Source organism: Peromyscus californicus, unplaced genomic scaffold, assembly GCF_007827085.1.
Source record: "Peromyscus californicus insignis strain IS unplaced genomic scaffold, ASM782708v3 Scaffold_17__1_contigs__length_78620276, whole genome shotgun sequence".
NCBI classification, from domain to species: domain Eukaryota; kingdom Metazoa; phylum Chordata; class Mammalia; order Rodentia; family Cricetidae; genus Peromyscus; species Peromyscus californicus.
In genome coordinates, this window is record NW_026294469.1 from 37,115,134 (window position 1) to 37,259,312 (window position 144,179).

The 144,179-nt window shown below is 38.3% G+C and overlaps 1 protein-coding gene across 1 annotated transcript; it reads left to right on the forward strand.

The window, feature by feature from the left end:
* Positions 1-9,631: 9,631 nt before the first annotated feature.
* Positions 9,632-10,113, forward strand: LOC128112444 (60S ribosomal protein L23-like). The gene has a single exon (XM_052741454.1). It carries the CDS (start codon positions 9,656-9,658, stop codon positions 9,920-9,922), a length of 267 nt encoding a protein of 88 aa, XP_052597414.1. The 5' UTR covers positions 9,632-9,655; the 3' UTR covers positions 9,923-10,113.
* Positions 10,114-144,179: the final 134,066 nt, after the last annotated feature.

A 144,179-nucleotide genomic window follows, 5' to 3' on the forward strand; every position in this document is an offset into this window, starting at 1 on the left:
TACCTGAGTAAAATTGTAGTTTGTGTTCATTTGCATTGGAGATTTGGAATCTGAGCTTTCTGGAGGGAACGACCAATGACATCAAAGGAGAGAGTGTGGCTCACATGAAAACATGGACGCTCACAGTCCCTGTTGCATTGTCAATGTCCTTTCATCTCCGTGGTGCAGGACAGATACCTGGCCTTCGTTCTGTGGCCTTGCCAAGTTCTTCCTAACACGTAGGACCTGCCTCTCTCCACATCATGCATCTGAAAGTGCCTTGTTCAAACCAGGTCAGTTCATTTCTAAGCATGAAAAATGTTTCTAAGGCTTTCTATTTTTAAAATCTTTTAAATTTTTATTTTTTTAAAAGATTATTAATAGTGTCTTCTATTTTAAAGTATTTCTCACTTAAGTTTTGGTCCTTTACTATTCTGGCTCTCCTTTCTCCATGTCACCTGTCCATTGACCTTGCTGGCCCCCTCCAGTATTTCTGCAATGCCCCACTTTTTTAATTGTCCAACATTTAAAATATTCAGGGCAAAGGTTTTGGTCATCAGTTCTTTAAAGACCACAGGCATAAGGGGGTCATTGGGCCCAATATATTTTGCAGTTGTTCTGGTTGGGACATGGTTTTGACTTTGTCTGCACAAGTTCATGTTAGGAAACTTTGTCTGTCTGTCATGAGGTAGTGTTGGAAGTAGTGTGGAACCTTGGGGAGATTGGTCTAGTGGGAAGTCATTGGGACAGTTAGAACATGTCCTTTAAAAGATTTATGGCCATTGCTCTACATGTAACATTCTGTCTTATAAAGAGAGCTCTTGCCTCTGACATGATCCATTTGCCATAAGCCCTCCCCAGTGTCTCAGCCAATGGGGCTGCCCAATCTTGTTGTTTCAAACTAGAGGTAAATAAACCTATTTATATGTACTTCGTAAAGTTATTCAACTTTGGAAATTTTGTTATAGTCATATAAAAGCAAGCTAATATAATAGTCTTTACACTCACATCTTGGCTTTCCGTAACCAATTTCTAAAACAAACTCAATACCTCATCTTCTGTCTTTAGTGACAGCCACCCTCTTACAAAAATAACCCCCAACTATCTCATGCTTTTCTGTGAGCTGTCTTCAGTAAGGATATGAAACACGGTAATTCAATTGTATGCCCCAATACATCTCATTAATAATCCAAAGAATCAAAATTTCAATTGAGACAGAAATAGTACCATGTCCATCTAAAGGTACTGTAGCTGACCTTTGTTGCTTCTGGGCTTTGTGTTTGCATATTCACTTACTAAAAATTGTGTGTAGCCCTAAAGTCACTGTCCTGTTGCAGTCACTCATAGGTACATGCAGAAGGAGGGCAAGTTTGAGTGACCTCACACATGTCTCCAGATCAGACACGGCAACACTCCCTTATTTCAACTTTCATATTGTAACTAAATGTTCTTTATGATTTATTTAGTGGCACAATCTTTGTGTTTTTCTTGGTGATTTCACTGTATAAAATGGCCTTTACATAGAATTCTAAAGTGCTGTCTAGTGGTCCTAAGCTCGAGAAGACCATGAGCTGCCTTGTGGAGGAAATTACATGTGTTTGATTAGCTCTATTAAGTGACAAATTAGAGTACTGCTGACTATGAGCAAATATAAATGCCTATAAATGGAAATGAACAAAAGCAGGATGGAGCCAGAGAGAGGGCTCTGTGGGTAAGAGTGTTTGCTTCTATTCTGAGCAACTTGAGTACAATCCCTGGGATTCATCTGGTAGCTGTGGAGAACCAACTCCCTCAAATTGTTTTCTGACATCTACACATGTGCCATTGTATCTCATGCCCTTCCCACCAAAATAAACAAGTAGTAAATAAATGCTAACCGTTAATAATAAACAAGCAAAGCAAGTTTAACTTGGTTATGTGTTGATCTGTTACAGAGATGTTGTGAGCAATGACTTGAAGGAACCTAAGCTTGTATAGTCAGAAGTTTTCCTGTGTCCCACCCAACTGGTGGTCAGGACAAATCTCTCCTACTTGTGTCTCCCAAGTAAACACATAGAGGCTTATATTAATTGTAACTGCTCAGCCATTAGCTCAGGCTAATTACTGACTAGCTCTTACACTTAAATTAACCCATACTTCTTATTTATATTTAGCCATGTGGCTTGGTACCTTTTCTCAATTCTGCTTTGTCATCCTGCTTCCTCTGTGTCTGACTGGTGAGTCCTGACTCTGCTCTTCCTCTTCCCAGAATTCTCCTTGTCTGCTTATCCCACCTATGCTTCCTGCCTGGCTACTGACCAATCAGCATTTTACTAAACCAGTGTACAAATGCATTATCCCAGAGCAAGCTTGTATCTCCCGGGAAGAAGGTTTTAATCTTTTCTGATTCAGCATCTTAGGGAGCTTTATAGAACGTAACTACTACAGATAACAAGAATTGATTATATTCTCTGATGAGGGTGTATGCCAAATACTCACTAATATGGAAAGAGGGAAGTAATTTTGCTCCACTTCTCCCATTAGTAAAAGGTATCATTTGAAGAAAGGCAGTAGAAAAATATAGACATAGCTCTTTTTACATGTTTGTGTTTGTGTGTGTGTGTGTGTGTGTGTGTGTGTGTGTGTGTGACCAAGCATGCTCTTGCCACAGTGTGCAAATGGAGGTCAGAAAACAGCTTTCTGGGTGTGATTCTCACCTTCCACCTGTTTTGAGGCATGGTCTCTCTTTCTTATACACTGTATGCTGTATGTTCCAGGCCGGCTGGCCCATGTACTTCCTGAAAATTCTCTTATTTTTGCTTCTCTTCTCACTGAAAGCACGCTAGAATTATGGATATGTTGCACCTCATCTAGTGTTTTACTTGAGTTCCCAGGGTCTGAACTCAGGTTACCAGTCTTGAGTGACAGACACTTTTACTAACATCTCCCCAACTCCCTACCTTGACTTTTGAGACAGGGTTTCTCATTTGCTCAGAGCTCCCCAATTAGAAAAATCTGGCTGGCCAGTGAACCCTAGGGGACCTTCTATCTCTGCCTCTCTTGCACTGAGATCAGGGTATAGGTGTCTACCACCATACACTTTTTTAAATATGGGTTCAGGGAGATTAAACTTAACTCATTACACTTATATGGCAAGCTCTTTACCTACTATTTCTCTAGCCCAGTCACCCCTGTATTAAGTCAAATGGAATGCTGACAATTGAGAAAATAGGCAATGCACTAACAATGTGTAACCCATGATAGACCAAGAACTCTAATGGGATTAGCAAGAGAAAAAATAAGGTGGGGGTAGCTTAGAAAAATAATGAAGAGGAGGAGAAGATATTAAAGTAGATGGTGAGCAAATGTGGAGGGGGAGCGTGACCCTGTTCCATTACATTTTTGAGCTTTTAAGGGTCAGACTAAATCAAACACATTCTTGTCTCTGTGATGATTTATTTGCCTTACCAGAAGCCCCAGCCATGGAGCAAGCTGAGCATAGACTGAAACCTGTGTCATGGTGCACCGACATCAACGTCTCCTGTTCTCTCAGATGCTTGCCATTATAACTACCTGAGACAGTCCTTTAGTTCTGACTGTTTTCCATCCCTAATACGTGTTGACCTTTCCAACAATACACCAGGGAGACAGAAGCTTGGGACAGAAGGAGCATTGGAAGAGGAGACATGGGTACACAGGGGCTGAAGCATGGGTGTCTGGGTTGTTCTAGACTTCATAGGGAGAGAAAGACCCATTGGATGAGGACAGAGAAGGCACATTTGGGAGAGAATGAAGGAGTGAAGTCAGCTTGCGAAGCCTACTGGGACAAGAATTGCTTGGCATATAGATTCTTTCTTTTGTGCTTTCTTTCCTGACCATCACTAGGGACATGAGACCAGGAGCTTCAGACCATCGTGAGCTTGCTGTGGGCCCGAAGGAAAATGAGTTAATTTTATACGTGGTCGTATTTGCTTGTTAAGAAGAGAAGAGTCTTGGCTCTACCCTTGTCTGCCCCTCCCCCACTCTCTTTCAATCCAACTTTTATCCCATTATGGGATTTTGACAATGAAAGCATTGGAGTGCGAAACGGGCCTGTGTAAGGGTGGTCTCCTTTCATAGCTACAGCGCTGTGCCCTTGAACCTAAATGGTTTCTATTAAGTTGAACTTGTGGTGTCTGCACCATCTGAAATAAAGGGCCATTATGATTGTTCAGGTGTGTGAGACTCTCCCTTACAGAGAGATTGGCATAATAACTTTTTCATTAATAATTAGTTTTCACACAATGGAATAAATGTGGAGAATAAGATTTTATGTTCTCTGAATCTGAATTCTAACATTGTCGAGGATTAAGGTGGGTAGAATGGCCTTGGAAATAAATGTTCACTCTGAGAAGTTACTAAAGGGATGAGGGAACTTTTCTAGATCTGGGCCTGTTACACATTTGTGAATTCCATCAGGAGCCTTTGCCCTGGAGAGGCCAGCATTCAGAAAGTGGGGACTTTAGTAAGACTGGGGAACACTTCCTATCATAGAGATGGGATGCTCCAGGGTTAGCCAGGGCACTCAAAATCCAGGGTGTCTGCAGCTGGGGGTGGTAGGGTGGTGAAGTGGTGTGGGATGGTGGTAGTGGGGTGGTGTTGGTTAAGTGAAGGTGGGGTCGTGGTAGTTGTGGTGGTGGTGGTGTGGGTAGGGAAATGGTAGGAGTGGGGATGGTGGGAATGGTGGTGGTGGGTGAGGTAAGGGAGGAGTGGGGATGGGGTGGGGGTGGGGTAGGTGGAGTAAGGGGAGTGATGGGGGGGTGTTGATGGTGGGGATGGGGGTGAGAACTCGAGCAGCTTTAACCATTCAACTTTTAGTTACTGTGAATGACTTCTAGACTGCCCCTGTAAGTTTTCTTTTTTTCCAACCTTCTCTTTCCTGAGGCTTGATAAGAATGGTTACTCAACATCAGAGCAGTCAAATGACTGTTGACCCCCAAAGCTTATACACATGCAACCTGGAGGCGTCTGCGCCTGCCAGCTTGATGGGGAAGTGTTTGTGAGTGTCTCATAGCTAGTTAGCAGTTGGCTAAGGTTTCAAATGACAGCAGCAGGTGTAAGATCAAGCAAGCCAGTAGGGACACATCATGTGAGAGGAGAGGACCAGAGCACTAATCATGGTTGGTTTAAAAATGGCATGTAACCAGCATGGACATTGATGGACTTCAGTGTCTGGAACTGGGTACTGTGACCTCCGTCACCATCTCCTTCTTGGCCTGATACCTGATACAAAGACAGCAGTCACCATTCCATTTTCAAGTGCCAACTAATTCCTAGAAAGAATGGACAGCTGTAGGAATTATTTGAATGTGCATATCTGTTTTTCACTTCTCTCCTTTAGGAGAAAAGTTTGTCATACATGACACTAGATAGTGGTGCAAATGACATCACATGTGTTTCAAGAACCTTGTTGTTATTTTTTTTCCCCCTCAGAATTAAATTACTCCTTAAAAAGGAGTCTTATCTCCGAAAGCAATTCACTGAGTTTTCTCTCAATTTGGAATTTTGCCTTCTTGAACAAAAGTTGTTTTCCATATGAATCCACTTGAGATGACACTTTTTCCAAGCTTGCTGCTCTGTTCTTGATGAAGAACCACTTGATGGGTTCCTAAATAGATTCCCAGTACGAGAGATTTCTTAGAAAATGTTGTCTGGTGCCCACCTCGCTTCCTAGCCATATTGGAGACTGAACATAGGACCCTTTGCATGTCTATGAGCAAGAACTCACTCACACAGGTTTAGCCCAAGGCCTCCACTGCGCTTTCAAATCTGAGTGGAGCCCCAGAAAGATGGGAAAAGCCTTATGTGAGCCAAATAATTTCTCATGGGAATAGAAGTGGTATTTTGTTGTAGCTCATGAAACTGTGTCAGGAGTACTCTGGGTTCATATAATAGATATAATTTATGATGTATGACATACTTGGCGTTGGCAATGAATTTATGGCAACCATGATATAATGACCTTTGTGGTGGTATGATGGCAATGATGAGAAGAATAATCTACAGTTATTGAGTATATTCTATGCCACATGGTAGATAACATTTTCTAATTGAATAACTGACTTTATTTCCCACAAAAGGCCATGGCGGTGGTTTATATAATCTCAGTATTCCAGGCAGAAGGTCTGGTGAGGTTATGTTAGATGCCAGTGACATCATAACTAAATATCAAAGCTGGTTTTCTACTCCAAGCTGATTGCTTTCAAAGCCTGCCTCGCCCCTGCGCATGGTGTAATAGAACAATACAATGAGTATATGGGCCACACTGTCACCCATTACAGTGACAATGAATGGGTATAGTCCAGTGGAGACTGTTTCCCTTCTCAAATCAAACACTGCCTTTAAAGTAATAATGTGTAGAAGTCACCTACAGACCTTGTGAATACTGGGGATTTTGATTCTCATTAACTCTAGAATAAGATCTAGGATTCTGCGATTTCAACAAGCTTGTAGCTTTAACCCATTTGTTGGGTTCAGATCAGAGTTTGAAAGTGGAGGACTTCATAGAGTGCATTGTCACCTAGTCTGCATAGTGTGGTGTTCAGTGAAGGGCAGATACGGGTTAGAAAATTATGTTGTTTGAGCGGCAAGATAATTTTGTTATTTGTACCTTTTACAGAGCAAGTCATATGGCGCCATCACTGATGATTGGCTAAACATCCACTCAGTTCCCAAGTGACTGAGCATGAAGGAGACATTGTCGCAGCTCTGAGAGAAATGACTTCAACCACTAGCTCTGCTGCTCCTCTCACAGGAGAACTGGAGCTGTTCTTTATTCGCGTGGCTGCTGAGGTTTTGTGTTTTGGCTGGATTTTGTTTTTGCCTTTCTGGTTTTTGTTTGGGGATTCTGTATAGATTTAAGCTAGATGTGCTGTTGTTTCTCTTTCTGCTAAAAGTGGAATGCAGGTACACACATATTTGGGATTCCAAATAAAGGAGTTTCCTGCAACTTTTCATTCTTGCTTAACAGATTTTTATTCCAACTCCAATGTTCATTTTTATATTCTAATTGACATTTTTAGATACTTGAGCCAAGAACTGTTCAGTAAGTATTCTTTTTATGATAAAATTCATTGCGGTTTTTCTCTGTAGTGTTTGGGAGAACCTCTCATTTGCGCAGAAAACTGCCTAGGGATGGGTAAACAAATGCTAGGTTCCTGTCTTAATGAGTTTTCTGGGAAGTATATGTAAAATTAAAACCCAATTGCAAGCAGCCTTTCCCTTCTGTGAAACAGCTTTCAGGTCACCCCCTGCATCACTGTGCTTTACTCTGAACACTTGAGTTTCAGGAATTCTGTTCTCCCTGAATTGGCAGTAAGATGATGTGATTGAAAAATTCCTATTTACCACCATGTGATTAAAAAAAACCAGCAGTTCTTTAAAAAATAAAGCTAAAGCAACAGTTTGAGTAAGTGAGACACTGAGAAGCTTTCCATTGACTATGAACCACAAAACCTCCATTGCACACCCCCCCCCCCCCCCCGCCACTTCCTGACCTGTTATTGTTTATCAAGGCTATCTTGGCAAAGCAGGAAGGTGATACCAATGAAACTTGTTGGAAAATGCCATTTTTTTTTTTTTTGTTTGCTAAATTTTATAGGAATAGACCCACGGAGACAATACACAGATGAACACCTGATCCCACCCCATGCAACAACAAGGCCCACCAGCATGCATGTGCACATGTTACTAAGACTGTCCATCATCACCCATTAGTTTACCTTTCTACTGTGCCTCCCTCCAAGGAAATACAACAGGGGCAAAGCAGTCACTTTCAGTCCCATTTTTATCTTCTCACTCCTCACAAGTTGTAAGCTTCTATTCTCATGAGTAGGGAGCTGCCCACCTGGAAAGCCCGAAACCTGATGGCGGCTATCGACACATTTTATGATGGTGTTCTCAGAAAGCAGGATAAATGTCTCAGCAATGCTTTAGTATTATGTTGCGGCTGTAGAGGAGCCAAGTCAATAACTTCCATTGTTCCTGTAGCACCATTGGAACGATTGTTTTTGCTTCTGAAAGGAAACCCACTCACAAAAATTAAAGAACAACAACAAAGATCAAGTGTAGTATATAGCTAACAGCTTCACTGTTTTGTGGAAAATAGTAGGTTGTATTCTACTTCCACAAAACAGAATTCAGGATTCAAGGCTGAGCAGTTAATGACTTGCTGATGCTACTGAGTTCTTTGTGCAAGCATTGTGCAGGGGGATAGACATTCTGGTTTCTTCTTCTTGTTGATAATGGTCACCAAGAAAATAGCATCTTTTAAAATTAGTTATGCTTTTCAAAAAATATTTTGATGAATGATCACCTTAATTTGATACATGCTTAAGTCTCAGGACATGATGAGTCAAAGCCCCAAATCAGAGACTCTTTCTAGTCAAAAGCACACATTTGCACTGTTTCCCATGCTTCTCACACTGTCTGTGAATGACATTTTTAAGCATTTAAATATGAGTGTGAGCTCTTTGTGCTGCTAGATCTCACCATCTCACCAGCCAACTCAATCAGCAGCATAACCAAAACACAGGGAAGGAGGCAGCAGTCACCTCTACCTCAGTTCCAATTGACTGCACTCCATTGCTTTTCTGTTCCTGTTGGTGACTGCTGTATTTTAAATAGTTGCATTCACACTGAATTTTATTTTCCTGACCATTTAAAGAAATTAGCATCATGTAGTTAACATTTTCCTCGCTGCCTCATATGCTCCAGAATTCCTGTTTTAGTGGGGCATATTTTCAATATGCTTTCTTTACTTGCTCATTTCCTAATTATTCAGCTATTGACTTGTCTCTGGTATGATAATTATCGAAATGATCACACTGTTGCTGGATCCTAACAGCTCCCTTGAGCAGCAGTTGAGACAGCCTGATGTCAATGACACAGACACCGGGAGTGAGTTGAAGGCAAACACCAGACTCGTTTATTCAATAATGGGGAAGGCCTTATATACCCTGCTCTTAGCACCCAAGCTGTGTCTCTATATGGTGGCGTTGTGTGGTCGTCCCTCCTCGGCTGGGCATAATCCGGGACTCTGACAGTGACCAGGAACTCTGATAGCACCTGTTGTTGCTAGGCCCTCAGGCAGACTCCACATGATCAGGAACTCTGGCAGCGATCAGGAACTCTGACAGCACCTGTTGCTAGGCACTCAGGCAGACTCTGCACATCAGGAACTCCAACAGCGCCTGTTGCTAGGCCCTCAAGCAGACTCCAGGTTGGCTCATAAGGAAGTATGTTATGTGCATACCTTGGCAACTGGTTTGAGCCAATTTCCTTGACCCTATGGGCCTGTCCTACTACAATCACACTATGCATATTTCCCTTATATTATTTTTAAGATAATATTTTATTAGTTCTTTGAGATTTCATTGAGTATTTTGATCATATTCATCTTATATTCCTCCCATTAACTTTTCCAAGACTCACTCCTACCTCTTTACCCCTCTGTACTTCATATCCTTTTTTATTTTAATAATAGTCCATTGAGTCCAATTTTTTTGCTCATGTACTCATGTATGTGAACCCATCCACTGGAATTTGGTAGACATACTAGGGGTTACATCCTTTAAAAACTGGATCTCTCTACCCCAGAAGCCATAAATTTATCATTTAAAAACATTTATTTCTTTCTGACTCTTTCCGGGCATTCAAGATGTCGAAGCGAGGACGTGGTGGGTCCTCTGGAGCGAAATTCCGGATTTCCCTGGGTCTTCCGGTAGGAGCTGTGATCAACTGTGCTGACAATACAGGAGCCAAAAATTTGTATATCATCTCTGTGAAGGGAATCAAGGGACGACTGAACAGACTTCCTGCTGCTGGTGTGGGTGACATGGTGATGGCCACAGTTAAGAAAGGCAAACCAGAACTAAGAAAAAAGGTCCATCCAGCGGTGGTAATTCGACAACGAAAGTCGTATTGAAGAAAAGATGGGGTGTTTCTTTATTTTGAAGACAATGCAGGAGTCATAGTAAACAATAAAGGCGAGATGAAAGGTTCTGCTATCACAGGTCCAGTCGCAAAGGAATGTGCAGACTTGTGGCCCAGGATTGCATCCAATGCAGGCAGCATTGCATGATTCTCTGGTGTATTTGTAAAATATTCATTAAAAAGGCTTTGCTCCAAGAAAAAAAAAAAAAAACATTTATTTACATTTTTTTTGTTTTTCTTCATCTTTATGTACAGCAGGCCACCCTGGAACACCTCCATACAAAAGTATTACCAGGCAACAAAAACTATACAAAACATACTACACTGAAATTTTTCTAGAGTAGAAAATGTTACATTCATTTCCATTTGTGGCATTTAAAAGATTTACCAGCAGGCAGCCGGGCGGTGGTGGCGCACGCCTTTAATCCTAGCACTCGGGAGGCAGAGCCAGGCGGATCTCTGTGAGTTCGAGGCCAGCCTGGTCTCCAAAGCGAGTTCCAGGAAAGGCGCAAAGCTACACAGAGAAACCCTGTCTTGAAAAACCAAAAAAAAAAAAAAAGATTTACCAGCAGGCATGAAGAGAAAACACAGAAGTCAGAAATTTTCCCTTTCCTGAGGTATGTGTAAATTTTGGTGTTTTTGTTCTGTTTTGTTTGTTTGTTTATTTTTGGTACAAGGTTTCATGTATCCCAGGTTAGTCTTGAACTCACTAAGTAGGTAAAGATGACCTTGTACTTCTGATCCTTCTGTCTGAGGAACTTCTCAGCTTTGGATTGTGGGCATGAGCCCCAGTGCCTGATTTATACCACGCTAGGAGTCTAACCTCATGCCAGGTACCAGTATTCTATTAGCTCAGCTACATTTCTACCCCATTAGGATATGGTTCCTAAATAGGAACTTCCTTGTAAACTGAGCCTCTGTTTCAGACCATCTTGCTCAGAAACTGTATGTCTGTTTCATAGAACATCCCTTATGTTTCCTTTTTCCTCTTTTTTTTGTTTTGTTTTTGTGTTTTTGTTTTTGTTTTTTTTTATTTTTAAAATCACACATTAAAAAATACCTTTTGTAAATAACTTAAATAGTTCAAGAGAGTATATGGATAACTGAGTATCATGGTATGTGCCTATAATCATAGCACTCTGCTGAAGAACTGCCATGAATTTGAGATCAGCCTGGTGGCTCATAATGATACCCTCTATATGTATATGTATATGTATATGTATATGTATATGTATATGTATGTTTATGTCTATAATATATAGCATATATAATGTATATATAGTATATATGTGTATACATGTGTGTATTTAAAAGAAATAAGTAAAAAGTCAAAACAATAACAATGATAGCTATGTACCTGTAAGTTAGCATTCGAGACCTGACTATAGAGTTGATCTTTTTAAAAAAATTCTAATAAAAATGGAAAGATATATTTTATTGTTTGTGGTATACAATTATAATTCATTCTAATATCGTTGTTAATTTGCAATAAAATTATTATATTACTGTATCTTATTTTAAATATTGGGAAAAATCAAAGGAGGAAACTGAAGGAATTACTAAATTTTAAATGTTTCCAACAAAGCTTTGTCAGATATTAATGCCAACTCTGAAAAGAGAGTTTGAAAGAAACATTGAAATTAGAATCTTCATTTTATTCATTTTTCAGCTTTACACTTGATCTTTAGAGAATTCTGAATGAATTTAGTATGCAAATGTAAACATTAGAATCTCAAACTGTGTTCATTTCCTTTCATATGCACATTTTACTAGATTTATTATAGTTTTTACATTATATTTATATTTGGTTATAATAAAGATAATTCACATAACTTTTATTTCTGTTAGTTTCCTATTTAAAAATAATCAAATTTTGTTACTGTAACTATTTTTGTATTATTTTTTTACTCCCAATCACTGATAGAATTTAGCTGTCAGTCTTTTTAGGAAGGGTTCAAGGTTGCATATATTTGAGTTTTATGTGCTTAAGGAGTTTTTAAATAATGTTTATTTATTTATTTCGTTAGTTAGTGTATGTGTGTCTGTTTGTCCGTCTGTCTGTCTGCATGAATTTATATGTTCCATGTGCGTTCAGGTGCCTACAGAGGCCAGAAGAGGGCATTAAATTACTGGAACTGGAGTAACAGACTATTGTGAGCCCCCATATGGCTGCTGGAAACTGAATCCAGGGTCTTCTGCAAGAGTAGTGAATGTTTGTAACTGCTTAGCCATCTCTCTCATCCCAGAGGAGTTTTAACTATTGCTGTAAAACCTGAACAATATGTTCGTTGGGTATGACACCTGTGATAGTTAGTTTTAATCATCTACTTGACAACATAGAAACACCTGAGGAGAGAGTCTCAGTGAAGAGTTATTTAGATCAGGTTGGCCTGTGTGCATATCTGTGGGAGATTGTCTTGATTGTTCTGATGTGGGAAGAGCCATTTCCTGTGTTTGGCCTTTGGACTGTATACACATGAAGAGGGGGCAGAGCTCTATGCATGTACACATTTTTTTTTTTCTCTTTTACTATGGATATGACCAGCTGCTTTAATTCCGTTATTGACTTCTTCTCCATGGTGGACTGTAGTTATAAGGCCAGGTCAACCCTTTCTCTATAAAAATTGCTTTTGCCGGGGTATTTTATCACAGCAACAGAAGTGAAGCTAGGATGGTAGCTTGTCTAATGAGGCAATTCTCTCTCTTCTCTGTTGTTGACAGTTACTCTGCAGGCAGTTTGAGATCCCGACCTAATTTTTACCTTGTTGATCCTTCTGTTTTCTATTTAGTCATATGGTAGTTATCCTGCATATGTGTGTATGTATATCTGTCAGATTATTTACCCTCCTTTTAAAATAAGAATATATTGAAAATATCCTAAATGACTGGCAGGAGATGATTATGTAGTTTGTACACATGCATAGAGAGTTATGCAGTCAGAAAGATAACAAGGAAGATATCTATATACTGATGTAAAAAGACTTCTGAAAAATGTATTAAATAGAAGTTTCAAAGTAATGCTTGGCCAGTTAAATCAAGTGCCATGGAGCAATGTTTCTGTCAATTGTGAGGCACATACACTGGTCCTATACAGCCTAAAGGGGTAATAATCTGTTATGTAAGAGCATTTTAGATGCTCTTCAGCAAATCAACCACCCAGCATTTTTTCAGAAATTACCTGTCATTAAGTGGCACATAGCTTCTGTGTTGGTTTGAAAGAAAATGGCCCCCAAAGGACTGGTATTGCTGGAAGAAGTGTGTCCCTGTGGAGGTGGGCTATAAGGACTCATATATGCTCAAGATACCACCCAGTGTTCCAGTCCACTTCCTGTTGCCTGCATATCAAGCCAGCACCGTGTCTGCCTGCATGATTCCGTGTTCCCTGCCATGATGATATTGGACTCAATCTCTGAAACTGTAAGCTGCCATCTCAATTACATATTTTCTTTGTAAGAATTGCTGTGGTCATGGTGTCTCTTCACAGCAATAGAAGCCTTAACTAAGACAGTTTTTTTTTTTTTTTTGTAAGGAAGGTATTATTTTGCTATTTTAGCAAAACGGGTGGTTTATTTGTGTGGATTTAGGTAAAGGAACCTTGAGAGAATGCTTAAGAAATTAAAGGGTGGGCTTATCTGTGATGAAGGTCAGTCATGGCAGATGGCTTCAGGAATGATGGTCACACTTTGTTTTATTGAGAACCATTTTATGTTACTTTGTTATTTAAGTCACAAGAAAACAAGATAGTAAAAAGCATTGCATTACATTGTTTATACAGGGACTGGAATTTGATTTAGTTCTCAACATTTTGGAGCTGGTTCCCATGCAGATGTCTTTGTTGTTGTATTTTTTTTTTGGATACAGGGTTTCACTGTGTATCCCTGGCTGTCCTGGAACTCATTCTATAGACCAGGCTGGCCTTGAACTCTCAGAGATGCACCTGCCTCTGCCTCCCAAGTACTGGGATTAAAGGTATGCACCACCATCACCTGGCTCCATGCAGATGTCTTAATGATGATATTCTGGAAGTACCATCCATTTTAACAGCTCTTTCACCAACAGCAAATCAAACCAGTGTTCTCTGCTCACTCACTTGCCACTTAACTCACCTGTTTCTTCCTGTACTTTTCTAAGGCTCATAGGCTTGTGAATCAAATGCAAATTATTTATGTCCTGTGACGAAATACTAAATGTGATCATCTGCTTCTGCATTTCTAGCCAGTATTCATCGTCAACTTGGCTTTAGTCTTGTTCACAACAAACAATGGATTAGGTGGACCTCTCATAAAACAAAGTTAGCTCCATGATGACCCACAGATTTTTTAAAAAATATCTTTAAGGCCGGGCGGGTGGTGGCGTACGCCTTTAATCCCAGCACTCAGGAGGCAGAGCCAGGCGGATCTCTGTGAGTTCGAGGCCAGCCTGGTCTACGGCGCGAGATTCAGGAAAGGCGCAAAGCTACACAGAGAAACCCTGTCTCAAAAAACCAAAAAAAAAAAAAAATCTTTAATTCAGGAGAGAATGGCCAATTGATATTAGGAACACAGAACTCTAGTATGCCAAAGTAAACAATGCACAACATAAAGGATTTGTCTGTCATCTATATCTCTGGATTTATTTTTTCTTTCTATAAGAAATAAGGAATCTCATACAGAGTGAAGATAGAATATTAAATAAGAATGACATTTCATCTATGTCATCAGGAATCTTTGTTTTATTTTGTTTTGTTGAGACAAGGTTTCTCTGTGCAGTGCTGGCTGTCCTGGAACTCGCTTTGTAGACCAGGCTGGCCTCGAACTCACAAAGATCTGCCTGCCTCTGCCTCCTGAATGTTGTGATTAAAGGCGGTGAGCCACCACTGTGCCAGCCTAAGAATCTTACAATTTAAGGTCAGACAACTTAACTACTTCAAATAATCAAGTAAATATGCTTATTTATCTAAAAATTATATCATTATTCCAAAAAGTTTATGCTTTTAAATAATGGTATAAATAGTCACATTTAATGATTTAACATTATGTCATTCTCCTTTTTATAGTCAGTATTTCTGAGACAATTTCAAGGTGATGGGGGCTCAGTGTGGTGGGGACAATGATATCATGCTCTGGGAGGGATGTAATACCTTAGGAGTCACAGAGTCAAAGATGGAGACAAAATAAATGTATGTTTCCAGCTTATTTTTTATACTTTTTAAAGTCCAAAGGCCAAAGATTATTCAATTGTGCTTACAATAAATATTCAAACAAATATGTAGGATTTTACATGATGCTACTTAGGAAAATAAATGCTTATGAGATAAAATGACGAGGTATGATTTTTTAAACATCTTCTTGTCTAATGGTGAGCTAGGAATAGAATGAAACAGCTTCTCCAGGTGGCTGAAAAGTTGTGTGAGTGCTTGGCTCTCGTTTGCCCGGCACACTGATTATTGATTGGACCCTGTGAACTCTTGTTACCTCTACTGAGCAGAACATGAAGGGAACAATGCCAAACCTTCATTCCAAAGACTGTCTCTTTCCCTCAGTGACTACAAAAGGGACAGAAGCAGAAGAATGCTTTTCCTTTGTCCTGAGACTGAATGTTAGAGGACGCTGTTGGAATGGTCATGGGGTAAGGCTTGGCCAAGGAACAACCATGATGCCTCTGATGCCTAAAGCATGTTGCATTTTATAGTTGTGGGGTTGCAGGACCTGCTGATGGCGAGAGGCTCAAGAAAGATCAATTCTCTGTGTCTTAGCAAACTTTGCTGACATCAGGGACCCCAAAGAACAGCTGAGCTGTTCACGGAAGAGCAAAACATGCACGGTTTTAAAGAGAGACTCTCGAGGTCTCGCTGATTCAGTGTCCTCCACGATTCCAGCAGGGGTTTGAATGGGGCCAGTGACTGGACTTCAGAACACTGTTTCTTCTCAGACTCTTCAGGTTTCTCCTTGCTCTAGAAGATCTGGGAGCCATGTTACTGTTTTAAAAGACTAATAAGGATCACATCCATATTCTGAATGAATTCCTTTGCTTGGAAACATCATTTCTTTGGTGTCTATTGGGCATTATGAGATGATTCTAGCTGTGGCTTATTGAAGAGATAAGTGGCCATCATATATGCTTGGCTAAGATCAGTAAACAAGTTATTATTTAAATGGGATTGGGAATTTTTTTTGGTGTGTGTGTGTGTGTGTGTGTGTGTGTGTGTGTGTGTGTGTGTGTGTGTGTGTATGTGTGTTAATGCAGGCATGTACATGCCACTCATGTAGAGGTCAAAGGGCAACTTTCAGGAGTTGGTTTTCACCTTGCATTTTGTCCTGAGGCAGGGTCTTTCTTGATTTTAATTTTGGCCATTTCATCATATACTCCAGGCCAGGTGACTCATGAGCTTGTGTATGATCCTCTTGTTTCTGCGGTTTCCCCATCTTGCCTTAGAAATGTAGGGATTGCTAGGGGGCAGTGGCGCATGCCTTTCATCCCAGCACTCGAGAGGCAGAGCCAGTTGGATCTCTGTGAGTTCGAGGCCCGCCTGGTCTACAGAGCGAGATCCAGGACAGGCACCAAAGCTACACAGAGAAATCCTGTTTCGAAAAAACAAAAACAAACAAAAGGAAATGCAGGGATTACAGATTACATTGTCATACCCGTTTGTTGTCTGTTTGTTGGTGGTGGGGGTAGACTTGTTGTTGTTGTTTGTTTGTGTTTAACATGGGCTCCTGTGATCTGAACTCAGGTTTGCATCAGGTTTGCACAGCAAACACTTTGACCTAATGACCGTCTTTCCGGTTCCTACAAAATGTTTTAAAGCATGAGGCTTTCTGGGAGAAAAAAAAAAAATTAATGTCTCTGATGCTTCTAGGAACTATTTATATAATTGGGCTGATGAGTATGATAGCCATGAAACACATGTTGCTATTCAAATTCAGATTCAATTCTATCGTTGCACTAGACACAGGTCTTGTTCAAGGAAGCCATAGTGGCTGGTTGTGGTGACATTGGATGGCACAGATTTAGAACATCCCAGAAACTTTATAGAACAGCACCACATGCCAATAGTTTGTTATAAACTATAGTTTATCAATATATTTTTAAAAATCATGCATCCCTTTTCTCCCTGTTTATTTGTTTATCACAGTAAATAATAAATAAGATGGTTTAAACTATAATAGGACTAATGGGCAGACTTATCTGGAAGTCCTCTTTCCCCTGGCTGTCCTTCTTGTGTTATTTTCTGTAATGCCTCTGACAGGGCTGGCTGCTTCCACCATTCTAAATGACACACTGCTCTTCCAGACCTATCAGTTTCATATGGTGTTTGGAGTTTCCCCGAGGAAGAACACCACATATTTAGTGCTCTCGTAACATCCTTCCCCCAAATGGTTCCCGAACCTGACAGATCCATTTTTAAACTTTTACTTCCACATAGAGCAACCCATCATTCCTATGCTCTACTGATGATGAGATGCCTGACCCTCTTCCCTCTCCCCCTCCTTTCAATACATTCTCAATCAATCCATCACTTCATTATTTTAAACAATCTACAATTGTGAAACACACTCAAGCATGCACATGCAAAATTTAGCCCAACTCATCTATAGTTCAAATTTTAAACTAAAGCCAAGAGACAATAGTTGCAACTCTCTGCCAATATGGGTATTAATTACAGAACCAATTCTGTGAATGCCTTTAAGTGACAGGCACATGTTCCTCTGGTACTGATCTGCTCCTACTAATGGAGAATATGATTAACATAAGTTTTCAGGAGCATCTGGCTTCTTTACCACACAGTATGCTATTCTAGCAAAACTATGACTTTGGTGCTTTTATTTGCAGATTATATGGTGTGTAACTTGAATATTTTTATTACTAATATTTAATTATAAAATAATAAATTCTTGTCATTTTTTTTCTTTTGTTCCTGAGTATGTTTTCTTTAATTTAAAAATTAACTCCATGTCTTCTTCCTCTTTGGGTTGTTTCCTCATTTCTTTGTCCCCACTCTCTTGAAATGTTTTCAGAAACAGTTTTTTTTAAGGTGTAAGATTTCTGAATATATATATATATATATATATATATATATATATATTTGTGTGTATATAAGTGTATATATGTACATATATAATTTTTGCATCTCATACTTGATATGATAGTAAAAGGGGAAATCTACGTGTACATAATTTTTATAAGAATTAACATTTTTGTCTTTTCTTCCATTTGATTTTATTACTGGCTCTCTAATTCCAGAACTCTTAAAGCTTTCTGCAGCTACAGCTAAGGTGATACTCAACATTAATTACTTTCTTGTTTGGTAAATCTAGTCCTGTGGTAGTCCCCTTGGCTACTGATGCGGATTTCCTGAGGAAGGCAGACCTGGAAGATGATGTCCTTAGTGTGCTATTGTGCTAAAACTCACTTATCAAGTCCATACTGGGTCCTGGAGACAGGAGGAACCTGTGAAGTAGTAAAATCAGGGGGAACTCTCTGGAGTCCTCAGAAATGACTTACTACCCTGGGTGTTTCCTGGATGTCTCCATTGTCTCTACATACAGAATTTCTTGAAAATGTGTGGCACACAAAATAGTTCAGCTTCTGCAAGACAAGAGGGATGAACTCTCCTCAAATTTACTGTAAGGAAAATGTGTCTGTCTTCTGGGAAAGATGGCACTGATAAATGAATTTGTGAGTGATGGATTTTAAACAATCTGTTCAGTATATAATCAGAGGAAGGGTGTTTAATACATGAGCAGGTTGTCTGGTCTATTCTGTGATTTCAGTCAAGACTGTCCCAAAGCATTTTTTGCAAGCTGCCTTTTGGATATACCTGGGCTTCTAAGTGAAAGGAAGCAAATGGTTTCTTTTGATAGGTCATTTCATTTAGCCTGAACATTCCTCTTTTATATCCTTTAGAATTCTGTGAAAGGCAATGAATAATAAAAATCTAGGCAAATGGAACTTTTCCAAATTATATGCATTGAAAAATTCACAGTTGGCCAGAGAAAATGAGTATTTAATATTTTGTTGCAGGGAATAATTTAAAATGAAAAAGTCAAATTCAGTTTTGGTTCACGTGAGAAGAGGATGCAAAGGAGAACAATGTGGGGAAAAATGATAATTTCAATGAGAAAAAGAAGAAAAGGAAAGTCAGAATGCTAAGCTAGAGTGTGCAAAAGTAAATGTAGTGGTTAGAATGGTGAGCATAGTTACACATTCTGAGAAAAATCTATTATTTCATATATAAATCCATGTATATAGGTGGTGAATATGCCTTACAGCCAGCTGTGATATAGATACAAACAATGGAGGCATTTACCTCTCAGACCAACAGTGATAGTCAGGACTTTACATTGAGCCCAAAGTTTTTCAGAATATTTATTTTAATTCTACCACAGGCTTGTTAGTGTGTCAGGGCAGAATACAATTACAACTTTTTAAAGGAGGTTAATTGATTAGCCCAAGGATAAATAGCTTGTCAATGAGGACTCGTATTAGAATCCTGATTATTTTGAAAGTAATTCACGATGTTATTGTTGCTATCCCAACCCTAACCCAGTGGGAAGAGAACAGAAAAAAAAAAAAAAAAAACTTAAATGAGATAACAGTTTTGTGCTCAGCTTTGTCTCAGTGACAACACACTGAATGAATGAGAGGAAGTGGGATCGGCTTCTACAGTTGGAGGAAGCACACAAGGAGAGGATTTATGCGGAGTGCCCAGGTGAGCTTAGAGCATGCTCATTAGCCTATATGCGATCTGCAGTTACAGGCGCGACTCATTCTCGGGGCTTCTGCCTAGAACACGTTAGTGACTTGTGTTGTTGGAGGACTTGGTGTTTTTAATATAGTATTTCCATACTGCTGTGCCTTTTAATCACTAATGGAGAAACGTGAGAGTGACACTGAGTAGACACACTGTGGTACAGATGAGAAAAAAGCTTTATAATTTTCATCTGGGGGCAATTTCTTAAATGACATACAAAAATCACGTGAGTCATTTAGTAGACTAGCATTTTGAAACTGCCGTGTAATCAAGAGACAGTTTTTAAGAATGCCAATTCATTTACAAAACATTTTTGTGATGAGTGTAAATGACAACACGAAGAACGTCATAGACATTTAACAACAGGTTAAACCTACTACAGTCACTTAAAAACACCGTTCTCTACTCATAAAATGAAAAGCATTTCCTAAGAAAGACCTGATGCTTCTTCATAGCATTCCTCTTCCTTGAGTATCACTTCGGCTTTTCTTACTCACTAGAAAAAAAAATAGGAAAAATAGTTGAATGGAAGACCAACTTTAGCCATCCTTTTCAACCTGACCATTGAGTGCACAGGGTTTAACATTGCCTGTGGGAGCACCAAGTAGCACTCACCATCTGGCAATTGCTTCCATCAGAAATACTATGTGAAGAAAACACATCCATGAATGAGCACCTGGCTGCTCTTCCTCATTGCTGAGAATATGCTATTGGAACCACCTCATCTTTCCTTTTAAGTCTGAATGCCATCTCCCACTCTGGGTTTACTTGGGCATAAATCCTGCTCTTTTCTTTGTTACTAACTGCACTGAAGTACCTAAGGTGCCAGGCAAATGAGTGTTTCATTTTACATGTCTGTCCAAAACTTTAGGTCAGTTCTAGAACAAAGTTCTACAGTAGTTTTTACATAAGTTTCTGAAGACATTTACATACTAAATATAAAAATGATAAAAAAATGGCCTTGAGCCAAACAAACTGCTTTGCAGAGAGGCAGAATGGCCCAGGGGTTGCTTCATGGGCTCTGTACTTGTGCTGTTCAGCTTAGCATCTAACAAACTGTGACACTTTCCACAAGTTGCTTAATCACTTCAACCCTCAATTACCTCAGCTATAAAATGGGGATTATAATAGTAACTCCCTCAATGAGTTGTTGTGAGAATTAAATGGGTTGTAAAGCATTTAGTAGTGGTCTAGGCGCATGTTATACATTCAGTAAATGTTAATTATTATTTGTTTGAAGGTTTAAGGAATCTTAGCAGAGCATGGTATGGCATTGACTGTATTCATGCTCTCGGTTCCTGGAGCCCGGTCACACATTCCAGCTCGAATACTGACAAATGAACAAGGAACACTTTGATACATCAGGGGGATGAATGCCCCTAACAGATGACGTCTCACAATTAAAACAGCACATCTCATGCAAATTTCTTCCTTCAAAAAAAATGCAGAAGCCTAATCATTTTGATGATTTTTTAATAGCAATGTGAAGTTTTGCATTTATCGCCTGATGGAACTCCTGAAATGCATTGTGTGACTCCAAAGGAGCCCAGGCTGCTGAATAGGACACTATAAACCTGATCTCAACAGATTGAAAACAAGATGTGACAAGCAGTTTGACACTGGCCCTCCACTAATTTCCGCTCCTTGCAAAGAGGCACATCTGAATGGAAATAGCTCTGCAGAATGGATCACTATGGCTGAGGCCATGTCAGTCTACACATAAAACTGCAGTAAAGGGGAAAATAAGCAGCCTTTGATTTCCTGGTAGCAGCCCCCCCCCAACCCCCCAAGTGTGGGGAAAATGGCCAATATGGGACACCAGCTGCTCTCTGCTGGAATTTCTTTGTGGACAGTGTAAGGATTGGGAGAAGGCTACCAAAAGCTGAGAGATATAAAAGGAAGCGACACACACACACACACACACACACACACACACACACACACACACACACCCCGGGTTAGAAGAGGGGGTGATGACTGCTAAGCTTTACTTCATTCTTTCAACTAAGCATGCTGCTTTTGCAGAAAATGGAGGAGGTGGGAGGGAAGCTTCAACAAACCCGACCTTTATTTATGCAACACTTTGGGAACACTTCCAATGGGAATTTCTCATGCTCTTTCCCGCTCTCGGAATTCTGTTGGTGGTGAGACCTTGTTTTCTTTAAACTCCTCTGATCTAATAAGTATTTGCCTCAAAACTGGAACAAATACCCAGTGTGATTGCAAGTCCTCATTTACATAATTGCATTATGACAGCAATTTGGGGAGGATAATAAATGGAGATTATTGTGATGGTTGTTGGCGATGATGTACAAAACACTCCCAGATTTTCTTCTGAGTACCCCTGTGACAGTGCTGCTGAGGAAATGAGACTTCCAACCCCTTTCAAGTTTGGGGAGTAGGCAATCTCTCTTTGTTGCTCACTGGGACACTGCTAGCAGTGTGTCTCATGGTGGAATCAAGTATTCACAAGGTCATCCAGAAAAGCATGGAGCACTAAGTTTCAGGTTTGGCTGGGTTACTCCTCCATGAATGTTAGCTACAAATACTGCTGTAGAGAGAGAGACTGACCAGGATTAAAACATTCTTTTTTTTTTTCTCTTTCCCAGAACAACATTAGTTATTGGCCTAAAGAGTTGTTGGAAAATATGAAATTTTAAGAGGTTGCGACTGCGATTGTAAAGTATAAATGCCAAGCCATTAAGTAAAATAGATGCTTTTTAAACAGATGTCTGATAAAAGCATACCTCAGCCCTGGGAGCTTTTCTTCCCTCTCAGCATTTCTATTTGTACTTAAAAATATTTGACTAGTGAAGGGAAGGACACTCTCTATAGTTTAAACATAGCTTGCTTCTAGCATAAGAAAATGGCTTAAGCGGGTTAGTAAAGATAGCATAAACCCTTTTATTTGTTTGGTTGTTGTTTAAAGATTTCTTTACTTTTATTTTATGTAGTTAAGTGTTTTGCCTGCATGTATTTGCTTCACACGTGTGTCTGGTGCCTAGAGAAGCCAGAGGAAGACATTGAATCTCCGGGAACTAGAAAATTCAGGCAATTGTGATCTGCCATATAGGTGCTGGGAACTGAACCTGAGTCCTCTCTTCAAGAGCAGCCAGTACTATGAATTGTGGGGCCATCTCGCTACCCAAAATTCTTTTATTTGTACCTCACTCGTAACAGATTTTATTTTTACTGCAAAGGAGTAGAATAAAATTTGAAATTTTTATTTAAAGTATAGAAACAGAAAAGAAAACAAGAAACAAAATAAAAATAAACTAAAATATAAAAACAACCTGCTAAGTACCACATCAAAGTAAATAGACTTCAAAGAGTAGACATAATGGACCATGTTTTAGGGCTCAGGAATAATTAGCTATCTTGATTAGTGTTTTATCACTGTGTTGAGACACCATGACCATGGCAACTTTTGTAAAGGAAGGCATTTAATTGGAGCTGGCTTACGGTTTCAGAGGTTTAGTCTATTGTCATCATGACAGGGAGTACGATAGCATGCAGGTAGACATGGTACTGGAGAAGTAGCTGAGAATTCTACATCTAGATCTGCAAGCAACAGAAAGAGAGAGACACTGGGCCTGGCTTGGGCTTTTGAAAACCTCAAAACCCACCCCCAATGACATACTTTCTCCAGCAAGGTCACACCTACTCAAACAGGGCCACATCTCCATCTCCCAATCCTTTAAAATAGTGCTACTCCCAGATGACCAAGTATTCAGATATATGAGCCTATGGGGGCCATTCTTATTCAAACCACCACATTGGCTTTTGGCATCTTATGTGCTAATGATGAACTATTTTCTTCACAAAATAAGCCTTACCTCTGACAGCTGGTTTCATCTTATATTTAGAAGTATTAAGGTCACTTATCTTTTAAAACTTTATAATTTGAATGTTCCTCAAGATCATGCTTGCTTTCTTACTAATCTATGCAAATAGTTGAGAAGTATCTCTAGAAATAATTCTACCATTTTGACATGCTTCCTTCTTTCTCTCCAGTGACTACATCCTTCTTTGATCAATTTCCTGACCCAGTCTTTACTGTCTTTAGACCGTGATATGGCTGCAAGAAGTCCAGGTGTGTGGGCTTTTCTTCTCTCACTAGTTCTGCATGGCCTGAGCTAGGTCAGCTGCTCTTAGTGATGCAGAGAAAACTTACCTTGTGTGGTGTAAACCAATGCAGCCTGCTAAGGGCTACCATATTCGGAATTTGGATATCCACAGCAGAACAGCTTCAGGGGTGTTACGGAATCTTAGAAAACATGGGTTTTAGTTGATAAGCAGAAACCATGTGCAAATTATACTCCAGTGAAAACAACATCAAAATTATCATTTTGCAGTCCTTGAATCAGTATACCGGGAATAAGTTTTTTTTGTTTTTTTTCATTCTAAGCCTAATTCCTTGCGTATTGGGTTTAAGATCCTCTATGTTTAAAATTAATGCACAATGTTAGCTTATGGAACATAAAATCCACTTAGAAATCAATATTCTAAGATGTTCAAGGACCCTTAGGTTGCATAGAGTAGAGATGTGTGGTTTGTCTTTAACATGTACTTGACAAAATTTTACAAATCCTCATCCATATCACAGGGAAAATTGAGCCAGCATCTTCAATAGTCATTAGAAGCAAAACAGCAATGTATCTACTCCAGAATTAATGACATATTCCAAAGCTATATTCTCTTAGGAATAACCCCAAATTTGCATCTTAGTCATCTTAAAAATTTATTTCTTAAGGTGCCTCTAGGATGTCATGTATGGTTATTTTCAGTCTACCTGAAAGTAGAGTACCTTTGTGCATGTAGGACTCTTGGGCATGGATTCTGTCTCATGATCTTGATATCAATTATAATTTCTTTATCTTCATTGTTTATGGGAATTTGCTTGGATAAAAAGATAAGCTGACAGTTATTTTGTGAATTCAGGTAGTTATAATATCATCCCACTCTCTTCTGACTCTCACTGTTTCTGTAGAGAAATAAACCATTTCCTTATTATAAGAACTCCTGTGCTTTTTCTAGTTATTGGTAATTGAAAGATGGACTTAGTCATGCTGCTAGAAGTTACTCTAGGATCCACCTAGCTGTTTGGTTATATGACTTCCTGAATATGTGAAAGTATGCCTTTGTACTAGTTTCAAAGGGGTACTCTCAGCAGATTATCTTCTAAAAGATAATTTCTTCTACATTCTTTAACATTTTTCTAGGAGTTACATTTTTTAACATTTTAAATGTTGCCAGTGTCTTCTTCATGCATTGTAATTGCTTAAGAAATGTTCATAATTTTAATTCTTCAATCTTAATTCTCAATAGTACATTCTGACAAACTTCCAATTACCTGATACTCCCTTCAACCATATCTAGTCCACTGCTGAACTAAATTTATTATGTTTTCAAAAGCTGATTTCCAAAGACTTTAAACTTCTTCCTTTTTATTTAATTTTATATTTTTGAGAAAGTCTATATGAGCCTTATATCTATATTACTCCCACCCCTTAGCCCCTCAACTTCTCTCATGTTTCCCCTACCCAACAGACAGAAGTCAATTATCTTGAGTTGTGTTGCTTGCAAGTACCTGTGTAGTATAGGTTTAATTTCATGCCTCGGAGAAAAAAATATGTTATTGTTACTTAAAAAAGAAAATTTAGTAATCCTTTATCCTTGATGGTACTTGACAGAGATGTCTTTCTTCCTGACCATTTACAGTTATGGTTCTGAAAACTGCTGCCCAGCTTGTTGTGGTATCTCAGAACTAGGAGGAAAGGTAACCTTGAAATAATGGTATATGCCTTTGGCTGGATTCCTACCCTATAGCTGGCCAGTTAGCCTTTGCCATGTTGGTAGCTCTCTGAATCATATATATACACACAAACATTTTTCTTAGGGAGTTGTGAATAGAAAACGTAGTTCCAAAGAAACTAAGTCTTATTTTAATATCAGAGCCTTTTGTTTTGTCTAGCTATCAGAACACAGTCCATGAATGAAGCTGTGTGAGGAGATTTCTGAGATCTTGTGAGAAAACTCCAAGTAAGCAAGACAAGAGCCTTGTAACCTCTGTTCCTCCATAACATGGGTTGTTCTTGGAATGTGCTTTCTTGCCCCTCGAAGGGAGAGCAGATAGGAGTGAATTTACTTCAGATTATTCATTACAACTGGCTCTTATTTGTTTATATGCCTCTCTGGAAAAATCAAGTGTTTGTCATTGCGGTTTGTCCTTGTGATTGTTCACTTTACTTAGGTGACCCATCCTCATCCTCAGAGTATAAATTTTCTGATACTCTAAATCAGTGTTTCTCAACCGGTGGGTCATGACCCCTTGTGGGTCACATATCAGATATTCTCCATATCATATATTTATAATATGATTCATAGAAGTAGCAAAATTAGATTATGAAGTAGCAGTGAAATAATTTTACGGCTGGAAGTCACCACAACACGAGGGACTGTACTAAAAGGTCTCAACATTAGGAAGGTTGAGAACCACCACTCTAAATAAAGTTGGCTATTGCATGAAATTTTAGTCTGCCTCATTTTTAGCTCCCACCCTCCCAGGTCATACTGCCAACTAGAGTGGCATGCATCTGGCCTTTCTGTATTTTGTAAAACACAGTATTGTGATTAATTATGTTTTAGTCTTTATTTTAATATATTGTTGCTTATATGTTACTAAAACTTTTTTATTTTACTAGTCATCATTATACTTCACTTTGAATAACTATACTGGAGATTTTACTAATGGAAGTACAAAATACTATTATTGACAATATTTATCAAAACATAGAAACTACAAACAATCCAATTATTGATATATAATCAGATAGATAAGTAAACGATATATTTCTATAATAGAATATTATAAACCAATCAAAACAACATCACTAACATACCACACATCAAAGAAATAATCTTAAAATATAAGCAGATAATTGATTCAGTGGGTAAAGGGGCTTGTCTTCAAAACTGATCAACTTAGTTCATTCCTGGGACCCACACGATGCAATGAAAGAACAATCTCCTGGAAGACAGACGCACTATGGCATGTATGTGTCCAATTGTGTGTGTATATGTACACATACACACTCACACACATTCATACACATGCACACACATATGCTCACACACCTACGTACACATACACATACACAGACACACATGCACACACATGCTCACATATGGACAAGAATACACATACACACATGCACACACATGCTCATTCACACACTGAATAGATGAATATAATAAAATATTAGTCTTAAAATTGTTTGAACTAAAAAAAATAAGTTATGAGAGAAGGCATAGTATATGTTTCCATTAATATCAATGACCAAAAAAGACTAACCTGGATAATGAATTATATAAGATAATTTGAGTGCCCAAGGAAGAAATTAAACTCTAGGTGCATGATTTCAGACTATAAACAGAGTGTGATGCTACAGGCACCCATTTACAATGCAAATTGCACTCAAATTATTGCAGGGTCTACTCTTTTAGAGACAGATACGACATGAGACCCCAAAAGTTGTCATGAGACATCATCACATTTCCACAGAAGTCATAATTATCATCTCAGTAGTCTCAGTGCTCTGGTGCTCAGTGCTCTCTGCCACCATATTGTTATTATGGGATAATTTAGAAAACGTAAGGGAAATATAATGTGCTGTCTTTGAACAGGACAATCCAAGCTATGCAAGAATGTTCTGTCAATGTTATGGCCTCATTTGTTATCCCTCAAAAAGTTAACTAGGGTTTAATTTGTGTAGTAAAGTCCCTCAGAACTAGCATTAAACAGTCTGTCCTTTCATTTGACAATATGTAAGTATCTACAGAATGTCTCATTGTATTTTGAACTCAATTATGAACCTCATTCAAAATAATTAGGAATAGGTTTCCTCATAAAAATGACATCTCTTCCCCACACTTGAAATTATATTTTCATGAACTCAGTCCAGTGCACTTGCTACCCAAATTGTAGTTAATTTGCTAGCAGGAACTGAACTCAGGAGCACCTCCATCTCCTCCATACTAGTGATCAATCACTGCCATTAGTTTTCATTAATTCTCTTCAGACTTCTGAGACGGTGATATTATTATTAGTTATTTTACAATAGTTCTGGAGAATGGATATGATAAAGGTATGCCTAAAATACTATTTAATTAATGTTATTAGTACCAAAGTTAAACTTTATTAAGTTTCAGGAGGCTTGAGCCATCACACATATTTTGAAAATTTAAGTTGAATTCATAAATGAACCATGAATAAAGTTAAATAAACAGGATCACCAAAACAGCTCCACAGGTCGAGGTGCTTGCAAGTTGTCCCCTTAGATACACTTAATATATGCATGTTTATTTCAAGTTTGTATTTCTGAAATTAGAATGTCCTGCACATGTTAATTACACTATTTTTGTGTTTTTTTTTATTGCTATGAATGAATACAACCAAACCAACATCCGAAAGGGCTAAGGCAGATCAAGTACGAGGTAAACGCCTTGATGTCATAGGTGCAAAAGTTAATTGGAAATCAAGACACAGACTTGATGTCATTGCCTCAGAGAAACTAAACAAAAATCAACTGCCCACAAATGTCAGCAATGTCATGCTCGTTCTGTGCTACAAGCTTCACAGTACAGAGTAACCTGGGGCTCTGATTCAATCCTTAGGAGATGCATGGAAAATAATTCTCAGGTGTAACAAAAGCCCAACATCTCACATTGTGATGGGTTTTCCACATTTTGGCAGATTATCACTGTGGAATATGATTCTTTGGTGGGATAATGGTGGTCGTGTCCTTGTCCAGGTGGGTCTCTTTGGCAGTAATGTCAGGAATCATGAGACTTTGCATAAACTAAGGTTTCTGTGCTTTTTGATTTACTCAGGAATACGTAAGTTTTTTGAATTATTACTTTATTCATTTATTTGCTTCTCTCTGTGTGTGCATGTATATGGGCATGCACGTGACATAGCATAGGTGTGGAAGTAAGAGGTCCTCCTGGGACTATCAGAGCCCTTCCATCCTCCCACTGTGTGGGTCCTATGCATCAAACTCAGGCTGTAAGGCTTTGTAGCAAGTGTCTTTATCTGCTGAGCTGTGGTGATGCAGAGGGAAGGAGGGAGACTAACTCTCGGTGTCTTGGTCACCCATGACTGGGCTACTGTTTTTTCAGAAGTTTTGATCTCTCCTGTTCTAATCTAGCTGAGCGAAGTCTAGTCCCAGAGAATCCAGTCTAGTCCCAGAGAATCCAGAAGGAAATCGAAAGTTTAACCTAGAAGCTCCCAAAACGAAGGCTAGCCCCTCAAGCACCTTTACCCATAATAGTTTTATTCAGTATTTTTTATTTATTTTATTTATTTATTCATAATAGTTTTATTCAGTATTTTTTGCCATTGATAGGGAACGCTTTCTTCTTCAGAACCTATATTGTCTCTCTAGTTAATACATCTACTTATTATCCTTATTCTTTATTTATATTTTCTGAGACTGAATCCATAATTTAATTGTAAATTTGTACTACATTTTAACCTGTATTGACGTTCCTCCACACGTTACTCAGTTTGAAGCTATTGTTATGCAGATATCTGTTTAACATGATGGTGGGTGAACATTTTCTATAAAGGCTTTGTCACAGCTGCTAAGCTCTGTCTTTGTAATGAGAAAGCAGCAAAAGATCATATATAAACAAAAGGTTGGGTTCCAATAAAACTTTATTTAAAATTAAGGAAGTCAGCTGACAAGAGCTGAAGTTTGCCCACTTCTATTTTAAACAATGTATGGATGGGTACATCAGTAATAAGCAAAAAAGTTCCCTAATTCTGAAAAACAAGAATATCAAATGTGCATTGTTGGTACTTAAAATTCAATTCCAGAGAATATAAAATTGAATGTAATCATATGAAGACTCTAGAATTTTCTAGACTACTAGCCTCAAAACTCAAACAGGTCCATTTTGTTTTAGAGCCATTTGGAGTAAATCAAGGAAAACTAGAAATGGAGCTTTCCCTCACCTCTGGATGTAGACCTAGGTCCATTTCGCAAGATTGAGATTACATCCTTCTAGATCATAAAACAACAGCAAAATATCAGGGTAAAAGTGGCAGAGAATGTCAAATTGAAGAATTGGAGAAGAAATTATTTTTAAAAATTATTGTGTTCATTTGTGACATATTCTTTCTACAATTGCTCATGAGGAAAGCCAAAATATGCTAAATATGTGAGGAGACTAGCTGTAGAAAAATTCCGGAATAGTCTACGCTATCCATGGTGAATACAATAGTTAATTATCCCCATATGTTGCATGCTTTCAAGAGTGCCCTTTTCAGGGACTCCAAAACTCTTCATTGTTTTCTCTTCATAACTGTCACAGTTAGGACATATTTAGCTTTTCTTATTTCCCAGGTTGGTGTAAGTGGACTACAAACCTTATATCTTGAAGCCTAGGGATGGGACAGCAAAGAGCCAGCAAGCTCTAATTAAACACTAAGGGCACTTGTTTGGCTATTTGTCCCTGTGCTTTTTCCAGTCTTGGTCTCAACAATTCTCACTCATACAAACCCTCCTCTTTCTTGATATTGGACTCCTGGAGCTCCACTTGGGGCCTGGCTGTGGATCTCTGCATCCAGTTCCCTCACTCATGGAAACACATGACCTATGAACCAATAGCTGAGGAGCCTCCAAATGGATCAGGCCCTCTGGATAAGTGAGACAGTTGATTAGCTTGAACTGTTTGGGAGGCATCCAGGCAGTGGGACAGGGACCTGTCCTCAGTGCATGAACTGGCTGTTTGGAACCTGGGGCTTATGCAGGGACACTTTGCTCAGCCTGGGAGGAGAGGACTGGACCTGCATGGACTGAGTCTACCAGGTTCAACTCAATCCCCAGGGTAATCTTTGCCCTGGAGGAGATGGGGATAGGGGGTGGGTAGGGGGAAAGCAGGGAGGCGGGGGGGGGGGGGGGGGGGGAGGACAAGGGAATCCGTGGCTGATAAGTAAAATTAAATTAAATTATAAAATAAAATAAAATTTAAAAAAACCACTAAGGGCACAATGGCCTATGTATCATTTTCAGTGAAGAAAAATTGGTTGAGTTTCATCATTTCAGGATAAACTATTCTCTCCTAAGGTAGATTTTTCTGGATTGTGATTGTTTTTAAAGTCTTCCTTGGACATCCACTGGGTCTTGGTTTAGGATGTCCCCAAAGATGACAAAATCTGAGCATGCACTAGTCATTTAAGTAAATGGATGAAGTGGTGTTTGCATAGGACACATGTGTGCTCTTCCTCATACTTTATGCGGTAAGCCCTTTCCTTTCTTCTTTCCTTCCTTCCTTCCTTCCTTCCTTCCTTCCTTCCTTCCTTCCTTCCTTCCTTCCTCCCTCCCTCCCTCCCTCCCTCCCTCCCTCCCTCTCTCTCTCTCTCTCTCTCTCTCTCTCTCTCTCTCTCTCTCTCCCTCCCTCCCTGCCTTCTCCCTCCCTCCCTCCTTTCTTTCTGTCTAATGAAGAAAAGTCTGTCTGTGTTTCCAAGGCTCATCTCCTACTCCTGTATTCATGCAACAAGCAGTTCTTCCTAAGTGCTGGTACTCCGGGTGTGCATTAATGTGCACAGTCTCCTCTGTAAGTGCAATACTGTCTAAATTACTTACAATACCTAATATAATGCAAATGCCATAAAATAATTATTACATTATATTATTTGCCAAAGAATAACAGGAAAAAAACCAGCCTGTGTGTGTTCATTACAGATTCACTTTTTTTCCTATGAATCTGTCTTTGATTGAAGTCATATATGAGGAATCAGGTGATAATTTTGCCTGTGTGTGTGTGAGGGGGATTAAAAGTGAGAGTTTGAGCTGCTTTTGCTCTCATAGATGGTTTTAGTTTAGTAGAGATGTGTACTGAAAGTTAAAGAAAAACCTAGCGAAAATCCAGAGACGAGGAGGAAAGGTCCTTTGTAAAGGAAATTGGGCCAAAGATGTAAAACTGAGTATTTGTATTATACATGTTTCAGATTAAAAAGGGTGATGACTTCAAATCGTGAGAGCATACGAAGTGCACACCTGCCTCCATTTGGTTTCTCTGTGTGTACAAACCTGATACTCGAACAAAAACTGGGGTCCCAAGATTTTCCTGCTAGGCCTGCCTTTTTGTCCAAGAACCATCTCCTAATTCAGCAGTCTGGTAGGTGCATAGATTTCAAACATGCCTTACAATCCAGATTCCCAGAGACAGAGCAATGGCTTTGCTAAGTGCACTTTTACATAATGTAACTTCTTCCATACGTTTACTATTATGATACTAGTTTAGCCATGAGAATCACTAAACATTTGGTTGATTACTAACTATAATTAGGATGAGATTTAAGTTTGCAGCATAATTAATTCATCTGTCAATGTTTCCTTCTGCTTGAAAAAATATTTTCAACCATAATCATGAAATAAATCAATAATTATAATTTCAGTTCATTTTTAAATACTGTAGCAATCAACAGATTGTATAATAAGTGTCACCTTCCCAGATAGTTTAAAATTTCAGTAAAATATTTAACACATGAATTAAAATTTTACACCTCAAACAAAAATCCCACACTTCATATAATTCACTGAATTTCTTCCTTTTTTTTTTTCTTTTGGTTTTTCAAGACAGGGTTTCTCTGTGTAGCTTTGAGCCTTTCCTAGAACTCACTCTGTAGCCCAGGCTGGCCTGGAACTCATAGAGATCTGCCTGCCTCTGCCTCCCGAGTGCTGGGATTAAACGAATGTGCCACCATCGCCCGGCAGTTCACTGTTTTAAAGACAAGAACCCTGGGTGTTTTCAGAGAATGGCAGACTAGACTCAATGGAGCTCAAGGTCAGGGTTTTCATCTTCAGTGATAATAAAGTTTGCTTAGAATCAGCTGCTGGAAGTTGGGACTATGGGGTTCCACAAGGTTTTGAAGTGCTAACTGTGCCAATGCCAGGTGGACCAACTTTGATTTGTCACCAAGTCACCCTCTGGCACACCTGCTTACTGCGGTCCAAAATAGATCCTGTATCATTGCTGGTAAAAGAAATTGTCCCAATTATGTAGAAATTAGACCAATGAATTATTTTCAGAAAGAGTGCTTATCATTATAGTATTTAAATAGCTGCTTCGTGTTGATAATTGCAAGGTGAAGGACCTTTGGTTGGGTTGCTAGTGTTTGTAAATTGTCTAGATGTGACACAAACTTCTCTGAGTGTTGGCATTCAGATCCATTAATTAGGAAAAGGGTGACCACTAGGTCTCACATTCTGTGGAGGTAACCATTTAGCCAGAGTTTATTTGTTCAGTAAGAAAAGTTCCAGGTTTGAGTGTGAAAGAGGCGTCTGCAGACATCACAAGCTTTGCATCACTAAACTGGAATTTTATCTGGAAAATTGCTAACTAGCTTGTCAACATGCTGCTGTTTGTCTTACACCTTTTCTCAGCCTACTTTGCCAAGAGGGAAGAAGAACAAATATATACATATTCTATCTACTATATACATAAAATATAGTCAATAAATAACAAAAGTAAAGTGCTGAGATAGAAACAGAACACTCAGAAAAGGGTTTTCTTTAAAAAATAAACTGGCTGAGGGCTCATTCTAATCCACAAAAACCCTAGAAATAGAAAACTGTGTTTCTGAGGAATGGCCACAAGACATAAGAACCTGTTTCTAGCATGCAGTTATGCAGTTGTATTATTGCATATATCAACATGTATGCTTTTAATTTTGTTTCTGCAAATATGTGCAAGGCAGAGCATTTGCCCCATAAAAAAACATAATCTGTTTCCCATTTTTATTCTTGAATTCTATTTAAATAGCAAGTTCATCTCTTGTAACCCCTAATCAGAAGTGAACTAAGCTGCTCTGCCTATTCACATTATTTTCTGGGCATTTTAAACACAAGGCTGAAAGCTGTACATGTAAAATATTTTATTGGAAAGGATGTCACCTTTTGTTTGCTATACATGGACAAACATAGTCCCAAAAGAAGTGTGCTGACCTAGATGTATAATTTGTCTCACATGCCCTAAATAGAGTCAAAACATTCATAATTTAAACCTGATTAGGTAGAATCCTCCAACTGTTTTCCATAACAGACCTCAGAGAAAAGTTCTGAATATGCCTTTATTCCATAACAATTCAATTCAAGGTCCTTGTTATACACAAGAATCCATTAATAATTCTCCCTAATTTCCAAAGTTAACTCACACCCTTTGCCCATGATGCCCTATTGAAGCAAGACAAACAATTAATTTTTCCACTGTCTTTTCTAATTATATCAGCCTAAGAACAATCTGAGTAAAACACACACTCACATGGCTTATACTCATAAAGCCTAGGCCTCTTCAGAACTTGGTATTTTTTTTTTTTTTGTCTTTTAAAAGCATATTAAGCTCAAATTTCTCTTTGTAAATAAAGACACATAATTTAAGTTACAAGGGGAAAACAGCACTAATGTATGGTATTTGTGCTTCAGCTGCCCTTGCTACCATGTTAAAAGCATAATCTTGACTCTCCTAAACAAAAGAAGGTTCATAGTATAGGTTTGCAAAAATACGTTTTTAATCTATTAAGTTTAAAGACAGATAAGAAGTGAAAAGAAAAGAACAGTAATGACAAAGTTAATCCAAAGTCTTGGCAAGCATATGCTAATTCCATGGTTATACTCTTCTATATACTGTGTTAATAGAGCAAAATCAAGACATGCACTTTCATCCAATCCCACAGTCAGTTGGATTTTAATTAAAGGCTTCATTGACCTATGCACGTGGATTGCTAAAATCTTCCTTCTGACCACGAGTGGTACCCTCCTGCATCTGCCTTCCTTTTTGCCCCTTTCTGTGGGTTCATTGGTTGAATCATCATTCATATCACCATCAGGTATCATTCAGGTGAAAGTTCCCAAATGCTTGGGAAGTGGCATGTTTTACAGATTGTGGCTTTCAGTTACTTTTATAAAAAAGGACTTTTTCTGAATATCTGATGGAAGTGAGATCTGCAGACAATAATCACTGCACAGGAATTTGTGGAGTTCGTGTTCCACAGATGCTTCCCACTCTGACTGCCACTGCAGTAGGGAACCCAGGATCAGTTGTGGGTGTCCTGGTGAGCACCTAGCATCTCCCATCATAGTTCCACCTAGAGAAAGGGAAAGCACTCATTTATGCAAATAGTTTAACATGATTTTCTCTATTTGTGACAGTGTCTCTGTAGCCCAGGCTGTCCTGAAACTCACTATGTTTCCTCAAGCTAGTGTGGACCCTCAGACTCATTCATGCTGAGGTTCAAGTTTGAGCCACCATGCCTGGTTTAACACACTTTTTGAACTATGAAAGAACGCCCAAGGAAGAGGTTAATAGAAATAAGTTATTGTTTGACTTTTAAATCATCTTTCCATTTAAAATATAAGTGATCTTAGAAGGACTTTAAAAATATTTTATTTAAAATAGGTGGGGGAGGAAATATACCCGTGTAATTTGTTTTTGTTCTTTGACAATTTCATATATTTATATAATGAATCTTAGTTGTTTTTTAACCAACTCTTCCCTTTTTATCTCCCATCCCACTCCCACTGAAAACTTTTTTCTTTCCAACAAGTTCCCTTCTTGTTTTAAAGTTGATGTGTGTGTGTGTGTGTGTGTGTGTGTGTGTGTGTGTGTGTGTCCTACTAAGTTGAAATAAGGTTGCCTACATGAGTAGAATGGGAGTTTATTCACTGGAGCATGGACAGTTTATTGCTGGTTACACCAGTGAAGGAAGTGACAGCCCTCTCTCAGATATTGTTAGCTATCAATAGCTTCTCCCTTTGGAATTGATGAGAACTACTGGGCTCCTCTCTACCCTCGATGAAATATTTATAGGCTCAATCTAGTGCTGATTCTGTGCAGATAACCTCAGCTGCAGCCAGCTCATGATTGTAATGGCTAAATCATATCCAGAACACATGCATACCTCTTCATCCTCTGGCTCTTACATTTTTTTCCCTACTCTCTCTTACATGGTTTTTCTTGAGCTTCAGAGTCACTTAAAGAGATATTTAGGGGCAAGTACCTCCTAGTCCTTTGTTCTCACCACTTTGACCTGTTACAAATCTCTATATTAATTGCTACCCACTACAAAAGATACTTTTGTGAATAAGACTGAGAGTAGCACTAATCTTTGGATATAAACATAAGCAGTTAGAAGGCATTTGCACAATATGGCTACTTAGCAAAACGTAAATAAATAAGTAAATAAAAGTAATAAGTACCTGCTGAGTCCAGTGGTCTCCCAATCACTCCCACTCTTGACAAGGTTTACAGCACCAGGCAGGAGTTTTCTTCTTTGGAGCAGTCCTCAAATCCAGTCAGAAAATGGCTGGTTACCTCCATAACACTCATGCCACTATTACACTGGAGGATGCACCTTGCCCAACAGTTGATTTTTATTTTGTTGGTTCTGCAAAACCAGTATGGTTTGAATTGAACAACTTTTGTCTGAAAGATTCTATTTATGTCCCTATAAGATTATTTTCTCAGGTCCAGGCTGGACATGACTATAATCCAGTGTACTCTTATAGTTTTGCTTATCTTGATTCCATCTTTGAACAGTTTGGGTATCATTTGTGTGTGTGTGTGTGTGTGTGTGTGTGTGTGTGTGTGTGTGTGTAAGGACAGTTTTTCAAACTTCCCTATGCATCAAAGTTCACCCGAGGACTTTCTGACCTGTATATACTTGACCCCATCTCAGAGGCTTGTTCTGAGTTTCCAGATTACTGCTGGCCTGGCTTTCTTATCGAAGAACCTGTCATAGACTGACTTGGCACCTTCCCAAATTCGTGTAGTACAGCCCTAATTACCAGTAGTCTAGTGTCATAGTTTAGCATTAGCTGTCAATTTGAAAGGTCCTAGAGGATCTGGCAAGAGGGAGCCATCTACTGAAGAATTCCCAAGATCAGCTTGCATTGTGGCTATATCTGTGAGCCATTCTCTTACTTGCTACTAGATGTAGCAGCCCCCTGCCCACTGTGGTGGGAGGTTCTCTGGGTAGGTGGACCTGAGCTGCATAAGAAAGACAGCTAAACCCTAATCTGGGGAGCAAGCCAGTATGGAGTGTTCCTTGAAGATTTCTGCCTCAATCCCTGTCTTGTAACTCTATAATCCAACAATGATAGACTATACACCGTAATCTGAAATAAACCCTTTGTTCCCCAAAATTGTTTTAGGTCAATGGCATTCATCACAGCAACAGAAAGCAAAGTAGAGCCACGAGGTTGGGAGACAATCAAGATAAAATGAAGTTATTGGAGTGAAGAGAAGGACGGACGTGTTGGACAAAGCGATGAGATGAAATCAGGAAAAGGGCCACCTGTAAGGCAGACAGCCTGCCCAGACCTGAGTCTTTGATGCCTAGTGTCCAGTCCTCTGGGGATAAATTGGGTTAGTTGTTCAGCCACCTGGTGTGGAAAATCTGTTACAGCAGCGCTAGACAGGGTGAAAACGCTTGAGAAGGAAGGAGCCAGCCATGGTGGTGCACCTCTGTAATGCAAGCCTTCAAGAGGCCAAGGAGGAAGGTCAGGAGTTTGAGGCTAGCCTGAGCTACATAGCAAGACTACCTTGAAAAGACTTTTTAAAAAAAATCTCTGTGTAGCTCTTGTTATTCAGACATCATTCAGTGGCGTTCGTCCCCAGTTTCTGTCTTCTCTTTTCTGCACTGTTTCTATTCTTATAGTCCATGAAAATCCCACCATTATTAGAATAATTTTGCCTCTTCTCAATCACATTTAACAATTTTTTCTATTTCTGTGGCTCCAAGGTGCTTTAATATGCTGACATAATATGGATGTAATATCATAATTTCTCAGAGGCTTTAATATTTGTGTGATGTTTTAATGTCTGCTAGGATTATTTCCCTTCCAGGGTCGGTCTTCTTTCCTTAGAATTGCTTTAGATTTTTTTTTTCATTTCTTCAGGTGGGAACTTGATAACATTTATCCTGTGATATTTAATTATAATCACATTTTTATATCCATATAGTTCTTGAGTGAATTAGTGATTCCATAGTCTTCCTATCCAAGAAAAAATGTCTTTGAATTTTCTTAACTGTAATTTTATGTCATTTGGTATGTTTTCGTGGATTTCCTTATATGTGACTTACACATCGTCCTGTTTACTCCATGAATCGCTTCCTTACCATCTTCACACATAGGGCATTCCCTTCTGCTTCCAGCATGTGTGTGGATCATTCTTACATATGAGAGTGATCACATTTAGTGATATCTATTATTTATGATATTTTTCATGTGTTTCTTCCTGTCTTCCAACTGAGTATCTATCATTTCAGGATTTTGTATTGTTAATTTCTGCTGGGGGAGCAGCAACAGAATTCTTAAGGGAAGAAACATCAAATGCTAACAATGGATTAGCTGGGAGACGGGCTAAGGACTATTAGCAAGAAACAAATCAGAAACGTTCCAGAAGCACTTCTGGGGGGCCAGGTCTGCTGCCAACACTGTACATAGATTACCCAGCTTGCACCAGCAGTACTGCTAGGACTTCACCCAGCGCTTCCTGATGTGGAATGGCTCGCTTTCTGCCATTGCCTGCACACCGTCTGGGTTGAGTGTTCCTTCTCTTCACTCGTTTGTGTTGCATGGTCCAGCCAAATGTATAGGCTAAAAGGATAGTTAGAAATTGATAATAATAGGGAGGGGACTTTATATCACCTTGTACCCAGAAAAAAAAAATGAGAATTGCCTGTCCCATTAGTACTTCCAGATCAGGACTAATAAATGTGATGTAAAAAAAAAAAAAATAGAAATTGTTATGAGACACCTCCTCTTGTCCCTACACTTTTATCTTTTTAATTCTTCATTTTTCTTCTTTTTTTCTATTTTTAACAATATTAATTGAACAAAATAATGGGATTCAATGTAACATTTAAACACATGCACATAATATTCTTTGATCATATTCACTCTATTCCTCTCTTACCACCCAAGTCCCCCTTCTCTTCCTAAATATCCCCCCTTGCATATTTTTCTCCTAAAATGCTACATGTGAGAGAAAATATGTCATACTTATCTTTTGATGTCTGACCTATTTTTCTTAGCAGTGTGATCTCTGCTTCTACCTATTTTCCCAAGACACCATAATCTAGTTCTTTTTATGGCGAATACTCCATTGTGTTTACATATTACATGTTTTATTCATCCGTCTATTGACAGGCGTCTAGGCTGATTTCATAACCGTTATTGTGAACTAGTGCTGCAATAAAAAACAAGAGTGCACAACTATCATTGTTGTATACTGACTTTGCCTCTTCTGAGCACATCTTTAGGAGTTATAGCTGGATCACATTATATAGTTCTATTTTTAGTTTTCCTGAGGAGTCGCCATAGCAATTTCCATAGTGACTCCCCAAATTTATATCCTCACTAGCAGTACTTCCTAGTCCTGCTGTATCCTCTCCAGCATTTTTTAATTTTTAATTTTTAATTTTATTTATTTATTTATTTGTTTTTCTGATGGTAGCCATTGTGACTGGGGGGAGACAGAATTTCAATCTGTTTTTGATTTGCAGTTCCCTGGTGGCTGATGATGTGCTAAATATTTCTTCCTCCAGATTGTCATGGGCTACCTATGCTTCTTTTGAGAGCTGTCTGCTCAATTCATCTAGCCACGGATTTATTGAGTTACTTGGTCTTTGCTGTTAATTCTTTTGAGATTTTTTTCTATTCCTGGATATTATTCCTCAGTCAGATAAATAGCTGTCATAGATTTTCTTGCATGATGGAGGCTGTCTATTTACTCTGTTGATAGTTCTTGCAGAGGCTGTTTCATGGGATGCATTGCAATCCCATTGGTTAGTTCTTGCTATTTCCTGAGTGGTTGAGATCTTCGAAGTACCTCACCCCTTGCAGTGTTTCCCCATGTTTTATCCAGTAGTTTCAAAGTTCTATGTCTTACATTAAGAGTTTTGATCTGTTTCAAACTGACCTTTCTTCAGAGTGACAGAGAGGGGTGTAGTCTTAGTCTTCAAAAGTGGTTTCTATGCATCATTTGTTGAAAAGGCTTCACTTTTTCCCCAATGTTTATTTCTTATTTCCTTTATTAAAATTTTCATTATCGATTTCAGTAAAGTGACTTTGGATTATTACCATGAAAAAATAATGCTACAATCAGCTTGAAATATATATTTTTATAATGTGAAACTTGTGAATTTTATGTAGCATTTCTCTTAGTCATACATACATTTAAAATTTGATAATTGATTTTTGCTTAGAATGTCTGTTTTTGTTTGATTTGTTACTATTCTATATTATATTAACAGACTTCCTATTACTGAGGAAAACATACTTCAGTAATAAACTTCTTATGATTCTCTTCAGCTCTTCTTTGCATAACCCTCCACTTCTTTATTACCACTTGACAATGTGCAGTTAACATTAGTATTCTTTGGTGAGACTGGCCAGCATGTACCCATGTGATATTTGTTCTGTGAAGTATTTTGCTGCCTCCCTTTGGTGTGATAGTGTCTGAATTAGATATCATATAAGATCATGAAGAAATTTTGATGTTAAACCACTTATTTGGAAGTTGTGTTTATATGCTTCACTAGTTAGTTAGGACTTACTGCTAGGGAAATTAATTTAAACTTTACTATATATATACTGAAAATTTTAATAGCCTCATTATCATTCTTTTTCTTAAGACCTATGGTTAATACTCCATTTATTATTTTGAATCTATTAATTTTTATTTAGCTTTTACTCTGAGTCATTTCCATTGAATTTTTTTTTAACCAAAGAACTACTTTATTAATGCTGGGTTGATTAGTGGATGAACATCTGACTTTCTCCTTTTCTATAAGAGTAAATGATTTTCTGTAGGTAATTTCTAAGCTTGTCTTTTTTTATTTAGATTGTTACCCAATTAATTGTAACATGTATGGTTTTAGTTTTGTTTCCTTCCAAGATACAGCTTTAGTAATGTCATCTATGTTTTTATAGGCCTATTGTGTTCAGAATTATGGTCAAAGGAAATAAATGAAATATTTAACAAATATTAGAATTAGAATGGAAATATAAATTTTTTTGAGGCAGCATTTTATTGGAATATTAATATGTGTGTGTTAGTGTTGGGCCCTGGCCCCCGTTCCTTGGGGAGCTGTTGCCTTGCTTGCTGACCTCGATCAGATGTCCTCCCTATGCTAATTCCCTGTTGGTTTCATTTCTCCTAAACAGCTTACTGAAGGTTCCTTGTTTGCATGTCCTGCATATTGGTGTAATGCTAGAGTGTGAAACATCTGTAGCGAACTCTTGCCCTCCCAGGTTCTTCCACTGTACTGTAAGTCTGTATTTAAGGCCTCCTCCCTCCTTCAATAAAGGGCATTCTACTGAGATGAATGACTTGCTGTCTCGTCTCTCTTTTTAATCCTTAGCCCCTCACTTGGACATGGTGAGCGGGTAGTAACGCGGGCGTTGCTACATGTTAGTAAGATATAAATTTAATGAGTGTGTACATCAAGTAAGTATGTTTATAAATGTTACACTTTCATTCTTTTCTTTACTAGATACTTATCCTAAGCTCACTGACATATTTTGAAATCAATAATATCCACATACCTTTCTTCCTATGTCTTAGTCGACTGTTTCCTTACTTGAAATCTTATCGTTTTGTTTCATTAAATATATTTCATATATGTCAAAATATAGATTTTAAAAGAAATTTGAGTATTTCATATAGTTAGAATATTTTATACTTCTTTTCACATTTCATGTGACTGCTCCTTAGCATATCAGTGTTAGTGTATACGAACATTTACAACACTTATTCATCAAAATTTTATTTCCATGTAAATGGCATCCTCAGAAATCTGCTTTTATTTCTTGTATTCAACCTAGTCCTCTTCTCCGCCTCTTCCTCTTCTTTTCTTCCACCTGTTGTCTCTCTCCCTGTGTCCGTTACTTCCCTGGTCCCTGTGAGGCAGGGTATCTCAAGAAGAAAGGTAAGGGAGGAAGGATTTGTTCTGTTTCACGGTTTGAAGAGAACAGTCAATCCTGCTGGGGAAGCCATGGCAGCGGGAGGGAGAGGCTACATGTTCACATCTTACAGACAAGGCAGAGGAAAATGTAGGTGCTAGGACTCAACTCATTTTTGTCCTTTTTCTATTTGATTCCATTTCTTCTGTCAGTCCATAGTGTAGTGTCTCCCTCATCCCGTCTTTCCTCCTTAGTTAATCTTCTCTGAAGTGCCCTCACAGTCATTCCCAGAAATGCGTGGAGCCCAGTCACCTCGGTGATTTTAAATCTGGTTGTTGACAATATCAACTGCCATACCAACTATCTTTACTAACTCAATGTAGTAATCTTTTAGGAACATGTTTTCGATATTTGGATGACCTGGGGACTAAACCAAGGCCTTACTTGAAAGCCTTCAACACTGACAGAGATGCCTAACTCACATGTTTCATTCGTCAAGGATGCCTTCTTTAAATTTAAATATCAGACTGTGTAGGATCAGCAGTTTTTAATCTTCATGGTGGTATTGATATTGTTGCCACGTAGGTGTGGCACATAAATGAGCTATTGTATTAGATTTACTTCCCTCTGCTTCTCCCAAGAGAACAAAAGTCAAAGTAATCTCTTTTTTAATTTAATTTATTTATTTTTAGTTTTTAGATAATATTTTGATTACATTTCTCCCTTTCCATTCCTTTCCCAGCTACCCATATAGTTTTCCCTGCTCTCCTTCAGATTCATGACCTCTTTTTCTTTTTTTAACAACTTGTTATTACATGCAAATAAATACATGTATATACATGTATATTCCTAAATATAACCTGTTCCATCAGGTATAATGCTACCTGTATGTATGTTTTCAGGACTGACCAACTGATTGTTGTACTCTTCCCTGACGTCTCCTCTCTCCAGATTTGCTAAGTTGCCCATAGTTCTTGCGTAGAGTTGAGGCCTCATGGGCCTTTCTCAGATCCATTTGGCGTGCTCATTGATGTCATGCTTGTTCAGCTCACACTTAGGCAGCCATGTCAGTGAGAGTATGTGAGTGTAGCTTTTGATATCACTAGGAGACACAGTCTCACAGCAAACTCCCCGATCCTCTGGTTCTTATTACCTTTCTGCCCTATTGCAGGCATGAAGGTCCTTGTGCTCACAGATAAGCACTAGGGGAACAAGGAATGTTAAACACACAGGTTATCTCTTCAAAGGGAGAGGTGTATAACCTGTTTTTTGCCCAGAAGTCTAAGGAGCAGACATGGTTAATAGCCTGGTGACTTTTTGCTATCTTTGTAGCCAGGTCACACTATATCTTCCTGCCACCAGACGATTAACCTGAGCCCATACTCTCAGTTACCCTGTAGAACCCGTCTTTATGGATGATGTCACTTGTACTTTACAAAGAGTTTTGATGTAGCTATATCTTAAGTTGTGTTGTGCACATGGGATGGAGTTAAGTATCAGTAGGACACTTATTTTCATATTTTGATATGTTGTTTATGCCGAAAAGAAACTTCTCAAGGTCAGACTCTTAACATTGGAACCAACACCAGCTACAGAGTTGTGTTGTATCAAACTGCCTTCTTTCCTCTCACAGATCCACACCGCTGGCTGTTGTATTTTCAAAGACCCCTTACCGTCCCCTCTTCCACAATGTCCCCGTCTCTCTTTCTTTCTGAAAAAAAATCTAGAAGTCAAATGTTTGAAATTCAAACAAGGATATGTTTTGTAAATTGTGTAAAATTTATTTCTCCTCTTGCTGTCTATGTCTGTTAGTATTTTGTTGTTGTTGTTGTTAATTTCTGTCCAAGTTTTTTCTACTTTACACATTTTAACTTTTCCGTCTCCATTTACCCCCTTCTTCATAAACACTAACAATGTTGTTTTATTGATACTCCCGTTTGGCCCATTTCCATCGCTTTTTGATTCATTTTGGAGGGGAGAGGTAAGATTTGAAATAAGCCAGGGAAAAATAGATCTTAATTGGTTTTAGTTCCCAAACATCAATGCTACAACGCTTTGGGTGTCTGGGTCTAGTGCTTTTACTTTTAAGTAGAAATCTGAATAATTTACCTGACTGAGCCAAAGGCATACACTTTATTTAAAGGGCATTCTATTTAGATTCTTAAAAAAAATGATGTTCAGAAACAGTGTACAATGAAAGAAATCAAATCAGCTACTTCATCACGTACTTACTATTTTTTTTTTTAACAACTAACATCACCGAGGAAAAGACATTCTATTTTAAGGGAAAGTCAGAAAAATAGGTCAGTACATATTTCTTTACCATAACAGAGGTGGTCACATTGATGGGAGGTTTTGGAAAATTGAGGTAAGTTCATTTTATACTCAACCTATCAAGTTTGTAACTAAATTTATAAATTTGTGATATTGTTTCCATTTATCAGCTAAAGGAGAATTAAAATTACCTGCTCAAATACTGCATTGATTCTATCCTTCATGAGAAAATAAAATACGTGCTATTTGGTGAGCACAAGTGCTAGCCTGTAGTTATTTTTCTGTTAAAGCTATTATGATGTATGTGTAGTGAAATGAGAACTCCTATTAGAATATTGGCATGCTACAGCTCCATGAGATGTTTACAGTTTGTATGAGGTAAATAATAATAATAATAATAATAATAATAATAATAATAATAATAATAAGCTTTACTAGCCCTGTGCTTAAGAAGGCCTGGGCAACTGGGCATACCACATATTTCTACTATTTCTTCATCTTCTGGCTTGTCTTGCTTAGTGACTGTCTAGTTTTTTCATTAATTCATGGCAATCATTCCAACAAAAACCAAGTTAAGGCATTCCATACTAAAAAACCTGTTTCCAACTCAGATTACATTTATTTTCTGGCTAAATGCTGCTTGCTTTCTATTTTCTGGGTGTACATTTGGACACAGGCTTCGTTTTCCTGAATGGTATTTTAAATTCACCAATACCAGAAGCCCAAAATGTTGGTCCTGTGTCACTTATGTGTCCTAGTATAATACAGCTCCTATTGTCAGGATTTGTCAAACACTGTCAAACACCTGCTGAAGGAAAAGACAGCTTACCCCACTTCATTCTCTTGGATATTGGCCTCTACTGGCTGCACAATGGTAAAGCACTAAGGAAATTGTCACCTGAATGTTGTTAAATGGATAAAATCCTGTGCTCAGATGTGACAGCAGAGAATCTACCTTAAAGGACACAAGTTGAAGCATCCCCTCCCCCACACCCTAAAAACAAGAAACTAAACAAACAAAATAGAGACTTTTTTCTCATTAAATTTTGCCCTATGCTCCACAAGTAAAGTCTATCATAGGGCAAGCAGTTGTTCCCATTCCCTTTGTAAGGACAACTCCTTTGGGGAGATTTTATTTTTTTACAGCAAACTTTTAACTTGGATATGTCTTGTTGTACTAACTCACACAGCCCATTTTAGACTCTTGATCAACAAGAAACCTTGTTGGGAATCTGCCTGAATTTCAAAGATGAAAAGGTACATTGTATTTGTCATCCTAAAGTTTATCTCTGTTGGGGGAAAAAAAAAAAACCCTCAAGACTGGTTCCAAAAATTTTGCTTTTAAACAGGTTCTTACTTTCCTGGGATTAATAATTCATATATTTTATCACATTGGGGGCATTTCAGTAAGTCCATTATACCTATATTTTCTGTACAGTCAGTAAATTTTGTAGCTCTTAAAATCCATGAGATGAAATATAGGTTTGAGAAGCCATAACACTATCAATACATTAATATTTATGTAGCTCTTTTCATGACAAACACTCTGAAATGCTCTCTGGTAAAGGAGAGTGAAATAAAGCATGAAGAGAATGCCAATGATTACAAGCCAAGGGGTCACTTTCAAAGATAAATGAAATGGAGTGTGTGTGGTAAAGTGATTGACCAGTTCCTAGGGAAGATAACGCGTCTGGCACAGGGAACTAGAGGTTTAGAGACAATCTCTCAGTGACGGCTGAGGGTTTGAATTAACTAGTCAGGTTTGGCCTAGATGTTGCCTTCATCCAGAAAACATGGGGTCGCAGTTATTTAATGGTGAACTTACTAGTGCTTCAGTCCATGGCCACTTTCACAACTCTATTAATATGACTGAGCAGGGTGGGTGGTGGCACACGCCTTTAATCCCAGTACTCAGAGGAAGAAGCAGGCAGATCTCTGAGTTCGAGACCAGCCTGGTCTACATGGCAATTTCCAGGACAGCCAAGCCTACAGGGAGAAAACAAAACAAAACAAAACAAAACAAAACAAAACAAGACTTTGTAGTTCTAGGCATAACAAGGGATAAACAAACTGACAAAATACAGCCATGAAAACTCGTTTCTTCACACCTGATAGACACAAATAAGTGATATAAGTTATGCTAATTTATTTCTGTGGTGAGGTCATTCATGAGTAAAAGTTATCTCTGGGGAAGAAAAGCCTTTCCATGCAAACCTGCCTGTTCTCTGATCATCGGTCTCTCTGCCTAATTTCCTTTAGAAATTATGTTACTAAAAGATATCTTCACTTGAGAACATTTTTAGTTCTAATTGGGACAAAAGTGATGAAAAGGCATAAAAAGTAGAATTATAGCACAGGACACTGGGGGAAATATAACATAACCATGAGAGGCAGGAATGCAAGTTTCTAGAAGGTCATCCAATCCCGAAAACCTTGAAACACTGTTGCTAGAGCATTGAAGTGGACCATGGTTCTTCAGTGAGTAGGAAAGCATTTAATATTTCGCTAGTGTGACCCTGTTACTCTACAAAAACATTCCTCTAAAGAAAAACTGCTACTTGTTGACACCCCCACATCTGGATCTGAGAGGCCTGGGCAAAAAGCTGACCACTCACAATTTGTTTTAACTACACTCATTTATCTTACAAGAAAGGAACATAAATGAGAAAGAACCAAGAGTTATTCACATACTTTATGATTCTGTCATATCGCACTGAGGATCATGTTTTTCTGGTATAATTGCACATTGCAGCAATAAAACCTACTGGCTTAATGATCTCTCTCTCTCTCCCTCCCTCTTTCTCTCTCTCTCTCTCTCCCTTTCATTCTCCCTCTCTGTCTTCGTGCCCAAAATTCCTAAGTGAAAAAGTGTTTATGCAAGTCTTAATTTCCTGATTTAAACAAGGTTTAGCTCTCTACGTGTTTTCCTTGCTATTACTCCATTGATAGTTCAATTATCTGGCTCTGGTTCTTCAAAGCTCCATATTGGGTGTGGTACCCCAGCTTTTGATTCCTGTGACATTACAGCTTCTTGTCACATCACTTGTGTATGTACCATGCTCTTGCATGCCTTACCTGCCGTCCTCAATTCATACTTGTCAGATTCTTTGTCTCCGTATGTACATCTTAATGGAGGCATCAACTTTTCTAGAGATCTGTTTATAATGTCCCCTTCCTGCCTTTGAGCCTGAGTTCTGCCCTCTCTTCAGATGTCTTCACAGTAGCCCCGACTCCATCATCGCTCTGCTATTCCTATAACCAGCCATGTCTCAAATGTGAGCAGTCACTTCAGTTAATTGCTTCCTTACATTCTAAGCACCTGCCAGAGTTTGTGATAGTTATTAGGAGCATAAAAGGTGTTTAAATAAATAAAGGATACTCATAGGCAAGGAGTTGTGACTTCACATAGTCACTACACAGGGAAACTCACTGTATTTAAGGGTGTCTTGTTGGAGACCCTCACTTTCCTCTTTGCAATCCTTACCTGTAACTAACATCACTGTGCCCTCTGGTTGACAGCTCAAGCTGAAAGGCTCTCAGTTTCTGCCTCATCAGAATTTGCATTAGAACCATTAGGTAACTCTTTAGGCTGTCTGAGAATGAAATTAACAAGTGAAACACAACAAAGCAAGTCTAGGAAGTCAACCTAGAGGCTTCAGTTTTGCTAAAGGTCTGCTAATGAGCTCAAATTTGTTGACCTCAGGCAGCTTTTCTGTAGTTTATCTGTCTATCATCTATCTATCTATCTATCTATCTATCTATCTATCTATCTATCTATCTATCTATCTATCTACCTACCTATCGACAGTTCTTGTTCATGGATCCAGAATGTAGGTGAACTTACTCTCTGGGTAGTTTTAACTTTCATCCTTAATTAGAGGCTTTGTAGATTCGCATCTATTTCTTTTCAAATGTGTTGCTTGCTGACTTACAAATTTTCCTCCTGCAGGTCTTCTTCTGTGGATCTGGGTTACAACAGCAGCTGTTGGTATTGACGTGATTGTCTATGACTTTTATGGATGTGTTGTTGTCCATTGACTGTAGATAGAAACTGGGCATGGACCGAGGCTTTGAGCTACTGATATTTGTACAGAATTTGCATTACTATCCCTTGGAGCAGATTTGTGTCTGTTTGGTTTTTTTTTAGGAGGGGTAGCCCACACTGAGCTAGAGCTTCTGGTCACCCTGCCTCAGTTTCCCTAGTGCTGTGATTGCAGGCATATATCACCATGTTTAGCTCATGGCTGTATGTTTGAGACCTTAAGTTCCACAATTATTACACTCAAATGGTCTGAAATGACTGCTAAAGGGAGATAATGGAAGTGTACTAGAACCTGAGTTAATCATATCTGACTGAAAACTGTACCTCCGCTGTTCTCAGCCTTCTTTTCCCCCACCCCACTCTCCCGTATCCTCCTCCATTTTAAAGATTTATTTTATTTTGGTTTTCTTTTTAAGTATATACATTTTTTTGGTAAGCAATTTAAAAAAATACCATTACTTTAAAAAAGCAGATGCCATAATAATTATTTCCCTGTGATGAATTAAGAATGTCTTACTTGACATGCACTTATCATTCAGTAAATATTTGTTCAAACTTTACTATATGCAGAATACTCAGTAGTGAGGGGATATGAAGGTGATAAGGAAAACCAAAAATAATGTTTGGGAGATTGCTGGGTAACATGTGAAAAACAAGTAATTATAACCAAGGCCCTCCCCCCTCTCTCTGCTAAAGCACTTTAATATACGGGAGACTGATTATTTTCTTATGTGTAGATGGAAAGGTGGCATGTGTTTAATACTAGGTTACAAGATTAAAGATTGAAGAAGAAAACATATCAGCTCTTCCAAAACTTTGATGTTATGCTTGCTTTTCAATCCAGCTTCCATTTAAATTGGTTTATAAATAATAATGCTGCTTATGCATCGTCCAGTTGCTGCCTAAGAATGCAGCTTGCAATAGCTTTTTTTTTTTATTTTTCTTAGGCATAATTGTAAGTTAGTTTGCACTATACTTAAAAGGGATGCTTTCTAGAAATTTAATTCATTAATTACCCAAATGAGGCCGACTCCTTGATTTCTATGGCTTTACAGTTACATATTTGAATTGCAATTCTGTCCTGTAGCTTCTGTCTCCAGCCCTATCCCCAAGAAGACCTTCTGAGCCTTGGTATAAATTTTCACACAAGTCCCTTCAGAGCATGCGTGGGTTCAGCAGTTGGCACTCAGTCCTCTTAACTTAGTTTTCATTGAAAACTACCGAATTTCTCCATTGGTGAGCAACTTGGTGAAACATTGCCAGTCACTGAGGGGTCACCCTGTGCCTGAGATCGGATGCCCATTCACAACACAATTATCGAGCTGTATGTGTTAATATTCTCAATAGTGTAAAAAGGATTATATTGGTTTACACCTGGGCAGCACATTTCACCGACTTCCCTGTGGTGTTTATTTGTAATACCTTGCCTTCGAATTATGTCATCAGTTTATCCCATAGGACACCATCGGAAACAGTCCTGTGGGGCTCTGTGGTGTATTTACTGAAAGGGTTCAGTGGCAGGTTCACAGTTTAATAGAGAATCCTTCTCAAAGGGTCTGGCAGGAAAGGTTCCCAGCGCTTTGGTAGAGCAATTGATATATCTTTATCTTGCAAACACAGTAAATTACATAACTATTCACACTGTTCTGCCCCTGCTGACTGATCACAACCTGGTGACAGATTGGAGCTCTCTGTTGTGTGCCTTGGCTTTTACGGCATAAATGTTCTATATTCATCATCCTGGTTTCATGCCATGTTTTATTACCCTTAATATTTCATTGCTTTAAATTTCATCCCAACTAAAAACATATTTTATTTTTCTGCTCTGTGTTTCTTCATGAGATAGAATGCCTTAAGTTATTTCTCGATAAAGGCAGGTTTTTTTTCTTTTGGTTAAGATAAGCAGTAATCATTAAATATTAAATTGAAAATTTTTAATCTTTAACAGTAAAGAATTCAAAGAACGTTAGTGAAGTAGCCCATTGGAATGGATAGTATGAAAAATGATAAAAAAAAGAGAGAGAGAGAAATGAGAAAATGCTGGTGAAAGAGCAGACTTTGTTCAGTACTTGAAAGGGAGGTCAAGCCACTGAGAAACTCATTTGAGTAACTTGACCTGTTGTTAGAAGACATGAAAGACTTACAATAAGTAGAAATACATATTGGAAATACACTGAAGTTGAACAAGGAGGACAGAACATGTATTTTCCACCTTTGCCTTTATTAATTTCAGCTACCTTTTTACATCACAAATTTTGTCCCTGCTGTTCAGCTCCAAAATTCAGGCAGATAGTAATTAAACAACCAACTCCAGGAACTTGGTTCCTGTGCGGATAGAGTATTATACTTGAAGTCGCTGCTGGTCATATGATGTTTGATGATATCAGAGTTATCTAATGAAATCTTAATCAATATAGATCATATTCTAAGTAAACCACATCCTATCTTTGTCAGAGTCAGACATTTAGTACTATCATGGTGTAACATCACTAAGTGTCATGCCTTCCTGAGTTCAGACCCAGAAGAACAGAGAGCACAGACCCTCAAAGTGGATCCCTACTATTGCAGTGAGGGCAGGGTTTCATGGAAGGAAAATTACATTAGCTCATTAAAAAGATAATTATTCTTCCCATCCCTTTAGCATGCCTTAAGGTGAATCAGCTTTGCGGGGGATTCAGTCTTTTGGCTGGGTTATTGACAGGCTTCGCTAGATGAACTCTTATGTATTGGGTAGTTCCTATGCTAGTCTCTACCCAGGGCCACAGGTACATTCTATTCTTTTGACGAGAAGCAAAACTCTTTTCCTTAATGGGACTCAATGTAACATTCCCTCCTTTGATCCTTAACATCATTTAGGAGATGGAATGAAATTAAGGAGTATATAACAACCCATCCAGTGATCCAGGTAGACACTGTTCACCAGAAGGGATTGGTGTCTGGACTTGCATTTTGTCATGCCCTTACTTCCAGCCTCCAGGCAAGGTGTTGGTTTAGGAGACAGTGAGAAACCAGGGCTTCTTCCTGGTACTGCTGACCCGAGGACCCAGGACATTCCTGGAGATGCTGATTTGGTCCCTGACCTGAGCCACCTGTTCATTTCCTATCTCCTGCTCTTATTACTACCACCTGTCATAAATGTACAGTAATAATTTCCCAAGAGCTAATAATATGAGGGAAGGGTGGCTGTTCTTTCTAATCAAGTTAATCTCCCTATAGTTGACATCACTTTAGATGTGGCACATGTTAAGGAGCTTGGTGATTCAGTTCTGTTGTACTTGCGTCATTTCTGTCGATGGGTAGGAAGATGGAGACTCACAGGCTACACCCTGGATGTCCTGTTGTCTTTATTTGCATAGTCTTTGACGGGACCAAAGCATTTGCAAATCAAAAGCAAAGAAAATAAAGGTTATAAGCATTTTATTCCAGATCGTATGTTGAATCATCTAAACTTTTCTTTTTAAAATAAAAAGATTAAGCACAAGCACATTGTGGCAAAGCCTAAAACACCCCCATGGCTTTGCACAGTGGGGGATAGCATCCTCCCAACGGAATAAGCTATATCTACAAAGTAAGTTTATCAGTGTGGGTGGAAAATTCATTATTTTTTTTTGAACATCATATATAAAACAGACCATGCAACCTAAGACTGCAATTCGTCACCCTGTGGCTGAGAGTGGAATAAATAACACGAAGGATGTGGAAGTTTCAAAATTCTTCTCCAGTTTTCTCATTACTATGTAGATAAGGCTAATTTCAAAGGATCTATGCGACTGGAGATATGGCTTAATGTTAGAAATTAATGAGGTACGTTTTTTCAGTATTTAAATCAGTTCTTGGTATTAAGTTAAAAACTTGTCAGGGCAAATTAGTTATTTTAGATCTTAAGGATTTCACTTTGCTTTGGTCAGTAGTATATTAGGTGGGAGAGGAGCTTGCTGTATCGGGGTAAGTGGGGGTCCCTTTTCTTCTTGCTACAGGCTTTCCTATAAATGAAATGGACTAAGGTGGGGAGAATAGAGTATTTTGAGTCGCTGACTTTTCCCTCAGCGGAAATGACTGATATGATGGAGACTTGGGGTGGAACCAGGTCTGCTTTGTGCAGCCACTTTGTCTGCTCTCTCTGGAAGCCCCCGCTGCCTCTGGGGTACCCATGCTCATCTCTTTCTGAACCATCATGCTCTTCTGTCTTCCCACTGGTTGTGAATACAGGCAAGTAAAAGAAAAAGAAACACGTCTGGGCTGTATCAATTCAGTTAAAACTGTCTTCATGTTCTCAGGGAGAGCAGGGAAAAAACATCAATGCTTGAAGCATCAGAAATGGCACTCACTCTCAGGAAACTGCAATGCCCTCATGGAAATGCTCTCAGGAAGAAATTGCAGCTAGGAAACAATTAGACACACAATTCATTAAAATCAGCTGGGTTTTCTCTCTATGTGGATGGGCAGTAAAGATGCATGTACCCTTCTCCAGGTATGGAAAACTGTTGAGATTGTGATCAACAGATTCAGCATAGGCAACTTGCATTGGAAAGCTCACATCCTGGGCTCTTAGTTAACTCTGCAGCGATTACTTAGAGGGATGCAGATTCATTTTCAGACTAAGAGCTCAGCAGCACTGCCCCCAGCTCACAGCTCCAGAGATGAAAGGTATCATTTATAAAGGGTTCCATTTGCCTTTGAAGGCTCAAATGCCTTTTCTCAGCCCTCCCCCCAATTTGCCTTGACATCCATTTGAGACTAAAAGATTATTCAGCTTAAAATGAGAACTTGTAAGTACTAGGACTGTTTCTTGGATGATATACTTGGTTGCCTTTTTAAATAAGAGAGGATGATTTTCTTATGCGATAGGAGAAAGGAGTGCTTTTGACTTCAGATCTTTGCTTTTTGGAAGATACCATTATTTGTCAATTTGTGGTTTTTGTTAAGCTTTTTGGTTTAGAAGACTTTAGAAAGTTTTGAAACATAGTTCAGAATTCTATGTACAATTTTATCAAAAAGCTAGTAATATTATATGTTAGGTGCTGGGACAGAGCAGGAGCTGAGTATTTGACATACACCTTTCTTAATAGCCTTGCTGTTTAGTTAGGAACATAAAATACAGAAGTTGCTTTTGTATTCTTGCAGAGCACACACACTCACATTCATGACCCAAAGCTTTTCTGTAGACATCATTTAACCCGCCCTTAGGTAGGGAAAGCTAACACTGAACTTCTGAATGTTTTACCCTATGTGAGATAATGATTGATTGTTTCATAATAAAAAGTGTAACTTGTATAAATATTAATCACAGACTCTTCTCAGCTGTCACTTTCCAGTTTCTAAACTTTGGCTGTGACTTATCTTTTGAGTACTTGCCTGCATTTGCCTCTTTCCTGGTCAGCCCCAGCGTTTCACCAGATGAGGAAGGTGAAAGCCACTCTGCTCAACCAGAGCGGATGAAGCGGCGACTATGAGGTTAACCACAGTTCCCTCTGTCAATCATAAAGTCTTTTTGTTTTAGATGAAAGAGTGAACATTTGATCTCTGTCCCTGGCCTCCTTTTAGATGGAAGCCATATCGTTTACCTGATTTTGAAAAATGATCGCGTTCCCTGAGCCATCTCCATCTACGGGGCGTTTTGATCACTGGGTTAGAAACTGCTCTTGCCACAACAATTTCGGGGGGTGGGGAAAGGAAAATTAACTGAGATTAGGAGTTGGACACGTGAGAATGAACAGACACAAGCACCGTGAAGTTGAGCTAATCGTTCCCTCAATTATAATCACAAAGTGCCGCCATCCCCTCTGGAAAAATTCCACGCGGCCATAGGTGCAGTGACCCAGTCTTTCAGTCCCGGGTCTGGAGAATGTGAAATGATTTTGGTTATGTCTATCTGAGAGACCTCCTGTGCTGACCCTGGAGTTATCAAGTGGAGATCAGAAACAAGGCAGCAGGGTCTGTCACCTTTGGAAGAAACAAGATTTGTGAAAAGCACAGCTCCTGAGCTGGGTATTTCAACAGAATTAAGTATGAGGGGGGTAGGGGATGGAATATAGATGCTGCTATCAAAATGGATGGGAGGCTGCAAGCGGCCGCTAAGCTGGTGTGCCTACTTACTCATGCTTCCATCACTATTAAAATGCAGTTCTGGGTCTTTCACGCTGTAAAAATGATTTTGGTCACAATGCATTGAAAACATAATGGAATAAATAGAAGAAAGATCAGTTTTCTGCTTGTAGCTCTGCTCAGATTCAGGATTTATTATTTTTAAAGTTAGTATATAAAAATCCCTTTGGAGGAATCTCCTGAATTTCAAGCAGCCTCCTTCTTGAGGAATGTCTTCTGAAGTTGAACTTAACTACAATGGAAATGCAGCGTGGAAACACAGTATAAATTAGACTGGTTCTCTTTTATATCACGTTGTGTGTTCCTATAGCAACCCCTCCAATTTTCCTTGCCCTTTATTGACCAGATATATTTTTAGTGACTCCTCACAGGCTCACAGCAGAATAAAAATGATGAAGACAACACACACACACACACACACACACACACACACACACACACACACACACACACATATGTATATCTCCACACATATATGAGATCAGATGGGAACTGGAGTCACTCCTTGCTCCTTTTCTATCGTGAGTTCACTGATTATAGATGTCCCCATGGATTCAAATATGTCATGGATTTTCATTTTCTTAAATTAGTGATTAGTGAACTTGCAATCCAGGAATTTCACACACAAAGTCATGACCAGATTTTTATTCACAGAAACTGAATTCTTAGACAAAAGCTAGCCCATGACTATGTATGCTTACCCAATTTAGGCTATATTTACCCAACCTATGCTTACAGCTACTGCTCTGTCAAGAGAAACATAAATATTAATGAAGTAAGTATCTTCTCGTGAAGGGGATATTGAGGGAGTGCTCTTTATCTGTCAAAGCTGACTTAATCAGTCCACACTTTTCTGGACAGATCAAATGTTTATAAAGTCACAAATTGACATTTATCTGACAATTTTTGTATTCCCATCACACGGCTTTCTTTACTAGGCCTTGGTATTTCAATATACCATAGAGTTTTCTGTGGAGAAATTAAACATAAAATCTCTCCCTTTTCAAGTGAAGTTGTAATAAGTAGGAGGCATAGCTTGTGACCCTTTCAAGGGTTATTTGGGTGTGAACTGTAAACACTTGGCTATGCAAAATGGTTGTGGTCAGCTACAGAATCATCTTTTTATCCCTGTCTGTTGGGAGATAAACTATACCACAAACGGAGTCGTTCCTAAGTCACTTGTGACAAAGTCTATTGAAAATCCAGGAAGAAATGCTTTTGTTATATCCAGCAAGTTGTTAGTATGTGATGAGGTGGTTCCTTCCTCCTTGTACCTTTGTTTCCATCCAAAATCTATAAAAAAAAAAAAAAAAAAAAAAAAAACCAGAGGCACTCTGTTTCTCTCAAAATTAAATGTAGGTATTTCCAAGAAATAAAAAAAATAAAATGTACATATTCAAACACACAGGCACATATATACTTCAAGTGATTGGCAAGAATTAGAGGAAAATGATTGCTATTTATGGCTAACATTTCCCTAGGAAGTGCCAAAAACACCCATGAAGTATGAAGTCGGTCACAGTATTTTCACTCTGTGGTAGGAGTCCCTGTTTACCAGTGCCACGCTTCTTATAAAAGCTCTCAGATGATTGAAATACTAAATACCTCATAATCTTTACAAAATTTTCTTTAATTTTTCAAATTATGATTTGATTATGATATTCTCCCTTCCATTTCCTTCCTCCAAACCCTGCCATAAATGCCTCCCCACTCAAATTCATGACCTCTTTTTTTTTTCTAAAACAAAGCAACAAAACAAAACAAAATCTATTTATTACCGAATGCGGTTTGTTCAGTGTGTATAATGCTACCTGTATGTCTTCTCATGGCTGACCATTTGGCACAAGACAACTTCCCTTGGAAGGACCATCTCTTCTGTTCCCAGATTTCCTCAGTGGCCTGTCATTCTTTGTGTGGACCTGAAGTCTCGTGGGCTTTTCTCTGTCCAGTTAATCATGTTCACTGCTGTCATCCTTGTTCAGCTGATAGTCGTCATGTTGGTGAGACTTTTTTGGTGTGGCTTCTGATATCACTAGGAGACACAATCTCAGAAAACCCCCTGATCCTCTGACTCTCACAGCCTTTCCAGCCCTCTTCCACATCGTTGTCTGAGCCTTAGGTGCAGGAGAGTTTCAAAGATGTATTTATCCACTGGGACTGGGTTCCACCACTCTGCATTTTTATATGTTGGGGTTTTCTGTAGCACCCTCTCTTTGTTGCAAAGACAAGTTTCCTTGATGACTACACTGATCTGTGAGTACAAAGACAAGTATTTATAGATTGTTGTTAGGAATATGCTGGTTTAGTAAATTAGTAGTTGTAGATTCTCTTCCAATAACCATGATTGCGCTAATACTGAGTAGTTAGTCAGGTTTCCAGTACCAAGCATGATCTCCCTCCCGTTGAGCAGGTCTTAAATCAAATTAAAGAGCTGCTGGTTACCAACAAGGTGTTAATGCCACTACTACACCATCAGGGCTATTATGCCATACTGGTCATTGGTATGGTTCATAGGCATTATAGGTGGGTACGATTGTTGATTGCCTCCCTCCTTCTGAACCTTGCATGGCTTCTTCTGTTACATTAAAGCTCCTCCACAGGAAAGGGGCATTCAGGTCAGTTCCAGCTCATAGGTACATCATAATCTTTAAAAGAATTAAAATATCACTTATAAAAGCTGTAATCAGAAGCTTGAAATCCAAAAGCCAAAGGCAGGAAAGAAGCAAAAAGTCTGATGCATCCTCTCTCTCTCTCTCTCTCTCTCTCTCTCTCTCTCTCTCTCTCTCTCTCTCTCTCTCTCTTATAAATAACCAGATGGTAAGATTGATACACAACAGTATTTACTACCATGAGAAGGCACAGCCAAGTTTACAGACAACCCTATGAAGACGTTTTCTATCTTTATTTATTCTACTTATTCTGTCTTTATTCTACCTTTCTTGTAGCTTGTCTTTCTTGTTGGACTTTCTTAGGAGCACCAGTCCCCAAATAATCACCCAGAGACTTAATGTTAATTATGAAAGTTTGGCCTTAGTTCAAGCTTGTCCCAATAGCTCTTATAACTTAAATTAACCAATTTCTATTAATCTACACATTGCCACATGGCTCTTTACCTCTCCTCAGTACTGTGCATCTGACTTGCTCCCCATCTCTCTGTCGAAATCATGTGCACCTAGATTCATCCCCTTTCTGCCCAGGAGTCCCAACTTCCATCTCCTGCCTAGCTATTGGCCATTCAGCTCTTTATTAAACCAATCAGGTGCCCTTAGGCAGGCGAGGTAAGACAGTGACACACCTTTACACAATTTTCTCAAATATCCTGCAATACTTTTCTAGTTTTTTTGTTTTTTTTTTTAAAGAGAATTCTGGTGACAGAAAGCAAGTCCAACTTAACAGTATGACACATTATTAGTAAGCCTATAAGAAATGCTCCCAGACTGAACTTGTTATTCTCAATTTTAATCATTCAAATGTTTTGTCATGTCAGTCTCCACAGTTCTTCTGGGAAACTAATGCCCATGATGTATCCAGCTGCGGGATACCTCATTTTCCTTCTGGTTCTCCTCAAATGTGATGAGACTCAAATTGAGCGTAGATTTGAAGTGGAGTTTCATTATATAAATTAACCAATCTTTCCATAGCCTTCTACACACTTAACACGCTTTATTTTCATTGTCACCTGTTAACTTATATATCTCCTAAATCTAGTAATGGACTTGGGTTCACAAATTACTAAGTTCACAAAAACATTTTGCATTGTGACTTGTGCTTGTGTGTTGGTGTTTGAAGACTGAATATGCCAGAGGCTATAGGGAGAGAAAGTTAATACCACAGGCAGAGATTGGCCCCCAAACAAAACAGAACCCTGTAGTAATTTTGTTTGGTCTGTTCGGCATCTTCTCCATTGAGATTTTTCTTTTCCACCTTGAAACTTACCATGGTAGCATCCCTGTCACACCACATTGCTAGGCCAGGAGTGGCAAAATAACTCAAGATGAGCCAGTCAGAGGTCAGAGTTCTTTTTGTTTTGTGAGATTGACAGAAGCATTGGAATTGGGGTCTTTTTTTTATATCCTAAGGCAATTAAGGACAACGTGTGCTGCCACACTCCAGACAACATAGCCAAGATGAAGGCCTACAGAAGAAAAGGAGAGTTGAGTGGTGGGAAGAAAATTCAACAGACTTCCGAATGACATCACACCATCCCTGGATTACTCAATGCTTCAGGTTGAATGTCTCATAGATTTTATAGACAGATAAACCAATGTTATGTTTATTGTCACTGCTTAAGTTTGTTTTAGGAAGAGTCTCACTGGCAACCTAACAGGGCTTGGCTAATCCATGGGATCTTGTGACATTTATAAAGTCTCCTAAGAGGATGCAATGCACAAGTGAATGACACAGAAGAGCTAGAGCCAAGACTCTCTCCCTCCCAGATATTGTGGAGCTGTAGCCTCTGTCTCTGCTTCTGAAAGAAGGTTTGATTTCTCTACACATCAATTCTGTATGTATTCTGTGACTTCTTTACTTCTGCATGGTGGTAGCTTGAACCTTTTATAGGTCCATATTGTGGAGCTCATTTTTTCTGAATTTTACTTCAATTAACCACTGTCATTTTCTTGAATAATTTTAAGCAAAATGTAATTTTTAATTTTTTTAAATTAGCCTACACAGTAATGGGCTTCCATTGGGGATTTAAATACACATCTAATTCGGGTTGATTCTCTCCCTGCCTGCATCTGCCCCTCAGCTACCTGTCCCCACCTCACCAATCACACCCACTTGTCCTCAGTGTCCTCCACTTCCACTTTGTTCTGTTATCTTCCTCATGGCCTTTCTTAATGTCTCTGTTTTTCCAGTTGCATGATCCTCGTTTTAGATTGCTGACCTTTATCCATGTCTCTTCCCACCTTGATATGTATATTTAACAGTCTTAGTTAGGGTTTCTATTGCTGTGTGAAGAGACACAATGACAGCAGCAATTCTTATAAAAGAAAACATTTATTTGGGTGGCTTACAGTTAGAAGTTCAGTCCGTTATCATCATGGTGGGACATGGTGTCATGCTGGCAGATACGGTGCTGGAGAAGGTGCAGAGAATCCTACATCTTTGATCCATAGGCAACAGGAAGTGAACTGAAACACTGAGTGTGGTTTGAGCATATATGAGACCTCAAAGTCCACCCCCACAGTGACACACTTCCTCCAACAAGGCTACACCTGCTCCAACAAAGCCACACCTTCTAATAGTGCTACTCACTATGAGCTTATGGGGGCCAATTACATTCAAACTACCACACACTCTTCTTTAGTGATCTCTTTCTAGTTGCCTGATTCTACATTTCCTCCTGGTTGAACACACAGAATAGGATCCATGTATAAGGAAGAACATGTAGCATTCATCTTTCTGTGCCTGGATTGCCGCACTCATAATTTATTTCTAGTTCCATTAATTGGCAGATTTTATCATTTAATTTTTCTCTACAGCTGAATAAAATTTCACTGTTTATATGTATCTCATCTTCATTATCTTTTCTTTAGTTGATGGACATCTGTGCTGATCCCATTTTCCAGCCATTGTAAATAGTGTCAATAAACATGAATGAGCACCTGCCTCTTGTTATAATATATGGAGGGAGTCCTTTGCAATGGAGTACCTGGGTCATATGGTAGATCCAGTTCTAGCTTCTAGAGGACTCTGCACACTGATTTCCATCATGTTTGTGTCAGTTTACACTCCAATTAGGAGTAAATTAGAGTTTCTCTTTCCCTACATCCTCACCAACATTTGTTGTCTTTTCTGGTTTTTGGTTTTTGTTTCGTTTTTCTTTTATTTATTTATTTATTTATTTATTTTTTATTTATTTATTATTCCTAATGATTGCCATTTTGCCTGGAATGAGATGGAATCTTTGAGTACTTTCAATTTCATTTTCCTGATTCCTAATGATGTTGAACACTTTTAGAAAGGATAGATATGCCATTGAACTTCTTTTGAGAGTCCTCCATTGAGATTTATAACCTGTTTTGTGGCTGGGTTGCTTGTTTTGTTTTCTTGGTGGTTTTTTTTGTTGTTGTTTGTTTGTTTTTAGTACTTGGTGTATTTTAGATATTGATCCTCTGTTGGATGTGTACTTGACAAGGATTTTTCCCTCTCATTCTGTGTGCTGCATCTCCACTCAATTGAATGCTTCCTTTGCGGTACAGAAACTTTTGATGATTGTGAGGTCCTATTATCAATTGTTGGTGTCATTCTCTGAGTGACAGATATCGTTTAGAAAGCCCCTGCCTGTGCCTGTGTTCTATAGCACACTCTCTACTTTCTCTTCATGCACTTTCAAAGTTTCAGATTTTACAGTGAGATCTTTGATCTTTGAGCTATTTGAAGCTGATTTTTGTTCAGGGTGACAGATACGGATGTAGTTTTGTTTTTCTACGTGTACACCCACTTTTCTTTTCACACCATTTTTGAAGATGATATCTTTTCTCCAGTACATATTTTTTTGTGTCTTTGTCAAATGGTCATATGTAGTGGTGTGAATGAGAAATGTCTCCCATAAACTTGGGTAATTGAATGCTTTGTTCCCAGTTGGTGGAGAAATTTGGGGAGGTTGTGGATATGTTAAGACATGGAGCCTTGATGGAGAGTGTCATTGAAGGTGGACTTTGGATTTATAACCTTGCCCCACTTCCGGTTCACTCTCCTTGTGTTTCCTGTGTGACAAAATATGATCAACCAGCGTCCTGCTCTGGACACCTATTTCCGTGAGTTCCTCAATGTTATGGGCCCACCCTACTCTGGAACCATAAGCCAAAAATAAGCTTTTTGTTCTATAAGTTGCTTTTAGTAATGATTTTTTTATCACAGCAACAGAAAAGTAATCAATACATCATAATTGTGTGGACTTAATATGGGTTCTCTTCTATTCTATTAAAAATAGACTATTTTCAGTCCAGTACCATATTGTTTTAATTACTATGTGCTTTAGTTGCTTTTTGATTGCTGTGGTATAACACCCTGACTAAAGTAACTTACAGAAAGAAGATGTTATTTGGGGCTTACAGTTCCATCAGGATAGGAGTCTACCATCATCATAGAAGGGAGCATGGCACCAGGCAGGCAGGCAGGCATGGCACTGGAACAGTGGCTGAGAACTCATAGCCCAGTTCACAAGCAGGAGACAGAGCACACGCTGGGAATGGCATGAGTCTCTTGAAACCTGAAAGCCCGGCTCAAGTGACACCTCTCTTCTAACAAGGCCACACCTCCTAATACCTCCCAAACAGTTCCATGAATTGGGGACCAAGTATTCAAACATATGAGCTTATGGGGGGCCATTCTTCTTACTTTTGAATTATTGGTTTATTCTTTCATACAATATATCCCAACTGCTGCTTCCCCTCCTTTTGCTCATGCCAATCCCCTCCCATCTCCCTTGTTCCCCAGATCCAACTGCTTCTCCATCTCCATTTAGAAAAGAGAAATCTTCCCAAGGATATCAATGGAACACAGCCTAACAAGATGCAGTAAGACCAGGCACAAACCTTCATACCAAGGCTGGACAAGGCAACCCAGTTAGAGGAAAAGGACCCAAGAATAGGCAAAAGAGTCAGAGATACCCCACTCCCATGGTCAGGAGTCCTACAAAAAACCCCAAGCTAAATAATCACAATGTTTATGCAGAGTACCTAGTACAGACCCATGCAGGCTCCATCATTGCCACTTCAGTCTCTGTGAACCCCTATGAGCTCTGCTTAGTTGATTCTGTGGGCCATGTTTTGCTGGTGTCTTCAACCCTTTTGATTGTTACAATCCTTCCTCCCTCTCTTCTGCAGGATTCCCTCATCTCCACCTAATGTCTGGCTGTTGGTTTCTGCATCTGTTCCCATCAGCTACTGGAAGAAGCCCCTCTGATAATGGGTTAGGCACAAATCTGTTAGTATAGCAGAGTTTCATTAGGAATCATTTCATTGACTTTTTTTTCCCAGATATGTTTGGTTCTACTCTAGGTCTTTGGGCGATACAGCTTCTGGTTTCTGGCTAACTGGGCAGTGTCAGGCATGGGCTTCAAGTTAGACTAGTCAAGCTCTCAGCCTCCATAGACCCAGAACATCTTTAAAGCAGGACAGGAGTCATTTTCATTCAAACCACCACACTATGGCTCTGTTATAGTATAGCTTGAGTTTGAGTAGGGTAAGGCCTCCATTATTGTTGCTTTTGCTAAGGATTGCTTTGGCATTTCAGGGTCTTTTATGTCTCCATGTGAATTTAAATTTTTTTTTTTCTATTCATGTGACGAATGAGATGGGGATTTTGTTTGGGATTGTGTTGAATCTGTATTTTGCTTTCTTTAATAATTTTAAACTTCTCTGTCATCATCTTTCAAGAAAATTCACATGGTGTTACCATCATAGATTCCCAGAAAAAAAATGCTTCTTTCTGTTCATGCATCTCCCTTTTCTCTCCTACAATGATCTCTTTCTGGCATCGAGTCAAATTACCTTTTCTTGGTTCACTTGTAGAGCAAGAACTGGTGTACAAGGTGGCCTATTAAGAGTTTCTGTGGCAAAATACCATGATCCAAAGCAGTTTGGGGAGGAAAGGGTTGATCTGGCTTATACTTCCACATCACATTTCCTCAAAGGAAATCATGACAGGAACTTAAGACAGGAACCTAGAAGCAGAAACTGAAGCAGAAGCCACGAAGGAGTGCTGCTAACTGACTTTTTACCCATGGCTTACTCAACCTGCTTCCGTAAGCCATCCAGGACTACCTGCCCAGGAGTATCACTGCCCACAATGGGCTGGGCCTTCCCACATCAACCATTCATCAAGAAAATGCCCCACAGTCTTGCTAACTGGCCAATCTTATGACAGTGTTCTCTCAATTGAGGTTCACTCCTCTTAGATGACTATAATTTGTGTCAAAATGACAGAAGCAAAACAAAAAAAACTATGTGGTACACAGGCAACCTAAAAAGGATAGCATAGATGAAAAGACAATAATTAGAATCTAAGATCTAGAAAGTGATGAAAATCATAACAATGGCCAAGTACCAAGAAAACTCATGTGCTTTTTCATGTTATCAGGGTTTCATTTCTTAACCTTCCCATAACTAACTTTTCTGTTCGTGCTGTGTTCACTGGAGTACATAGAGGATCCTTTGCAAGCTTTGTCCCACCAGTACTGTCCTCATAGCAAGATTAATGGATGGAGATTAGTACTGTCTGCCTTTGACATAAGAAGATGAGTAAGGATTACAGCAGGAAATAGTGATATTTCAAGGTACAGTAATTCATAGGTAAAATTCTCAAAGTAACTGTTTACGATCCTGTGGGTGAACATCCGTTAATATAAAATGAGGTCTAGTGACAGTGCAAACATTGTTTCCTCCCTCGGACTGACAGGCATCATTATGTTCTTGGTTCACAAGGGAGAATATTATTTTCATAATTGTACTAGATCTGCCCAAATCCCTACTAACTAGATTATTTTCCACTAAATATTGTTTGTTTCTCCTTTCAAAACTTAAATTCATGACTCCCAGAGACAATTGGCATAGAATTAAATTGTTTCAACATTAATTCAAATATTATGTTTATAAGTATTTCCCAGATAAATTATACCTTAAAATTAACAATATTAAGCATGGCAGTTTTATGAATAAGTACAATTTTGTATAATGCATTTTAATGTCTACATGCCTTAGAACTTTATTTAACTTCTTTATTCTTTGAAATAATACATTCAAATGTATTCTGGCTGCCCTTTCTCCTTTACTCCTTTAGGGGAGATTTTTTTTTAACCATAGGCTTCAGTATCCACACCCCTGTCTTATCCTTTCAAACAGATTTGGCCTACAGTTAAATTAATTCTATCTGAGATACCTAGCCTCTATTTTCATTCTTTTTGTACTTCAAGTAATCTCATTTTCACCTTTAGTTAAACCTCCAATGTCTGCAAATCCCTTAAAGGGTTTTGATGCCTGGAGCATATATTAACACGATGTTGCCCCATAGCTTTTTTAAATTCAGCTTTGAAATGTTCAGCTCTCCTGCTATAGCAATTAAAGGACAAACCAGAATTTGCCTCCTCCTCCTCCCCCAGCCCAAACGAGGCTGAAGTGAATTTGTATTATGGAACATGTATACTTTTTATGTATTTTTCCCAAGATACAAATGAATTATTAACAATAATTTCAGTATCTTAAAACTGGATTTTGCCTTGGTAGATTATCTAATTCTTTCACATTAGGAAAACAATACCTAATCTAGAAGGTGATATGCTAAAGATCATGTAACTGGTAATTGCTGTGAACTTTGCTTTTTTTATTTTGAGTTGTGGCAGTTCCACATAAGTGTGTAGTAAATAGTAATATCTTGATAGTCTAAAGCCCTAGAAGTAAATATAAGCTATACTGAATTAAATGCCCTATTTATACATGTTACCATAGAATTCTGCTAAGTTTCTAAAATAATAACTTCAGAGGGTGCTTTGCCTGAGCTAAAATTTTCTATCATGTATTTGTTTTTCAAATGTTGATGTTTTATTAGACAGCTGTGTTTCAATATGCAAAAACATTATCCTTCACATAGTTGTAAATATGTAAGTCTTAAAAGAATATGAGGGGTTGGGGATTTAGCTCAGTGGTAGAGTGTTTGCCTAGCACACGCAAGGCCCTGGGTTCGGTCCTCAGCTCCGGAAAAAAAAAGAATATGAATAATTCTATACAGAACAATTATTTTATTACATTCTGATTATAAACTAAAAGCACCCATAAAATGCAGAAAATACTCAGTTAAAATTTGATAAATAACCTGTTTTAGTCCAGTGATGATTACTATGCAAAATTTGATATGTGTCTTTAAAATGTTTCTCTTGAGTAGCTGCACAATCCAAAACCTCTTAATCATACATACCATAGATAAAACATTCTTAAATTTATTTAAATATAATTAATTATTTCCTCATTTCCTCTCTCTAGTCCCTCCCATATCCTCCCACTACTAATTCTTTACCAAAAGCCTGGTAAAATGAATCATCCTAGGGAGTGAAGTACATCTCTATTTATATATAGTATGCATTAAAGAACGAATCATTTAAAATGCAGCAACAATTGTATTGCCTGAAAAAAGAATCTAGGATTCCTCTGAATTCCTGTTTACAAGGCAAAGTATCTGGAATAATTGACCCGGTTTCCTACTCCTTCCTCACTAGCCACGTGGGAGAGTTGCTTGAGAAAAGTCCTTATTGGGGTAAATACCCACTGAGACTCAGAATTTTCCCTATAATGGAACCTAATATTTCCCCATATCTCATCTTTGTGGAATTATTGCACAGTATTACATAGTTTCAAGGATCTGAATTTTCTGAGACTTCCACTATTTCTCTCTCATCTTATTAGCACTAGAAATATTCAAACCTAATCAAAATGTAATTAAAATGTGAAAATTTAAGAAACATTCCCCTTACTAGGTTCATCTCATCATCATTATTCTTTCACCTTCTAGATTGTATATATTTCTTTGAAAATAAAGTCTTATCACTTCTTACATTGCCTTTAAAACAACAAACATCCAAATGCGCACACAAACAGGAATTCTAATTGCAAGCTTTCAAGTCATATGTAGGACATACTAGTTTCATGACAAAGTGATTTTATGTACGATGTTTATGTTCACTCTTCTACCCTTCATATTTCCTCTGATAACCAGATACACTGGCTCTGGTGGATGATAACATGATGATGCCCTGTATTTGACAACCTGATTTATTTCTTAACATTTCCTTTTTTTTCCCCCAAACTGTTGTCATTTGCCTTTCTGTCCTCCAACCCTTTGACATTCTAAGACTCACATCTAGACTACACTATCCCCCCCGCCCCCACAGTCCCTTATAGCCAGAAGTTTCTCCAGTCCTGCCCAGCACCATGGTTGAGAGGAATATCTCCCACCAGAGTTCCATAGCCACTTGGTCCCAAGTAAACACACAGAGGCTTATATTATTTACAAACTGGGTGGCCTATGGGTCAGGCTTCTTGTTAGCTAGCTCTTATAACTTAACTCAACCCATTTCTATTAATATATATGTTGCTACATGGCCTTGATGTTACTAGGTTGGTGTCTCTCTGACTCTGCCTTTCTCCTCCCTGTATTTCTGCTTGGATTTCCCCACCTGACTCTAAACTACCTTGGCATAGGCCAAAGCAGCTTATTTACTAGCCAATGGGAGCAATACATACTCACAGTATATAGAAAGACATCCCACAGCAGCCCCTTTTTAATTTCTTTTCCTTTATATTTGCCTCTATTTCTCTATAAATAGTTTCCAGTGGAATGCTAGATTTTTCTAAATGGTTATTTTCTCTTAACCAATACAAAGCCCTTTGTGCTGGCTGTAGCATGTTTAAAAGCATTCAACTGGATTTCTTTAATTCCCTCCTTGGATGTTTGCATTCACTATATACCAAATCCAGTCCTCAGGTCATTTCAAGTCTATTAGAGAACTTTTTTTTTTTTTGGTCATTCTTTCTCTGTTTTAGGTATGGTCTAACTATGGAAAACATAATTTATTCCAGTGATTTTTATATTCCTTGACAAACATTTCTATGAAACAGTTAATCAACAGAATTGCAAGACTAGTCAATTGCCTAGTGTCATAGAATTGCCGCTTTGAGCTAACATGATATTACTGGATCTTTGAAGGGTGTGTGTGTGTGTGTGTGTGTGTGTGTGTGTGTGTGTGTGTGTGTGTTCATCCTTTCACTGGGGAAAATATTCACTCATAATTGTTCAGGGCAAAAATTTTAGTTTTATAATGTTAATTTTCCACTATTTTATACCATAGCTTTTACTTTCTTCTAAAACATAACTCAGTATCCTTTTATTTTTATATACTGATTTTTTTTATCTCAGGCATTGTATTACTTATCATGACTATGTCTGACTTCTTTTTAATTATGTTAACTACCAGACAATTTCATACATAGATATAATGCATTATATTTGTTTATTCCCCCATGCCCTCTTATCTCCTCCTACCCCTACTAACCTGACCACACCCCCCTACATGTCCTTTTCCCAGATTCTTGACATTTAGTTTTGTTTTGTGATCCATTGAGTTTAATCGGGGCTGTCGGTGCAAACACAGACAGGACAGGAACTCTCCACTGGAGCCTGGTGGAGTCAGCAGTAGGTACACACAGAAGGCAATGACTCTGCCTTTCTTTGAACTTATCAGAAGTGAGTACAGCATAGCATAGCAATGGGGAGTTGGAGGGATAGTATAACTTCCTTGTTTAGGACTGAGCACTCAACTGTCGCTTATTCTCAGGACCATACTCTTGTGCTGCTATGAGTCTCTGCAGTTACCAGCAGTTCACTGGGAACAGGAGACCTTTCTGCTTAAGGCTGAGCTTGGGCTTAGCTGCATCTAGTTTGGAGGCAGTTCAACTATGTCAGTGTAGATAAGCAAAGAATTCTATTCCTCCCTGGGGACCCTGACCTTCCCCACCATCAGCGTTTTAGTTGGTTTACAGCATCAGTTCAGTATCCTTTATTTTGACAGTGAAGTGTTCATATGACAGGAAGATAGCTAGTAACTTTCTGATAGCTCTGTCACAATTTAATCTGTATGTTTTGATTTGTTCTCTCTTAAGAAAGATTGATCAAGTTATTTCTGGGTCTCACTTTTTTTTTCATTGGGAGTACTGAAAAATATTAGCATTCTTTCAAATATTAAGAATTAACTGTATCCACTCAAATAATGAAAACAAACTCAGAAGACACAGCTAAAATGTTGTATATGAGCAACATAGGAAAGTTTGTGGTTATTACCGAACAAAATATGCATCAACAGTTTATAAAGGGGTTGGTAAATTTTTCTGTAAAGAGCAAGCCAGACAAGAGTTAGGTTAGATTTTGATGTCCATCTTGTCTCTGTTGTACTTATTCAACTCTAATGTTGAAGAATGAAAACACCCAGAGCCAGTATATAAATAAATGTGTATGGCAATGCTCTCGTAAAATATTTTCTTCTTTAAAAATCTTGTAGTTATAATTACATTTCTCCTTTTACTTCCCTCCCTTCAAATGCTTCCATGTACCCTTCCCTGCTCTCCTTCAAAGCTACAGCCTTTTTTGTCATTAATTGTTACTGTACAAATATATGTGTGTGTATATATACATATATGTTCCTAAATATAACCTACTCAGCCCATATAATGTTTCTTGTGTGTATGTTTTCAGGACTGATGGTTTGGTACTAGACAACCATTGGTGTGCTCTTCCTGGGGAAGGATCACCTCTCCCAATCCCAGCTTTTCTCAGTTGCCTATAGTTTTTGTGTAGAGTTGAGACTTTCTGGGCTTCTCCCTGTCTGATTTGTCACGACATTGATGTCATCCTTGTTCGGTTCATATCTGGGCAGTCTTGTTGATGAGACTTTATGGGTGTAGCTTCTGCCATTACTAGGAGACACAATCTCACAGCGAACTCCTAGATTCTCTGGCTCTTAGAATCTTTCCACCCCATCTTCAACCTCTGCAGTGTTTCCTGAGCCATAGGTGTGGGAATGTTTTGTAAATGTATCCATCAGATCTGGGCTCCACAAAACTCCATTTGTAAATGCAGACTATGGGCTGGAGCTAGCCTATGGGTGTCAATTTTAGAACCCAAATATAGTTATATGTTTTTTAATTGTTTGACGCACAGTCTTTGTATAAATGTGTACAAAACAGTGATGTTTAATCCATGTACTCACAGTACAGTGATCAACTCAGGGTAGTTACTGTGTCTAGTCCCTTAAAGTCCCTTGTTGCTTTCAACTTATGTTTTAAATCAATATATAAAATGCATATAAATTTGTAGGGTATTAAGTAATGTTTCAATTTACATATGTATTGCTTATATGTAAGTCTCATTAAACATGTCTGTCTCTACAAACATTTATTATTTCTTTAGAGTGAAAACATGCAAATTCCTTCCTTGTCAGTGTTTTTTTTTTTTTTTTTCTTCCCCAAATGTTTGTCTGGAGTTTCGTCTAATTCACTCTCATTAGAAGTCATTACTACAGGTATTGCCATTTTTTGTATGAGTCAAATTAACCTTCTTTTTATGCATCTGAGATGGACTTGCACATCAGAGCTTAGATTATTGGTTTGGTTTTTCTTAACCATCCTTCATTTACATTGTAGATACCAGTGATGTTCTAGAATAACCAGGTTGTAGTAGGTTGAGGAGTCATTTATTTCTGCTCGACTCCAGGGTATCTCAACAATGAGACCCTCCCTCAGTCCAGGTGCTTGGTCACCAGGCTCATTCTCTAGTACTAAATTCAAAATGGAGTAATGTTTAAAAGAATACTATTAGAGGTTAGAAATCTATTAAGACACCATTACCCCTTTAATCCTAATCATTGTAGAGTGTATAGGAACACTGGTATGACCACGTGCTCTGAGATATGAGTGATGGAAATGTGAATGTGAGTGAAATGGAAACAGCAGAGTAAGGCTAGTCACTGTTGTTGGGCCTGTAGAGGAAAACTAGTGGAGGGAAATGAAAATGGAAGGGGAATAAACAGCAAGGGTTTAGATGATGAGGCAGTTCTAGCTAATAGAATGATAAAAGAAATAGTTTAAAAAAGTTTAACCAGATAACCTAAACCTGTTCTCAGAGGCCTGCGGCAGAAAGAACACCCAAACCAGGCCAACCTGTGTTGTTTGAGAAAGCCTAACAAAGGGAGAATGTAAAAGAATGGAGAAGGAAAAAAGAATAACAGAGAACAGCAGCAAAGAAGGGTGTCCCTGGCCAGCTCCATTGGCATTGGGTATAAAATGAAAGAAATAAGGAAAACGAAGGAAGGGAAGAGACTCGGATGGGTGTGCAAAATTCGAACATGGTCTCTCTCCTAGGTGTTGGATCCAGTTTCAAATCTAGAGGCCTGTTTGAAGACTCACAGAGGCCTATCACTCTCCTGGGAAGTCATTTACAGGTCAGAGGGCTGACTCTTTAAGTCCCAAGGCAGTCTGTTATTGGTCTGTTTGACAATCCTAGTCACACCTCCAGGTGGTCTTTTCCAGTCAGGTCACAATGTCTTTCCCATGAGTGCTAGGCCCCTCATAGGTCAAGTTGCAAATGCTGGTCACACTCTTGGGGAGACCTTCCTGGTATCTGATTTACATCTGAAACCTGTGACTGTGTTTCCTGGAGACTGTAGCTCTGTCCAGATTTCTGCCTCCTGGGATAGTGTGCACTTCAGACTCAAGGTCTCTTCCTTGCTCTCTAGAAATACTTTGCTGGCTAACCCTAAGAATTATAATCCCAGGACACTTTCTGTGGGTCACAAGTCAGGGACATTTGGGTTGGCCAAGGGCCAACCCTGCAGAGGTTGTTAAAAAAAATGGCTTCTTGGGCTGGAGAGATGGCTCAGCAGTTAAGAGCACTGACTGCTCTTCCAAAGGCCCTGAGTTCAATTCCCAGCAACCACATGGTGGCTCACAGCCATCTATAATAAGATCTGGTGCCCTCTTCTGGCCTGCAGGCATACATGCAGGCAAAACTGTATATATAATAAATCTTTTTTAAAAAATGGCTTCTTGTTTCAGTCAAATCTGAGAAGAGGGATTTTTCCACGGTTTCCCCTGCCTGTAACTTTGAGACCTGGTGGCACATGCCTCTAACCCTAGCACTTGGGAGGCAGATCTCTGTGAGATGGAGGCCAGTTTGGGTTACATGGTGAGACCCTGTCTCAAACAAGGAAGCAAATATGTACTGTTGGAGTACAGTACAGATTGTCTAAGACCCCCTGTCTTAAATCATGCTTCTGGTCCAGCTTCTTGTTTGAGTGCTCTCTGTCTCTGTCTGTCTGTCTGTCTGTCTGTCTGTCTGTCTCTCTCTTTCTGGAAGGAAGGAAATGACTTCTAAACCATGCCAGTCAGCCCAGGATGGACTCTGGACTTCCTCCTGTCCTATTCTGCAAACTTCCATGTTTTACCTTGCCATTGAATGTAGAAGTTTTATTGTCACCCACAGCTGCTGATAGTCATCCTCCAACTTATTCCTGTGAGATTAAACTAGACCATGTCTGTGCACTGTCCACCATCTTTAAAGTTTCCTGTGTGCTTTTGAATCTCAATCCAATTGAATGTTACAATTCTGTAACATACTAATATTTTGTTTCAGTGTATTAAAAGCTATCATATATAAATGCATTTATAACAATTGATGCCTATTAGCCACCACCCAGATAAAATAGTACAAAATATTATATATACATTATATTTGGTGACTCTTCCTAATTGCCTTTCCCTGATTCATTCTTCCTCCTCCTAAAATTAAGTGCTCTTTTTATTCTACAACCATTCCTTTACATAGCTCTATACTTTTACCTATGTGTAAAAGAAACTGCATTTCTAGAAAATACAGTTTTATTTTATTATTTGCTGTGGTCTGAATATTCTATCTCTCCAAAGTTTATGTGTTGAAATATTAACTCCAAAAGTATTTGTCCTAAAATATGGAAAACTTAGAAATTATTTAGTGTTATTTCTCTCTGCCTCAGTGTGTCTCTCTTCTCCTGCCCATATGAGGCTATAGGATAAAGGGAAGTCAGTGACCCGTCTTCCTAAAGAGGTACCTCACCAGTCTTGTTCATTCTGGAAGTCTAAACTTGGACTACTAGTCTCCTGAACTGATAGAAATAGTTCTTGGTGATATACAATAGAAGTTCAAGCCAATTAAGTAGTAATATAGACTTCATGCATGCATGTAGGTATGCATATCATGCACAGATTTCATGTATATAACCATCTATCTTTGCCTTTTTATCTTCTACTAACTGTTGTTCAGTGGTTCTCAATCTGTGGGTCACAACCACTTTTGGGGTCATGTATCAGATATCCTGCATATCAGATATTTGCATTACAATTTATAATTATAATGCAAATGAAATAATTTTGTGGTTGAGGGTCACCACAACATAAGGAACTGTATTAAAGCATAACAGCATTAGGAAGGCTGAGAACCACTGGTTTAAGAGATTATCTATATAGATTTAATGAGGAGTGCATTGATTTATATTTGTCTATAGTACTGAAACATATTCATATATCACCATTTATTTATTGTTGCCTCAACCCACACTTATTTATTCCACTCATACTTCTTTTCTATTTACACTTATAAGTATTTTTGCTAGACATATTTTCCTGTAAATTTTTTGCATGTTGTGGGTACTTATATATGGTGTGTACATGAATATACATATATACATTAGATCTCTCAATAGCTATAACCATCAATATGTAGACAGAGGAATAAATTGCTAAGTAATCTTTTTCTCAATATTTTGCTAAATGACCCTCAAATTGGCTGCAGTGACTTGTACAGTAGTGGTAACATTTGAGAAATGCAAACAATATTCATGTCTTTTCTACTGTCAATCTTTTAATATCTTCCACAATCTATTGGGCACAAAATGGTATTTTGTAACAGTTTTACTTTTTATATATTTTGTAAGTAGTTGTAATTTTTAATATATCTGTTGGTCCTTCCTCAAGTAAAGATTGTATTCTGTGGATTTCCTCTGCCTATCATGAATTCTCCCATTGAATTCTGTCTTTTTCTTAGAGATTTAAAATATTATTTCCACATTTACAAATGTATTGATCTTTATTCAGCTTGAAAACAATCTTTTTCTAGTGAGAATGAGTGACCAGACTTTTATTTTTATTTCACTGTCTTCTGATGCACTTGAAATTAAAAGTTAATGTATTATTAAATTTAATATGTGAGTTACTCTTAATAATGCTTTCCTATAATAAGCCATTGAGTCATTTCATTACAAAGAATTTTAGCATCTTTCCAATAGATTCAGACTTGATACTATTTGCAATTGATTTTTGTTTCTCCTACTGTAGGGTTACCATATATTAATTTCTTTCCCTGTAAATCAATTTTCCAAGTATTGTTCATTAAACATTCAGTTTCTTCCCCTTCCCATCATTGGTATAATATATTTACCTATATGTAATTTTTAATCATGTTTCAGTCTGCTTCCCTATCTCAATGCCATTTTTCTTAGCTGTTCTAGCTTCACAATTGCCTGGAGAATGTAGGGTAGAATGTATCTTAACAATTCTTGTTTTTGGCCTTTGGAAAAACTCCTCTTTGCTGGCTCTTTGCTTTTCTATGTAGTATTTTAAAAATTTTCTTTAAAAAATCCATAGTGAAGATTTTGATTGAAACAGCATTTAACTTTTTGTTTGGGGCATGTTGATAGTTTGGGGACAGCTGATGGATTTTGTACTTCGGTTCAGTGCTTTACATTTTGTTGCTATTGACAATGAGTAACTTAATAACTATGTGGGTGTGGGGAGAATTGAAATTTAGTGTTAGAAAGTGCTTTTATATCCAATAATATTCAATTTACTATATTACTAGGATTTTTTTTTCTCTACTGAGTCTTTCATGTTCTTCATTCAATTTTAACAAATGCAACTAATGACACTTTAGGTTTTTTGTTCATTTTGTTTTTATCCTTAACTCTCATAATATGGAATTAACATAATAGTCCTTCACTACGTGTCTCTAGTTTTGTTTTATTTTATTTTATTTTATTTTTTTTTTAAACATTTCTTTTTTTTTTTTTTAAAGATTTATTTATTTATTATGTATACAGCAGCATATATGACTGCAGGCCAGAAGAGGGCACCAGATCTCACTACAGGTGGTTGTGAGCCACCATGTGGTTGCTGGGAATTGAACTCAGGACCTCTGGAAGAGCAGTCAGTGCTCTTAACCTCTGAGCCATCTCTCCAGCCCGTTTTATTTTATTTTTAAAGTACGAAAGAAACTTCTGGTTCCTCTAAGTTATTGTCCTATTTGAAGTTGAGTACAATTTCTAATAAACTCAGAATGATATCTCCTGAGATGAAGACACAAGAATAAGCCACCGACAGGGTGTTGATTTATCAATGTTTGAACTGTCAGAAAGAAAATTCTCATTTTGTCTGGGCTGTAAAATGGGTGGGTATAGTTGTGGGGATGTGGGAGCTTCATGTTGCTACAGACCCAAGCTTGCTGTTGGAAGATGCCAGTACCAAGAATTGTAGCATAGAGGAGGCAGAAAAGATGGATTGAAGATAACCACTAAGGTCTTTCATTGCCTTGCAGTGCTTTCCAGTTGTGCTCAGTCATGGAAGCCACGTCGTCATATTGTTTGACTAAGTTGGTTGAAATTTTATCATTCAACTTTTTGCCAGAAAGAATCCTACCTAAGTCATTCCCACTCCGGCATATCTGATTCACTTCCTGTTCTCACACTTGGTTTCTCTTGCTTTCCATTGGGTGCTTCCTTGGTCTAGGCTTCTCAGCCCCATCTAGCACCCAAGCTAAATGTATGGTCTATTATAGAAAGCCATCTTTTTGACATCTCTGCCCAAGGCAAACTATTCAGCCTAAAGAATGGCTACCAATATCGAGTACTCATCTATTTCCCATGTGAACAAAAAGGCTTTTTAAAAGTTGCCTACTATTAAATATATATTTTTATTTGTATGTTCATTGCTAATTAAATAGCTAGTTAATCTTTTTATTCCCCTATGTCTTAGCTTCCTTTCCTACAGCTGTGGTAAAATACCCTGACGAAAGCAACGAGGGAGAAAGGATTTATTTGGCTCACACATCCAGGTGACAGTTAATCATTGCAAGGGAGTCAAAGCAGCAGGAGTTTGAAGCAGCTAGTTGTGTTACATCCATAGTCAAGAGCAGTGAATTAATGTACATTTGATAGTGCTCAGCTTGTGCATCACAGGACCTAGCCCATGAAGTGGTACCACCACATTCAATGTGGGTCACTATTAACCCAAACTAGAAAATGCCTCACAGGCATATCCCATAGGTCAACCTAGTCTAGACAATTCCCCACTGAGACTACCTTCTCAGGCAATTCTTCATTGTGTCAAATTATCAGTCAAAATATCTAACCATCATACCCTACTAAAAAAAGAACTCCTAGAGACTGGATATATGCCATCAAAATCTAGGTATATGGAGATAAGATGAGCATCTTGGAAGGAAAGTTTGTCCTTGGATGTACTCTTAACTAAATATTAATTACTTTCCTAACTATTAAATACTTTCCTATAAAACATTTAATTTGTATATAAAAGATAAATTTTACCCATAAAATTCTACTTGATAGAAGAAATAAGGAATTTTGAAGGTCATTTTTTATCACTAAGAATTGTATGCTTACATTCAAAATTTTGTGCTAAACTAGTTGAGACTGCATTGATAGCTTAATTCAGTTTCCAAGGGACATTTAGTTGTAGCAAATGTTGGATAGATATATCATACTGTGCCTTTAGGTCGTTGTTCACAGGGAGCAGAATGCTTGTTTAAATTTCGACTGAAAATTGAATCATTTATTTGTGAACAATGTTGTATACACAAAAACAAGAATGAAACATGACTAGGAAAGAATTTAGTTTCCTCCTGGGTTTTATATAGAAGTTTTCCGTTGCTGTTTTTCTCCTGAAGATTTCGAGAGATGACAAGTTGTTTCCCATACTATTTTGCTCCTTAATTTTATGTTCAAGAAGCTTAAGAGTTGGCAGTAAGCTTTAGGAGTGGTCATTTAGCCAGTGTCTGAGGTATGAGGCACACTAGAACCTGATTGTGAACACCAGTCTTAGTTTTTAGTTTCTCTATTATTGCTGAGACAATACACCCTGGGGGAGGAGCAGCTCAAAAGAAAACGGCTTTGTTCTGGATAACAGTTCCATGTTATAGTCTTTCTTGGAATGCAGTCATGGTGGCAGGAGTTTAAAACACCTGGTCACATTAGACCCCTAGTCAGGTACCACAGAGTGATGAATACATGATGTTACTTGTCCCCACCCACTCTGTTTATACATCCCAGCATCCCAGTCAGGGAATGATATCACCCACATCCTTTGTCTCAGTCAAGATAATCCACTACAGGGATGTCCAGAGGTCTATCCCCCAAGTGATTCTAGATTCTATTGTGTTGATAGTTAACAAGATCCATGATACCACCAAAACCAAAAATCTGTGAGTGAAAAGGGAGCATTGGAAATGACCAAACATGTATTTATCACTGCGGTATCTTTTATAAATGAGTTTTCTATTGTCAAAAAAGGACTCAGCAGCACATCACAGATTTCATCAGAATACAACGCTAGAGCCCTTACCTCTTCAGTGCTTTTTTTAAGAAATATTTTATTTTATTTTTGATCTTCTGAGACTGACACACTTAGAATACTTCTTGCCTCTTCTCGTAAGTATTGAGACCACAATCCTGTACTACCATGCAAACTGTTTTTCATCTTTATTATGCAGTTTTTTTGTTTTGTTTTTTGCCAAATGGCAAATACTTATAGGCTGAATCAGTTAGGATTTCTATGAGTTTCAAATACACCTTTTTTTAAATCAATTTGTGTCATTCTACTACTCTATTTAAGAGTTAAACAAGAACAGTCAGAACAAATAACCAGTAAATAATAACAGCAGGGTACCACCATGGGTTTGAATGCCTCTAGTCCAACTTACTCTTTTACTACAACAATAACTAAGCTATGTCTTTAAAAATCAATTCTTGGTTGTTTTTTAACTTTTGTTCCCTGTGGAGTGTGACAGTAATACCCTTTCTGTACATTTTGAGTAGTTATTGATTAGAACACTTTAAAGTCTGTAAATATGTGAATGAAAATATTGACTGAAGAAGATGAGCTAGACATCTGGAAAAACTTACATTGGACATAAATGGGCCTTGTATTTGGACAAGTTATTAGAAATTTGGGTATAATAGCAACCACATAACTTCAGTGTATCATAGCTTGCCACTTACTGTGATGTTTTAAAGGAGGACAGAATAAAGGGCCAGGCGATGGTGGCACAAGCCTTTAATCCCGGCACTGAGGAGGCAGAGCCAGTCGGATCTCTGTGAGTTTGAGGCCAGCCTGGTCTACAGAGCAAGATCCAGGACAGGCACCAAAACTACACGGAGAAACCCTGTCTCCAAAAAACAAACAAACAAACAAAGCAAAACAAACAAACAAAAAACTGAGTAAAGGAAAACAAAATTAATCCTCTAGTGGAAGAGAACATTGATTAAAGATTCTGGGCTTTTTAAAAAAGATGTATTCTTTATTTTATGTGATGAGTATTGACGTACTTGTGTGCATGTATATGTACCATGTACATGCCTGGTACCTACAGGGGCCAGAGAAGAGTGCCAGACACCCTGGAACTGGAGTTACAGATGGAATCCATGTGAATGTTGGGAACCAAACCTAGCCCCTTTGCAAGAGCAGCAAATGCTCTTTATCAATAATTTCTCTCTCTCTCCAGCCATGACTCTGAAATTGTTAAATCAGGTATTATATTGTTCTGCTTCTCGGGTACACCATTGACCATTTGTTCTTCCTGCCTCCTCCTGTAAATATTCGTTCACAAGAAACTAAAGCATCTGTATGCAGAGATTAAACCAGGATTGAACATTTCCACGTTATTTTTTGGAAAGTTTACGTGCAGGGACAGAAACATTACTGGTCTTGTATAACGCAAAGAATTAACTGATTCTCTACAAACGTTCTGCAGAACATGAGTTCATTCTCCTTTAGTTGCCAAGGAATGCTGGATTCATCTAAGGCTTTCCTGTTCACAAGCACCAATTCTTCTTCTTCTTCTTCTCCTCCTCCTCCTCCTCCTCCTCCTCCTCCTCCTCCTCCCTCCTCCTCCAGATCTCACTTGTAGCCCTGGCTGTCCTGGAATTTGGAACTTGGTAAATAGACCAGGCTGGCCCTCAACTCACAGAGATTCACCTGCCTCTACCTCTGTCCCCCAAGTGCTGGGATTAAAGGGGATACCACCATGCCAAGTCTTTGTCCTCCCACAATATTTGTGAGATTTTAGGGTGATTAATTTCCTTACTTCAACCTTCTCAGTTGTGTTATCAGATCTGAAAGAACAGGAATTACTTCATTTTTATGACTGAGTCATGTGGCATGTTAACTATTCAATGATTATTTATTGACCCAATAAATTAATGAATCAAAAAGTAGATCAATGAATTAAGCTGGCCAATAATATGTTGACAATATGCAAGGATATTTAGAATTCACTATGTTTGCGTATACATATGCAAGGTCTTTTAAAAAACATTATTAAATAAACATGCAAAGCCTTATTATTATGACCAGAGAGGCTTTATGCAGTTCCTGGGAATTCTCTTCTCCATGGGTGGAACTTGGTATTCTGAGGCATTTTTCAATATCCTTGGTATTTGGCTAGGCTGGAGTTTGATTTGTATCCCAGAACTCCTGCCTGTCTTAGATTCCCCTTGCTTAGGAGAGAGTGCTAAGAGAGCTGAACAAGGTAGAGGGGGAAGCTCAAGCCTCATGCTTGCTTCTCAGCTTTTACTCTGCTCAGTCTAGAACCCAGACATTACAACACTTTCACCATAAGATAGTAGACTCTTCAGAGGTTAGCTTTAGTTAGTCTAGATAGTTTTAATTTTTAAAATTGGCTTTGTTATGGCTAATAGAAAAAAACTTTAGGGCAAAAAGTTTGTTGTTTTCTCATTGCACATTACTTAAAAATGCAGACTGGCTAGTTGCCCCTTGTCTATTTGACAATTTGCTATTCCTGCTAATTAAAAGATGTACCCAATTGAAAAAAAAATGCCTCCAAAAGACTGGGCTGTAGGCAAGCCTGTAGGACATTTTCTTAATTAGTGATTGATGAGAGAGGACCCAACCCATTATGGGTGGTGCCATCTTTGTGGCGTTGGTCCTGGGTTCTGTAAGAAAGCAGGATGAGCAAGCCAGTAAGTATCATTTCCCCATGACTTCTGCATCAGTTCCTGTCTCTAGGTCCCTGTCCTGCTTGAGTTCCTGTCCTGATTTCCTTTGATTATGAACTATGATATGGAAGTATAAGCTGAATAAGCCCTCCCTCCCCAAGTTTTTTTGGTCATGATGCTTTATCACAGCAATAGTAACCCCAACTAAGACAGAAGGCATGTTTTTTTTCCCCAAATGTTCTGAATTTTTTTATAGCCTTTAAAAGACTGACAGGAAAATAAAATAGAAGAAACTCAAGAAGAAATGCTAAATTCTAGTCCATAGACCTTCTTTGTAATCATACCAGAAAATTCTAGATAGATCTTCATGAACGATTTTTCACCCCAGAGAGTCACAGCAAGATTTACCACAATCTTGCCCATCCACTTCCCTCCATACTAATGATCAGGATTCAGTTCAAGAGGAAGGTGACTCAGGAAAAGGGATGGGGGTAGGAAGAGGCTGCTGATTTCCCTACTGCCATAGAATAACACTACACAGTAATGAATAAGAGAAGGCCATCTGTGCATGTCACAGCAAGAATCCAGTCCAGTCAGTATGGTCCCTAGGTCAGACTGAAAGCACTTAGTCAAACAAGAGCAGCTTCCAGCATTGTGCTGGGATGAAGGGCATGGCTACTTTCCCCAGCTTTTGTTAGCTTAAAAAGGTGTATGCTTGGGATGGATGATAATCATTTTTGCTGAATAAATGTAAGCTAGAACAAACTGCATAGAGAAGATCCCCTGCAAGGAAAATGAAGGCTGTTAAAAAATGCCTCCTGCAACTTTTGAAGATGGGAATGAGGACTAATGTATCAATTAGATGCGCCATCTTCCACCCCCTTTGTACTAAATAGTACTGAACAATTAACTCCCATCAAACCATACCTGAAATAGCTCTGAGTGATAAATAGCACTTACAGGAGCTGACATTTTTTTTCTGAAAATGTACTTTTTTTCCTTTTCTACTAAAACTTTTGAAAGTCAAAGTTTCTGGTGATAATAACATGCATTTAACTAAATAGAAACAAGCGTCTACTTCAGAGAATTATTTTCCCTGCATGTGTTGGAGTTTTAAAACTTCTTCGCAAGTATCCCTAATCTCTGAAAGTTTTTTTAGGAAATGAGGACGTGTTAGACCACTTAACCATTTAGTAGAGAGTTTTTCTAACGCCAACTTAGATGTAGGGCTGAGGAATATCCTAAATATGAAATACAACAATTTTGCATTCTTATAAATTTATGAAGATGTTGAATATGGGCTTTTTTTTCAGTTGAAGTACTATAACGCTGCCATGTTATGTACAAATACTCAACTCCTTTGTTCTAGTTTCATTGTATTGCTGTGACAAATAATGTGACTAAAAGCATCTTAGGGGAGGAAAGGATTATTTGGCTTATATTTCTAGCTCAAGGCCCATTATTGAGTGACGTCAGGAGAATTCAAAGCAGGCACACTCTCAGTATTAACTTTAACTAGGGAACTCACAGTCAAGGAAGTTCAGGAGAAAGGACATTCTGCTTTAGGGGAAGAAGTAAGTCCCATTCTGAAAATCCACATGGTGACTCATGGTAACTGCAGATCCAGGGCTTCCAACACTCTCTTCTGATCTCAGAGAGCACTGTACATTTGCGAATGCAGGCAAGATGCTCATATACATAAAATAAAATTAAATTAAATACTTAAGGTATTACATGACTTTCATCCCATCACTCAAGAGGAAAAGGCAAAGTTCTAGGCCAGCCAGAGCTACATAGTGAGACTTTGTCTCAATGAAAAAAAAAAAAAAAACAACCCACCTTATCTAATATTACAGAAAAATAATTATTGGACTGGCAAGATAGCGCAACCTGTAAAAGGCTCTTACTCCATGCGTAAGGACTTGGTTTCATCCCTTGGCACCCACATCATAGAATGAGAGAACCAACTCTTGCAAGTTTCCTCTGATTTCCACATATATGACTTGGTACTACAGTGTGCAAACACACACACACACACAGACACACACACACACACACACACACACACACACACACTGAATAAATGTGATAAAAATAATAAAATTAGAAAATAATTCTTAAAAGTAAAAAAATGCACCATATTTAAAAATGACTATTATTGGTTAAAGTAAATATTTAAATTTTGAGAAAAAGGGGAATTATATACAGAGCCTAGGCTTAGGTAATAATAATTATGTTTTTAGCGAAATTATTTTAGAAGTGGCTTCCCTAGACATTTCCCTTGACATGAGGTCAATGGGGTGACTCATTCTCTCTTCTCCCTGAATTCATTCCCCTGAACACCAGAGAACAGCCAATGCGGTTTGTGTTGGCTTATAATTTCAAATATGATAGACTCTTCAATAAGACGTAAATATTGTTTACTTTTACATTTTGATAAAGGAAGCTTCTTTTCTTCAGATAACTTGACTTTTAGGGTATTTTGTTTGTTTTTCCCTATCAATGGGCCTGAATGAACACCTCCACTGTGACCATAACTACCATTTGACAGGCGATAGCCTACATGTTACCTCAAACAGCAACTTGTGACTCAGTTCACCAGTTCTGAAAATGTCTGTGAAGTCCCATGAGTTTAAAATGTTTCCTTCCTTTCTTCTCTCCTTCCTTTCCTCATTTCCTTATCCCATTTCTCTTCAGATGGAACATTACACAGGTTTTATGCTGTTTATAACACCGGAAGCCACACATCAAATTTCATTAAGGATGTCAAATGCTGCTTCATTTTAAATTCAGAGGCACTGCCAAGTGCAATCTCTAGTTCAGTGCAAAGTACTTCCAAGTGTGACTCTCATTCATTGGTGTGTGGGGACCATAATCAGATATAATATCTATAGTGAGAGGATAATTTCTTTGTCCACAGATAATACACCAGAACAGATTCACCACCTGTGTATCTCTATTGACAGAGTTTTATTACAAGTAATTATTCCGGATGTTCTGTGTTTTTGGCTCATTATGGGAAAACATTTGAGGCCAGGCAGAGCCCAGCACAGCAACAGCATGCATGTCTTCTGCAAGCTACTGTGTGCATCTGTGGCCAAATCCTGACTTACCACTCTCTTTCAGCTCAACTAAGCCCGCAGAACAAGGTTAAGAACTGATCATCGGTTTTTTTTGTTTTTTTTTTATTTTTCCAGACAAGGTTTCTCTGTGTAGCTTTGCACCTTTCCTGGATCTCGCTCTGTAGACCAGGCTGGCCTCGAACTCACAAAGATTCACCAGCCTCTGCCTCCTAAGTACTAGGAATAAAGGTGTGCGCCACCACCGCCCGAATTGTATTGTAAAATAAAAGAAAAGAAATTAAAAAAAAAAAAAAGAACTGATCATTGATGTGATGTGAAGCTGTTATTATACAGATCTCACACAGACAAGCCCCCACTGGAGCTGCTTGGAATGTTGTGACAATATACATGCACAGTTGAGACAGAGAGAGGGAGGTAAGGAGACAGGGAGAGTGGGAGGTAAGGAGGGAGGGAGGGAGGGAGGGAGGGAGGGAGGGAGAGGGTACAATTTAGTAATTTTATTGTCACTTGGTCATTCAGTATTCAGATGTCTACAGTGGGTTTCTTGAGTTTTCCTTCTTAATCCTGAACATTCCACTGTGTGTTGAAAATCAGTGGGCACTGTGATCATCTGGTGAGGTTTTTCTCTTCATGCTCTAGAGGGAGGACTGATTAGAAAAAAAAAAAAATTCTCTGGTTAAATTGCCCATGACTTTTGGATATATTTTTGTGTAAATTATTGCTTCCTATTTGCTTTTTCTACTCTAGTTCATATGGCCCATTTTAATGAGATGATTGATTAAAATGCACTCATATTTAGTTATTCCAGATTAACTCTCACAACTGCTCCTCTTTGTTCCAGGATTACTTCAGCATATAGAGGATATACATATATACATACGTATACATATACATATAATATCATATATATTAAATTCATGTTAAACATTCAGATTTAAGCTCTACTCTTGCGTGTGTGTGTTGTGTGTGTTCCTGAGGCACATTTTATACAGAAACATAGAAAGTTAACGCAGAAGTTGCCTGGCTGATTGATTACTGAAGAGTTTAATAGCAGCCTTTGTCTTTTAAGAATCCTCTGACTTGTGGCATTTTATTGGGTCCTATTTGGTCACAGAAGCACAGAAGCTGCTTTGGGGATGATGTCTTATTTGGAATGAAGTTCCTTTCCTACCATTCATTTGGCAATCGCATATAGACTTCACATCCGTGGTTACATATGCACTTCCCCTCTCCTGGGTGACAGTGGTCAAGGGGCTCGGACTCTTGGGGTGAGAGCACTCTTTTTAAAGCACTTCAAACACCAACTAGAATAAGTGAAGCTCACATACAGGATGTGTCATGACTTATTACTATGAAATAGAGGCTGAAGAGAGCTTTAGTTAGCTACTACTGGCTATGGGTTCCTGGACCGAAGGCCAGGTTTAGGAGCGAGAATAATTGTATTCTGTCCAGATTGGTTGCAGTTACTGTGTGATTAGAATTCAGGCTCCTTCTCTGCGTTTCAGCAGAGAGAATACTTGTTCTAATAGATGAAGGGTTTCTTTCAGACCCTGAAATTCAATTGACTTCCCAGCTAAAACCGCAGCAGGAGCTGCCCTGGAGCATCCTGGGTCCTTGGTCCAGACATCTTTCAGGTTTCAGGTTTCGCGTTGCTGTTATTTCCCCACAGCAGGTATCTGCTCCGTCTTGCTGACCACATTGTCCCATCCACAGAAGACAAATGGCTCCAGGTTCTCTGTTAGCAAAACAAAGGTATTTTTAAATTTCAATTACTTTCTGGCCACTTTTGAGAACTCCCTGGACAAAACTATGGATTTACCCCCTGCAGATCTTTCATGATTAGCTCAAAAGGAATGGCCTGGCAACTATCAGTTTTTCTTTCTCACCCTTTACACATCCAACACACACACACACACAATCCCTTGTCATTTTGACTGAGATGTGCTGGGGGATATCCTTCTGTACCCCGTGAATATATGTTGTTCCCATTGGTTAATAAATAAGCTGCTTTGACCTATGGCAAGGCAGCTTAGAGGCAGGCGAGAAATCCAAGCAGAGAGACAGGAAGAAGAAAGGAGGAGTCTGGAGAGAAGCCAGCATGCTGCCCAAGGAACAACATGCCAGCAGACTGGTAAGCCACAGAACACATGCCAAAACATAGATTAATAGAAATGGGTAATTTAAGATATAAGAGCTAGCTAACAAGAGGCCTGCCATAGGCCATACAGCTTGTAAATAATATTAAGCCTCTAGGTGATTATTTTATAAGGGGCTGCAGGACCTTGAGGCCAGGCAGGACCAGAGGAACGCAGGACCTGAGAAATTTACCGCTACAAAGATGTGCCTTCATTGGAAGCACTTTGGATTAGCTTCAGAACATGCTTAAAAATATGTAAGGATAAGTTTGATAAGAAACAAAAAAAAATACCCTTTTAACATCAAAGAAGAAGGAAATGAGGTAGAAGGTAACATCTCCTAAATACTGCCCTGGAGTTCTGAACATAGTGATGGTCAAGGCTACCGTAAAAATGGGTGCTTTTGCGTAAGACCCACCCCCAGAGGGACATTGGTCTTTCAAAACACTTGGTTATCTCAGAGGCCTTGTAATTAAATATGAAAAAGGCAATCTAAATCAAATAAAGTGTGCTGTACTGCTGAAGGGAGTTTTCATTCTCTTCGTGGGTGCCCTAAGGAGGCTGCTCTGGGTGTGCTGGGCCTCTGTCTGGGCCGCCTCCTGTGGACGCAGCACGTGATGGGTGATGCTACTAAAATACGCTCACAACTTGTTTTCCGAGAAGCACAGACTTTGTGTGAGGTGGAGGTGTTCTGTTTAATTATAGGAGGACTGAATGAGTGCCTTGGCCTCTGCATCCCAAGAATGTGACAAATGGGATTGGAAGGATGACTCAGTATTTAAGAGCAAGGGCTGCTCTTGCAGAGGATTCAGGTTCAGTTCCGAGCACTCACACAGTGGCTTACAGCTCTCTGTAACTCCAGTTTCACAGGATGTGACACCCTCTTCAGGCCTCCACAGGCACCAGGCATACATGTGATGCACATATATACATGTAAACAAACACCTATACACATAAAGGAAAATGAATAAACCCTTTAAAAATAGGTGAAAAATAGTCGTATACTCTATCCATTTTACCAAAAAACAAAAACCAAACCAAAAAAACAAAACAAAACAAACAAAAAAAACCTCCTTTCTCAACACAAAATCAGTATCTTTCCTTACACAGAAAAAACAAAACAAAACAAAAAACTTCTCTTTCCTGTCTTCTTATCCTTACATCAGCCTTTATTAAGTAAGATAAAGCAGCCATGAAACAAGTACACAGTACACAGACTAGGAGGACCCTAGTGGATGCTAGGGGTCTAAAATCGGGTGCTGGCATGGTTAATTTCTTCTTAGGTGTTTCTTCTGGCTTGTAGATTGCCATCGCTTCTCAGCATCCTCCATTGTCTTAATTCTGTGTATGTTTCCTACATTTTCTCCTCTTGTAAACACATTGGCCATATCAGGTTGGATTACAGATATGTGGCTTCGTTTTAAATCAGGTTTCCCCTAAAACCCTATCTGTAAATCCAGTGGTATTCTGACATACTAACTGCGACTTCAAAAATTGTGTTTTAGGAGACTACAAGAGGGGTATGAAGTAATAATTAAAATAATCACACATAGTTCTCCACCATTTATGGAGAGAGCAAGAATTATATTTCATCCACTTATTATAAACAAATGAAACATTTAAAAAGCGTAGCTTTGTTCTTTAGATCATTGTACTTACTATTCAACTCCCAGAGAGCAGAAAATAAAATGTTGACACAGATCCTTTCACTTTTGCTGGTTGTCTGTGCCAAATCAGGGCTCTGAAGTTTCAAAGGGAACTTTGAACTCTGCATATCATATTGGCAGACTTAAGAGTAGAGAAAATGTATAACTGATGTGATAACCAACCAGGGAAAACTATTCCAATATGGGAGTTTATATAACGAACAGTGAAGCATGTTTGTTCTGTTTGTGCTGAATAAATTTATTTATACAAATGATTCAGATTTATTTAATAAAAGATAAATGAAAAATCATGATGACTTCCTTGAAATGGAAGTACTTATAGTAAAGTTAGTATTTTAGATAATTATTGAGGTCCTAGCCTCAGCTTTCATTTTCTTTTCTTTTTTCTCTAAATGTCTGGGCATGATCAATGTAAAATGTGAAGATTTTTCTTAAGGAGGGATTAGGATTGTTGTTGTTTAGGTAAATACTTTCTTTTTTTTTTTTTTTTTTTTGCTCTGTGTATTTGTATTTTAGTTTTGTTTCAAGAGGCATTGAATTTCAGATTCAAATTTTACAATATCAAGTCAGTTGCAAAAATAATTACCCCCCAAAATTGACCTATTTATCAAAATTAAAAAGACTAGAAATCAATAAAGATGTTTTAAGTAACATAATAAGTTTTCCGAACACTAGGGCAAATTATGTAACCAATGGCCTATATATCTCACCCCATATCCACCCCACAAGGGCCTATCCAAGAAGTTTCTTGAAGTAGATGGGAATTGACTAGAGACCCACAGCTGGACATTGTACAGAGAGTGAAAGACTTTGGAGTATTCAGTCATAAATAAGATGACTTCATCAAACTGTTTCCCTCAAGGCTCAGGAATCTCTGCATAGAGAAAATGGGAAGATATTAAGAGCCAGAGGAGATGGGTAGCTCCAAGGAAAAGGTGTCTTCCAGAAACAACAAGACTTATGCTCATATGAACTCATGAACAGGTTAAAGCTAGACAGGGTTCCAGCACTGAGAAGGGGAAGTAGACAAGGGGTCCCCCAACCAAAAAGCTGCCTGTAATTGATACCCACTGGCAAAGGGAAAAGTCAATTTTTGCCAATGGAGTGTCATTGGGTATGGCAACCACACTGCATGGTAGGCCCACACCCAGGAATACATAGCCAACAGAAAACCAACTCATGGACATTTTGTTTCACTTTGCTTTGTTTTGGAATTTTTTTTTGTCTTATTGGTCTTATTTTTTGTGAGTCTTTTATATATATATATATTTTTGTATTTTTTTTTAACTTTTATTTTTGGTTCTTTTTTTTTTCTCCCTTTTATTGAAAATAGATTCTTTTCTCATACAATATACCCTGGGTACAGTTTACCCTCCATCTACCCTCTCTAATTCCACCCACCTCCTCTCCCATCCAGATCTGCTCCCTTTCTGTCTCTCATTAGAAAAGAACAGGCTTCTAAGAGGTAACAAACATGGTAAAATAAAATATAACAAGATAAAACAAAAACTGTCACATTAAGGCTGGAGCAAACAACCTAACAGAAGGAAAAGAGCCTCAAGAAAAGGCACAGGATTTAGAGAACCACTCATTCACGCATGCATAAGAATGCAAAAAAGAGAAAGCTATAATACATATGCTGAGGACGTAGTGCAGACCCGTGTCGGTGGTCCTGTGATTGCTGAACCAGTCTCTGTGAGATCATATGAGCCTTTCTCTGATGATTCAGAGGCCTTTGCTCTCTTGGTGTCCTCCATCTCCCCTTGCTCTTATACTCTTTCATTTTCTCCTCTTACAGGGGGTCCCCTGAGCTCCGAGGGAAGGGATTTGATGCAGACATTCCATTTAGAGCTCTGTGTTCCAATGACTTCCTCTCTTCATAAAGTCTGGCTGTGGGTCTTTGTATTTGTTCCCATCTGCTGAAGGAGAAAACTTCTATAATGATGACTGAACAAGGCACTGATCTATGAATATAACAGAATATCATTACGAGTCATTGTATCGATACTTTAAAACAAAACAAAACAGTAGTGTTTGGTTTTACCCTAGGTCTCTGGACTATCTATTATCTGGTTCTTGGTCACCCAAGCAGTGTTGGGTATGGGTTCTGTCTGGTGAGTGGGCCGTAAGCCAAATCAAACATTGGTTGGCTACTCCCACAAGCTCTGTGCCACCACTGCCTGAGCATATCTTGCAGTTAGGACAGATTGTAGGTCAAAGGTTCTGTGGCTGTTTTGGTGTTTTCATTTCTGTTTTGGTAGCCTGCAGAGTAACTTCCAGCACCAAAGAAAAGTAGGGGTAAAGGCTCCATGTGGGCACCAGCTTGACTTTCCATGTGTAATGAGTTCTCTGGGGGTTGTCTTCAGCAATGGGTCCCTGCTGTCAGATCGAAGAGAGCGACCCATTATTTTGGCAACAGCCTGGCTTGTTTGGGGATTTTCACGGGACCCTTTTGCCAAAAACTCAATTGAACGCAACCCAGTCCTGGTGTTGGAAAACTTGTTTGGTAATAAGAGATGACCAGTTGGGAATCTGTCTCCCCATTATTATGAGACTTCATTAGGATTGCCTTCATATATTTTAGGAGGTTTCCTCTGCACTAGGTTTTCATACCATCCCTTAAATGTCCCTCAATTTTTAGGTGAGTCTCCCTGCATCCACTCCCCACCCCCGCTTAATCATATCTCCTGTCCCTCTCACCACCTGTTCCTTTCATTCTTTTCCCCCCACCTTACCCCCAATTTATCTATAAAATCTTTTCTATTTCCCCCATCCAGGGAGATCCATGTATCTCCTCTAGTCTCTTCCTCTATACCGAATCTCTCTGGGTCTATGGATTGTAGGTTGGTTACCATTTATTTAATAGTTAATATCCAAATATATGTGAATATATACCATATTTATTTTTCTGGATCTGGGTTACCTCACTCAGGATGATTTTTTCCAGTTCCATCCATCTGTCTACAAATTTCATGGTGTTATGTTTTTAAATAGCTAATTAATACCACATTGTGTAAATGTATATTTCCTTTATCCATTCTTTTGTTGAGGGACATCTAGGCTGTTTCTAGTTTAGGGTTATTATAAACAGAGCAAGAATGAACATGGTTAAGCCAGTGTCAGTGTGACCGGATAAAGCATCTTTTGAGTATATGCCCAAGAATAGTATAAGTAGATCTTCAAGTAGATGGATTCTCAACTTTGTAACTGCCATATAGATTTCCACAGTGGCTGTACAAGTTGGAAGCAATGAATGAATGTTTCCCTAATTCCACATCCTTGCGTGCATGTGGAATTGTTTCTTAGTCAGTATGTGGATTGTTTGGTAGTCAGAATTCTCTAGAGGTATAGAACTGACAGAATGAATATCTATCTATCTATCTATCTATCTATCTATCTATCTATCTATCTATCTATCTATCTATTTGTCTGTCTGTCTGTCTATCTACATGTACACACACACACACACACACACACACACACACACACACACACACACACATATATATGGAGAGAGAGAGAGAGAGAGAGAGAGAGAGAGAGAAAGAGAAGGGGATGTATTACAGTGACTTACAGGATATGGTCCAACTGGTACAACAATGTCTGTCTACTAACAGAAAGTCCAAGAATCTGGTAGTTGTTTAGTCCACAAGGCTGAATGTCTCAGCTGCTCTTCAATACATGCCAGAATCCTCAAGCAGTAGACTCCAATGTCATGAAGGAATAGACTTGCCAGTGAGAGTGAGGGCAAACTGGCAAACAGCAAATTTCCTACATCCATGTCCTGTATAATAGCCTACCAGCAGAAGGTGGGTCCCAGATTAGAGATAGATCTTCCCTCCTCAGAAGATCTGTATTAAAAGTGTGTCTTCCCACTTCAAATGGTTTAATTAAGAAAAACATCCACTCACAGGTATGCCCAACCATTTGGGTTTTAGCTAATTCCAGCTGCAGTCAAGTTGACAACCATAATTAGTCATCACAGAGAGAACCAAAGTTGGATGGGTAGGGAGGTGAAGATGATCTGGGAGCAGTTGGTGGGAGACATGATCAAGATATATTGTGTGGGGGCCTGGAGAGATGGCTCAGAGGTTAAGAGCACTGGCTGCTCTTCCAGAGGTCCTGAGTTCAATTTCCAGCAACCACATGGTAGCTTACAACCATCTATAATGAGATCTGATGCCCTCTTCTGGTGTGCAAACAGAACACTGGATACATAAGAAATAAAATAAATTTTTTAAAAAAGATACATTGTATGAAATTTTTTAAAATAAAAATTATAAAAAATAAGCCAGGCAGCACTGGCTCACGCCTTTAGTTGCAGTACTTGAGAGGCAGAGCCAGGCGGATCTCTGTGAATTTGAGGCCAGCCTGGTCTAAAGAGGGAGATCCAGGACAGGCACCAAAACTACATGGATAAACCCTGTCTCGAAAAAACAACAACAACAACAAAAAAAAAATTATAAAAAATTAAATGTGATAACATATTTTTAAACATACACAAAAAGAAAACACATACACACACTCTTCCCTATGTAATTATTAAATAATAATTTCTATTACATAAATAGTAAGGTCACTGAGCAAGTTAGGGTGTCGTAGGTTTGTTTATTGATCCTTAGAGGGGTCAAATAGAAAACAGTGCCTATATTTCAAGTACGCTTTTAGACGTTACATCTGTCTCGCTAATAAAAATATCTGCATCTGCATTTCTAAAAAATTGATACCTTATTTCTCTCTCATATTCTTTCTGTTTTTTGAAAAATTTGTTTTGTTTTTATTTTATGTGTGTGAGTGTTGGCCGCAGGTGTGTATGTACACTATATGTATGTCTGGTGCACATGGGTGCAAGAAGATGGCATCAGCCATCCTGGACCTGGAGTTACAAATGGTTAGGAACCACCACGAGGATACTGGTAACAGAACCTAGGTCCTCTGCAAAGGCAACGAGTGCTCTTAACTTGGGAGCCATCTTTCCAACCCATGTCTCTCATTGCTTTTAAGACAATTTGTAGGACTTTAAAAGACATAAGAAAGTAGAAAAATTCAACTCAAAGGTAAATAATTTCTTTCAGCACTTTAGAATTAATAGTGTTTAACAAAAATAAAATGAAAAAATAACTTAGTCAAATATATATATATATATATTTTAAAGCCAATATGGTAGGCCAGCAAGAAGGCCCACTGGGTGAAGGTGTTTACCAACAACTCCGATGGCCTGAGTGTGATCCTTGGGACTTACCCACATGCTAAGACAAGAGAACAAACTCTAAGACATTGTCCTCTAATCTACGCGCACACACCACCATGGCACACATGCACTTCACTCACAACACAGTAAATAAATACAGTATAGGACTTGGACCTGCCTCAGCTGAATGTGCTGGCCTCTGCTGACTCCCCATGGGAAGCCATACCTTTTTGGAGGAGAGGGTGGGGGGTAGACTGGGGGAAGGCTGCAGGCAAGCAGGAGGAGAGATGAGGGGGGATCTGTGGTTGGTATGTGGAATGAATAAAAACATTTCCTAAATAAATGAATAAATACAGTATAGTAAAAGAGTTAATAAAACATTTTTTTTAAAAAAATAAAAGCCAATGTGGTGGAACATATCTGTAACCTCCCACACCAGAGCTGAAGCAAAAGGATCATGAATGTGAGGCCAGCCTTGGTTTCACAGGGACCCCCTGTCTTATGGTAAGTGAATGAATCAATAAATAAATATCATTATTGGCTCTGAATTGCTTGTCCAGTTCTTTTCATTGTCAGTTGGCTTGGCCCATTAGCATTTCGAGGAACTCAGTGGTATCGTGAGCTTTTTCAGGCATCCCTTCTCACCTCGCAATATTTTCACCAAAAATCACTGTGATGTTCTTTCTACAGGTCAGTGTCACAGCAGGTTCAGATATTGAGATGGTCGTCAGTGTTGTGACAGCTTTCAGAAAGGGGTCTTTGGGAGATGACTGGGTCATTGGGGTCATTAACCAAGGGAAGGAGATTGGTGCCTTTTTGAGAAAGTCCCCCAATAAATCCTTTTGTTTTCAGCCATGTAGAGGATACAGCACAAGAATATACCATCTATAAACCAAAAGAAAGGCCCTCACCAGACACCAGAAACACTTTGATCCTAGACTCTGCAGCCATCCATCCATGAGAAACAAACTTCTGTTACTTATAAACCACTAAATTGAGTCCGTGGTATCTGTTACTGTAATCTGAATGGACTCGAAACAATCACTGATAGCTCCTGTGTCGTAGCCTCTTATGTGTATATGAACATATTCTTCCATTGAACTCCCTCTGGGAAAATTAGTTAGCATTAGGGAATGGTTACTGGGGAGAGACTCCCCTGGTGATGTTTTCTCTTTAAAATCCTCGATAGTCTCTGGCACTTTCACCTTATTTTACCACAAGCCGTAATTCGATGTTGCACATTAACCTGATTGGTACAGGTAATTCAGCTACTGTTGTCTCGCGTTGTTCATGTGTGTTCTCGAATTGTGTGGCAAGAACAATGTAGCTTAGGTGGTACTTTACAACCTCTAAGGCTGTGATCTTCTGTATGCCAGTAACTAGGGATAAGATGGAGGAGAGGTCATTAGGAAGACATTAAATCAGATATCTGTTGAAGGAGTTCGAAATTTTAGTTTTACCTTTATCAAATAAACATTAATTAACCCATACCCTTTATATTCACAAAATTATCCATTCATCATAAGTATTTACACTTTGTTTATTATGTAGCAAGCTAGGTGCTAGATACATAATGATAAATAAGATAAACATTCTTTCATGAAGCTTGCATTCTAATGGAGGACACAGATGTCATATATTATCTGTGCATTTTAAAGCTCATTACAGAGCAAAAGAAGTGTTCTGTCAGAAATAAGCAGTGATGATCTGTAGATTATTTGCACAATATACCTTTAGAAAAGATAACCAGACATACCTCTCAGGCTATAAGACTTTTGAGCTGTACTGTGAATCAGTCATGTAAAATATTACTAGAACATTCTGAGCAGAGGAATGAACATGTGGAAATAAAAGTTACAAATGCATACTCCGATTGCAAAGCAAATCATAGAAAATGTTGAGGAGTTGAATGATAGGAAATAGTATCTGAGACGATATTGGCAACTTGGCTGGATTTAGAAATGTCCAGGCCTTAGTGAAGCAGACCCTTGAGTGAGTCTTACAAGGCTGTTTCAGAAATTTTAATTGCACAGAGAAGAACCATCCTGAATATAAAATCTTGGGCTGAATAAAAATGAAAACAAAACAAAACAAACAAACAAACAATAAAACAACAGAGAAAGCCGGTGAGTTTAGCACCAGCATTCAGCTCTCTCTGTTCCCTTACTATGCAAGCAATGTGACCAGCACCTCACTTCAGGGTACTTCTCAGCCATGGTGGCCTGTTCCTTCAAACTATGAGCGAAAATGATTCTTTCATGCACTACATTTCTTTGGCCAAAGGTTTTGATACATTGATGATTAAAGTAACTAATACAGTATTTCTAGCTTTAACGTGTGGATTTGTGTAATCTAGTACTACCAAGAATGGAAAATGGTTGTAGGAATAGAAGTTACTCGTAAGTATTTCTGAGAATTGCTAGTAAAGACAGAGTGAAGAGGAGTAGAAAAGGCCAGAAAGCTGATTCTGGTCAAGTCTCCATAGAAACCAAAGGAAGGGAAATGAAGTATGAAAATCACTTGATAGTCTTGGTTCACAAGCTGGAAGGGGGCTGGAGTGGAGAAGCCACAGGAACACCCCACAGCAAAGGAATATTTCATAATTGTTTTCAACAATACTGAACTACCTGGGGGATACTGTTTGGACCAGTATGTGGTACTTTGTTGGGTTTCTGTGACCAAAATCAAGGAAGTAGTCAGACAAGTATGCATTCCAGACTTCCTTTCCTTTACATTTCGATATAGACCAATTAAGAGTCTTAGCAAAGGCTTAGAAGGGAAGCTCTTTCTTTGTTGCACAGGACAATAGCGCCTCCTGAGCAGAGCCTTATGGTCAGGTTTTATAAAAATTAAATCTCAAACAAGAAGTTGCAGATCTCCCATTTCCTCAAAATGTAATAATTTCTAGATAATGAGTGGGAATATTTCTCCAAACTGACCTTGAAGTTCTCAGAGGTAACACCAGAGGTTAGAGTGCTAGAGAATTCCTGTGGCTGCACATTGCTAAGTCAGAGGCCTCCCAAATCTGAGCATGCATGAGATCCCTGAACAGTGATGTCCAAAACCATCCTTTCCTGATAGGACTTCAGCTTAGTTCAAGTTTAGAAGGGAAGAACACTGAGATGAGGAAGAACTACCAGGGTTTTTAGCCAATAAATAGTTTAGAAACTCAGACAAGATCTCACAATGCCATGAAACTGTTAAAAGGAGCCAATGAGATTGCAGGGTGCAATTCCCAAGGACCATATGACAATCTGTTATCATCATGACCAAATGACCAAATCCAAGAGAATAAATCAAATTGACCTGAGTTTTGTTTGAGTCCCTTCATGTTTCCTGTTCAAGATAATGGCAGGTAGCTTATAGTACTGTACACCCAGGGAAATAAGAAAGGGAAAATTCACTGTGAAGGTTTGTGGTTTCACAGTCTTTGATTCCACTAGTTAACACTGGTAGGTATTTCCCACCTACTACTTTAACCTATAGGCATTTTGTACTAAAAGAAGGTCTGTTGTCACACTGAATTCTGTCAATAATGAAACAAAGAATGTGTGTGTGTGTGTGTGTGTGTGTGTGTGTGTGTGTGTGTGTGTAGAGACAGAGATACACATTTTGTTAAAAAACAAAGCAAAATATAACCTAATAATTTATAAAAATCCTTAAGCAATATTATTTTCTTTCCTTGATAAAACTCATAGCATATAGAATAATGTATTAAATTTCCAACCCTGGACATTTCTTTCTTATAATACAAGATCATAGATGATTTATGGATATGATTACAACCCATGATAAAGTGTTCCTTTTAATTTAGTCAGTGTAATAAACTATTTTTAAAGATATATGTTGAGCAAAAGCTGAGTTGAGCAGGCAATGATCTGACAGCTTTCATACATTACTGGCTTAATTGCCCAGTAGAGATCGCTTCCAATATGAAGGTCTATTTTCACAGATTTTGAGCTGGAGAAACAGATGCAAATTTTTAGAGAATTTAAACTATCAGCAGCATCAGAATGGAGTTATAATACTTTGGTGGTTAGAATGAGAATGTCCCCCATAGGCTCATATATTTGAATGCTAGGTCCTGTGTTGGTGGAACTGTGTGGGAAGGATTAGGAGGTGTGGCCTTGTTGAAGGAGGTAGGATGGGCTTTGAGGTTTCAAAAACCTACACCATTCCCAGTTAGTTCTCTCTCTTTCTGCCTCGTGGTTGTTGACTTAGGATATGTGTTCTCAACCACTACTCCAGTGCCATGCCTGCCTGCCTGCTCCCATGGCCTTTGCCATGGTGATCATGAACTCACCTTCTTAAACAATAAGTTCCCAATAAACTCTTCTTTCTATAAATTGGCTTGGTCATGGTATCATATTACAACAATTAAAAAAAAATAACTAAGACACATGGGTAACACTGGTCAACAATATGCAAATGTCACTTGGTTAAATTCTCTCTTTCTTCCCTTACATCAGTTGCTTTACTTTAGCCTGTTTTATAGGGAAAAGACACAGATCTTACAGCTTCAGCAATGTATCACATAACACTGTGGTGTCAAAAGTAGAACCTATGTAGTCTAAGCCCAAAGTCATAATGTCTACTGTAAAGAAAAATCAATAGGTCCTCAAAGAGCACATCAAACCACTTTGGAACAGTGATAGAGGCCCATCTTGATAAGCAGAGTGACACATATAATCATTACCATCTGTCAGCTGCACTGGTTTCAGTGTAGAGCACGTTGAGCAGATCCCCAGGGTGTCTAGCTAATGAAATGCTGTGCAGGTTTATAAGATGAATAATCAATGCTTAGGTGTTCTAAGTCTGAACCTTGGATTTTTCATACATTAAAACTGACGTGCCAGTTACGACAATGCAGTCTCCAGATCTTCAACTATAGGGGGTGCAATTCATCAAGCATGGCCAGCTACATAATTTACAAGGAACGCTTCAAAGTGAAAATGTACTGACCTTTATTAAAAGGGCAGGGGGGAAAGTGTTGATAAATATAAATCATTTTCCTCTCTCCTGTCGTCCCTATTTTGACTTTTCAAAGTGATTGTAAAATAATATTCAATGCTCTAAGTACATATAAATTAAAATATTAAATGACTGGTTTGAATTATGCCATTGATAATTATGCTGTGCAGCATTAAGTAGGAGTATTTCTTTTATCTAAGTCCTCTGAGTTATATAGTTTGTACTTGAAAGCCTGTACATGCATATGTACACTGTTCTTACTAGAAATTGGAAACAGTGCAAACATAAGCCAGAGTTTTTATTACCTTCTAGCCACATTGTCTTCCTTCCACTCATGGACAAGCAAGGAATTCCTGAAAGGAAAAGAATTGTCAGCGTGTTCCATATTTCTCTTTCTTTCTAGGACATCATTTTCTGCAAAGTAGATTGGTTAATTAATATACAAGAGCTACAGACGATGTGATGAACTTCCTTGGCACTTTCTGATTCATAGAACCCATTGCCTTCTTTCCTATGTGTGTATATGTCTAGAAGTTTCACAATATGAGTTGTGTAAATCAGTGATTCTACTGATATATCAAGTGCCGTTGGGATGGTGAAACCCCACAGTTCTGATTAGCTGTTTCTTGACCACTCTCAGTACCTTTGCTTAGTCAGCTGTAGCCCTAGAAAACTGCACTGACACAGACAGAATGTGAGACACTATGGAGCATGCTTGCAGATTGCCATGAACGTCACTAAATACGACTTGCCCATAGCTGTTATGCCAGGAATGGTTTTATTTCTTGAGTGTGGGACTAATAATACTATTGGTAAAAGGTTAAGTTTTTTTGTTTTTTTTAGACAGTAGCAAGGGAAAAAAGAAAAACTTCCAATAAGTGGCACTGTAGGTACACCAAGTTACACATTATATGTGAAAGAGAAAAACAAAAAGTGGCTTGGGGTGGTTAATTTCATGTGCTAACCTGACTGTTGTAAGGAATTCTCAGACATTCAAAAGATTGTTTTAGTTCATCTGTAAAATTACATTGGGAAGAAAGTAATTAGCATTCACGTCACAGATCTAATAAAGAAGATCACCCTCGCAAAGGTAGGATGGTATCTTCCAATTTGTTGAGGGCCATAATTGAATAGAAATGTCATGTAATAGTAAATTTGTTCTCTACTTGAGCCATGGGACATTATACTCTCTTTCCTTTAGCCACAGATATTTCTGATTCAAGGGGCTTAAAAGTTTTCATTAAGACTCCCACCATTCATTATATTCTGGTCCTTAGGCATTTACTTTTTTATTGACACTAAACCACATCCTTTCCTGGGCCTTCTGATTACGGAAGGAAGATTGTGGGACTCTTTGTTTATATAAGCCAATCTCTGATAATTAATATTTTCCTTCCTTCCTTCCTTCCTTCCTTCCTTCCCTCCCTCCCTCCTTCCTCCCTTCTCTTCCTTCCTTCCTTCCTTCCTTCCTTCCTTCCTTCCTTCCTTCCTCCCTCCCTCCCTCCCCCCTCCCCCCTCTCTCTCTTTCTTTCTTCCTTTCTTCTTGTCTGTCTCTTTACATGCCTATCTTTCCCATGTAGAAATATATAAATTAAGATAAGAATATAGAGCGGGGCGGCAGTGGCACTTGCTTTTAATCCCAGCACTTGAGAGGCAGAGCCAGAACCAGGTGGATCTCTGTGAGTTTGAGGCCAGCCTGGTCTACAGAGCGAGATCCAGGACAGGTACCAAAACTACATGGAGAAACCCTGTCTCAAAAAACCATATATATATATATATATATATATATATATATATATATATATATATATATATATATATTCCTGAGTAGTAGCCTATGGCCTTGCCTTCTGCTCAGTAGGTTAGAATATTAACAGTGGAAATAACAGAGTCCTAGAATATGAATGGGCATATGAAAGTAGGTACAATGTGTGAAGGGTTTGTTAATATCCTATATAATTGACTGTACAGAAACATTTTTGACTGTGGACATATGAACAACAGCAGCCATTTGACATTAGTGTTTTGCCACAGACAGGAATGAAATGAATATTGAAATTTTCTGCTATGGGGTTTTATTCCTAGAAAAAAAGATTGGATCTTCAGTGTAACACCCCTTTTCAAGGAGACCAAACAAAGCTCTGTAGAACTGACCAGGAAGGACGTCTTCTATACTAAAAGGGCTAGCAGTCGTCCTGACAGAGGTACTTTTTGCAAGTTAGCATTTGCTTTTTCTGCGTGCATAAAATCGGTCATCATTGCCATCTATGAGTTTATTGATGCTGAACCCAAACAGGTTTGGAAACTCACACAGGATTGTATTTAATAAGGCATCAATGTCACACTGAAGGAGAGGTCATGACTATAGGAGTTACTGGAAGTATCACACTGTGTTTTAAAGCTACTGTTCTTAGAGAAGAGTGAAATGGCCTCATAAAGATACAGCTCAAGTGTTTCCTCAGACAAAAGTTTTAGGGTGCATCCTTGACAATATGGTGTATTTCTTAAATTAGAGGCATCTATAGTGCTCTGGTCCCAGACAGGAAAGACTTGTGGATACAGAAACCAAGGAGTGGAGGTGGAGGTGGCCCTTTTCACTGTCATTATCAATGACCCAAATGACCTTCATCAACCACCATTCTGAATGAAAGCTTTGGTTTCCCTTCTCTATGACACACACCAAGTTTTATCTAAATGGAGGTCTGGTTCTAAACAAAACAAAACACATGAAGGAGGGAGGGAAGGAGAGACACACACACCACACACACCACACACACACACACACACACACACACACACACACACACACACACACAGAGAGAGAGAGAGAGAGAGAGAGAGAGAGAGAGAGAGAGAGAGATACACACACAGAGAGAGATAGAGAGACAGAGACAGAGGAAGAAACAGAGAGAGATGGAGAGAGATGAGACAGACAGAGAGACAGACACAGAAACAGACTTCCACTAGATGGAGAACAAACCAAGGGTCTCAGTAAGCTACAAATTAAACCTTGTCATCCGTATGCTTTGGCCTCTGTATTCAGAGAGCAGCAAGCTAAAAGGAAAGTAATTGTACTGGTGAAGGTAAACAGTCTTTATTAGCAGGAGGATGTAAAACTTTTAAAGGGGCATGTAGGAAAACTGTAGTGCCTAGGTGTTCCCCTAGAACAATTTCTGATACTGCTTGCCCTTTACATAATCCTGCAAAAGCCCAGCTGCTGCGCTCAGAACCTGTTCCCATGTTCTGACAAAGGTCAGGGTCTCTGTGGCCTTTCCCAGGAGATGGCAAATCATAGCAGGAATACCTGATAAAGCTCTTTATTTGGATAGCAGGAGTTTGTCTGACAGCTGATTTGAGCTGTACTGTCTCCTGGTGGTAGCCTCCGTAGGCCTCATAGCTGTCTGACCGACCTCAACATCCCTTTCCTTTCTCCTCTTCTCAGAATCGGACTGGTCTCAGGCTTTTTCAGACTACCAAAGCCTTCCCCACTTTCTTTCACACACACACAAAAAATCATTACATAGATATTTCCCTCTTAGTATACATTTTTGCTCTTGGCCCACCACAACTGGAAATAGGACTTGCTGATATCCTATTACTATTCACGGAAAGGCGATGACCCCTTCCACCTCCACTGGTCATGAAGTCCAGATTTTTCTTATTATTGGGGGGAAACTGGGGTCCTTAGATTTGGCTTGAAAGTATATCTCCCCTTCCTATAGTTCCTCATTGTGTCTAGTATTCAGGGATATGGGTAAATCTTAAAATAGTCTGTATTCACTGTTAACCACTTGCTCTGTTCATTGGAAATTGTTTCAGAAAGGCAAGCAGGGAAGAAAATGCTTAATTAAAAAGAACCACTGTCATAAGTAAACAGACCTTGTTTTTTCTTCAGCTGTAACCCCTTGGCTATAGATCACACAGACTTCATAAAAAAGCAGCTGCTTCACTAATAACCTTTGGCCATGATACAACCAATTAATTATTCTGTCATCCCATAAAAGGTCCCATGTTGTCTCTTGCATATTAGGTTTTTTTTTTTTCAAAATTTTTGTAGTATTTCAGTATGCTAACTTCAAACACAAATTTACAAATAAGTCATTTCTTTTGTCTTTTTTCTAAAGCCCAGTTATCTAGATAGCATTTGATAGCTCCAGATAAAAGAGGCTGTGGGATTGCCAAGTACATTTCTGATTGTGTAACCCTAAAATTAGCACAACAGTGTTTTACAAAGGTATGGAAAAATGATAGAGAGATGACTTGTAAATTCCCCATGTGGAATTTTGGTTAATAAGGGAGGTGAGACTTCCAGGCTTCATATGACTGGTCTAAGTTCTGTGATAGTAGTTTTTTTATTCTGTGATCTATACCTCAAACTCAAGTTCAAACATTTTTATGTCATCATAATTTTATTCTTTGAGATGATGTTTTCATGAAATCACTGTTTTAGGCAGGATTTCTATTGATATGATGAAATGGCATGACCAAACTCGGGGAAGTAAAGCTTGGTTGCAGTCACAGCTGGTAGTCCATCATGCAGAGAAGTCAGGGCAGGAGCTTGGAGGCAGGCACTGATGCAGAGCCATGGAGGAGCTGCTTACTTGTGATTTTTGCTCCTTGTGATTTCTCAGCCTGTATTCTTACAGCACCCAGGACCACTAGCCCAGGGTGACATAGCCCATAGTGAGCTAGGCCTTTCCACATCTATCACCAATCAAGAAAATGCACAACAGGCTTGCCCATGGCCAGTCTGGTGGGGGTGTTTTCTCAATGGAGGTTGTTTCTTCTAAAACGATTCTAGCTTATGTGGTGGTGTTGACTTAAAACTAGCCAGCACTATCACACCATCTAGGACTTAGAAAATGTAGATGATGCTGTGGGAAAGACCTATGTGAGCTTTAGTGTAAAAACAGCTCATCTTACTAAATTTTTGTTATTTGTTTTATTTTTTTTTTTAATTAAATGGCTCTGAAGAGGAACGTGGATTTTTAACCAAGCCTCTAGGTCCTGCAGACTGTTCTATGAACCATGAATTGAATAGTAAGACTGGAGATAATTTTTCTTTGTGTTCATGTCTCTCTCATTTGAGTCAGCAATAAATATTGACTGGGGAATTCAGTGTTGAGAAAATGGGCATGATTCCAATAGTGATCCTCATGTAGCGTTCTTGGAATTTAATTTTAATTAAAATATTTTATTAGACTTTATTTTTGTTCATGAGTATTTTGCCTGCATGTATGTGTGTGTATCATGTGCATTGCTAATGGCAACATAGGTCGTAAGAGACATTAGGTTCCCTAGAATTAAAGTTATGGACAGTTGTGAACTGTCATGTGGGTGCTGGGAACAACCCACTTCCTCTACAAGGGCAAAAAATATTCTTAAATGCTGAGCCATTTCTTTCTCCAGCCCATATAATGTGTGTGTGTGTGTGTGTGTGTGTGTGTGTGTGTGTGTGTGTGTGTGTGTATGATGATGATGATGAGGAGGAGGAGGAGGATCTTATCATGTTGTCCAGGTTGGCATTGAAGTCATGGTCCTCTTCTGTCATTCTTCCAAGTAGGTGGACTATTGGCATGTACCACCATGACTGGCTAGTTGAGATTTTTGGATTGAATTTTTTTTTTGTTAATTATTTACATGAAAGGGATACATCTAGGCTTATAACCAAACACTGTTGAGCTCTATGCATGGCATGCACTGCACATTTTATGAAGGCTCTAAATAGTTGTCCTGGTTTTGGTCTCGTAGACTTCTCTATATGGAGAGCTTGCTAACTCATGTGAACCCTGTTCTATTGCTAGGAATTCTCCATTGTTCACAATGGTTTGTGTTGCACTGCCTGATCTGTTTTCCTCTTCAGTTTCCTACAATGCATGTGGTTTCTCGAACAGCGGTGTTTGTAGCACCTGGGAGTTTGGTTAGGAATCTCAGGCTCTGCTTCAGAGCCATTGAATAAAATCAAGAGGATAATCCTTTGTCTGACCTGGAAGACATTCTTCTTATTGATGACAGCCTTTTGAAGATTCACCAGTAGTTTTCTGTGACCCTCTGCTAACAGTTCTTTCCTGCCTGAGCTCCTCCTGTTCAAATGCCCTTTCATGTCATGCTTCCTGAGCCCACTTTGTCACACCCTCTTCCTTTGTTATTTAAGCTAAAATATGTGTGATTACAGTAGTTTTGTCAGAGAGTCAGAGGCCTGCTACTAAGAATGAAGCATGCTATTCTATACTGACATCTTTAACTAATTATATTGTCCACTGTCTGATTTACATGATCTCTCGGTTAGTTTTTGAGTGATTTTCCTTAAATTGGGCGTGATCAGGGAGTGGTATAAAGTAATCTTCAGAGTTGGAAGCACTCAGTCCTCCATGGGATGTCTTCATGAAACCCTGCCCTTCAAGGGTCAGGGAGCTATGCCACAGAGGAGGCAGAAAGATTGTAAGAACCAGAGGTGACAGATGACTCCAAGGAGACGGTGTCTTCTAGATTCAACAGGACTGATGCACATGTGAACCCAGAGTGACTGTGGCAGCAGACGTAAGGCTAGCGTGGGTTCAAGCAAGACAGGGTCCCAGCACTGAGAAGAGGTGGTAGACACTGGGTTCCACCCCAACCAAGAAGCTATCCACAAATGATAGACACTAACAAAGGGGAAATCAGTTTTCTCCACTGAATTCTCATTGGGTGTATTAACCATCCTTCAGGACAGGCCCCACACCCAGTAGTAGTTAGCCAACACAAAATGAACTCAAGGGTATTTTTATTTTGTTTTGACATTTTTTAGTCTTATTGGATTTTTTTTTTGCTTGTGTATTGTTATTTTTGTTTTGTGTTTTTGTTTCATGTGTATATGTGCAAGTGTTTATTTTTAAAAAATGTTTCTTTTTTATCTTTTATTTGTTTCTTTCTTTTGTTTTCTTCTCTTTTTTGGTTTTCTTTGGGAGACAGATGATAAAGTGGTTGGGTGGGTATGGAGGTGGGAGGATCTGAGAGGAACTGGGGGAAAGAAAAATATGATCAAAATATGTTGCATGAAATTTTTTTTAACAAAAAGGAAGTGGTCTTTAAGGAGTGCTCTTTAAGAGAAAAAAAATGAAGACAATAATATGAGAATTTTTTTTTAAAAGGGGAAATAATTTAAAGTCTCATCATGGAAGCTGCAGTGTGACCCAACAAGTCATGCTATATATCCCTTGGTCCATACATCTCTACTTGCAAGTATTCATTGCAAAGAATCATTGCTTTGTTTCAAGGCCCCTGGTCTTCACTACATGTTCGATGTTGGGCCACCACTAGGACTCTACCTGGATATCCTGCTGGCGCCTTGTGTTGTGGAGATCCTGCAGTTTTGGGTCTGTGGGTCAGGTCTCTTCACATGCTCTAGCAGATCAATAGATGGGGTGGATATTGGGGCAGGTCAAGTCATAACCCTGGGTCTGGACCTGGACAGCTGTAAGGTTGGTCTGCTAGATGGGAAATTGGGACTGTTGTCATGCTTATGATTTCGGGGCTGGCTCACCCACACCTCCGCTAACAGGGTTGGATCTGTTGTGCTACCCTGGTATGGTGCCCTGGAGTGGTGTAGAGCTGCAGCTGTTGGGGATCAGGGATAGCTCACCCATTCTTATGACCACAGGGCCAGCTCTCCGACCTGCCCCAGGGGTTGGTGTTGGGGGGTGCATTTTAGCTTCACCTTTGACAATGCTTTTTATTTTGCTTATTTCTACCTGCCTCTATAGTTAATCTTTTTACCATTGAAAGTGTTTCTACCTTAACTGAGATCTAAGAGACTTTTTAATACATTTCTTCAGCTCTAGCAGGCTTTTAAAATAACATTTCTTAAAAAAATGTAACCAAGTTTTGGCCAGTATCCTTCAACTGCTCATCTTTAGGGAATATGTCAAGTTTAGAGAAAATGATTTTTTTGCCTCCATTAACTTCTAATAAATTTTCTAGCTTACCAAGTACAGATTCCCTACTTATTTCAAAAGTCCACATTCTCCAATAACCATTTTGAAATGCATTTTTTTTTCTAATTTTTTCAATAACAAGGGATTTTACTTGGTCTCCACAATCAGACCACTTCAGGCATGTGTCAATGAATGTGAGTCCCTTCAGAAATGAGTAATTCACCCAGGATATGATTATAGAAGACAGCAATACCATAATCAATCTGATGACCAAGAAAGGCTACGAGTCTACAAGAAAAGTGTGCTGTTGTTAATTAAGCCATGAAGAAGGGCATACCACATAGACATTGGGTCCATTTAATGTACTTGGGACATCATCCAGGTGCACGTATATTTGTGTTGAAATATGAAGTTCTTGAGAACTTTCTAACCAGCAGAAACTGTCAGCTTCATGTACATGAGAAGTGTCAGGTTGAATTCCGTTGTGAGCAGTGCAGAGGATTAGCATGTAGTATAAGTGACATGCAGTGCTGTGTCGTTAATAGCTACCTGAATTTTGCTGCTCATGAATAGGTCTGTAGGATGTCAGAAAGAGACTGTGACTCTGGGAAATGATAGATAATTGGGGATTTTAGTGGATATTTTACCTAAGCAATAATATCCAGGAAATGAGAAATGACGCATCATCAAATTTCTCTCAGCAAAAGATAGAAGCTTCCGTTCCTTGTTCTTACCCAGCGTTAAAACAGTGTTGAAGACCCTTATTTTTTCCTTCAAGGCATGCAATAGGAAGGAAACGGAGACTTTGGAAGCAAATTCTCATTAGCAATTTGAATGCATACTGACTCTCCTTCAGTATAATTAAAGCTACTACACTCATTTTGTTTTTGAATAGTTCACCAAAAATTCTCTCAGGAAAACTACAGATACCTCAGATACACTGTTGTAATTAAAATTTGTCTAAAGTCATGAGTATAACAGAATTTTGTTTAGCATTGCTTTTTATGGGTGGCTGAATTCTAAGACGTGGGCCCAATTGAAGACACCTTTCACCCTATGCTCCAATCCCCATGCTTTGCCAAAATGTTTACATTACATAAAATGAATTGCCTTCAGTGGTTGAATCCCCTGTCCCCTTGCTGTCCTTACACTTGGGGCAGTGGTACTGAAATGTGCAAGGTTGTCAGGTATTAAAGAGCATAGGAGAAGAAGTTGAGCCTCTTGTGTCCCTGGATACGCATTACAGTCTCTGAAGTTTGGACATACTGATTGGACATAATAACAGCTGCAATGGTCAGACTTTCCCATCCGACAACACACACAAATAGAAATGCTGTGTGTCTCTCAGTAACCTTACCTGGCCACCTTAAAAAGTCAGTGAATATATGTCACTCCAGAGTTTGAAAAACATACTGCACATTTGTCAAGATTTTTTTCATAATACTTTATTTACCTCAGAATTCATATCTGTTCATTTCCATATTATTGGGAACTAAGAGCAGGTATGTTAGGTTCTTAAAGGTGGTAGATGTTTACAGTGGATTTTATGTGGAAAGGGGCTCTCCAATAACTCCAGTCAGTAGCAATAGTAAGGCAGCTCCAGGAGTAGGCAGAACATGACCATGGGTCTCTAGTGGGTGGTAGTAACAAGAACTTTTAAATAAGACTTGGTTTAGATTTAGAAGAATGGACATTGAGTTTGTACAATCAGCCTTTCTGTGTTCCATAAACTTTTTGAGCCAAAGTTTGCTCACCTAACCAAATGCTGACAATAGAATCTCCTTTATAAGGTGGTTATGAGTATTGACCAGTTAAATTATCCTTTTAAACTCTTGGTATATTGCCTACCTTCATGCTGAATAGATGGTTATCCCATTTAGTCCTCAAGAAAGAATGTAGAAAGGGTAATACAGATTTCACATCATCAAAGATAACTGAGTCTAGACACCCAAGTCATTAGAAACTTATATATGAAATACTGCCTGGGCCAGCTGCATAATTTAGGGGTTCAGTACAAAATACAAACATAGGGCTTCTGGCTTTGAAAACACTTAAGCTTTCAGGATACCTAGCAAAAATTAAATAAAATTTTAAGTACAGGCTCTTTTGCAAGCAGACGGGACACCTACCTATGAAGCCAGCCTTGACACTGTAGTAGTTTTTGACTATTCTCCCTAAATCCATCCCTACTTCTGTGTGACATACTCTCCACACTGCAGAAGAGGTCACTTTTCCAACTTAAAGAGTAGAGCCTGTGATCATATGCTTTAATCTTAAATTGAATATAAATTATATAAAAAAAGAGAAACCATACAACACAGTGGTCAAGTGAGTGTGCTCCAAAGCTAGAGACCCTTACTTAAGCTCTATTTTTTGTCCTCTCTGTGATCTTGAATATATTTTGGAAACTCAATTGACAGTGCTTAAAAATGGATGTGATAATAAGTATAATACATAATAGCTTACACTGAGCACTTGGAATAGTGTTTGATAGATTCAGTTGATAGATATTAGCTACCATCATTTTAAGCAGAATCGTTCTTGAAAGACGGCCCTACATGGTCTTCAGGCTCGGCATCCACCATCTGCATGTGTCCACTCTATGTAGTCCTCTGTTGCTCCTCTTTCATGGCTTCCGAGGAGTATTGATGATGTTGTTTTGTTTTCCAACACTTCAACATATCTTGTCTATTTATTAAATCTTTATGCTTAGACACTGCTGTCATCCTCTTTTTGATCGCTTGACTGGTAGAACTGACATTTTAACACATCCGTTTGACCTTTAATACAAGCTACTAATCTTAGAAGCTGAAGGGTGCACATTTTTAGTTAATTATTTTATCTTGTTTTGAATGCCATCTCCTTTGATTTAAGCTACCATGCCCTTGGGAATCCACTGAAAGTTTAGAATTATTGAAATACAAAATTACAATAAATTAGTTTAAGTATACAGATTAAAGATTTCTGAGAAATGCACAGGATTCTGTCCTCACCCCATTTATGATACGAGCCAACTGAATAAGCAAAGTTCCTTTCTGAGTCTTCAGAAAAAAATATTAATTTAATTTATTATTTTCCCCTTTTATTGAAAATAGATTCTTTTCTTATACGATATATCCTGAGTACAGTTTCTCCTCCCTCTGCTGCTCCCAGTTCCTCCTACCTTTCCTCCCCTCCCATCCAGATCCACTCCCTTTCTGTCTCTCATTAGAAAAGAACAGGCTTCTAAGAGATGACAACCAACCATGACAATGCAAAATATAATAAAACAAAAATCATCACATTGAAGTTGGACAAGACAAACCAACAGACGAAAAAAAGCCTCGAGAGCAGACACAAAAATCAGAGATCTGCTCCATCACAAATGCAGGAGCCGCATAAAAATGCTAAACTGAAAGCTATAGTGTATGTGCTGATGCAGACCCATGTGAGACCTATGCTTGCTGCTTCAGTCCCTGTGAGTTCATGTGAGCTTTGCTGAGTTGGTTTCTAAACCAATCATGGCCTTTTCTCCTGGTGTCCTCTATCCCCTCTGGCTCTTAGACTCTGCCTCCTCTTCCAGGAGATTCCCTGAGCTCTGAGAGGAGAGATTTGATGGAGACGTCCTATTTGGAGCTGTGTGTTCCTAGGTTTCTCTCTCTTTGAGGACAGTCTGGCTGTGGGTCTCTGGAGTTGTTCACATTTGCTGCAGGAGGAAGCTTCTCTGACAATGGCTGAGAAAGGCACTGATCTATGTGTGTAGACAAATACCATTAGGAATCGTTTTTATCACTACTTTCTTTGATAAATTCACATACATACACAATGTTCACTGACTACAGTTATCCCTATCCATTTCTCTGGTTCTATTGTCTACCCAACCCTCTTCCCTTCGAATCTTTCTCCCATTCTTATCTACTTGTGACTCATTGGTTAAATCAGGATTGTCTGTGTTATCATGGGTTTGGAACTATCTGTTAGAGCCTGGGGTACTTAGCAGTAGGGATACAATAGAAGACAACAGCTCTCCTCTTTCTAGAATCTAGCAGTAGCCAAAAGTACAGCAGCAAAGAAGAGCTCTTTGCCCATCCACCACTGATTGTTGACAAGGTCAGTCTAGTCTTGCATGGAGGCCTAGTGCAGGCAACTGCATTTGTCGTGCGTTCAGGATCACCATGGCTTTTGTGTTGAGTCTACAGGATGGCATTTCACAGCTTTTCACTATTTACCCCATCTTTGGCTTTCAAAGCCTGCCCCCTCTTTCACAGTGTTTCCTGATCCTTAGATGGGATGGTGTAAATGTTTTTAGGACTGAACTCTCAGTCATCACTTGCTCTTATCTCTATTTTATCACAAATCTCCATAGTCACTGCCCTTCACGGAGTAGAGAAACTTCCCTGATTAAGCCTGAGAGTGGCTCTTGTCTATGAGCATAAACATGTTTAGGTATTTAGAAGGCAGTTAGATGATGTGTCTGTTTAGTTAATAATTGTAGTAAGTTCCCTCCTTAGACCTAAAACCTCCCCAGTTGTGGCTTGTTGACCAGGGTTACAGTTCCAGGTCTGGATTCTCTCCCATGAAGCAGGCCTCAAGTTCATTCAGAAGGCAGTTGGTTCCTTCATAGCCTTTCCTTTTCTTAATGTTGGCACCTGCCTATCATTTACCTCTAATTTGGAGATACAATATAAGCAAAACAGAACTCTTGATCAGACCTCACTCAATAAACGAACTATTTGGATGCTTATGCATTAAGGGTACAGCATTCCTTTAAACTGCGACAGCCACCAACTGCAGAGTTATGGCACATTTTCATCATGAATTCATGAATGGGTAGATATTTGAGTTGATTCTAGCTGTAGGCTAATATGAAAAAAGCTGCCTGAGCTTTGTTAGGCAGGACTTGATGTGAATATGTAAATGTTGAAACTCAACAGGGAAGCAAAGGTATTTTCAAATGGAGACAAACTTTAATGAGATCTTTAGAGGAAGGCATTTAAACAGGAATCATTAGTAATTAATTTTTCAGCCTTTCGCATTTCCTCTCTTCTAGCAGAAAATTTTACTTTATTAGAGTTAGAATAAAAACAAACATGGCTTTAAATCCATAAATGATATTAGAAAATCAACACTTTTAATTTCTTGGTAATTTATTTTTCCTTTCCAACAGAATTTCTTTTTGTTCATCTTTTTTTTTTCAGATAAAAGAAGGCAATACATATTTTGTAAAATTTTCTCAATATTAACAACAAGCTGCACTTTCAGTGAATCTGGGCAGGATTTGCAGGTGTGCATTGTGTCTACCTATTTCTTTAAGTGTGGTGGAATAAAATACTGTGTAAGTGGAGGTTGTGTGTCTTATGAGCAGCTTCAGATGGGAATGGAGAGGCAGGATGGCAGATCTTATCCATAATACATATTCTCCATGGAGTACTTTTTCCTCTGCAACAAGGGACTTTCTAGGATTACAGAAACAATAAAAAGGAAAGGAATTTAAACAATAATCAACAGGAAAATGAAGGATACATATGTTAGAGATATTCCACCTCCACCCAGGGGTACTTTCTCTCTCTAGACTTCAACACGAGTCTCATCTTCAGTGATGTTTGAAAATTAAGAGAGAACAAAACCCTTCTGTTCTTAAACATGAAGAATGATTTTGTGCTTCAGAATTTCCAGTCTCCGAACATACCACACTGTACTGTTGTTTGTGTTTATGGCTAAACACAAAGAGAGTTAAATTGAGTTTTTAAGAATTATGACAATCTGTGAGATTCTGAAACTGATCAACTCTCTTTGTATAATTTCAAACTCTGGAAGAAAGAACAAAGATGCCATGTTACCAGTGAGTCATCAGTATTCACCTAGTGATAGTGGGATATTGTGACAAGATAGTACATATTAAGAGACTAACAACAGAAGGGAATGCAATACCTGAACTCCTAGATATAGTTCTTCGAGTAATGCATGCCATAAGATTATGATGCTATTTCTAAATACATAGATGCATTATTTATACTAGAAAGAAAGAAAATTAATGCCTGGTAGTATAGTTTTCATTGTTAATGTCACTCCCAAGATCATGCATTAAAGGTTTGGACCCCAGGGTGGAGTTGTTAGAAGGTCCTGGAACCTTAGAGAGATCTGATCTAGCTGGAGATGGTTAGCTCTTTAGAGGATGCCAGTCTCTAAAGATTCTGAGATTTAATCCAACTTCCACCAACTCTTTGCCATACCACTCTTCTGAACATGAGATTCTACATGGCTACATGGATAAAACAATAGGCCCAGTTCATACGGAGTGAAGCTTCCAAAAATGTGACACAAAGTAAATGTGGCTCTTTTGTTTGTTTGTTGTTTTGTTTTAACTCAAGGAAAAGAGGGTTTATATTGGCTGGAATTTTGAGGATGCAGTCCATGTTGGTGGGAAAGCCAGAATAGCAAAAAGGTTGCTTGTCATATCACCACATCACTGTAGGTGGGGGTTTTCTGTTGGGACAGCTGCCTCCCCAATCAACAACACCAAGACTTATTATTAATTATAAATGCTTGGCTGATAGCTTAGGCTTGTTGCTAACTAGCTCTTACAACTAAAATCAACCCATATTTCTTACCTGCACTCAACCATGTTGCAGTACCTTTTTTTAAGCACAGTATGTTCATCTTGCTTCCCTTCCTCACCCAAATCTCCTCACAACACTATCCATCTTCATCCCTGCACTCTTTTTTTCCCTGTCCATAAGTCCTGCCTAATCTCTTCCTGACTGGCTATCATTGGCCATTAGCTCTTTATTAAACCAATGAGAGCAACACATCTTCACAGTATACAAAAAAGACCATTCCATAACACATCACTTCTACAGCCAGGAAGCAGACAGAGATGAATACTCTCTGTTTTCTTTTTCAAGTTGATTTTCACAGCTATTGTTTTGTATGGTAGTGGGAAGCAGATTAACACAACAGGGAATCTGAACCTATTTAGAACACATGAAAGCTCATTCTAAGAAGATAACTAGGTGAATAAAAGAGCCAATGAGAAAATATTGCAAATTAAAGTAGTAGTACAACGAAGGATGATGATGAATTTTAATAAGTCATAAAATCCACATTGTGATGGTTAATAAAATGTTATAAAAATGTGAAGTTTGGAGAGGGAGAGTTTGAATAAGCTTAACACTCAAGCAAAGCCAGTGCTGAAAAAGAGTCTTTCGTTGTCAAAGAGAAACACCCTGTTCTGTCCTAGCCCAATAGCCAAGGTCCTCTGAGAAGAGGACCTCATCCTTCTAAGACTCAGACTTGAAAAAATGAAAACTTATTTGAAAGGAGAGAGCCTAAACTGTGAATGTAGCTAAAGGAGCCCCTGCTTCTCTAAGACAACTGCCTAAGGAATCTGTGGTCCAAGGGGGTAGGCTATAGCTTAGCACTTGTTAGGAATACTATGAAGTGGTAGTGGTTTTGCAAATGTTAAAGTCTCAAAATTAAGAGGTTCATGGAGTGCTTTTACATGCATTTAGAGAGAGCATCTAAAACTCAGGCCAAGTGTGGCAGGTTTGGAATTCCTTCAAAGAGACCACTGTATAAAGGTATGAAAGTAAAGTCCAAGGTGCAATGGAGACCCCAGGATACTGGTGATGCCAGGATGATGAGACATCAGAGACATCAGCTGAATTAATCTACAGGAATAGAGTGGAACTAGACCAAGAAAGAGACTATAGGTAGTAGAGCTACGTGGGGTGATACTGCTCTAATTCCTCCAGAGTCCAGATGATTCCACCAAAGGTCCCAGCTGAACACAGAGCTATGGGATTTGGTGTTTGCTCTGCTGGACTTCAGTTTTGCTTTGGTCCAAGCATTCCATTCTATGCCCCAATTTCTCCATTCTGAAATAGGAATGCTTGCTTTATGTTGTAGTATATGAAAAGTCTTTCATTTGGTATTAAAGGCTACAAAGGTTTACAGTTAAGTGGTTGTCTTGAGTTGAAGAAGAGACAATGCCTTTTAAACAGTATCAGAACAATTAAAGACAATGGGGACTTTAAAGTTGGGTTGACTGCATTTCAAATTATGATATTGCTATTGCTGTGAATTTATGGGTACAAAGGGAGTAAGTCTATGGCTCAAATGTGATGTGTTTGGGTGTCAAATCAAAAGAGACAAACTTGATGGTAATTTTGACTACCAACTTGACAAGATCTTGAACCATCATGAGGCATGTGTCTGAACACACCTGTGAAGGATAATTTAGATTAGGCTAGCCTCTGGGCATATTTGGGAAGGGTTTTCTTGATTAGGTTAATTGAAGTAGAAAGACTTAATTTTCATACTTGCCACCTTGCTTTCTTCACTGTGATGGATGGGATCCACTAGGACCACAAATCAGAGTAAAACTTTCTTCCTTTAGGTATATGTTTGTCAGATAGTTGGATAAGACAATGAGAAAAGTCTCTAATATTCATATGCTTTAAAAAACTCATTCTTTAAAACAGGAGTGATTTTGTGTCTCAAAATTACATTTTGGTTGGCTTTCCTACAAATGGATCAGTGATATCCTTGTATCATAATTGGCACTACACATTTAGTTAAGGGTTTAAGAATGAGGATTTCGAATGTATCAAATGTTTTACATGTGCCCATCATGACATTTGCTATTAGAGTTTGAAGGAGTTCTACTTTCCATCATACTCAGTTATCTGTTTTAAATGTCACACAGAAGTCAGATATCGCCAAGTTAAATGTTAATTCCTTAGATGTTATCTTATGTCTACATTCACATTCATTTATTTAGCTTTTAGCCTCCATTATAAACCCTGTTAAGGTATAAATATATGGAGTTGTCTTTGCTTCTAATCTAAGAACATGTGACACCGAATGAGAGGTATTTAAGTTATTGTAAAATTTGTTATAGTTAATTGTCTGTAGGAAACTGAAAACTAAAAAGTTTACTTCACTCAAAAATTTCTAGAGTTTCCAATATATATTTTACAGAGCAGAGATGTGACGGTGGGGATGAGAAGTGTCTCTTACTGCCTCTTTTCTTTTCTTTCCCATTTTCGGGTTCTTAGGGGAAGTGTAAGAACAGAGGACAAAGGAAGTACTCACTACTTGTGAATATCTTGGTCCAAACCTCATAGTTTTGATAGCTTGACAGGAACCCATCGGAAACCAATTTGTTTAGATGTACAGCCACATTACAATGCCATCCGTCTTCTACTTCCATAGGCAGGTCACATGGCTATACAGTACATCCCAGCTAGACTGCATCAGATAAAAAGGGGTCAATTTTCTTCCGAGCTAGTATTGACGTCTCATGAACTGGACTACTCATTTTGATAAAATAGGCAGCAAGCACAGCTTGCCTTATTCCCAAGAGTTCTAGTGATGAGAAAGCAGGGCGAGCTTGAGGATCCAGGCTACACAGTACACTGTTACTAAAATCAAAGGGATGAACATTCTCCTGCCCCATCTTACCCCTTCAAGATTCAACACAAGAAACAACACAGAGATAGAAGGAAGGTTTGCCTAGAGAGTTCCCCCTTCTCCTGCACAATGCTATTCTATAATTCATCCCAATGGATGTCTTTTATTTTTATTAATCACTAAGAAACAGTCCCTCTCTGTGGGACTGGGGTGAAAAAAGAGTCAGGGTTTTTGCTTGATACTATAAGTACCAATGTTTACATTCTTGGTTGACTGAGTCTGGAGTGGAGCATGATCAGCTCTCTATGACATGATCACAGAATCAATATTCGTTCTTGTTTTGAGAGGAATCATTGTTTAAAAATATTTATCTGTCTTTACCCTTTTGATTCTTATAATCACCTATATAGCAACTACATAGCAGGTTTGATAATAAAAAAGATGACTAAGCATCAGACTGGCAAACCTCCATCATTTATGTGTATCCCATGTTTACCCATCTACAGTCTTACAGAGTACCTAGGCATATTTATGCAAAGCTTAGTGTTTAACACAGTTGCTTCCAGTGCATGCCCTGCTGTAACAGCTGTCAGTGACAGCAGCCTCAAGAATTAGATTTCTTTTAAGCCTGAAAATTTTTTTATTTGGTTTAATTTACATGGCTGCCTATGAGTTTATAGAATATTCAATTATTGTTCATGGCTAATGTATAGTACTGCATATCTTATGTGATATTGGGAATCAATTTCTATTTAAATTTGCTTCAAAATTGCATTTAATAAGATGTGTAAGTCTTTGGTGATGAAGGGAAAGAAAGATGCCAAAACCAAATAAGTAGGACCAGAGAAAATAATTTAAATTTTTCTTCTATCTGAAATTGTATACAGCAGTATGATGTAATCAGATAATTATACAAACTGAAACGCCCTCTACTTTTTTTTTTTTTTTGCAAAAATCATCACTCAAGTTGAAGCCATGAAGCTGGTGACAAAATGATGCTTTATCCATTTTTATGTGTTCCTGGGGCTGGCTGCAGCTGCATCCCAGTTGCTCGCCACTTTTAGTCTTCATGTATAAAACTCCTTTTTTTCCTAGCAGAAACTAAATTCACCCAATGTATTATGTTATGTTTCTTCAAATACATAGCTTTTGAGTATTTATTTCTAATTAATAAGGAATTGGGAGCTGCTTTATTGGATTAATGAAGTATTCAAGATCATGCCATTCAGTCCATTTCTCTCTGCAATTCCTCCCAGCTCTTAGTGATCTTAGTATTTGGGCCCAATCTGCATGAAGTCACTTATGAAAACAAAACTGTTTCTTTCAAAGGATCTAATCCTATAATTGAAACAAGCAAAATGTTTACTAAATTGAGTAAATGTAATATTCCCTCACCAGTATTAAATAAGCTAATTTGCAGAAGTGTTTTACAATGCAGGAGTGTAAGCCATGCAATGTCAGAATTAGCAAACAGTGCTGGCGAGGGGAGGGAATGATCTTGAGAGTTAGTACTCAGTTCGGAGGAACAGAGTGAATTGGGACCCCTACTATCATGTTTTACACCATCCATTCAAACTGATTAGTTCATTGGAAATCTGTGACTGGATGCTTTCAGGGATTTCCCTTTTGGTCACTCTCTAGCCACCATCGAAGGCGTTATTTAGCCATTCACTGGCTTCCAGTATTCGACTTGTTTGTTTTGTTTCTTCTGCTGCTAGTAACGCATCTTAATGTTTTTTTCACAGTGAACATCCTTCAGTAAACTTTAATGTTTTGTTTTCTGTTAGCCATAGTACTGATATTATTATCTGTTCTAGTTTCACTGCTAAGATTTGATTTTGGATATCAGTACCTGCTCACATATGTTTCAAAACTATAAGAAGGAAAAGGCAGTGCAAGGCAGGTATGACCAAACAGTCATATTTGTCTTCTGTGTGCATTTCTAGGCTTATTTTCTCCCTAAATGTGAGCTGACTCTGCTAAATAACTTTTCTTGTCTTTTTTTTTTTCTACTACCTATTGTACCATTGTGTGGATCCAATGCTTGCTTTTTCAATCTAATCTGAAAGCATATACATTGATTTTCAATTTTGGCTCTATAAACTAATGCAAAGCTTCTCAAATTTCAAAAACAGAAATGGTTAGGTTGAAAACAAAACTAAACTAACACGAACAAACAACATATATTTTCAGGACAAGGGATGTAGCTCAGTTGTCGAGTGCTTATTTAGCATGCGGTCTATCCTGGATTATGTTCCCGCCACTATATAAAACCAGATGTGGTGGTGTACACCTGAAATCCCAGTACTCTAGGAATGGAGGCAACAGAATCAGAAGTTCAAGATCATCCTCCATTTCAAGGCCAGCTTGTGCTATATGTTTGCCTCTAAACAAACAACCAAGGAAACAAACAAACAAACACAGAAAATAGTTTTTGACTAGAGAGATGAAGTGGTTGTTAAAAGCACTCACTTGCTGCTCTTCCAGATGACCTGAGGTTGGTTCCTAACACCCACAATAGGCAGACCACAACTACATGTATCTCCAGCCTCACAGCCTCAGGGGACTTTTCAGGTACACACACACACACACACACACACACACACACACACACACACACACACACAAATAAAGGAAAAAAAGTTCTCTCATTTATGTTTTCAGATATGTAAGGTGCCATCTAAGAGTTAAAGGAATGTGCATATTATTGTTCAGAATGACTTTCCCCCCAGTGGTCTATACTACCCACCACCGTCTTCTTTGATACATACTACCTAGATTGCTTGCTTGTGAACACGTGGATTTCTAGTTACTTGATTTTGTTTATTTGATTTTGACTAAATAAGAACAGTTTCCAAATATTCAACTGAATTGGGGATTTTTCTTTCATTATTATTATTTTTAAAAATTTTCTTCCCATGATGATATATTGCTTGCTGCCTTTTCCAACCTGGGGCCTTCATTTTCTCTGGAATGCTTTAATCTTGTCTGTCATGGCTTTTATATTTTATATTCATAAAGTGTCATCTCCTCTCCAAGACACACCACTACCACTACTACATACCCAAAATTAGCCTTCCGTTAAAAAAAAAAAAGGTTTTTATTTTATGTTTGCCTGCATGTATGCATGTGTACCACCTGTGTGGCTTGTGTCTAGGAAAGCTGAAGAGGGTATCAGATTTCTGGGAATTGTAGTTTAGGAGGGTTGTGAGCTGCTGCCTCGTGGATGTTTGGAATCAAACAAGAGTCAGCTGCAAGAGGAGCAAGTGCTCTTAACTGCTGAGCCCTCTCTCTAGCCTACGCAACTGACTTCTTGATAACTATGATACTTTTGAGACTGAGCAATCAACTGAGATTTTTATCAAGACATCTTGTTCTTTTAAATGAGAAAGAAACATTAGTTTGGTTTTAAATTTGCTTTCCAAGTAATTCCTTATTGTTTTCTTAAGATACATTTTGATACCAATCCTATGGCATAAAGGAATTCATTAATGTGTTTTTTAAATTTGCTTTCCAAGTAATTCCTTACAAATTTCTTAATATACATTTTGATACCAATTCTATAGCATAAAGGAATTCATTAATGCGTTTATCGATTAAGCAAGAAGCAACTTATTAGTCTTTAATGTGAAGCCCATTCGTTCAAGGTTATATATCTGAGGATCTCATAGAACTATGAAAAGCAAAGAGCTACGAAAAGCCACGCCTTAGCCTCCCAACCTGTGGCAGGTGTCTTGAGTTGCTCTGTTTTATGACTATTCACAGAGGTGAGAATAGGAAGATTTCAGTACAGATCTGTTGGACGTGAGCTACTCATCCAGCAGTGTGCTAAGCTCTGCGCACACCACGTCTGCTCCTAAGCTTACATCAGCTCTCTGAGTAGGGTTGATTCTTCTATGGGTGGATTTACAAAGGGAAGCTTCAGAATTTCATATGACTTTTCAGCAGCACACCTACTCAGTGCCACAGTGGGGGGCAGATGTCAGATAGTCTTGATTTCACAGGCCTGTGCACATATCACCTGATCTATGTAACTGCCAGTGTTTGTCACTCTGGCTATAAATCTTTAATATGGGGGATTCTAAAATGAAGCAGCTGAGGTTAATTCTTTTTGTTATAATTAACACTATTTTATGTTTCAAAGTTTTTAAGATTAAAGAAATTGCTACTAGTTTGTGGTTAATTCTTTTTTTTTTTTTTTACTCAAAGTGATTTTAAACTTAAAGTAATTAACAAGTCAAGCTCCATAGTTACATAGACCAGGATTCATAGTCTGCCTTTGAACTGAACTGTTACATGACATCAGGCAAATTAATTAACCTCTAAATCCCTCTGTATTTATCTTCTGTGAAGTGAAGTTAATAGGAGCCCTGACTTTAAAGGATTGTTAGGTGTGTTAAATAAAAGTTAGCTTTTCAAGAACAGAGCATTTATTTATTTTCATATTCCAAGTAGCCAAAAGAATGTCTACACTTAGAAACTACTCAATAACTGAATAAGTGTAATAAAAACTTATTGTAACTCTGTCACTGTTGAACAATACAGTGACGATAATACACACTCATACAATTCTCTTTAAACATAGAAGGTAATTTAAGAACCATAGATAAGTAAAAGTTTTCCATTCTTTCTCTTGATACATACAAACAAACAAACAAAATAAACAAATGACAAAGGTAGGATCCCTTTGGATCTGTTTACCAACCAGCCTATCTTGCCTTTATGTATTCAAGAGATGTTTTACATTCTTCCTCATAAGTACACAACAAAGGGCAATGAATTAGTGGTATTTGTTATTTCAAATTTTATTAATGAATAATGATGTTTCACTTTTTACGTAATAATTTTAAAGTCCGTCACTTTCCTGAGACATGCTATTGGCTGTGGAGCTGATGTGTTTTGAAGAGAACAGCAGAAGGGAGGGATCTTGGAGGACTAAATCATGATCTCATAATGCAGCTTTCCATTTTATAATTCTGATGGGGCTTTGTGTTAGTTCCAAAGGCAGGAGATGTGCATCCATTGCTGGCTCAGTGACAGCCACAGTGGCTCCAGGAAGGAGGTAGGTAGGGAACCAAGCCTCAGCTCTTATGTCAGGGTGATCCGTGTAGAAGCCTGCTGCCACTGGAATGTAGTTCAGAAACGAGCATTCAAAATTATTGGTTGTATGTAGCCTTCATGTGGCTCTCCTTTTTAATCAATGTTTATGACTTGTTTACTTTGCTTTTCCAGGGGGAAGCATGTCAAGGCCGTATATATGCTAGGGTACTTCATACAACATGCTTTGCTTTTATTTATTATTTATTTTACAAATCATGAGAGGTTAAGCTTGGGTTCTCAATATAGTTTTGAATTGAAGTAAAAAATGATCAGCCCTCAGGCACAGACACATAATAAATCATTAGCAGATATTATAAATGAAAAACATGGTAAAGCAAAACAAAAGCCCTTCAGAAGACAAATGCCCTGTCAACTTGTGTGATCTGTAGCAGGTATTCAGCTCGGGGATTAATCTTTTAAGTCACATTTTTCTGGAAAGTCAATCAAATTAGTTTCAAATAAGAAAAACATAGAGCAAAGTTATGCTATGGTGTTTTGGAGTTTTGAATATGGATATTATCTTTCATGTTTACCAACATGAGAAGACACGGCATATTTTGCAGCCATGAGGAATATTTTGAATACATGCATGTATGTGTCTAAACTTGCATGTGTAACCACCTCACATCACTGAGAAGATAAGTTGCATTTGGGATTTAAATCATTGTTTTGTGAGCTGACGAGGTGTTTTGACAGACCGTTAGACTGATGCTACCGTGAAGCTGTTCTCATTTACTTTCCAATGCTCAATTATTTGGAGCCTCCCCCAAAACAGGATTCATCACCTCTAGAGAGATGTCAGAAGATGTCAAGATGCAGATTTGTCTTTTTTTATCCTTTCCTTCCAAATGAGATTCAATTGTCAAAATGACAGAAGATTTGAGCTAGGAAAAGGCCCCCAGTAAAATGTCAGAACTTCATCACCGGATGCATTTCAATTGACACATTAGCAAGCATTCATTCATGTTGGGCTTGACCTTAAACCAACCATTAGGTTTCTGGACAGAAACCACACAAGCACCAATCAAAAATATGGGTTACATAAATTACGAAGGGTGAAGTTTAAAGATGCAGGAGAGGTCGCTTTCCTCAGCCACTGATCTGTTCTCCTTAGAATTTCAGCAAACTTCCCTAGTGTGTGACTTTTTAAAGTGGAAGCCAGTCAACACGTAAAAAGAAACATTGTTTTTGGTGATGTCATTAGGCCAAGTGCTCAGAGAGTGATCTGGTCTTGAGAAACAATGGACTTTGATCTGGAAAATTTGTGCTCAATTCTTTCAGAGCAGGTTTTCCCATGGTGTAAAGCTGTTGTATTGTATGGCATGGAAACAAACCTTAGCTGGTGTACGGGCTTTCTATCCATTTTGTCTCTTTGACTTTCTCTCTCATGTAATCCAAGAAACACCTGTGTCTCTCTACACTGGGCTCAACTCCTCACACACATACCAGCTTAGATTAAAAATAGCCGTGGTGATATCAGTCCCATTGTCAACTTGGTTTCAGGTGTATAACCAAATTCTTACTAATGAGCTAACTAGAGTTTGAGGTCAAAAGAAAGTGCAGTTTTTTTTGTTTTTTGTTTTTTGTTTTTTTTTGTTTTGTTTTGTTTTGGTTTTTTCGAGACAGGGTTTCTCTGTGTAGCTTTGCGCCTTCCCTGGATCTCGCTCTGTAGACCAGGCTGGCCTCGAACTCACAGAGATCCACCTGCCTCTGCCTCCCGTGTGCTGGGATTAAAGGCATGCGCCACCACCGCCCGGCTGAAAGTGCAGTTTTAAGAAAAATCCCAAGTACTCTTCCAAGATGAGACATCTGGAGAAGTGGACATGTGTGGTGATATATTGTGCACCCCAATATATTGTGTACCCTAATAGTGTACCCTAATAAACTTATCTGGGATCAGTGGACAGAGCTAGCCACTAGATTAGACATAGAGGCCAGACAGTGGTGGCACACGCCTTTAATCCTATCACTTGGGAGGCAGAGGTCCTTCTGGATCTTTGTGAGTTCAAGGCCACACCGGGAACAGAGACAGGCATGGTGACACACACCTTGAACCCCAGAATTTGAGATCTCATGTCTTTGCTTGGGAAGGACACATACCGTTAGTCCCAGGAAGTGATGGAAGGACGCAGAGAGGTATATAAGGTGTGAGGACCAGGAACTAGAAGCTTTTTAGCAGCAGTTCAGCTGAGATCACTTCTGGGTGAGGACTCAGAGGCGTTCAGTCTGAGGAAACAGGATCAGCTGAGGAGTTGGCAAGGTGATGTTGGCTGTGGCTTGTTCTGGCTCTCTGATCTTTCAGCATCCACCCCAATATCTGGTACTTTTTTTTTTTAATTAATAAGACCTTTTAAGATTCATGTTACAGAAATGACCCCAGGGTACCACCTCCTTCTTGTTTCCATTGTGGAAAAGGATCTGACAGACAGCACCAGGGAGCTGGAGACAAAAGAACTCCAATATATTTGTATATCTGGGACAGTTTGTTTGTTTGTTTGTTTCCTGTTATACTTAAAAACTAAGGAAAGAGAAAACTAGTTTTCTCCAATGGCATGCCACTAAGTATACCAATCATATTCCAGGGCAGATTTCCATGCAGCTCAATTTTAAGCAACTTACATCCTAATTTGGCAAGAAAACTCATCTACTGAAAAATGGGCTAAAATGAAGACAGGCATATTGTAGAACATTATTTTAAGGTGTGTTACTTTTGTTTATGTTGCATTTGTTTAACTCTGTGAAGCTGTGATACTGTGCCTGTCTAAAACACCTGATGGTCTAATAAAGAACTGAACAGCCAATAACAAGGCAGGAGAAAGGATAGACAGGGCTAGTAGACAAAGAGATTATATAGAAGGAGAAATCTGGGAGAGGAGAGACTCAGGAACTAGAGAAGGAGGAGGACATCAGGGGCCAGTGCTGTGGGATGTCTTTCTGTATGCTGTGAATCTGTGTTACTCCCATTGGCTAATAAATAAAGCTGCATCGACCTTTGACAGGGCAGGATGGAGCCAGGTAGGGAAATCCAAGAGAGATAGTGAGAGGAGAAAGGAGAGTGGGGGAGAGATGGCAAACTACCTTCCAAGGAGCAACATGTAATGGGACGCAGGTAAAGCCACAGAACGTGTGGCAAGACATAGTTTAATAGTTATGGGTTGAGTTAAGTTGTAAGAGCTAGCTAGCAAGAAGCCTGAGCCAATAGGCCACAGAATTTGCAATTAATATTAAGCCTCTGAGTGATTATTTTATAAGTGGCCATGGGACCAGTGGGGCAGGGTGGGACCTGAGAAACTTCCGGCTACTGGCCAGCCACCCAGCTCCACAGCAAGCCACGGAGTAAGAGTAAGGTTTACAGAAGTAAGAGAATGGGAAAAGCCTGGAGGCAAAAGGTAGATGGCATCATTTAAATTGAGGAAAGCTGGCTAGAAATAAGCCAAGCTAAGGCCTGGCATTTGTAATTAAGAATAAGCCTCCATGTGTGATTTATTTGGGAGCTGGGTGGCGGGGCCCCCCAAAAGAGCAAAAAACAAACAACAGTACAGGCACATACAAACTACAAAAGGTATAACCTTCTCTCATGCCTCATAGAGTTCACCAAGTAAGACCTAAAGGAATCCCATACAACGGTGTCATAAAAACACAGAAGAGGAAGGAGAGATAGGATGTAGCAGACGTGACCTAGTATACACATATATGAGTTTGGCTACCAATGCAGTTACTAGAATAAAGACTATTGGGATGTTTCAAGTACACTTCCTTTATATAGGTTATTCTCCTCTTCTCCATAGGAAGAGACAAGTAGCTTAATTACAAGCCCAATGTTCCACAAGCAGCACAGATTTCTATAAAACAAATAGCTAACAGGAATATTATGTAAAAATGCAAGAAAGAAAACAAATGTTCCCAAAGAAAGCAAATTGCAAAAACTAATACATCATATAAGCACACATACAACATTGATGGAAATGCACAAAAGGTAAAAGGAAGAAAAATGTTTCTTAGAATTAGTGTACAGAAGTCATGAGAATGATTTACAACCAAGCAAAGATGTTCTAGATTATTGTGTGTCCTGGATAGTTCAAGGGATGAAAATTCAGTGGAGACATGAGAATCTATCACAGCTGGGGCTGATGTTTGGCTTCTGTGTGAACCAACAGCAGTAGCAGGTTGGTGGGGTTGTTAGGACACAGAGAAAAGTGGATCCAAGAAGAAACAAACAAATTACTACTTGTTTGTGACTTTCCTAAGAAGCAAAGAAAACAAGCACACAGATTGTCCGTGGAAGACCTTGTTAAAAATGAGTGAGACTGATTCATTGCTAATGCTCACCAGGTATAGATTTCTATCAGTCATTTGTATATGTAGATGGTGGGAGACATGTGCATATACATGTATTTTTATATATTTGTTTCAGGCCATTAATGCACATAAAGCAATCTAACAGCAATTACATTTATAGATAGTATAGGTTGAAATTCTCAAATAAATTATTCAGCAAAGTAAATCTCTAAAATAATAGTTTTATTATAAATATAGTTCATTTGTTTTGAAATTCTTTAGGTCCATCATAGTAAATTTTGCCTTTCAGGGACTCAAAGGACATTGATGTTTGCATAAAAATTCTGAAAAATACTAAAAAAGTAAGACAAAGTAAATTTTCTTAAATGATGGGTGAGCCAATTTAGTCTCATAGAACTTAAAAATACTATATAGGTAGACAAAAAAAAATCTTTCAGATTTTAGGGTGCTTTTTGACAGTGCTTCATTGTGCTTTTGTAAATATGATGATATATGGGTTGTGCTTTTCCTAAAATTAGGTCAGTTTGAGGCTGGTGGAATTACTCTGCAGAGAACATATTGACTAATGGTTTGCTGCCAACTCAACAGAAAATTCTCTGACAGCATGCCACAGAGCTCTGTCCTTGGCACTGCATGCCTAGTTTGTTAATAAATAATTTGGCTAGAGATCTGAGAAGCGTGGCTTGCACTTTAAAAGGAGCAATTCCAGGGGAAAGCTTCTGTTCTGGACACTCTAAGAGTGTCACATAGTAAGAAAGAAAACATGGCTTGTGAGATGTACTTGAGATCAGCTCCTAGCTTTCCTATAAGTACTGTTTGTCAGATGTACCTGACATCAGCTTCTAGCTTTCCTATGTATTCTCATTCCTAAATTATTTGGTCTTGAATAGTTTCTGTTTTCTGACAAATGGAAGCAATCGTCTTAAAAACATAAACCAACAAATAAAAACAACAGTGAATTAAACATTAAGAGGCTCCAATCCTAGAGGGAAAGCCACAGGAAAGCAATGGCCCCTGAGAGAAGGAGAGCAAGTTTTCTCCAGGGAGGAGCCCCCTGCCAGGTTACCTAATCCCAAGTGATCAACCTTTAATACATGTACACATGAGTAATTCTAACTGGACTCTATAGAGTTGTGTGTGTGTGTGTATATGTGTGTATCTGTATATAACATAATAATTAAAGTAGAAGAGGTCATAGAGGTCATGAATTTGAGCGTGAATTATGGGGCATAAGTTGGATTTGGAGACAGGGTGAGGGAGGAGTGAAAATGATATAAGCACAGTACTCATGTATAACATTCTAAAAAAATTAAGTTTAAAAAAAGATTTTTGCTCAATGAGTATAATATAGAAAAGGCTGTAATAGATCCAAGAGGCAAACCGAATTTATGGGTTATAACAAAAATAAGAGCTATGTTTTAAAGTTTAATTCTCTAATTTGACTTTACAGGTATATGTGAAAAATATTCACCTTCACTAGAATTGGCTGTTGTTCTGTACCTGGGAAGGTTATCTGGTTTCAATATCATGAATATTGTTGCAGCATTTCAGAATTAATTCAGTCAAAACAACGGCCCTATAATGTCCAGAGCAGGCAACGTTTATTTTAACAGTGTCTGTCCATACCTGTGTGACTCTGCCTGGCATAAACTCTACAGTGACAAAGTCTATCATATTCACTTAAGGGTAACTTGAGTACCAGGCCACCTTACAAGGTCTTTTGTAAGAGGGAGCAGGGCTACGAAAGAGTCGCTGAGTATGGCTGTGTGAACAATTATTGGACCACAGCCTTCAGGAGGAAGGACTTCCTGTTTGTGTCCTTTGATCTTCTGAGGATCTGAAAGTGGTTAGAAGTTCTGGGGAAAAAATAAGAGTTGATACAATAGTGAGTATTCTTATGTTCAAAGCTGTCAATATTAATCCTGGTTCCAGGAGAACTAGTTGTGTTATTAATAAAAGTTCTGGAACTTCTTTCTCAGAGACAGTGATTTGGAAGGCAAATGACAGAGATTGTTGCCAGATCATTTCTTAGCATACATCTTCTCAGGCCGAAGGAAGTGAAAACACATGAGGGAAGGAACAAGGAAGAAAACAATTGATAAAATCTGCCTAACAAATTTGGTTCAAGGGTGAAGGATTTAGTGGGTTTTCCCCCATTTTTATTTATATTTATATATTTTAATTAAAATACAGTTGCAACGTTTCTCCCCTTTCCTTCACTTCCTCCAGTTCCTCCCAAGTTCTCTCCTTCCAACTCTGTCCACGTCCCCTCCACTCTCGAACTGATGGCCTCTTTTTCTTTGATTATTGTTACACACACACACACACACACACACACACACACACACACACACATGCATATGTATGTATGTAAAAACTATATAAATACAACAAGCTGAGTCTGTTTTGTTTTTTGTGATTGTATGTATTGGGGCTGATCACATTTTATTGGTAGTTATGTTTATTTTAGGCTGTTTTATTAGTTTCTCTTTTTCATCTTTTATAAACCTTTGTCATGCATCTAACATCTTCATGGGCATGTGTGATAGACAGTTTAATGTGTAAAGTTGACTAGGCCACAGGATACCCACACGCTGGATGAAGCTTCGGTCTGGTGTGTCTGTGAGGGTACTTGTACACAAGAGTAGTGGTTGAATCTGTAAACTGAGGAGTGAAGATTGTACTCCTGGAGTATATGGGCCTTATCCAATCTGAAGATTTCTGAGGGTTTCTGGAACTTACCCAATTGAGGATTTCAATAGAGGAAGAGGCTGAGTCGGGGAAGACATTTACTTCTTGCCTGATTTTCTTTGAGCTGAGACGCCAGTCCTCTGGTTACTTGTGGCTGTGCTAGTTCTCAGGATCATGGAGGAGGACTGCGTTTTGGCTTTTGTGGACCTGTTGATCATATTGCACAAACCGATTTCTTATAGTGCATGGATGGACAGATAGTTAGATGATAGAGAGGTAGATAGACAGATAGATAGATAGACAGACAGACAGACAGACAGACAGATAGATAGATAGATAGATAGACAGATAAATGGTAAAATTAGAGTAAGATCACCCATTGCCCACATGGCTCTGTTTCTCAGAAAAAATATTTAATGCTATACCACCCATTTCTTTACTCGGCCTTCTACTTTTTAGAATCTACTTTTCACCCGAGAAGCTTAAAGCATTTAGAGCAGCTTACCACGGCTATTAAACTTCTATGGCCCCCCTCTACTGTGTGAAGCGTTCTCTTCATTGCTCTCCCAAAGCACCAGATCTCAGAACTTCCACACAAACCCTTACCCGGACAGATGTGTAGTAATGACTACGCACTGTGAAGACAGAGGCAAAAACAGATGCCAGGACTCCGGTTCCTTGAATCAGACACCCCGAGACTAAGAGTGCCTTCCTTTGGATGGCATTAACTATGTCTGCCATTTAATTATTCTTATTATGAAAATGTTCTGCAGATTATTATAAGAAACATTAGAAACTCGACAGATAATAATCCATAATTATGCTTATATTTATTGTGGGTTATATATGATAAAAATAAATGCAGAAATTGAAAGTCTCCACAATAATAAAAATATATAGTAACAGATAATAACAATGTCCTCATAAAAACCTGTGAGTTAGCTAATGTGCTGCACTTGCTGTAAAAGAGAGGCTCAGAGACTTAGTTAGTCAGTGCCAAAGCCAAGATTTGACCTCATAAAACCTAACTCCAGGGTGCTTGTGCTTTGCCATAGAGCTTTATTGTGATGAAGTCATGTATAAGGGACAAGAGCCTGGGGAGATGATGCAGTAATGTGCTTGGTGTGGAAGCATGAGGACCTGACTTTATATTACTACCACGTGTGGTGACAAGGGCTTATAATCTTAGCACTACGGAGGCAAAAACGGGGACTTCAGGGGCTGGCTGACCAGCCAGACTGACCAAATTGAGGAACTCTGGGTTTAATGACAAATCATGCCTTAAACAAATAAGGTGGCGAGCAGTTGAGGAAGATACCTGACATCAACCTCTGGCCTCTACACATAGCCCTGTGTGCTCATCACTGGGACACACATATGCCCCTGTGCACACATATACAGATGCATAAACACATACTTGAACATGTACATATACATATATACAATATTCACTTACTAGAAAAGAGGCCCTGCGTAGAGTTAAGTAATTGAAGAATAAATCCAGTATATTCAAGCTTCTTGGTGTCATTATTAATCAGGAAAACACAAATCTTAAAAACTAACTTTTATGTTGTCTGCCAAAATGGCAAGATTAAATGAAGACTAATAATAGCTAGCCCTGGCAAGATTGTGGGAACTAAACAATGTTTGTGCAATATAAATAGAAAAGAACTTGTTCTGTGAGAAATTCAGCATTATAAATCAAATCACCAAACACAATATTTCTATCCCTTAATACTTCAAAGATATCGTACAGATATACATATGTATGAAAAACATATCTTTTGACTAGCTGTCCCATTATTTTCAACAGTGAAGTAAATTGGAAATACTCAGATGTCTAAAACAGTAGTGTTTTCAGGTGGTGATGATAATAATTATTTATAGAGACATCACTGTGTCACACGCTGTACTCAAATTTTTATGGGCATTATGTCATTTAATTAAAATGAATATTAGTCATCAGGTGTATAAATAGGTCCACTTATATGCATAGAGAACCTGGTTCAAGGTTACAAGGCTCTCTGCTCTAGACCCAAGTGTGGAGTGAGCCAGAATCCAGACCCAAAAATTAGTCTTACATACAGGAACATTCTCTCTAGTGATTAAACAGAGAGCCTCTTCCAAACAGAGATACCTTCAAGATGTATGCTGAACGGAGAGAATGAATTGTGGTGTGTGCTTTTATTAAACTTTATTGCTTTTAGTAAATAATTGAAGCTTAATCAATTTGCTGATCCTGGCTCCTTGTGTCTTTGTTTGAAGTGACCTAACCTAAGATTGTATACTATTTTAGTCCATGTTCTACTGATATAATCACAGACTGCATAACATGCTAAGCAAGAACTCCCTCCTTCATAGCTAAGGAGGGTGCAAGCGCAAGGTGGAGGGGCTGCCATCTACTGTCGGTCATACTGCTGTGCCACACTTGGGGGACAGGAGTTATACTGGTAATGGGGAGGGCACTAGTAAACCTACCCCTGCTGTAACAGCATTAATTTCAGTGTGATCACGATCCTCTCTTCACACCTCACCTCCCAGCACTCCTGCACTGTGGGTCTTCCTTTTCAGCTGTTTCTCACACACGTATTTGAGGACAAATGGAAACCACAGTAGTTGCTCATAAAATTTCCAAATTTTCATGTCTCTCTTTTAAAAATACGTCTTCTGTGTAGATAATCATTCTTATGTATTTTGAGCATATCCATTATTTTAATAACTAAGCTATAGATTTACCTTTTGTTCATCTTATTTGTTATATATTCTGGCTTTCAAACTTTATTTATCTATCTACATTTAAAACCTGGACATACACCTTATGTGAATCTGTGTGATTGGTCTCATAGTGTTAAAGGTTTGTGCTGTGTTTTAAGTATTTTGCAAGATTGTTCTTATTTAAAGTCACTTATACTTCCCTTTGTTAATGCAGTGACTTTAAAGAGCATGCATAGCATCCTTGGATTGTATAACAGAAGAATGAAGAAATGAGCACATTTTCAGTTTCTCACTCTCCCTACCTTCTTTGCTTTTATCATTCAATTTTTTTTTTTTTGGTACATTTGTTTGCCTTCCCAACACTGCCACTTCCTAACAGTTTAGCTATTTGTGTGGTATAGCTTGTCTGTGCCTTGGATTCCTCTCCTATAAAACCTGAATAACAGGGGCTGGAGAGATGGCTCAGAGGTTAAAAGCACTGGCTGCTCTTCTAGAGGTCCTGAGTTCAATTCCCAGCAACTACATGGTGGCTGACAACTATCTATAATGAAATCTGGTGCCCTCTTCTGGCCCGCATGCATACATGCAGGCAGAATCCTATATACATAATCAATCAATCAATCAATCAATCTTTAAAAAATCTGAATAACAGTGGTAACATAATGAAATTGTTACACACTGGTACTGTAATTAATGTTATTATTAATCTCATTGTTATCCTAATGGTACCTTTAATATATTAAATAGCAATAATATAACACAAGGCCAGTGAGAAAGCTTAGCACACCAGGGTGCGTTCTCACAAGTCTAATTACCTGAGTTTGATCTCCAAAATTCACATTGTGGGAGGACAAAACTGACTCTCAAAAGTTAAAAAAAAAGGCCAATAGACTATAGCCACTAGGTCTCAGTTTTTACTAGAATGATATTTTCTTCTATTAATCTGTATTTACAATTTCATTCATTTTTTTACTCTGAGTTATTCAAAGCAATATATTTGAGAATAAGTTAGGAAGTGGGGAACAAAAAGGTTTTGACCTCATGATAACAAATCAACATCCTTTCACCAATTCCTGTAACAGGAGCTGAGAAGGTGGAGGAGAAACAGTGTTCAAGCTTTGTGTAGAATAAGTGCCTGAATTTGAGCACATAATGGACAAGTCTCTTGGGATCTTTCCCAAATTTATGATATATGAATAAAATTGCATGATGTCATACTGAGCTATAAGAACCTACCAGATAAAACTCCTTATGCACCAGTTTGGTGGGTTTCTTGCTATAGTATAGTATATAAAAATGTATCATACTTTCAACCATCACAATTAAATGACAAATGTAAAAATATAGCAAAAAATACCTCTCATTGCTGTATTTTTGAAAACGTTCTTTATTGACACATTTTATTTCACAAATAAATAAATGTTAAAATGATTTATTTTTTACCAAAATGACTTAAAATTTTAATCTGCATTGTAATACATTATTCATTCCTTTAAAAATGGTCATTTTTCCAAAATGTGTCTTCTGGCATTCTCTTCTGTCTCTACAATTTGTCTGCCTTTGAGTCTTTTCATGAGGAAGATCATGTGGTACATCCTCTTTGTCTTGTTTGTTTTACTTAGCATAATTTATTTTTCTTCCCTTATCCTTCCCATTGTCATAAGTGGCAGGGTTTCTTCTCATTATGGATACACAACATTCCATATTCAATATTTATATGTGAATACAGTGCTTTCTTCACTGACCCTGTAATGACACTTTGGTTATCTCCATAGCTTGGCCATTGCAAATAGAATTTCAATGGACACAGAAATGTAGGCAATCTTTAAAGTATCGGTTCAGTTTCCTTTGGACTTAGGATGTTGGCAAGTCTTTATAATTAGTAATATTGGGTGTGTGCACAGGTACCTGCCTGCATTTCTATGCCATTCCATGCATATGGAAGTTGGAGGACAGTGGGGTCCTTTCTCACTTTCCACATTTGCTGGATCCTAATTAGGTTGTCCGCTCACGTGACGTCTCCTTCCCTCTGAGACATCTCCTTGGCCCTGTTTTTTTTTTTTTTTTATATATATCTTTTCTTCTCAGTAATCACGTTTTCTACAAGAAGTTTCCCTTTTTCCTTCCAAATCTTTATGAACTTACTTTCTTGTTTAATTTTATTGACTAGAATCTCTAGTCCAAAAGGAAATAGAAGAGATGATAGAGGACATCCACTTCATCTTGACTCTGGCAAAAGCATTCATAATTTTACCATCAAGAGTACATTCCCTGAGCATTTCCCATTGAATATCTATTGCTAGCCAGGTGTGGTGGTTCATGCCTTTAATCAGGAGGCAGAAGAAGGTGGATCTTTACCAGTGTGAAGCCAGCCTGGTCTACAGAGTGAGTCACAGGATAACCAAGGCTACACTGTGGGACACTGTTTCAAAAAGGAAACAAAACAGTTTTATTGCCAGATGGTCCAATAAGATTTTCATAAATGAATGCTTGATAGACTAAGGATCTAATTCCCTAAGAAACCATTTGTCAATCTCTAGAAACTTTTTTCCAAAGAATGTTTAAAGTTTCAAAAAAGATACATTTTTAGTGCAACTGTAGCTATATTCTACAAAATTGCCAGCAGTGTTTGTGATTTTATTCACTGTAAAATATTTTATCATTTCCCCTCTTCTTTGGCTTCATAGGTATGCAAACAATCTATTGTTTAATTTTCAAATAATTGAGGATTTTTTTCAATTCTTGTGTTTATAATTTAATGTTTTACTCATATGTAATATCTTCTATTATTTCATTTCTTTAAAATATTGAGATGTGTCCTGCTATGGTGTTTAAGTTGATACATGCTACATGTGACCTTTAAAATAATGTAACTATCCAACTATCAAACACAGTGTTCTGTAAATTCCTGTTAGGGGAAGTTGAAAGGTAAATCCAGTTCAGATTTTTCTATAGACTCACTTATTTTGGGTCTGATAAATCTAACAAACAATGTGAGGAATGCATTAAACATCCCAATAGGATTGTAGGTTTCAATACATTTGCACTGTGAAAATGTTATGTTGATTATGTTAAATTTTGCATAGGTTGATATTTTTCACTAATTTTTTAATGAGTTAGTTTCATCATTACAAATTGTTTTTCATCTCTGGCGGTGTTTCTTGTACTACTGAGTGATATGATGGCAACATAGTCAAATCAGTTCCATATGATTAGCATTTATATAATACATTGTATTCCACACTTAACTCTCAGTTAATATGTATTTTTCTAGATTAATCTTTTAATTTGAAGTGGATCTATTTTAAAGCCAACGTAACTGCTTCTAGCTTCCTCTTGCATGTCATCCTGAAAATGTCTCTCCTCTGAGTGGAATAATTACCTCATTTATACTTAATGCTAAAGATGATAACTGTCTTGTTAAATAAGAAACACAGGGCCAATGCAGAGAAGAAAGCCCAAGAGGTCAGAATAATAGCTAATGGCTAAAAACCTTACCCTTCACTGCTGCTGCTGTCCTCCTCAGCAAGTGCGCTACTTCCTGTGCATCTGTCTTTATATAGACTTTCTGTTCTGCCTTCTCATTGGTTGTAAACCCAACCACATGACCTCCTCGTCACTGCCCATCTATACAGACCTCCAGGTCTTCTATGGTTGGTATTGAGATTAAAGGCATGTGTCTCCATGCTGGTGGTATCCTTGAACACACAGAGAGCTGCCTGTCATGTGATCGGGATTAAGGGTGTGTACTACCACTGCCAGACTTCTGCTATGGCTTGCTACTATCTCTGACCCCCAGGCAACTTTATTTATTAACATTCAAATAAAATCACATTTCAGTACAAATGAAATATCACCACCATATTGTGATTTCTCTACCACCTGTTTGTTCTTTTGTATTTGTGTCATTTCTTTTCCTTTGTTTTTAAGTTTCTTTTTTAAAATGTTTTTTGCATTTATTTCTTTCATTTTTATGTGTATCAGTGTTTTGCCTGTGTGTATGTCTGTGCATTGTGTGTGTGCCTGGTGCTCACTGAGGTCAGAAGAGGGTGTTGGATCCCCTGGAATAGGAGTTATGGATGGTTGTGAGCCACCATGTGGATACTGGAAATTGACCTCTGGTCGTCTGCAAGAACAAGTGCTCTTAACCACTGAAGCCATCTCTTCAACTCTGGTTCCTTAGATTCTGATTTGACTGCTAGCATGTATTTTTTTTTAACATTCCATTGCATAACTTTTGTTAAGCTTATCTTCTAATATCTCTGTTTTGTTTATCCATTTTTAGTGGTTCTTTTAGAAATTACTCTATATCAGTTTTAAGTGATCATAATCCATCCTGGCACAATACAATGCATCTTAAGATACACAGTAAATGCCCCACAATGCCATGGTTCCACTTGTTACCCCAATCTTTGATGGTTTGCAATATACTTAAAACCAGGAGATGAAACAAAACCATGATGTTATTATTATTCTCTGGCTTGAAAGACTTACTTTACTGTTTTGTGTGAATAAGTTCTGGAAGCATGTTTTATATATATATATATATATATATATATATATATATATATATATATATATATATATATATATATATATAATTCCAGTATTCCAACTGGAATTAGAAAACACATGTTTTCATTATCATAAGACAATACTGTTTTAGCATGGACTGATTCGAGATTATGTTATGCTGAGTTCCAAGAGTCAGGTTTAAAGGAAAGTAAAGGAGAATAGTCAGGTTGTGTAGTACTAGACAAGGAAGGACAAAGAAAAATATAGCAGTGACTGAATATCTTTGTATGGAAAAAATAGAATGCTTTAGGTATGGGTTTCACTGTTACGTGTTTAAGAACCTTTAGTTCATGATGATGTTTGGAGGCATAAGAAGGAATTAACCAAAGATTGAAGCATAGGATATTTTTATTTTCCTTTCTTTCTTTCTTTCTTTCTTTCTTTCTTTCTTTCTTTCTTTCTTTCTTTCTTTCTTTCTTTCGTGTATGTGTTATAAACATCATTTGATTCTCAGATCAACTGAGTCATGTCAGCTTTATCATGGGGATGTAGCTGACTGCTGTATCCATATTACTACTTACTGTCCATGGTTCTGGAGGGTGTTGGCTCTTAAATATCAGTGTTAAGCAATATGGACCAATTCTCAACTAGGATTGAATGGAAACAAAATAGAATGCCAGGGTCTCAGACTAGAACTGTTAGGAAAACCACCCTGATGCCATTGTATACCACTGTAGGACTTGACATGTGTGAGATGAGGCTGAGATAATGCCATAGCTCAGTAGTCACATGATTGTGCAGGCTAAGGTTAGACATTGCAAATTGATTCACATTCTCTTTGAGGTTGCCTAGCTTGTTCAGTTTTCTTCTGGGAACTGAGCACTGAATGGCAATTTAGTGTCTATAGGATATGAAAAGTTAGAATGACATTGTGGACTGCTGTAGACAAAAATATTCAATTACTCCATATTTTAAAACAAGACCAAATTAAACAGAAAATCGTTGGTGGGTAATTTTCACTGCTGAAACTCCTGCCCATTTTCCTGTGACCTCCAAAGACTGACAGCAGAATGTCCTTTGATGTCATGCCTTAAATTAGATAAGTTGTCACCATCATTGAGAGCAGACACTGAGCCCTTCTCCTGTTCCTCCCCCTAGATCAACTCTCACATGTAGCTTTGCTACACTTAGTTAGATTTACCAAAACAGAGAGAATGTGATCCATATAGATGTTTTCCACTGGTTGTGAGAAATCCTAACCCATCCTGTTAGGATCTCCTTTTTCTGAAGAGACCATATGCTACTGGAAAATATCAGTTAAGGGTCTGTTAATGAAGGAAGTAAAAGGCATCTCTGATTACCAAGGCCAAAGCAAGTAGGACGAAGAAATAGCCATTTTCCACAGCTGTCTTGCATGTTTATTAGTGCAATGAATCATGTTTATGAAGTCATTACAAAGTTTTAAACAGTTGCAATATATATAGCAATGCCAAGCAGTACATCCCAATAGTCAATATGTAACCTTTTTATTAACCACAGTAGATCAACATTACAGTTAACTGAGGAAATAGGGTATTATAAGTCATTTCAAAGGAAAAGAAAAGTTGCTGAAGGTCAACCTCATGAATTACTTAAAGAGTAAGTACTGGATCTGGGCATAGTTAGTGTGGTTCATACCTGAAATCCCAGCACTAAGGAGGCTGAGACAGGAAGATTGCTGAATTTCTGAGCCCACCTGAGCTACAGAGTTTAAAACTGTCTTAAACAAAAACAGCAAAGACCAAACTCTCGTCAGCCAAAAGTAGTTCTGTAGTAACCAACATGTTGTACAAAACTCATGATGCCATTCTTTCTTCAATGATATTTAAGTTCCATAAAACATTTTTAACTATTTTCTTTTTTCCTTTCATTGAATATAGATTTTTTTCCTCAACTAATACATCTTGATTGTGGTTTCCCCTCTTTCTACTCCTCCCAGTTCCTCCCTATGTCCCCTCCCATCCGGATGATTCACTCTTTGTCTTTCATTAGAAAAGAACAGGCTTCTAAGGGATAATAATAACACAGAACAAACTAAAATATGAGATAAAACAAAAGCTATCACTTTGAAATTGAGCAAGACTAACTAACAGAAGGAAAACAGCCAAAGAGAAGGCACAAGAATCAGAACCTTACTCATTTGCACACTCGGGAGCCCCATAAAAACACTAAACTGGAAGGCATGACCTGTATGCAAAGGATCTGCTGCAGACCCATACAGGCCTTGTGTGCGCTGCCTCAGTCTCTTACAAGTTCATATGTGTTTTGATCATGTTGATTTGGAGGGCCTTGTTATTGGTGTCTTTCATCCTCTCTGCTCTTACACTCTTTTCATGTACTCTTCCACAGGGTTCCCTGAGCTCTGAGGGGTGGGAAGATAAAGACATCCCATTTAAAGCTGAGTGTTTCAATGTCTCTCATTCTCTGCTCAATTTCTGGCTGTGGATAACTGTATTTATTCCCACCTGCTGAAGGAGGAAGTTTCACTGATATTGGCCGAACAAGGCACTGATCTATGAGTATAGCAGAATATCGTCAGGAATCATTTTCTCACTAATTACTTATTTATTTATTTGTCCATTTATTTATTTATTTATTTATTTATTTATTTATTTATTTATTTATTTATTTATGACCAGTAATATTCGGTTTCATCCCAGATCCCTATAGTATATAGTCTCTGTTTCTTGGTCACTTGAGCAGTATTGGGTATGAGTTCCATCTCATGGAGTGGGCCTTAAGTCAAATCAGATATTGGTTGGTTACTCCCAGAAGTTTTGTGCAACTGTTGCCCTAACATATCTTGCAGACAGGACAATATTACAAATCAGAGGGTTAGTGGCTTTCTTGGCATTTACATTTCTCTTTTGGTAGAGTGCAGAGTACCTTCCTGTAGTAGGACAGGCCCATAGGGTCGAGGAAATTGGCTCAAGCCAGTTGCCAAGGCATGCACATAACGTACTTCCTATGAGTCAAACTGAAGTCTGCCTGAGGGCCTAGCAACAGGTAAGGTCAGAGTTCCTGATCACTATCAGAGTTCCTGATCATGCCCAGTCAATGAAGGATTACCACACAATGCCACCAGATTGGGACACAGAGTGGGTACTGGGAGGAGGTCTTCCCTGTTATTGAATAAATGAGTTTGCTGTTTGCCCTCAACTGACTCCTGGTGTCTGTGTTGTTGATGCTGTACCTCCTCACCCCCTCCCCCAAGGGAGCCTTTAGGATCCAGCAACACCTTCCTGTACTAAAGACACTAGAACATAAGAAGCACTGAAGCTCTATTTAGGAACAGCTTGACTTTTTCATATTCTATAAATTGTGTAGTTGTAGTCTTCAACAATGGAGTTTTTTAGTCAGTTTGTGGAGAGTAACCTGTAATCTTGGAAATAGCCTGGGTTGTTTGGGGGATTCCCATGGAATCCCATTGGCCAGCAAGTCAATTTGATGTAACCCAATCCTAATACTGGGGGTTTGTTTGGTGACAAGAGATGGCCAGTTGGGATTCTGTCTCCCTCATTTTTTGGTAATTTCATCTATATTACTTTCAAATATGTATATATTTTAGGAAGTTTTTACTCTGTTAGGTTTCCATCCTATCTCTTAAATGCCCCTTAATTTGAGCTGACTCTACCCATATTCTCTCCCTCAATCCCCCTCTCCATCTCTACTCCACCTTGATCCTCCCTTTACAGCCCCCAAACCCATTCATTATTATCTATTCTATTTTCTTTTCCTAAGAAAATCTATCTATACCCTCTAGTCCCTTACTCTATACCCAACTTCTGTGGTTTTAGTGATTGTAGCTTGCTTATCATTGATTTAAGAGCTAATATCCACATATAAGTGAGTACATACCATATTTATCTTTCTGAGTCTGGGATGCCTCAATCAGATTGATTTTTTTCTAGTTTCATCCATTTGCCTACCAATTTTATGATGTCATTTTCTAATGGCTAGGTAATATTCCATTGTGTAAATGCACCACATTTTTTTTTTATCCATTCTTCTGTTGAAAGACATCTAGGTTGCTTCCAGTTTCTGGCTATTATGAACAGAGAAGCAGTGAACATGGTTGAGCAAGTGTCCTCAATTTAGATCTGTACCGTGTTTATTGGATTACTTGTTTTCTTGAGTTCTTTATATATATATATTATTATCTTTATATATATTATATTATTTATATTAATATAATGATTTAATATAATATTAAATATATTTCATCCTCTATTAGATGTGTATTTGATAAAAATCTTTGCCCATTCTGTAGATTGCTACTTTGTCTGAATGAGAATGTCTTTTGCCAAGTAGAAGCTCCTCAGTTTCAAAAAGTCCCATTTATTAATTGTTGATCTTAGAGCCTGTGCTATCCATGTTCTGTTCAGAAAATCTTCTGTGCTAATGAGTTCAAGGCTTTTCCCTACACTTGATCCATTTGGAGTTAAGTTTTGTGCAAGATAATAAGAATGGATCTATTTGCATTCTTCTACATACATCCCGTTTAACCAGCACCATTTGTTAAGGAGGTTGTCTTTTTTTCTAGTGTGTATTTCTAGATTCTTTATTAAAAATCAGGTATGCACAGGTATGTGGATTTATGTCTGGGTTTCAATTTGATTCAACATGCCTATTTTTATGCCAAATACCATGCTGATTTAAAAAAAAAAAAAAAAAAACTCTAGACAGGTAGCACAGTTCTAAAATAGGGAATGGTGATACCTCCAGCAGTTTATTATTCAGGATTGTTTAGCTATCCTGTTTTTTTTTTATGTTTCCATATGAAGCTGAAGGTTGTCATTTCAAGATGGGTGAAGAATTCTGTTGGAATTTTGATGAGGATTGAACTGGAACTGTAGATTGTCATTTTTACTATATTAATCCTATCAATCCATAAGCATTGGAGATCTTTTCATCTTCTGATATTATCTTCAGTTTCTTTCTTCATTGTCTTAAAGTTTATCATACAGGTTCACTTGCTTGGGTAGAGTTACCCCCAAGATATTTTTCATTATTTGAGGCTGTTGTGAAGGGTGTTATTTCCCTGATTTGTTTCTCAATCCATTTGTCATTTGTGTATGTGGGACTACTGACTTTTGTGAGTTAATTTTGTGTCTAGCTACTTTGCTGAAAATATTTATCAACTGTAGGGAGTTTCCTGGTGGAATTTTTTGAGTCACGTATGTATGTAATTATATCATCCACAAATAAAGAAATTTGATCTCTCCTCTCCAGCTTCTATCCCCTTTATCTTCTTCAGTAGTCTTATTGCTTGAATAGGTATGGAGAGAGCAGACAACCTCGTCTTGTTCCTGCTTTTAATAGAACTGATTTGAGTTTGTCTCCATTTAAGTTGATGTTGGCTGTTGGCTTGCTGTAAACTGCCTTTGTTATATGGAGGTATGTTACTTGTATCCCTAATCTCTCCAGAACGTTTATCATGGAGGAGTGTTGGATTTTGTCAAAGGCCTTTTCTGCATCTAATGAGATTATCTGTGGTTTTGTGTTTCATTTTGATTATATTATGGATTACATTGAAAAAAATTTATATTTTTTTCAGTCACATCATTCAACATATGTGATTTTAAAAACATTTCCAAACGTTTACTGATAATTAACTTGATAATCTCAAGTAAATCATGAAATGTTAGTCCTCGTTTGGTTAAGAATGTCTGTACAAGAAAGTGACCTACTCTATGCAAAAGAAAATTTAATTATTTTTAATTCCTTCCCCCTTAAAATACCATTGTGTCTCAATGGTGATTGAGGCTGCAATTTAGTATTTTAGTGATAAATTTATTTAAGACTTTACCCTAAATAAACACATGATCTGGGCTGTGTTAACAGTGCATATTCAATCTTAGAAATCATTTCTCACATTCTTTTACTTTCAGTAACAACAAACTATCCAGTAATAATACACTCAACTTCATTTGAACATTGTCATATACCACATGTGAGCAGATGTGTATGGAAGATTTTAAGTCACTTAGTGGTGATACTACATTGGTATTCCAACTCAACCTGGGCCTGATTCAACAACACTTACAATCTCAACATTTCTGTCAAAAACATGGGCTGAAGAGTTTTCCCACTCTACAGAAAGCCTTTCTCAACCATAGAACCATTTCCTGGCTTTGTGCCAGCTTTTTTTCTCTGCTGGGCTTTAGTAAAGTAGGAAGCCTAGTGCACTAGATTAGCTGAACAAGACTCCATGTGTTCCTGCTCTGGAAACACTTTCCAACATTGATGTCTTCTAGCTGCTGGTCCTGAAGAGGGGAGAAGCATGTTGAGCTGAATGAATAAGGGACACCTAACTGAAATTCTCTGGTTTTCAATTGAGCAGGAATAGTTATTGCTCTTTAAAAAGCAAACAAACAAAACAACAACAACAATTCTTGAAATGCCACCATAACTCTCAACTCTCACCAGTAGTTTGAATCCAGACGAGGTTATAACTATTGCCATCACATTTAGATGATTAAAAGTATTTTAGTTCACTAGTAACAAAGCATTATTTCTGGTATCTAAGCTTCAGTTTTGACTTACCATTAGAAGTATTATCATAAAGCATTCAGCACTCAGCCCCTTGATATTCTATAACCAGCACTTACATTTTATGAAGGCTAAATATATATGCTTTTTCTTTTTTGTTGAGAAATGACCTTGCTATGTAGCCCATGCTGGCTTCAAATTCATGATCATCCTGCCTCACCTTCCAGAATTCTGGGATTATAGGCATACAATACCATGCCTAGGAATCAAATAGATATTTATCATCAAGGTTACATAATGTTGCTGTAGCATGATGTGGCTTTTTGTTTAATGAGAAAGTTACAAATTACAAATAGTTCTGTCTTTATATATAGCGATACAACTTACATTATTTAAATATTGCATCTTTGTTCTTGCCATATGGAAGATACTTATTTATAGATTATTCTTGGATCAGCTGAGCTATTAACTTAGAGGTAAAATCATCTCTACAAAGTTAAACTCTTCATCTTTCTTTTTTTTTTTTTTTTTGGTTTTTCGAGACAGGGTTTCTCTGTGTAGCTTTGCGCCTTTTCCTGGAACTCACTTGGTAGCCCAGGCTGGCCTCGAACTCACAGAGATCCGCCTGGCTCTGCCTCCCGAGTGCTGGGATTAAAGGCGTGCGCCACCACCGCCCGGCTCTCTTCATCTTTCTAAATCTGGTAGTATGCATTAAAATCGGATGGCTTGATGTGATTTTTCTTCCCAGCATGCCTTGAGGTCAGTCAGGTAGAATGTTCTCACTTCCTTATGGACAGAAAGAGGGATTGCCTGACTAGGGCCAAGCCAAAACCATTACCTCAATTATAATTTTAATACAGTAGTTTTAATAATTTCCACGATAATCTCATCCCACTCTACTGTCCAGAAAGGTCATATTTTCAAACATTTTGCGTCTTGTATTATGATCCAGAGATTGGGAGCAGTCTGCAGCCTTCCCAAAGTTCATAGTTTGGTAATTCCTGTGCTTGATGCCAGTTTATTGTTTCTCTAAACTTCCAGCTGCTTTTGGTAATGGCATCACCTTGATTTAGTGTATGGAATATGAAGCTTTCCTTTACAAGATGTGGAACAGATCAGATCAAAGCCTTACTTAACTGAAATATAATTGTATTAATTTTCTGTAATATAATACTCATGTAAAAATAACCAACCCCCCAGGGACAAGACATCTGGTCCTTAATCAGGTGTATTCTTGTTTAAGTGAGAGAAATCAGTGCAGAGGTGATGAGAGAGAGCAAGCTTTGTTAGTGTCTCATCTCTATAGCAGAAATAGAAAGATAAATTACTCTGGATAAACTCCATAAGTTTTATTGCTTAGTTCTTTGCAAGTTGTAGTGGGAAAATTCTTTTGTAAAAATTCAGACTGCTAAAGTCTTTGTATTTTAAAAGCTCTTGTATTCTCTAAATTTCCATAGAAATCCCCTTTCTCAATAAAGCCATTCTGTTTTTTTTTTTAATTTTTGCATTTAAATTTTTGCCTCTTGTGGGCCTCAATATTATGAGACAAATATATGAAGGTATTAGTATGTGACAACCACAGCATTCAGAGTTGTAGACTCCTTTCTCTCATTTTGCATACATCTCTATGTGTTTATAGTGAATGTACACTTTATATATCACACACTCACACACATGCATACACACACACATACACAGAAGAGAGGCTGAATTAATTACTGTTCCTCTAAAATTATGAATTCATCTTGACCTCTGGGTGACAGGTACATGGAAAATGCCATCTTGAAGTCATACCACCTGGACCTTATCTTAATTTTTAGCTCTTCAGTATTCAGGGGTCTCTCAGAGATAGTGGTGGTTATAGTAGTCATATTGGAGGGAAAGTGGGTTTTGGTTTTGCTATTTAATTTTTTAAGAGAAATAGAAGTTGTTATACACTAAATTAAAATCTGTCAACTGTTTAGTATTTCTGAACTTGGAATCCTGGAAGAGCAGATTTCTCTGTTCCTCATGAGTGGAGACAGTATCAGCTTAAAGACATTGAATGTGCTACTCTAGTATTAAACCGATACCCTTGTACATTCTTTGTTACCTATTTGCATCCAAACTCTCCCTACTTTCTTCCTCTCTTGGTCTTTCCTTTCCTACTTCCCCTGTCCCTCTTTTTCCTCCTCCCCCCTTCCCATTTTTTTCCTCCTTAATCACTTCCCCAAATTCTTTTTGTTTAATGAAAATTGTTTCTTTTGAGAAACTTAGTAACATCTGGATAATCTTCGTAATGACATACATTTGTAGAGCATTTAGAAATTTTTATTCATGAGAGAATAAAAACATAATAAGAGCAAAGGAAACTTTTGTAAACTCTAATTTTTATATTCTTTAATTTGAAGTTTCTTGCTTCTAATCACATTGTATCTTGCCTTTGCTTTCTCTAGATAATGATTTCTCAGATGACATTTTGTATCCAATTATGTTCAGAGATCTATTAGGGGGAAAGTTTAAGAAATGGATTAGTTTAAGAATCAAAATACAACCTAGCATACCTATGAAATTAAATAAAGCTCTGAGAGAAAGTAAGAGTGCTTCCCACTGGACCTTTATGCTTATAGCACCACATACAGCACAAATCAGAAAGAGAATTCCATTGCTAAACTGTGTTGTGCCAGATGTGTGTTGGTCCTCAGCCAAGGTGCAAATAGTTGTAGTCTCTCTATTTATACCACTGATTAACAACATTTGAAGACCTATGAGATAGAAGGAGTATGGCTGTTTAGAATGAGGGTAAAATGACAATTCTTTATCTTCTTCTTTATCTTCATCAGAAAGTACAGAACGGTAGCAATAAAGAATTCATATGCAGTTATCTCTCCTCCATGGACTGTTGTGGCTATCATACAACCCTAAGTAAAAAGAAGAAGGACTAAGACAAAATGTAAAATGATGCAAAAATAATAAAACCTTAGTAGAATTTAATATCAAGAATGGGATGGTACATGGTCCCACAGCAATATCAAATAATTTATAACTCTCTAATTTTAATGAATGAGCCTAGAGTCCGACATGAGAGATTTGGCAGTTTTAAAAATAACAGATGAAGCATAGATAATGTCATGTGATTTACCTTTATAAATGTACAGTCATCATGGATTTTTCACAAGAAACTTTAATTTCATAGGGGACTGTTCTTGTCATAGAAGTGAAAATATTACATTTATTATCTATCCTAAGTTTTAAAATGAGCTTCACTTGTTAATTGGATGAATAATTTGATTCTTAATAAAGAATGTCTCCCTTTTAACCTTTTCATTTTGTTGGAGTTACCAAGTCTGAGTAACCCAAATTTTCAATTCTTCAGTCAGTAATTTGTACATTTCAATGTCTTTGAAATGAATTCAGTATATGAGGAGATATGTTTTGGAGGTGTTCTAATACATTCTTGTTTCTATTTGTGTGTGTGTGTGTGTGTGTGTGTGTGTGTGTGATTCTGAGTTGCAATTTGCACACCTGTTGCTTGGACATCTCTTCCAATTTAACTTGGAGGTCTTCTTAGTGAGAAGTGTTCTTTTGGACATAATTCCCAATAGTATTCCAAAATGAAAAACCAGAATGCTCTAACATTAACAGCACCAAATCAAGGAATATATAGAAAAATATTTAGAACTGTGTGAAGTCTACTAGTCCACCACAAATTACCACAAGAGAAACTAACTATATAATGTGGAGTATACTATTGTCTTAGTGACTTTTATATTGTTATGAAGAGATGCCATGATCGAGGCAACTTATAAATTAAACAATTTAATTGGGGGCTTGCTTACAGTTTCAGAGGTTGAATCCTTGACCATAATGGTGGCATACATAGCAGCAGACAGGCAGGCATGGTGCTTCATAGTAGCTGAGAATTTCCATCTGATCCACAAGCAGAAGGCAGAGAGCTAACCAGGAATGGAGTGGGCTTTTGAAACCTCAAGACCCAACTCCAGTGACACACCTTCTACTCCTTCCCAAACAGTTCTACAAACTGCCAACCAAGCATTCAAATATATTAGTCTATGGGTGCCATTCATATTCAGATAACCACAACAATGAAGTATAAATTAATTTAGAGCACATGTAGAAAAAACAAATGAAGGGGAGCTGTTCTAGATGACTTTTTTGTCAACTTGACATAAGAGAGTTATCTGAGTGGAGGAAGACTCAACTGAGAATATGCCTCTATGTTGTATATTATATAGAGAGTCTATAAGGCCAGGATGTAGGCAAGCTTGTAGGGCATTTTCTTAATTAGTCATTGATGAGGGAGGGCCCAGCCCATTGTAGGCACTGCCACTCCTGGGCTAGTGGTTTTGGGTTCTATAAGAAAGCAGGATGAGCAAGCTAAGAGGAGCAAGATAGTAAGCAGCACCCCTCCATGGCCTCTGTATCAGCTCCTGCCTCCAGGTTCCAGCTCTACTTGGGTTACTGTCCTTAATTCTTTCAGTGATGGACTTATATGTGGAAATGTAAGCTGAATAAACACTTTCATCCTCAGCTTGCTTTTGGTCATGATGTTTTACCACAGAAATAGAAACCCTAACTAGGACAGGGGCAGAGACTAGGAAAATAAATGTGAATAAAGCTAAATTCAAGAAAAGAAAAAGAACAGAAGAGTATGGAAGTTATGGTGGGAAGAGGAAAGAGCAAGAAACTAATGAAGAAGAAAAAGAGATTGCCCAATAATAAAAAGAATCATGAGCAAAGTTAAACAATTGTAAGGAAAATATAAAGTTTTTTTTTAAATAAAATAATGAATGAGGTATGGTGGCAAACACCTTTAGTCCCAGCAAACTCCATGAGTTTAAGGCAAGCCTGCTTCACATAGTAAATTTCAGGTGCACCAGGATTACAGAGTAAGATCATGTCTCAAAAGAACAAGGGTTGTCCATGTGAGGGTAGGAGAGAGAGGGCCTATGTCTGTGGTCTGTCCTATGGCATCCAGCTACCCTGGACCCTGCCACCCTACATATAGCACCACAGGAATCATTTTCCAGACCCCAATAACAGACCTATAAAGGGTTGCCTCCAAAGCTCTTGGCCAGGAGTTAAGAA

Bases quoted from the DNA above. Each gene is read 5' to 3' on its own strand.
- LOC128112444 (XM_052741454.1), top strand. From the start codon at position 9,656: ATGTCGAAGCGAGGACGTGGTGGGTCCTCTGGAGCGAAATTCCGGATT.